Here is a 122,500-nt window from a genome sequence, read left to right on the forward strand (position 1 = left end):
ACATATGAGGACATATGAGGACATATGAAGACATATGAGGACATATGAAGACATATGAAGACATATGAGGACATATGAAGACATATGAGAACATATGAGGACATATGAAGACATATGAAGACATATGAGGACATATGAGGACATATGAGGACATATGAGGACAGGTTAGAAGATACATCATAACCCTCATTAACCCTGCTGATTAGATTTAATCCACAGGATTTTGTCTCTTCCTCTGTCTTGATTTTAACTACAGCTTTTGTTGATTCGGTTTGTGTTGTATTTTCCTGTGATGCATTGTGTTGTATTTTCCTGTGATGCATTGTGTTGTATTTTCCTGTGATGCATTGTGTTGTATTTTCCTGTCACGTGTTTTCCTGTGGTGTGATGTGGTGTGTTGTGTTTTCCTGTGTTGTATTGTGCGGCGTTGTATTGTGCTGTGTTGTGTTCTATTGTGATGTATTGTGTTGTGTTGTGTTGTCCTGTATTGTATTGTGTTGTGTTGTATTGTGCTGTGTTGTGTTGTATTGTGCTGTGTTGTGTTGTCCTGTATTGTGTTGTGTTGTATTTTGCCATGTTGTGTTGCATTGTATTGTGCTGTGTTGTCCTGTATTCTATTGTGTTGTGTTGTATTGCATTGTGTTGTGTTGTCCTGTATTGTGTTGTGTTGTGTTGTGCTGTGTTGTCCTGTATTGTGTTGTCCTGTGTTGTGTTGTGCTCTGTTGTATTGTGCTGTGTTGTATTGTGTTGTGCTGTTGTATTGTGCTGTGTTGTCTTGTACTGCATTGTGTTGTGTTGTGTTGTCCTGTGTTGTGTTGTATTGTGCTGTGTTGTCTTGTACTGCATTGTGTTGTGTTGTATTGGTTGTGCTGTGTTGTATTGTGTTGTGTTGTATTGCGTTGCCCTGTATTGTATTGTGTTGTCCTGTGTTGGGTTGTATTATATTATATTGTGTTGTGTTGTGCCGTGTTGTGGTATATTGTATTGTGTTGTGCTGTGTTGTATTGTGTTGTGTTGTTTTGTGTTGCCCTGTATTGTATTGTGTTGTCCTGTGTTGTGTTGTAATGTATTGTATTGTGTTGTTTTGTAGTGTTGTGATGTGTTGTATTGTGTTGTGTTGTCCTGTATTGTGTTGTTGTGTTGTTCTGTATTGTGTTGTGTTGTTCTGTATTGTGTTGTGTTGTGTTGTTATTGTGTGTCGTGTTGTTCTGTGTTGTATTGTGTTCTGCTGTCCTGTGTTGTGTTTTATTGTATTGTACTGTATTGTATTGTGCTGGGCTGTGCTGTGTTGTGTTGTGTTGTGTTGTGTTGTGTTGTGTTGTGTTGTGTTGTGTTGTGTTGTGTTGTGTTGTGTTGTGTCTCTAACCTCTGGCCGGGTCACAGTTCGTACAGAGTTGCTGGATATCAACGTGTGTTTGGACCTCGGCAGTAAACCGCGGTGTGGATGAAGGAACGTCCTGTCTGTTCAACACAAACTCCCCGAAAAGACGGTTGGTGTGTGTCGTTTTCTGCCCGGCTGGCGACGTGCCAGGTGTGAGTCCAGACTCCAGTGTACCACAGCAGAAGGTGTGTGGCCTTTACAGCCAGCGTGAAGTCCTCATGGTGGATGGGGGGAGCTGAGTCCGGGCATGAAAATAGCCGCTTACATTGGTGGCAGCGGCGGGATCCGGAAGTGTGCGGATCCTCAGGAGTCTCTTCGGAGCGCGGGAAGAACAAACGCGAGGGCGCGCTTCCGGGAGAGGGTGACGACTGTAAACTACTAATAAGACACGTTAGCCCCTAGTTAAAGGGTCAGACCCGTTAGCCGAGCGGTCAGTGACGTCGCCTTATGGTGCAGTACACCCCGTATCGAATCCCGCACCGGGTAAGAAAATAAAATTATGTAATAATTATGTAACCAGTTATTTTCTTAGCTAGGGGCTAACGTGTCTCATTAGTAGTTTTACATAACCAACCTGTTAAGAGCCTGTTAACAGAGCTCTGGATTCGTGTGTTTGTTGTTTTACAACCTGCTACACAACAGCTTCTCGCCATTTTCCTGTTTCTCCCCTTATGCGAAAGCGCGACGCTTTCTCCCGGAACAAGGATCGCGGCCTTGGCGCCTGATGACGTGGCGCCGGTCTGGTCTATGTGAAATGAAGCGGTTCTTCTACGAAACACTACCGCGTTCGTCCGCAGGGGGGCGCAAAGTCGACAAAAACGTCATAGGCCTCAGGTTTATTCTGAAGGGTTTTTTTCTTTCTGTGTCCGTTTTTACTCTCATGCACTTTTTTCTAAATGTCACCAAACTGCCAGCAGCTGCATGGCAGGTGGCTTATGATACGTTATAAACCAGAGAACCAACTTGCTGTAACATCCGAAATTATAATATTGTTTAATGAGACTCACAAAAAAAAAAACCCAAACAGCCTAATTGATGTGAATTGGGTTGTTATACCAACCGAATCCATGTGTTGGATGTTTTGCTGTTTAACCACCAGAGTGATCGATGTCTTGTGATGTCTTGTGACGTCATTACGCCCGTCAGTGTCATGTGCTTGAAAATCGGTCAGTCTGGTCTCCAACTGCCTGCGCCATTGCTTTTGTTTCGTGCCCTTTATCTGAATATTCATCAGAGAAACGTGAGTGAGGGTAGATGTCGAGGCATGTGTTGAAGTGTCATCCTCATCGGCGGTCACTCGGGGTCGAGTCCTCCTTCTAGGTCCTTGTGGGTCTTCAGGTGGGCACAGAGGCCGATCTTGGAGCCGCATATTTTTGGACAATGTGGGCAAGGGTATGGAGAAGTGGTACCGCAGGGTGGTGACCCCTCTGGATGCGGTGGTCCAGAAAGGAGGTATGAGACAGACTATGTTTACGGCACCTTTTCTAGCCCCCTCCCCAACTGGGGTGAGCAGAGCGGATCCTAAATAGGGCTGCTTAGTCGCGGGTGTAGCAGCCAAGAAGCCCCTATGCCTCAACCCCAGGGCTCAGCGACTGATCATACACCCCCCGCCTGTGTGCCAGGTTGTGGCTAAGGGCTGCCAGACTTCACTGTCCTCTGACCTTTACGGACCTCTTCCTGATTGCCACAGGGCTTTGACTCAAGATGTTTATGGGTTGATCCTTGTGGGAGGAGGCCTGTACATGACAGCTTTTTATGTGGAGAGGCTGATGCACCTGCAGCCGCCGCACGGTCCTTGGCAGGGGGTGGCCAGAGTCCAACGGCGTGGAGAACCAAGACCACCCTCTGTTGCAGCCTTCATCCACCTTCACTGCCACTGTGACCTGGAGACATCTTCCTCCAGTTCCGCCGTCGAGGTCTTTGTTGGATCACGCTTCGTCTGGGAACCTCCCCCTTGACCTACCCGCCTTGGGCGACCCTACCAGGAGCCAAGCTCCGGACGGCATAGCTCTTGGGATCATTGGTACATGCAAGCCTCTCCACCATGACAAGGTGGCGATCCAGAAGAAGGCATTGAACTGTACGGCCCAATAGATGTGAGGATGGCGAACAAGGCCGTGACCCATCACACTGTGACATCTACCGACTCCAACCGATCAACTTCTGTACAAGCGTGTGTGAGAAGAGAGAAAGGCCGATCAGAATAGAGATCGAGTCGGATATTCTCGGAATCTTACGGAGGAAGTTCACCAGATTTCAGCGGTTGATTTCTCGTGATTCTTAAGAATACGAGTCTGTTATCTTCACCAGCAGAAGATACGAGGTAGTCACAGAGGGGATACCTGTTTTGGTTGTTGTTGTAGGGTTTTTAAAGGTCTATAAAACGAGACATGTAAAAAAAAAGAACTGATGGTAACCATTGAAACAGCCCCCAAACAACGACCGGAACTGAAAAACTACTAGAACGACCATGGGCGGTCAAAATGACGGCCAGTTTTTAAACTCTATATTCTGTCAAGATAAATACCCAACTGAGATATTAATGCATTACAGGTGAATTGGATGTACTAAATTGCCACAAGGTGTGTGTGTGTGTGTGTGGGGGGGGGCTGTGATGTCCTGGCAGCCTGTCCAGGGTGTCCCCCGCCTGCCAGCCAATGACTGCTGGACTAGGCTCCAACATCCCCGCGACCCTGAGAGCAGGATAAGCGCTTTGGATGATGGATGGATTTTGGGGGGGGGGGTGTCTCTGAGGGCAACAATCCGTCTATCTGTAATGGCTGTAGACCTCTCTGCCAATCCACAAATCTCACTGTGACTGTGACGCAGTAAATTACGCTGAGTAATAGACTCGCGAAATCCCAGCCAGTAAAGTTGTATTGCTGTCCGCAGTAATTCTTTTAGAAGGGCACCAACAGTCAGATTCAGACGGAAATGGGAGTCAAACATAGCGGACTGCGAGTCAGAACGGGACCGAAGTCAAACACAACTCTTGTCAACCGGGGGTCCGCGGACCCCTAGTGGTCCGTGGTGTAATTGCAAGGGGTCCGTGAAAATAAAATATCTTTAAAAAAAAAGATCCTATGACATTTATAGAAATAGGATTATTTTACTCAAATGTGACTGAGACCTTTATCTGCCTAAACTATAAAGGGTAACAGGACTTTTTTCTCTAATTACATCTGTTTCACAAGTGTGATTTGTTGTATTTTAATGAGAGATCTCGCTCCCGTTTGCATTGTTAAAAGTTACTGAATACATATTCTGTTTTGTTACATATATCTGAAAGTTACTGAATACATATTCTGTTTTGTTACATATATCTGAAAGTTACTGAATACATATTCTGTTTTGTTACATATATCTGAAAGTTACTGAATACATGTTCTGTTTTGTTACATATATATCTGAAAGTTACTGCATAAGAATTCTGTTTTGTTAACTATATCTACACTCACCGGCCACTTTATTAGGCACACCTGTCCAACTGCTCGTTAACGCAAATTTCTAATCAGCCAATCACATGGCAGCAACTCAATGCATTTAGGCATGTAGACATGGTCAAGACGATCTGCTGCAGTTCAAACCGAGCATCAGAATGGGGAAGAAAGGTGATTTAAGTGACTTTGAACGTGGCATGGTTGTTGGTGCCAGACGGGCTGGTCTGAGTATTTCAGAAACTGCTGATCTACTGGGATTTTCACGCACAACCATCTCTAGGGTTTACAGAGAATGGTCCGAAAAAGAGAAAATATCCAGTGAGCGGCAGTTCTGTGGGCGAAAATGCCTTGTTGATGCCAGAGGTCAGAGGAGAATGGCCAGACTGGTTCGAGCTGATAGAAAGGCAACAGTAACTCAAATAACCACTCATTACAACCGAGGTATGCAGAAGAGCATCTCTGAACGCACAACACGTCGAACCTTGAGGCAGATGGGCTACAGCAGCAGAAGACCACACCAGGTGCCACTCCTGTCAGCTAAGAACAGGAAACTGAGGCTACAATTCGCACAGGCTCACCAAAATTGGACAATAGAAGATTGGAAAAACGTTGCCTGGTCTGATGAGTCTCGATTTCTGCTGCGACATTCGGATGGTAGGGTCAGAATTTGGCGTCAACAAAATGAAAGCATGGATCCATCCTGCCTTGTATCAACGGTTCAGGCTGGTGGTGGTGGTGTAATGGTGTGGGGGATATTTTCTTGGCACACTTTGGGCCCCTTAGTACCAATTGAGCATCATGTCAACGCCACAGCCTACCTGAGTATTGTTGCTGACCATGTCCATCCCTTTATGACCACAGTGTTCCCATCTTCTGATGGCTACTTCCAGCAGGATAACGCGCCATGTCATAAAGCTCGAATGATCTCAGACTGGTTTCTTGAACATGACAATGAGTTCACTGTACTCAAATGGCCTCCACAGTCACCAGATCTCAATCCAATAGAGCACCTTTGGGATGTGGTGGACCGGGAGATTCGCATCATGGATGTGCAGCCGACAAATCTGCAGCAACTGCGTGATGCTGTCATGTCAATATGGACCAAACTCTCTGAGGAATGTTTCCAGTACCTTGTTGAATCTATGCTACGAAGGATTAAGGCAGTTCTGAAGGCAAAAGGGGGTCCAACCCGGTACTAGCAAGGTGTACCTAATAAAGTTGCCAGTGAGTGTAAGCTACAACTGAAAGCTCTTATTTTTGCCCCAAAGAGTGAATAAATGCTATAATGCAATTTAAAATGCAGTTTCTACTGTTTCTATCAAATTGCAACCCCCCCCTCCCCCAAGATCAGGTGGAGGGGTCCTCAGGGTAGATCAAAAATACGCAGGGGGTCCAGGACCCCAAAAAGGTTGAGAACCACTCTATTAGAGGATATCTGGCGCCATCTAGTGGACATCAACGTTAAACACACCGCCGCGCTGCAGCAGCAACACGGGGATCTACAACAGCACATTCCAGTCTAAAAAAAAAAAGGCACATTATTATTTAATTCAAACTGGTCAGAACAGGTTGTGAAATAGCCGCGTGCGTGTATATGTGCGTGTTAACTATAAGGGTGCTCGACAAGCTTATTATTGTTTTTGCCTTTGGGATAATTAACATGTCCAGGTTAAGGTTTCACACAGATCACCTTTATAGTGTCTGTGCACATTTACAGGTGAATTGTGCAGAGGTTATAACGGTTTACAGGCGAACGTGGCCCGTCTTGATACTTGGTTCTGCTGGCATGTCCGAAACAAAAGCTCGTGGACGCTTTTGTGGTGAATCATTTTCATGATGGTTGCTGGAATGGACTTTGTCAGGACTGATGTGAGTCACGACAGTTTCACCACGAGTCAAATACAGAAGTTCGAGGGGGGAGGGGTGAAGAGTTGTAACATCAACAGCCAAAACTAACGAGACTGTGTTGGGGGTAACTACAGACCAAACTGAATGAATCTCTGTGACTGGTCAGACATGAAAAGCAATGCTCATTCTCCCCATATGTGTCAAGAGGGCTCATCCAAAAACGCCAATCTTCAGGATTGTGGCTTTAAGTCCTTATATAAAGTATGACAATGTGTGTATACCGACTTCCCCTCCATAACAGTGGTGTGGTTGTGTGTCTTCAAAATAAAAGTTAAGAAAGGGGAAACACTGATATAATGTGGGTTGCTTTTTTTTATTATTGACTTTTATACAAAAAAATAGGAGCTGGTAGAAACCAGGCAGCCCCCTTTTCGCTTGAGGTCAAGCATTTACAATGAAATATATTAAATGGCATAACGACATTGACAGAGGAGAACTAAAAACAAAAAAACAAAAATAAAAATAAAACACATTCAAACTCAGAATATTTCGCTGTTTGCATTCCAGAGTCCAGTTTTCTATGTTTGCCACATGGTTACTTGACCTGAACCGTTGTTGTACTGGAGCCAGAGGTCATGAATCCCATTAGTGTTTACTGGAATACTGCTACAGAAATGAGACGAACCCCGACCCGCTCTTGCCAACGTCTTTACGTGTCTATGGACACGCTTCTGCAAGTCACTTATACGTGTTCGCTGACACGTATCTCACAGATGCCGCTAGGGGGCGCCCTGTCGCCTACTAGGTCCGTCATGACCGTGGTCATGACGCAATAGAATGTCAAAAATACTGAACAAATTAGTCCCCACAATTTTGCATGCGATTTACCGAGAAACAATCGGGAGTCTGGTAATGATGAGTTTGTAATCCGGTAAAACGGTGCGCAAACCTCGCTACGGGGCAACAGCCAATTCCATACAAAGGATTGTAGAACCTGATAATGTAATAAATCCCCGATAATGTAATAACCCCGATAATGTAATAACCCCCCCGATAATGTAATACAAATCTGCACTTTAGTCCATTGAAAATGCAATAAAACCTGATAATGTAATAACTTCCTGATAATGTAATAAAGTGCATTTGCATGTCCAACTTTGACCTGTCGGTGGCGCTAGAGCTCTGCAGCTAGAGTTGCCAACACAATATCGCCACTTGAACCCATTAATAGGTGGTCTGCTGTTAAATTATTACAATATTGGGGAATTATTACATTATCGGGACCTGCAAAATGAAGGCTGACCTGATCATGTAATAACCTCCTGTTGATGCAATACTTTTATTACATTATCTGTAAAAAGTTTATTATCGGGAAATGCACTTTATTACATTATCAGGAAGTTATTACATTATCGGGTTTTATTGCATTTTCAATGCCCCCAAGTGCAATTTTTTATTACATTATCAGTGTTATTACATTATCAGGACCCGCAAAATGAAGGCTAACCTGATCATGTAATAACCCCCTGTTAATGCAATACTTTATTACATTATCGCTAAAAAGTTTACTACATTATCGGGAAACGCAATTTATTACATTATCGGGAAGTTATTACATTATCGGGGTTTATTGCATTTTCAATGGCCTCAAGTGCGCCCCCCAGTGGCCAATACGTACGTGTTCGTAGCATCAACAACCATGCGTCACAATCCAGCCCTTCCCTTCACTTCCCAGACACCGGAGCAAAGCGCTGGGCAACCGCCCGACATGACCACGTACCGTCTCCCAGCGGTCTTGTACAGGGACAACGTTTGGATATCGGTATATCACGCGACACGATTTTGGGTGTCTAAATGAATGATAAGGAGAATCTATGACCTCGAGTTTCTCACAAGTTGCGGTGTGAAATATCCGAGGGCGTCATTTATATCTGAAAACTGGTTCCGGTTTACTACTGTAAACTACCAATAACACACGTTAGCCCCTAGCTAACAGGTCTGACCCTTTAGCCGAGCGGTTAGTGACGTCGCCTTGTGGTGCAATACATCCCGTATCGAATCCCGCACCGGGCAAGAAAACAACCGGTTACATTATTGATACATGTCGACATTGTTTAACGTCCCCAGCAGCCATTATCGGGATAATCTTGTTCACGTGGCCCAAAAAAAAGACCAAAACTGAGGAACACGTGAAGACTTTTGAAATCCCCGTTAAATTAAACAAAATGGCGGCTGATCCGAGTTCCGACATGGAGTCTTCTTCGCCGGATCGAATCCCGCGTTACCTTCGGCTTGGTCGGGCGTCCTGGTTGCCGCACTAGCGCCTCCTCTGGTCGGTCGGGGCCGCTCCCCGGATTGGCAGAGAGAGAGAGGAGGGGGGTGGAGCAGCGACCGGGCCGGCTCGGGGTAATTGGCCTGGGGAAGGGGGATAAAAAAACAAAAAACAAAAAACAAAAAAAACATGGAGTCTTCTTCTTCTTCTCTCGCACATGGAGAGTCGGAGCGAGAGCAGAGGCACGGACGTATTTCCCCCTGCCGGGGAAAACGGTGAACTACAGCAGCGTCTGAGGTCTTTCCAAACGTTAGCAGCTGTGCTAACGACATCACTGCCGCTCTGTGCGTCAATTTCAGGAGACCGACGACGAGGCGGAAGAAGAACTCGCCGCCTTTGTGTGAATACTGAGCTTTCCAGAGAACATGTTGAAGCCAAACACACCCAGTTCAGCCCACAAACAAACGCTTGTGTGTACGACGTGGGCCTTCCGAACTGCCGGGGCACGTGTGTCGGTAGCTGCTAAACAGCGCCGCTGAACAACCGGAACATCGGTTTAGCAACTTCCGGTTTAACATGGCCTCGGCTAGTAGTGAAAGTCCACGTGATGACAGATGGGTCACACAGGGGGGTTTAGCATCGTTGCCATCCCAGTTTGACAGCTCCAACCATGACATAAGATAGGCAGTGGATTAAAACAAAAAAAAAAAAAGATCAACACCGATGAAAATGTTCAACTTCTGCAAAATCAAAACAGAACACCACTTCTTTATGAATGTATGGAAATAAGCAACCAGTCCTCCGGCGTCAATGGTCGCCAACCGATGAAACAAAAACACAGAAAAGGGTGAAAAAAAAAACATCTGTCAACAAACTTGCGACAAACTTAAATTTCACACAAATGCAAACAAGATTGCAATTGCAAACTGCAGCGTCACAACATAATCTTACATAAGCCTTAGCAAAAACAAAAACAGATGATATATACCTGTATTATATACACACATATGAATATCCTTCACAAGTACTGAGCCAACTCTAAAAATGTACAATATATCTGCTATCCGAGCTGTTGAGCAAAATACTTTGTTGTTATACAGTAATGCAAACTTTTTAATTTTTTTTAATGTTTTTTTTTTTTACAATATACAATATTCAACGTCCACGCAATAAAATGCTAAGCACAAGCCCGAGAAGGCCACAAAAGTGCATGTTACTACACCAGCTGTAAGAAACTGGCTGTAAGGACAATGGACCAAGAGGTGGGATGAAAACTTCTGCTATCGTAGGTCTGCTCCCCCCCCCCCCAACCCTCAGGACAGGACTAGTAGTCAATGGAGGGTATACCGGAGTAGATATTTAGGATAAACAGGCCCGCGTGAGCGCAAACACTCTGACACACGCACACACACACACACACACACACACACACACACACACACACACACACACACACACACACACACACTCTGGTCCAGGGAATTGTTATGTGACCTGCTCACTGACCAATGTACTGAGAAAGTGAGACCTGCCACGTGCCTGAATGTGAACTGACCATTTCTATTTTTAAATGTACAACACCTGTTATATCTATTTATTTGTTTATCAACTTACTTGTCCCATTTAATTTGCATGTTGTTTGTGCGTATGCTGCAACTCGGCAATTGCTGCCACGGTATACTGAAATGTAATGAACCCCAAACCCCTTCTTGGAAGAAACAGAAAATGGTAGGGGCATAAAATTACTCCATCACAGGCAGCCAGCAAAATACGACACGCACAGACACAGACACAGACACACAGACACACACACACATACATACATACAGAGGTCGTGGGGAGAAACAGATCCGATTAAACTGACCATCTCTCACTCGAGCGCTTAACATCATTTTCAAGTAATGGCACTGCACCAAGTAAATTATGGTTGGTACCTTTCAATACAGTCACACGCCGACGTCTCAGCTGAGAACCAGCGGTCTCATGAACTCGCACAACACAAGATGCCAACATGGTGAGCGGCAACTGTTTCGTCATACGCAGGCTGAAGCGTCTTCAACCTGCTGCTCTTGGCTCAGTTTCGGGTGGTGATAAAGTCAGGGTGGGGTGGCGCAGCAGGCTAATACTCCAGCGTCCCGACACTGAGGTTCATGGTTTGAATGCCAGCTTTGCCTCAGGCTGGCGTCATTTGTCAGGAACTCCTACAGGTGATGAGGAGAAACCTGCAGCCGCCTGAGGAAATCTATACACTATACAACTGCCCTGGGAGTCGTACCGTAGCAGGACCTCAGAAGTGCAGGAAAGTGGATGTGTCAAATTGGATTTTCCCTCCTCTGCACCACAATGTTTAACGAAAACAGAAAAGAGATAAGAGATGACCAAACTGCTCTCTAATCAGGACTCAAGGCCAGAGCCGCCCACATGGCGTATTACTGCTTGGCCTTGTATCAGGAAAGCGATGACGGGGAGCTAAAACACAAAATGACCCAGGTGGTTTTAACACCCGCTGATGTCTGAAGTGTGTCGAGTTGACTTTGTTCGGTTAGTTATGCATTAACTTCCGAAGGCGGGAGAGACAGCAGCAGCCATCTTTGTCCTAGCAAGTACTTGGGGACAACCTTTTTTGGTGCTCAGATGGGCGGATTGCTCACTATTGAGAGCCTAGCAAAAAAAAGAAGAAGCAACCTTTGCAAGTTAAAAACAGACTACAGCCCTGTTCCTCTCAGGTGACTTGGTTCAGTACTTCGTCGAGCCGGTTTGGGTCGACTCACCACGTCAGACCAGCATGGCTGGGATTTGCATTTCCATTGCAACAGGGCTACTCGCGTGAAGTCGTGTCTTTAACTGATGACGCGCTTGTCTCGGGACCGCAGACCAAGCGCTTGCCATTCTCCTCTGACTTTGCTGTGTTTTTGCGAAGCCTTTGAAACAGGCCAACACCTGAAGTAGTCGCCATGTCCGGCGGCGGAGGCTTTTTAAACATGTCGCCGAATCGTCACTGAATGATGATGACACCCATCTCACAACCCGCTTGGAGGCGGGTCCGGCGCGCTTTGGCCCAACTCGGGTGCGACTTGGCACAAGTCGGCGCCTTTAAACTGGCGATGGAAACTCAAATCAACGCGGCACGGTTTGACTTGGTGCGCCCAAAGTGCCAATGGTCAAACCCCATAAACTGGTTCACGGGACTGAGGGCGGACCGAAGCGACGAGAGGTCGAGCTCCTCTGACCCTCCGCCCAGGCTGGGCAGATTGTGTTTATACTTCCGAATGAGATTATTACAATTTCGACGGCCTTTGTGTAACCACATGCCTCTTTGTCACGGTCATCTTGATAAGCAAGGGGGGGCTGATTATTTTCTGCTCTTTCCTCAGAAAGAGAACGAGCCAATACAAGAACATGTTGTTTGGTCGTTTTTAAGGCTGTTGTTTGTTTGTTTGTTTGTTTGTTTAAATCCGTTCTTTCAGAGGTACTTCCTGTTCAAACGGTTCAGTTAAACACCAACCTCCTCTCATGTACCGTCTCCTGGCCAAATTACCCAGTTTTCCTCTCTTCGGTGCCCTCCATCAGCAGTCTCTGATAACGGACTTTGAGGTGGTGTTGTTGATTTGGTACTGATGGACCGCATCGCCTTTTCTCGTTGGCTTTTTGTTCTGCCAGTCCACTAGAGTTCTGTTTTTCTTTTTTTGTTGTTGGTTTCATTTGGTCGTCATTGTGCGATTTTCCTCTGGCTTTTTTGTTTTCGTCTTTTTTGTTTTTTTGTTTGTTTTTCTGTCTAGAAATCAGTCAGTCAGTTTAGCTCCTTCCAGCCTCCTCTCCTGGGTGGAAAGGAGGTGCGGCGGGCGGTTAGCTAGCGGTGGAGCAGGTAGACCACCAGTTCGTACGTTGACATCATGATGGCCGTATTGGGGATCTGTCGGACGAGGTGGGTGGTCAGGCCGCGGTACAGCGCCCGGTAGCCCTCCTCTCTGGGCACCGTCAGCAGGGTGTGGAAGAAGGAGCGGTACTTGCTGCCCTCCTCTCGTAGCCGCGTGCGGATCACCTCTGGAATCAAAACAGAATTCGATTTGTTGATCATCACTAATCATGTTTCCGTTGGGATTAAAAGCATAACCCAAGCCTCCCTAGTAAACTGTAAAAGTATATTTCAAGTTCTGAGACTCTCTCTTCAGTCTGATTAAAAAAATAGAAAAGAAACAAGAATAACATTGAGGGCTTAAAGAGTAACTAAACCCCAACTGAGGCCCTGACTCACTGGCCATTAAAGAGCCCATGGCACTTATCGCAAAGAGGAGTAGGGGGTCCCCCGGTGTCCTGGCAAATATCCCAACCTGGCTGTCTCCATCTGGCCACCTAATCACCCCCCCCCCATGTAATTGGCTCAATGATTCCTCCCTCTCCATCTCAAGCTGATGTGTGGCGAGCGTTCTGGTGCAAAATGGCTGCCACGCATCACCCAGGTGGTGCTACACAATGGTGGTGGTTGAAGTGAATTACCCCCCTCAATGTGAAGCGCTTTGGGAGCCTAGATAAAGCGCTATATAAATGTAATGGTTATTATTAACCCCAACTCTGTGCAAAGCCTGGCATCTAGCGGTAAAAAGCAGGATAATGAACTGGTGCCAGGTGACTTTCTAAAGTATACAGAAGACCAGCACCAGATTTCTAGACCAGTACCCTGCTTTTCACCAATAGATGTCAGGTGTCATATATTTAGAGTTTAGCTACTTTTTTCTTTTATTTGGACTTTTCCCCCATTGTATCCGGTCAATAACCCCACTCTTCTGAGCCGTCCTGGTTGCTGCTCCACCCCCTCTGCTGATCCGGGGAGGGCTGCAGACTACCACATGCCTCTTTCGATACATGTGGAGTTGCCAGCCGCTTCTTTTCACTTGATAGAGAGGAGTTTCACCAGGGGGACGTAGCGCGTGGGAGGATCACGCTATCCCCCTCCCCAAACAGGCACCCCGACAGACTAGAGGAGGCGCTAGTGCAGCTACCAGGACACATACCCACATCCGGCTTCCCATCCGCAGACACGGCCAATTGTCTGTAGGAACTCCCGACCAAGCCGGAGGTAACATGGGGATTCGAACCAACGATCCCCGTGTTGGTAGGCAACGGAATAGACCGCTACGCTACCTGGACGCCCTTAGTTACTGACTCACTTCAGCATCGCAATACGATCGTTCACAATATTGTTTGGATTTTCTAACATCCTGCGTTGATTTGTAGAGGCAAAATTCACTGATTTTCAACAAGCTCTGTATCTGCAACAGGGACACACGCCTTCACCCCGAAACGAGTAAAAACACAAGTTAATACAAAGATAGTATAATCTCTATACTCAAATGTGAGGCTGCATCCTAGATGACGACACTACTTGGTGCTCTACAGCGTCCCTTGGCAAGATGTTCGGTTGTTCGGTGGCACAGCGTAGCCGAGACGGCCGCAGAAGAATCCTGTTGCTTTTTGCCAGAACTGCTGTCGAGTTGACTGAGTGCAGTCACCATGGTTTACCCTTTCCGGGTACTGACAGCTGGGTAGACTGTGCCCGGGGATTTGAATTCGGTTACCTCCTCCTAGCCTTTGCCTACAGAGGCATCAACCCACAAGGCAGCAGGTGGATTTGAAATCAGAGTTCCCTTCTCCTACCCCAATGTGCTGGCTGGACTGGGCACCATGGGAAGTACCATGCAGGAGGACCAGATCTATCAGCAGGGACGTCGCCCTTAGCCAAAGGGTCCTTGCTGTGGTAAGATGCTACCCCTCTACAGCCTGAGGTTGCAGTTTAGCGTCTTACCCAGGACAGAGGTTTTCATATGCTGTCCCTGCAAACCTCCTGCAGCTGTTCCTGATCGTTGATGCATCTCTTGGCCAGCAGCGACGTACTGTGACGTCACATGGCAGATGGAAGACAACCGCAGCCTAGTTTATCTCGGGTTTCTTATCTCCACTCTAATCTACTTTAAAGATGACACACACACACAATGACACAAGGGAGCATCTCTACTTCGTTGTGTTGTTTCTATCTCTGACACAATCTTACCGTGTGGGTAGGCAATGGAGGTGGCACATGTCTTGGAGGTGGCAGCCGCCAACATCATGCCAACAAAGTCTGAAGCGTCCTTCACGGACTCCTCCTCCTCGTCCATGGCGGTTTGGGCCTTGGCCTCCAGCAGTTTGCGCTTGATGCTCTCGTAGATGACAAAGTGGATGACGGTCTCGGAGATGCCGGCGTAGGAGGCCGACATGCCCCTGTAGAAACCCCGAAGGCCTTCCTTCTGGTACACGCGCCTCACGCACTCAAAGGCGTTCAACTGCTGCTCACCCCGGTTTCTGTGGCGGTTTCAGGGGATACACAAGGTTTAAGTAAGAAACATGAAAAGGAAGAACACTTGACAAACAACGAGATGGGACGACAGGTAGTTCTAACTGAATAACCTTAAAGATCATTTGTAAGGGGATTAAGATCCTGAACTTTGCAAAGTTCTTCTTTTTTTTGCGGCTTTTTAACCCCCTTTTTCTCCCCAGTTGTGCTTGGCCAATTACCCTAATTTCTAAGCCTTCCCGGTCGCTGCTCCACCCCCTCTGCTGATCCGGGGAGGGCTGCAGACTACCACATGCCTCCTCCGATAAACGTGGAGTCGCCAGCCGCTTCTTTTCACCTGACAGTGAGGAGTTTCGCCAGGGGGACATAGCGCATGGGAGGATCACGCCATTCCTCCCAGTTCCCCCTCCCCCTGAACAGGCGCCCCCGGCTGACCAGAGGGGGCGCTAGTGCAGCGACCAGGACACATACCCACATCCGGCTTCCCACCCGCAGATACGGCCAATTGTGTCTGTAGGGACGCCCGACCAAGCCGGAGGTAACACGGGGATTAAAACCGCCAATCCCTCTGTTGGTAGGCAACGGAATAGACCGCTACGCTACCCGGACACCCCAGCTTTGCACATTCCTAACTTAAGACTTCATACACTTTTTTTCACCAATGGTTTTCAATGACTTTTCCATGATTTCTCCACAGCATTTAGCTTAATTTACATGACCCAAAGAAACTACTATTTAGAGTTGCCACTGAAAAGATATGTTTAAACACTTTATATATACAAGTCAGACTGTATTTCAAATACTTGATATGATTCACTATACACTACTTTGTATTTGTTCGTTTGAAGCAATTGAATGTTGAAACTACGTCTTCCCGGTATAGTGTCGACAAGATAACTAGCTAGCTGACAGGGAAGCTAGCCTGCGGAGGCACATGTTAGCACACTAACACAACCTGCTGCGTGCACACACACCTACACACAAACACAGGACAGGGATGTTTAAGCCCCGTCACAACTGTTCCACCACCTATGACTTTTTTTTTAATTGGTCAGTCAAGCTTTAACTGATGTAATACTGCTTTGATCAGATTTCTGTGACTTTTCCAAAACTTGTACAAAAACCATTATTTTCTATACCTTTTTGAGGTCTAGGATTTGTAATTTCAAAGTTACTGTCTTAAACAGGTTCTCCATGACTGTATGAACACTGTAACCTGCTCTAAAGCCAATCGACATCTTAAAATATAAAAATGTAAACTGTAACCAGATGCTGAGCCGCTCAGTTACCTCCCTATTAAATGTCATTGTGGTTCTGGGTCTATAGGGCCCACACACATTATGTATGAGCTATGTTCTGTGAGTAATAAGAAAAAACAAGCCGTCTGTGATTCCAGTGTTCCTTTGTGAGCATCTCATCTCATCATCAGCCGCTTCTCCGGGTGGGGTCGCGGTGGCAGCAAGCTAAGTAGGGCACTTCAGACGTCCCTCTCCCCAGCAACGCCCTCCAGCTCCTCCTGCGGGATCCCAAGGCGTTCCCAGGCCAGATTGGACATGTAGTCCCTCCAGTGAGTTCTGGGTCTACCCCGGGGTCTCCCCCCCAGTTGGACCTGCCTGGAAAACCCCCAAAGGAAGGCGCCCAGGAGGCATTCTAATCAGATGCCCGAACCACCTCAACTGGCTCCTTTCAACGCAAAGGAGCAGCGGCTCTACTCCGAGCTCCCTCCGGATGTCCGAGCTCCTCACCCTGTCTCTAAGGCTGAGCCCAGACTCCCTACGGAGGAAACTCATTTCAGCTGCTTGTATCCGCAATCTCACCCTTTTGGTCACTACCCAAAGCTCATGACCATAGGTGAGTGTTGGAATGAAGACTGACTGGTAAATTGAGAGCTTTGCCTTCCGGCTCAGCTCCCTCTTCACCACAACGGTCCAGTACAACGTCCACATTACTACTGATGCTGCACCAATCCGCCTGTCAGTCTCCTGCTCCATCCTACCCTCACTCGTGAACAAGACCCCGAGATACTTGAACTCCTTCACTTGAGGCAACAACTCATCCCCAACACGGAGGGAGCAATCCACCATTTTCCAGTAGAGAACCATGGCCTCAGACTTGGAGGCGCTGATTCTCATCCCAGCCATTTCACACTCAGCTGCAAACCGCCCCAGTGCGCGCTGGAGGTCGTGTTCTGACGAAGCCAACAAAACCACATCAGAAGAGCAGAGATGCAATTCTGAGGTTCCCAACATGGACACTCATCACCTCGGCTGCGCCTTGAGAGCCTGTCCATGAATATCACAATGTCCCAAGGTCTCAACCCCGTGGACCCTACCCCAATGAACATTGGGGTAGGGTGCAATGCAGGCCTTCGTGAGCGGTTCGAATCAAATTAAATATTTTACATTCAAATGAAATAGCATATGTGCTGCTTTGCAGAGGCACTTGGGCACTTTCAGTGATGTGTGCACTTTTGATAAGGACAAAAATATACGTCACAAAATATAAAAACATCCAAACTCTTTTCTCCCCTACTGAATAAAAACAGCTCATATGGGGGGGGGGCAGCATTATAAATGTCACACACCTCTTCCTCTTCACCACCGGGGCTGAGCGACAGGGTTGTTGGGGTTTCTTACCTGGCGTCCAGCTGCAGGCGGGTCTTGATAAGCCAGATGGGATTGGTAGCAGTGATGGCAGTAAAGCCTGAGAAATAAAAGGGAAGAGGATCAGACAGAGGCAGGACATGATCTAAAACAACATTTAATGATCTCAACTAAACTAAGAGAGCAGAGGCACTTCACCAAAGAGGATCAACTGCCCGGCTCATTGCAGTATTTGGCATAAGGACGTTGATTTCATGACTGTTATACACTGGATATGTTATAAATGTATGTTTTGTCGATGAGTAAGACAAATAAACATGATTATCAACAAGTGTCTTGCAAATGAATACTTTTTCAATTCAGATACTAGCAACTTGATCCTCTTTTGTGTAAAATGCAAACTTGGTGTACTCTAAACCAAACAATTCCCTTCCTACAGTTAGCCACTCTAACTTTGAAAATTGCACGACAACGCTGTTGGCTTAGTTAAGATGTGCTTATGACTTGTTTTAATTGCTATAATCATTATGTTAATATAAAAATAAACGTTTCCAAATACACAGAGAAAGAGGTGAAATTAAACCTTTTTTGTTTTGTAGGCCTATGATGAAGACAGACATATGAGAAATGTCGCTGTTAGGTGATGTGAAGATCTTTGCTAACACTAGCCAATGCAAGGGTCTAAGGACAGGATGTTGCATTACTGTAAAGCCCCTTGAGGCACATTTATGATATTGGGCTATACAAATAAAATTTACTTGACCTGACTTTAAAGATAGACACATTGTGGTTTAACAATGTGGTGCCACATGTAGGATGTTAGATCATCTGACGGATGCGTTCTGTTAATTTTGTCAATCGTCCTTGAAATAAAGTAGTTTTTGAATGTAAAAAAAGTTCCTCGGTTTCAAATTTTATCACACTGAGCGTGAATGTCAATTTCAACCTCTCGAAGTTATATCTAAGAACTAGCTTAAAGCACAATGAATTCACTTTATCGTAGCGCACAAATGCATGCCCTAATAAGCAATTTTACAACTTAATAATACTTCAACTGTGGCCTGCACCTGATGAGACGAGCTACATTTAAGCTAGGTGGGGTGACCTGTGTAATAACATTACATTACATGGTATCAGGAGTGGGGTTCGAACCCCACTCCTGCTACCATGTAGCTTAAATGTAGCATGTTACATTACATGGTGCCAGGAGTGGGGTTCGAACCCACTCCTGGTACCCACTCCTGACTTGGCAGACTAGAACCACCACCATGGCAGCCAAGAAGCAGAATGATGTCTGGACGAGATGCTTTGATTACTCAGAAGCATTAAAGTGAAATGTTACTGCGGTGAAATTTAGCATCTATGCTTGGCGGTAATGCTTCGTAACCTCGGTCTAGTTCTCGTGTTCAGTCCAGCAGCTCTAGCGGGAAAAGCTTGAAGTCTTAGACGGACTCATTGACGTGAATTTACAATGATAATTTGTATGTGCTGTGATTTCATTTACTGTTGACATTCTATCGTACCGACACGCTGATAAATTAAATATCAAGTAGGGGAAAGCTGCACAGCACATTCTGTAAATCGGTTTGTAGTCGGTGTGCAAAGCAAAGTTCGATAAAGTGGGCTTCGTATCAAGATGAATGACGTGAGAGCTTGCATAAAAAAAAATGTCTGTGATTCAAATGATACAGCACTAAAATTTGGCCGTTTGGACAAAATACAGCTAAGACCAAGTACAGTGGAGACAGAGAGCGAGCGAGAGACCTAAAGCACATCTAGTGCAACGAGAGACACAAGCCCTACATTAAGGCAACTGCGTGAGGAAGAGAGGATGGCACAAATCTGTTGGCGAGAGAAGAAAGAGGACAAAGAAGAAGAGGAGGTGACGGCAAGAGGAGAAGTATAAGAAGAAGAAAAAGAAGAAGAAAAGAAGGAAGTAGCATGTCTATGGCAGGTACTCACGAGGGAGGGGCAAAGCTCCTCCAGCTCCTCCCCGCTGCAGCTAGTAGCCTGCAGAGGGGCTCAGATGGCGGGGGTGTCCCACCCAATCACGCAGGGGTGAAAGCTTTACAGTAAAGCCCTAAAATAGACACAGGCTTTTCTGTACCACAGTCACACACAAGCAGCAGTCACATCCACCCCCCACCCCCCATTAAATCCCCCCACCAACCCTCATTTAAGAATAACTATAAGGACAGGAGATGGGAGGTGAAGAAAAATCTCCACTTTTAACCAACCCCAACCGCCTGCCCACCCCGCCAGCCATGACCCAAATGCCCCCACCTCCTTACATTCATATCTGGTGTATTCATTTGCTTTGGTAAGATGATAATAAAATGTTCTAATTCAAACTGACTCCCCATTAAAATGCACCCCTCCCTTTTTTACCTGTGCTCAAACTGGAAAAAGAGAAAATGTTAAATGAGTAGGAGTCAAATGGAGGAAAAAACACTGATAGTCCCGTCTCGTTTTAGCGTTTTTCTTTTACCTTTAAAAAAAAACCCAAAGGGGGCATTGCCAAGCCGGCTTTATCCAAAGAATTAAAATACATGAGTAAATTTTTTTTAAAAAGAGAGAAAAATCAAAAGTGCTCCTTGAACAAGGTGTGTTCCTCATAATAAAGTACATCATTCATATTATTACTATTACATCTAGACAATTGCAAAGAAGAGACGGTGAAATTAACATGGATGCTGTCAGGAGAGGGTGGAAACAACACAGACGGGGCGGGTGGAAATGCTAACCTTGTCGTTGTATATTACAAAATCTTTCAGGTGATGGATGACGGTGATGAAATATTGAAGAAGGCTTCTGCAGAGCGCACGATGGCAGGAAGGTGAAGTCAACAAACACAAGACTATGCAAAGAGAGAAATCTCAAAAATAAACTGAAAGCAAAGAAGTCGAGTCTGCGACTGCGAGTCAGCTAGCCGCAAAACGCTTTTCTGGGCTGAGCTGGGGCACAAATAACTCTAAACACAAAGATTTCTTGCAAGACGAGAATGAAATGTGTTATGACTTGACCCACATACGAGACCCATACCGACTTCAGCAGCAGCCAGGACAGCCGTCCTCCCCAAAAATGGCAGGCTGCTGTTTACCGCCTGGTGATATAAAAATAATACGGTAAGGTGCTAAAATTATCACAGGCGTAGACTGCATCCTTCGTCGTCGCTTTAAGTACCCTGACGGAGCGAGGTAAGACGGGGACAGAGAAAATATGTGCACAGATCTTTGACCTTCTGGTTTTCAGCCCGAACAGCTGAGGGGAACCGCAGTTGTGTGTTGCTTCTTCATGAAAGCAGGGCTTTGTTCACAGGATTCACCTCTTTGTTCGACGAGTAAATATAATTCCGGTGTGGGGGGGAATTTCTTCCATGACAGGTTGACCTACTTTCAGAGAGATAAAACACACTGTACATTTGAGACGGGAAAACCAGAGCAGCCCAAGGGAGCTGGTGGGACTACATACTCAAACCTCCCATAAACCGCAGCAGGACGGCTCTGGGAAACGCTGACACTGCAAAGTGACTTTGCAAAAATGGAATATAGCACCTACACACTATTAAGCTTTCATAACTTGGGTTGCCCAGTCTACGATTTAAGAAATATTTCTTAACTTAATAGTGTGTCTGGCTGGAATTAGATAAGAAGCCTGCTCATTCAATATCACTGTTGTAAATGGTGCTGAGGCTACAATGACCACCTCTGCTGTATAAATGTCAGATATCTGTGTGTGTTGCCAGTGATAGTGACTGAGGCTTGTCTGTTGAAGGTCAGCTAGTCTAGCTATGCCTTGTCTATTTCCCCACGTATACGGTGGGGCAGACATCTAGTATATATAGTCACAGCAACAGGCAAATCTGTGTAAAGTGAGGAGAGACTGCCATGTTGAGACCCCATTGTGTAAAGTCTAGCAAATCCCTGAACTTTCTTTTTCCATAGGGTCGTCCAGAAACTTCACATTACACTTTGTCTGTGTTATACCGGGAAAAAATGGAGTATAGGTGTTGGCGATTTTACCCAAGACTAAAACACGTCATGCATTATAGTAACATGACTCGATTTACTGCATTTTAAGCAAATGGGAGCCTGTATTTTTTTAATGGTGGGGGGGAAAAAAACGGATCCTACCTCAATTATTTTGCTCATTGACCCCAAAATAATGGGATTGATCTGCACTGTTCATTAAAAGCAATGGATCGGCTCGGCACTCAGTATTAGAAAATACTTGGGAGTGTATCAGCAGTGAAAAAGTGACATAGCATCCCTTATTCATATTTAATCAGACCCGTAGCTAACGGCTGCTCTACATCTGCAGTTCCTCCTGTCCCAGTTGCAGAAATGGTGCAGAGAAGTCTTTTGAGATAGAGTTAACTTAAAAAGCAAATTCATGGGGTGTCCAGGTAGCGTAGCGGTCTATTCCGTTGCCTACTAACACAGGGTTCGAATCCCCCGCGATACCTCTGGTTTGGTTGGGCGTCCCTACAGATACAACTGGCTGTGTGTGCGGGTGGGAAGCTGGATGTGGGTATGTGTCCTGGTCGCTGCACTAGCGCTTCCTCTGGTCGGTCGGGGTGCCTGTTCGGGGGGGGGGGGGGGAATAGCATGATCCTCCCACGCGCTACATCCCCCTGGTGAAACTCCTCATTGTCAGGTGGAAAAGAAGTGGCTGGCGACTCCACATGTATCGGAGGAGATGTAGTAGTCTGCAGCCCTCCCCGGATCGGTAGAGGGGGATGAAGCAGCGACCGGGACAGCTCAGAAGAGTGGGGTAATTGGCCGGATGCCATTGGGGAGAAAAAAAGAGCCAAAAAAAAGTAAATTTACGCACACCAAGAACATTCAACAGAAGTACACAGAAGTGTGAAGAGGCCGAGGAAAAATGGTGGACGATGGACCGACACAAGCGCTCCTTGAAAACAACACATCAGCAAGCAATAACAGCGGTGGAGTTGGCGAGAGGAAGAGTGGAAAAAAGATGATAACGGAGGACACGAATCGATGACATGAGATGGAGTCTTTCGAGTGGTGACAAGGTTAGCATTTCTTGCGTGCTGACAAAGTAAAATGCTAAAAGCTATCTGTCAATCATGTAGCTTCTTACCGTGTTGACAGTAAAGGGAGCGACACGCTAAGGGAAGGGGGTAGGGTGTGTAAAGATTGAGCGATGATAGTACCTTCTCATAAGACCCCAACGCTACAGACCAGCAACACAACTGCTGTAAGCAATGGCATCATCGTTATTTAAGAAATGACCATCATGAACATACTGATATTCAATCATTACATCACTGAGGTAATCGTCATACCAGTGGAAGGAAATGGGGTGCTACCTGACGCATCCGCCCGAGTGCCGGGGGCCCCGGTTGACCTTTGGGGGCTGTGCTCTCTCCTCTATACACACACAGAGCACAGGAGGGAGGGGGAGGGGGGGGCGAGGCCACACTGTTTAAGTAACAACTCGGATGTTAAACCATTGACAGGCTCCTCTAAGGAAGCCTCAAAAAGAGAGGATGAAATGAGGGGGGAGGGGGGGGGTGACAAAGAAACAAAAACAAAGAAACAAAATGGAGGACAATGGGGCGAGTTGGAGAGGAAAGCACAACCCAAACTTTGAGGACCTTGTCGTGTTCTTTCTGCAAAATGGCCAGTCGTATTCACAACCCACTGTCAGTTACGGGAGGGATAATCCACAACAAGGTGCGCTTTACAGGATTTCCAGAGGCCGAGAGCCACCCAACGTGAGGCGGAGGTGGACTGTGTCAAAATCCTTTAAGACACTCCATGGACTGGATTATCCCGCTTATACCATGGTCACTGCCCAAAGTGGTGAAATAAAGACATTTACTTATTGTGAACACTGAACGTTTTGGACTGAGAATTAAAGGGTTGTGAATCAGAAATTAGCCGCTAAGCTAACTTTGAATGTTTACTTGGCTTGCCACTGGTTCAGGGTGTTGCTATGGTTACAGCGTATGGATTTAGAACAGTGATTATACCCAAGCCGAACTACGTGTGTATTATAGGGTTTTAAGACACACCCTCCAGCCAATCAGAGACCAGTATTCTCTGTTACCATGGCATAATTATTGTTATAATGAAATTAAATGTAGACTCTCTCTCAGTTTGGGCATTGATTTTAGGCTGCTGGTGTTATTTGTAACTGCGGAAAAACAAAATGTGTGAATGTGGGCGAATTAAGCAGGGTCACGAGCTTTTTGTTACAGTGCAGGTCCAGATACGGTAAGTTAAAGGAGCATCAGGAAACTTTTTGGATTTTGGCAGCATCTTTTACGTCAACTGTTGCAAAGAAAACTGAGCCACTTTTTTTTGTTTTCTTAATCGAATCGCGGCAAGACACGTGCATTTATTTACAAGTCATCGCTCCAGAGATAAGTTGAAGAAGAGGAGCTACTATATGTGGACGGATGAGAAAAAGGAAAATTGCTATACTTTGATATTTATTACTTGATGAACTCGGAAACGAGGAATAGCTGCCGTAAAGTAATCTCTATATACTTCCGTGAGGTTTGGCGTTCCCCGGCAGAGAAAACAAGACTTCGAGGGAAGCGATATGAACGGCAGTTGTGTCGTTCTCCCATAGCCATCACACGACGCCAACTAATTGAATTTAACGATGACACGTTAAAGCAAAAATGTTACCTGATGCCGCTTTAAGAGCCAGCGGTTATTTGGGTGTAGTCACTGAGCGAAGCACAAAAGCTCCGGAGAAAGCAGAGCAGGAAACAAAGACCGGATACAGACTATGTTTTTTTGTGGCTTTTCTAAAATCCACGGATGGTTTGAATATTTTTTTAACCCCCCCCCCCTTTTTTTCCTCCCCGATTGGATCCGACCAATTACCCCACTCTTCCGAGCCGCCCCGGTCGCTGCTCCACCCCCTCTGCCGATCTGGGGAGGGCTGCAGACTACCACATGCCTCCTCCCATACATGTGGAGTCGCCAGCCGCTTCTTTTCACCTGACACTGAGGCGTTTCACCAGGGGGACGTAGTGCATGGGAGGATCACACTATTCCCCCCCAGTTCCCCCTCCACCCAAACAGGCGCCCTGACCAACCAGAGACGGCACTAGTGCAGCGACCAGGACACACACCCACATCCGGCTTCCCACCTGCAGACATGGTCAATTGTGTCTGTAGGGACGCCCGACCACGCCGGAGGTAACACGGGGATTCGAACCGGCGAGCCACGTGTTGGTAGGCAACGGAATAGACCGCCACGCCATCTGGGTTTGAGTATTATTTTTGTGCGATGACAAAGAGAAAGCAGAAAAAGCTGGATCTCGGCACTGACCGGTTTAAACTACGGACTCAAAGGATCTTTGGTGGTTTTGTTTTACAGCGGTTTATATTTTCGGTCGAGACAAGTTTGATCCCGAGAGTCTTAAATTGTGCTTTCGTGACCCCCCCCCCCCCAAAAAAAGACAGTCTGCTGTTGATACTTAAACACCCACGTGAGGGTCGGCTAAATAACCAACACACAAGAAAACTCCAAAAAAACTAGTGTTTAGCTTGAGCATGCCTTAACCAATCAAGAGATGCTTGCTTTGAAAGGGAACAAATAATGACTTGAAATGAGAAGACGTCCCCCCTCCCACAACACCAAGATGGAGAAGGAGATGGGGGGGGGGGATGAAGAGAGTAACACCCGGAAAAACTTCAAATAAAACCAAAGCAATTCAACAAAAGATGAAATAAATCCATAATCCGTATATAGACTCTAGCTAGGTGAAAAACAAAAACTGAATAATTCTCTAACAAACGTTTACTGGGCAGCTACATCCCAGCAGTGAGATACACTGCCCTGCAGACTTCACACAGACAGACAGACAGACAGGAATAGACAGACAGGAACAGACAGACAGACAGACAGCAGGGACGGGGTTGAGGGAAGCGTCTCTACCTGCCATGCCAGCGGACACCATGTGGACTTGGGTCGAATCCGGCTCGAACACTCCGTTCAGCTTCTCCTTGGCCGTCGAGTACGCCGCAAAGTAGATCGCCCTGCAACAAACAGCCACGGTGAGAAAAGTCCATCGTGATCGGGATTCAACAGTGGTTAAAGGCAGATGTGGCGCCCACCGCTACATCAGCTACAGCCTGATTGTGATGCTTTTTACCCCCCCCCCGACATCCCCCTCACTGCTGTGGGACAAATCAGTCGCTGTTCATAATGTCAAATATACAGAATTAGCTATGATGATTAAACCATAAAAGAATAACCAAAGAAGGCAGTAACGTGGGTGTCCGGGTGGCATGGCGGTCTATTCCGTTGCCTACCAACACAGGGATCGCCGGTTCAAATCCCTGTGTTACCTCAGTCGGGTGTCCCTACAGACACAATTAGCTGTGTCTGCAGGTGGGAAGTCGGATGTGGGTATGTGTCATGGTCGCTGCACTAGCGCCTCCTCTGGTCGGTTGGGGCACCTGTTCGGGGGGGGGGGGGGACTGATCCTCCCATGCACTACTTACCCCCTGGTGAAACTCCTCACTGTCAGGTGAAAAGAAGTGGCTGGCGACGCCACATGTATCGGAGGAGGCATGTGGTGGCCTGCAGCCCTCCCCGGATCGGAGCAGTGACTGGGACGGCTCGGAAGAGTGGGGTAATTGGCCGGATACAATTGGGAAGAAAATCAAAAAGAAGGAAAAAAAAAAAAGGCAGGAAGGCACATAACTGTGCATATATGATGGATGTAAAAACTACTCGGCGAATGAGCGACTTGTATGAAAAAGAAATGGTTTCAATTGCCTAAATCCAGCTAGTATGTCAGGCGAGAGCAGGCCACGGACGACAGCAGTCTGTCTGTACTTCATATTTTCTGTGTGTGTTTGAGTGCAAGCCTTTGTGTCTGTGTGTGTGTGTGTGCGTGCGCACGAATGCACAAAGCACACTCACATGCCGTGCTTTAGCAGCAGATTTATCTCGCATGATTTCTCACTAAACTCAAATCACAGGATTTAGTTGAGTCAAAATTTCCGATCCTGCGGAATTAAACCCACAGATCTGAGTGAACCGTCCACAAATGACTCGTGCCTCATCCCAGATTGTGCTTGTTCTGCTTAATGCCTGGGAACATGCATGCATGCATGCAAGGCAATACCATGAAGAGTGCACTGATGAGACTGGTTGAATTGTGTGTGTGTGTGTGTGTATACGTACTTGTTTATGTGTATGTATGTAACCGTGTTAAGTCTCAGTTATATAACGACTAAGACTATCATTTCCGGCCCTGTGTGTGTGTGTGTGTGTGTGTGTGTGTGTGTGTGTGTGTGTGTGTGTGTGTGTGTTTAATTTTTTTGAAATGGAGAGTATCTATAGCCTGGCAAACTAGGTGTCCTTTATGAGATCCGTCAACACACGTCATTCTAACTCTATCTTGAATACAGTTATTCAACTGTAGGAATACACTCATACAGTTGAATAACCTTAATTATAATGTAAATATTCTATCCATCCATCCACCCATTATCCAAACCGCTTATCCTGCTCTCAGGGATGCTGGAGCCTATCCCAGCAGTCATTGGGCAGCAGGTGGGGAGACACCCTGCCAGGCCATCACAGGGCCCAAACACACACACACACACACACACACACACATTCACACCTAGGGACAATTTAGTATGGCCGAGTCACCTGACCTACATGTCTTTGGACTGTGGGGGGAAACTGGAGCCTCCGGAGGAAACCCACGCAGACACGGGGAGAACATGCAAACGCCACACAGAGGACGACCCCCAAGGTTGGACAACCCCGGGGCTCGAACCCAGGACCTTATTGCCGTGAGGCGACTGCGCTAACCACTACACCACCGATGTATATTGTCTCACAGTAAATGTGTTGCTACACATCCTCTTGAAACGAGGACCGACGGAACTAAAACCTTTTTCTGTGGCGCTCAGTATCTATAATAAAGTTTAATCTTCACATTACTCTTCATTGTGAGGATGTTCTAGATGACTGTGATGAGACACTAGGGAGGATGGAGTGTGCGCTGGAACAAGCCCATCATCATCCCTGAACAAACCCGACCTCGCTGCGTGCCGACACAGTCCCACATCTGCTGTACGCAACTGTTTCGTCCCTGTTCTCAGGAAGCAGCGAGAGATGGGAGGAAACAGACACTCCCCGAGGTGACTACTGTTTCATTTTCATATGACTGCATTTTCACTGCATTTGTGCTGACCTCAGGCCTCTCCCACACACACAGCTCAGTGCAGTGTGTGCACACGGTTGGATGTGTGCAGACGCCTGCAGGGATGTGACATGTCAAGGTTCACGTCTACCTTCGTCTGCGAGCTCCGCCTCCTCTTTTCCTGCAGCACTTAGTGTAAAACAAGAAATCTTTGTTGTTGTTGTTGTTTTGCTGGAAATGTATATTTCAGTGCAGGACGCGGGCTGTACTACACAGAGGCGGGGCTGTTTAATGAGCAGACGTGCAAGCAGACAGCCTGTGTGTTCATTAGGTTTGCTGCTTATGTAACAATATCCTCCTATAACTAAGCTTGTTACGACTGCCTTCACTGTACAGCATGCTACTTCCTCCTCACGCACACACACACACACACACACACACACACACACACACACACACACACACACACACACACACACACAGCTGCACAAATAATCCCTAAAGGGCTTAAGTATTACCACACATACATGCACATATTCATCCACATACATTCATTCACGCACACGCACACACACACACAAACACACACGCACACATATGCAGACAAACACACACACACACACATGCAGACAAACACACACAAACAAGCAGACAAACACACACGCATATGCAGACAAACAAACACACACACATATGCAGACAAACACGCAGACACATACACACATGTAAACACACACACACACACATATGCAGATGTTAATACTAATAACAAGACAGACCAAGACAAAGACCTGACACAGATGTTAATACTAATAACAAGATGGACCAAGACAAAGACCTGACATAGATGTTAATACTAATAACAAGACAGACCAAGACAAAGACCTGACACAGATGTTAATACTAATAACAAGATGGACCAAGACAAAGACCAGACACAGATGTTAATACTAATAACAAGACAGACCAAGACAAAGACCTGACACAGATGTTAATACTAATAACAAGATGGACCAAGACAGAAAGACCTGACATAGATGTTAATACTAATAACAAGATGGACCAAGACAAAGACCTGACACAGATGTTAATACTAATAACAAGACAGACCAAGACAGAAAGACCTGACATAGATGTTAATACTAATAACAAGATGGACCAAGACAAAGACCTGACACAGATGTTAATACTAATAACAAGATGGACCAAGACAAAGACCTGACACAGATGTTAATACTAATAACAAGATGGACCAAGACAAAGACCTGACATAGATGTTAATACTAATAACAAGATGGACCAAGACAAAGACCTGACACAGATGTTAATACTAATAACAAGATGGACCAAGACAAAGACCTGACACAGATGTTAATACTAATAACAAGACAGACCAAGACAGAAAGACCTGACATAGATGTTAATACTAATAACAAGATGGACCAAGACAGAAAGACCTGACACAGATGTTAAACTAATAACAAGACGGACCAAGACAGAAAGACCTGACACAGATGTTAATACTAATAACAAGACAGACCAAGACAGAAAGACCTGACACAGATGTTAATACTAATAACAAGATGGACCAAGACAGAAAGACCTGACACAGATGTTAATACTAATAACAAGATGGACCAAGACAAAGACCTGACATAGATGTTAATACTAATAACAAGATGGACCAAGACAAAGACCTGACACAGATGTTAATACCAATAACAAGATGGACCAAGACAAAGACCTGACATAGATGTTAATACTAATAACAAGACAGACCAAGACAAAGACCTGACACAGATGTTAATACTAATAACAAGACAGACCAAGACAAAGACCTGACATAGATGTTAATACTAATAACAAGACAGACCAAGACAAAGACCTGACACAGATGTTAATACTAATAACAAGATGGACCAAGACAGAAAGACCTGACACAGATGTTAATACTAATAACAAGACAGACCAAGACAAAGACCTGACATAGATGTTAATACTAATAACAAGACAGACCAAGACAAAGACCTGACACAGATGTTAATACTAATAACAAGATGGACCAAGACAAAGACCTGACATAGATGTTAATACTAATAACAAGACAGACCAAGACAAAGACCTGACACAGATGTTAATACTAATAACAAGATGGACCAAGACAAAGACCTGACATAGATGTTAATACTAATAACAAGACAGACCAAGACAAAGACCTGACACAGATGTTAATACTAATAACAAGACAGACCAAGACAAAGACCTGACATAGATGTTAATACTAATAACAAGACAGACCAAGACAAAGACCTGACACAGATGTTAATACTAATAACAAGATGGACCAAGACAAAGACCTGACACAGATGTTAATACTAATAACAAGACAGACCAAGACAGAAAGACCTGACACAGATGTTAATACTAATAACAAGATGGACCAAGACAAAGACCTGACATAGATGTTAATACTAATAACAAGACAGACCAAGACAAAGACCTGACACAGATGTTAATACTAATAACAAGACAGACCAAGACAGAAAGACCTGACACAGATGTTAATACTAATAACAAGATGGACCAAGACAAAGACCTGACATAGATGTTAATACTAATAACAAGACAGACCAAGACAAAGACCTGACACAGATGTTAATACTAATAACAAGACAGACCAAGACAAAGACCTGACACAGATGTTAATACTAATAACAAGATGGACCAAGACAAAGACCTGACACAGATGTTAATACTAATAACAAGACAGACCAAGACAGAAAGACCTGACATAGATGTTAATACTAATAACAAGATGGACCAAGACAAAGACCTGACACAGATGTTAATACTAATAACAAGACAGACCAAGACAGAAAGACCTGACATAGATGTTAATACTAATAACAAGATGGACCAAGACAAAGACCTGACACAGATGTTAATACTAATAACAAGATGGACCAAGACAAAGACCTGACACAGATGTTAATACTAATAACAAGATGGACCAAGACAAAGACCTGACATAGATGTTAATACTAATAACAAGATGGACCAAGACAAAGACCTGACACAGATGTTAATACTAATAACAAGACAGACCAAGACAAAGACCTGACACAGATGTTAATACTAATAACAAGACAGACCAAGACAGAAAGACCTGACATAGATGTTAATACTAATAACAAGATGGACCAAGACAAAGACCTGACACAGATGTTAATACTAATAACAAGATGGACCAGGACAAAGACCTGACACAGATGTTAATACTAATAACAAGATGGACCAAGACAAAGACCTGACACAGATGTTAATACTAATAACAAGATGGACCAAGACAAAGACTTGACACAGATGTTAATACTAATAACAAGATGGACCAAGACAAAGACCTGACACAGATGTTAATACTAATAACAAGATGGACCAAGACAAAGACTTGACACAGATGTTAATACTAATAACAAGATGGACCAAGACAAAGACCTGACACAGATGTTAATACTAATAACAAGATGGACCAAGACAAAGACCTGACACAGATGTTAATACTAATAACAAGACAGACCAAGACAAAGACCTGACACAGATGTTAATACTAATAACAAGATGGACCAAGACAAAGACCTGACATAGATGTTAATACTAATAACAAGATGGACCAAGACAAAGACCTGACACAGATGTTAATACTAATAACAAGATGGACCAAGACAAAGACCTGACACAGATGTTAATACTAATAACAAGATGGACCAAGACAAAGACCTGACACAGATGTTAAACTAATAACAAGACGGACCAAGACAGAAAGACCTGACACAGATGTTAATACTAATAACAAGACAGACCAAGACAGAAAGACCTGACACAGATGTTAATACTAATAACAAGATGGACCAAGACAGAAAGACCTGACACAGATGTTAATACTAATAACAAGATGGACCAAGACAAAGACCTGACACAGATGTTAATACTAATAACAAGATGGACCAAGACAAAGACCTGACATAGATGTTAATACTAATAACAAGATGGACCAAGACAAAGACCTGACACAGATGTTAATACTAATAACAAGACGGACCAAGACAAAGACCTGACACAGATGTTAATACTAATAACAAGATGGACCAAGACAAAGACCTGACATAGATGTTAATACTAATAACAAGATGGACCAAGACAAAGACCTGACACAGATGTTAATACTAATAACAAGACGGACCAAGACAAAGACCTGACACAGATGTTAATACGACTAACAAGACAGACCAAGACAGAAAGACCTGACATAGATGTTAATACTAATAACAAGACAGACCAAGACAAAGACCTGACACAGATGTTAATACTAATAACAAGATGGACCAAGACAAAGACCTGACACAGATGTTAATACTAATAACAAGATGGACCAAGACAAAGACCTGACACAGATGTTAATACTAATAACAAGATGGACCAAGACAAAGACCTGACACAGATGTTAATACTAATAACAAGATGGACCAAGACAGAAAGGAAGGATCGATGAAGCAGAAATAATGGTGATGGATGACACAGCTGAGGTGGCCTGAATAACTCAGCAGGAAGATGAGGATGCAGCAGTATCTAGGCAGAATAAGACATGTCAGTGAGGGGTTTTACTTACACACACACACACACACACACACACACACACACAACTGTGCCCAATGTCAGTGCTCCACCATGGTGACACAGCGCAGCACCATCAGTCATGTGACCCACGTATCACAGCTGGCCTGCTGTGTTGCAGCCATTTGAGTCAGATGCTGATTGACCAAGACCGGGCTGTTATATAATAAACAGCCCGGCGAGCAAATGAGCTGGTGAACAGTGAATCTTGTTATTCCCGCTGGCATGTGAAGCACGGCTCATATATTCCAACTCGGCGTTGCTGCCGGGTTAGGAAACAAGGAATCGACAAACCCGCTGTGGCGAAAAGATGCTGTGTACCCGTATGTATGGTGTGAAGTTTTGCCGACGTAGAGAGGGCTGTGTTTGCTGATAAGGCCTCATTGTGACACACTCGTGTTGATAACAGCGGGTTAGCCCTCTCGAGCGCCCACAAAATTGAGATTTTGCTGGCTATCTTTGTCGGTTATCAGAAATGTGGGGTTTTTTTCTTCCATTTTGTCTCGTTTTCATTTTATTTCTTTTCTTAAGCTTTATGTTGTACAACTCTGTGGTTTGAATGAAATCAGCCAAGGACACAAGTTGGCCTTGGAGAGGCAAGAAGAACGCCCCAAACAGGAAGTACGTCGATACATACCTGGAAGGAGCCACGCCCACAAGGTTGGGACCCAGGCCTCTGAAGAGTGAACGGGGTCCCTCTCTCTCGAGTATTAACCTACAAAGAAAAGAAAGAGGGGGGAAAAAGAAAGAGAGTCACTCTAAGGTTGTTAATGGTTACTCATTAAGTGGTACCAGCCAATAAGTGACATATGGAAGGTTTCCCATACAAGTGTAACGAACCGCTGCACCCAAACAAACTGTGCAATAAACATTTACAATTCACTTTTATTACCCCACCCTTCCGAGCTATCACGGTCGCTGCTCCAGCCCCTCTGCCCAGCCAAGGAGGGCTGCAGACTATGTCTCCTCCAATACACGTGGAGTTGCCAGCCGCTTCTTCTCACCTGACAGTGAGGAGTTTCACCAGGGGGGTGTAGTGTTGTGTTGGTAGGCAACGGAATAGACCGCTACACTACCCCCAATTCAAAGCAAATTGGGGGTTGTATCATGTGATAACGATTAAATTTAAAGCCATACAACATAGGTTCATATGGACCCATCATACATGCTGCACCATGCAGATACAGAGGAAATGCAATCTGCAGGAATGCATGCATGGATCTACGACTTTGGCATGTCAAAATAAAAAAAATAAAAAAGGTTTTGCACACGGAAATGAGTGCACGTTTGCCCTTGGCCAGTCTGCAATGGGGGTTAGGCTCGCACTGCAGTGTCCTGAGACTCAAAATAGCCTGGCATTAGAAACAGGGTATATCTTTACAGATTGAGGGGACCCCCCCCCACATAAAAAATAATGACAGAGGAGCTGCTATGATTTCAGCAGTGTTTTAGTGGTGTGATTATGTTGGTTCACTGGCATTGAAAATATATATGTACTAGTGTTGTAGTACTCGAGATCGGTCTTGGTCTCGAGATCGGTCTCGAGACCACTTGTTAAGGGTCTCGGTCTCGTCTCGGAATCGAAGGCATTTTTACTCGGTCTTGTCTTGGTCTCGATACTCTCTAGTCTCGATAATGTCTTGGTCTCGGTTAGTGCGGTCTTGACTACAACACTAATATGTACTATATATTCCTTGTTTCAACCCAGGGCAGTACAGTGGCGCAGTGGTTAGCGTGGTTGCCTCACAGCAAGAAGGTGCTGGGTTTGAGCCCTGGGGTAGTCCAACCTTGGGGTCGTCCCGGGTTGTCCTCCGTGTAGAGTTTGCATGTTCTCCCCGTGTCTGCGTGGGTTTCCTCCGGGGGCTCCGGTTTCCTCCCACAGTCCAAAGACATGTAGGTCAGGTGAATCGGCCGTACTAAATTGTCCCTAGGTGTGAATGTGTGTGTGTGTGTGTCGGCCTTGTGATGGCCTGCCGGCCTGTCCAGGGTGTCTCCCCACCTTCCACCCAATGACTGCTGGGATAGGCTCCAGCATCCCCGTGACCCTGAGAGCAGGATAAGCGGTTTGGATAATGGATGGATGGATGGGTGTTTCAACCCAGTAATAACCTTCAGAATCAGTATTTGTGGGGAGGTATTCATCAAGAAATTAATATCACTGAAAAACCATCCAGTCACTGAGGCAATCTGTTCTCTCCTCCAGTCTCTCTTTATCAATGACTGCTCCTCCAAAGACCCTGCAGAGAAACGCCTCAAGTTTGCGAACAATATACAATATATTCTGCATCGTTTTACTATAATTTATGTAATCATTATGCTTTGCTTACTTCCCTAGACCCTATGTAATCGATTAATATATTCTGCATCCAAAGAAAGGTGAATCAGTTCATCTGGACACAACGTTTATTGAGAGAAACGTTTCATTACTCATCTAAGTGACCTCTTCAGTCTAAACTGACTGCAGGTATCCCCACCCTTATAAACAGCACAGTGGCATAACGACTGAAACCAACGATCAAATTATCGTGACCATTAACTAGAGTTACAATGGCCATGTGTACTATTCACATTGGGGAATAGTTGAAATCACAGCGTTGTAAGATGGTGACAGATGTACTCTTCCCCCCCTCCCCCCCTCGGTTCAGGGATGGACAACAGCTGCAGGTCAATAGAGAAGGACAACAGTTGCCCAAGTGTAAACCAGCGGTGATTCCGTATGTGGTGGGAATGTCGGAACAATTGAGACGTGTAGTTTCCAAACACCGGGTCTCAGTTGCTTTCATACCCCAAAACACGCTGCGCCAGAAGTTGGTCCACAGACAGAGCAATATAGTGTATGCTGTTAAGTGTCAGGAGGATTGCCGTGACTTATACATCGGGGAAACCAAACAGACGCTGGCCAAGAGGATGGCACAACACAGAAGAGCTGACATGTCAGGCCAGGACTCCACAGTCCACTACATCCATCTACAGGTCAGTGGTCACTTTTTCAAGGATGAGGATGTGCACATCCTTGATAGGGAGGAACGCTGGTTTGAATGGGGAGTCAAAGAGGCCATCTATGTGAAGAGGGAACGACCATCACTGAATCCGGGGGGGGCCTAAGAGTACATCTGTCACCATCTTACAATGCTGTGATTGCAACTATTCCCAATCCTCTGTGAATAGCCCCCTTTTCTGTTAGTAAACATAGTGAGTTTTTGTGGGCGGAGCTTAGCTGGAGGCAAATATCCATACCTACAACAGACAAAAGTATAGTTTAACATTACCTTACTTACCTGATATGAAGTATGCGCTACAAAAATGAGAATTTTTGCTGATCTCCTCAGTCCAAACCTTTCGTCTTATCGCGTTTAACCACGGTTGTCTCCGATCTTTTTGACTAGGAGTGGCAGCTGGTATGCGATAAAATTTCAAGTTTAGTTTATTACTTCTTTGATTCTGGCACCCAAAAACACAGCATGAAGACACGTTGGCTAACGTTAGCTAGATGATGTACGCTTGCCCGAGGACGTGACTCATATTTAGCGTTACCGCTTCTGGCTTTGTTTTGCCTCCAGCTGACGCCCTGACGTAGTCATTACGTAGGTTCTAAAAGGGTCTCTAGTACACATGACCATCGGGGCTCTAGTTAATGGTTACACGAGTGCTTGATCATGAGACTGGTCGTTGGTTTCGGTCATTCTATATCTGTCGCCATCTTAGACTGCTGTGATTGCAACAATCCCCGATCCTCTGTGAATAGTACACATGATCAAAGATCACACCCATATTTGCATATGAAACTGGTCGTTGGTTTCGGTCCTTAGGCACTGTACCGTTTATAAGGGTGGTGATACCTGCAGCCAGTTTAGATTGACGAGGTCACTTAGATGAGTGATGAAACGTTTCTCTCTCAATAAACGTTGTGTCCAGATAAACTGATTGACCTTCTTTGCGTTTCTCACCTGGATTATTTAGCCTGCATCGAGACGAATACATTCTGCATGGTTTCACTTTATGTATTTATCACGTTTTGCTTAATTTGTTCTAACTCAAGCAGTCATTATATACATATGTATATATTCTGCATTGTTTTGCAATAGATTTGAGTAATACTTTAGTGTCTCACTGAGCGGTTCTGGTCGATCACAGTTCGTCTACTCTATTGTAATTCTATTCGTCCTGGAACAGGAATCCCTCATGTGACACTCTTCCTGAGGTTTCTCCAGTTTACCGTGAAACCCTCTGGGGCAGAATTGTGATTTAGAGCGATACAAATGAAATGTGACTTGGTATCAAAACCCGACAGGATTCCCATAAAAACATGCATGAGTCCTTATCAGACGTGAAGTATTGTGGTTCCTGTGCTGATGGTGAAGATGACAACCTTATTCCATGATGAGAATTAGCTGACGTCTAGTAAAATGCACACTTGTTTCTGATCTGGATTCATCAGGTAGGTATGACCGAACTGGTTTTGATCAATTCGTCCAGGACTTTTCTCCCATGACGAAAATGAGATGATCTCTAAATAAAACCTTGACAAAAATTTTTCGGCATAACTTTTGTCAAAGAAATTAAAACAACCTTTACCTCTTTCCTGCCTTAACATATCCTTTATATGCTATTCTCATCTTTTTTTTTTTATTGTGTTTCATTTACTGTAATCTGCGCAAGAGAATCACCAAATCAAATTTCTACTATGCAAAAAACCTCATGGGCCAACAGAAAATCTTATTCTCCATTTCTAATCTAGTGCAAAAGTCTCTCATATTTCTACTGTCTCAAATATAAATTCACAGGATGGATATCAGCAAACGATCTCCGCTTTAAAATGGAATTTCATAACCTGACCCATTTTCTCCTTCTTTTTTTTTTCTCGAGTTCTGCTCCTCTCTGTGGTGGTCAGTCTCTGCAGCCTCCCGACAAGAGGAGAACATGAAGGGAGGGCGTACGATCCAAAGCGCTAAACTCAGACCGACTACAACTACCGGAGGTGAGACACAAGTCCAACGTGTAAATCAGACCAAGGCCTCGAATCATAACGTATTGAGAGCGGAAAGAAGAAAGAAAGACGAGCAAGTTAAATAAGAACACATCCTAACTTCTGGCATTCTGGCAACAGCTAACAAGTCTCCATCAGTTTTAGTCTCATCTCATCTCATCTCATCATCAGCCGCTTCTCCTGGGTTGGGTCGTGGTGGGCAGCAAGCTAAGTAGGGCACTCCAGACGTCCCTCTCCCCAGCAACACCCCCAGGCCAGATTGGACATGTAGTCCCTCCAGCAAGTTCTGGGTCTACCCCGGAGTCTCCTCCCAGTTGGTCCTCCCGGACCAGTCTGCAATGCCAGAAGTCAGCATGCCACAGTCCCTGCATTTGCCTGCCGCCCGACCTGCATTGCACCCTACCCCAATGCTCATCCCCACAGGTGGTGGTTCCACAGGGTGGTGGCACCATTTATTTTTTTTTGGACTATGCCCGACCGGGCCCCATGGGCCAAGGCCCGGCCACCAGATGCTCGCCGGCAAGCTCCCTTCCCAGGTCTGGCTCCAGGAGGGGGAGTTTTAGTCTAACCAGCGTAAATGATGAATACTGAGACAAGACACCATGAAAACAGAATGACCCCAATGATCTTTTTATATGCGAAAGTACAACATTGGCATTTTCTGTTAATTACTGCTTGCTGGTGTCAATTTCACAAGATCACTGGGAAGAAAAACCCAATTAAGTTGGATAAAATGACCATTTGTTTGCAAGATAAGAAAAATCAAAGTAAGACTTGCCAACGATTCTGTAATGCCAAACTTGGCAATACACACATAGGTGATAGGAAAACATTACAGTGCCATGTTTCCGTCACACCAGCTACTCCGTTATGTTCAGTGTTCAACTTTGCCCTACCAAAGAGAAGAAAAAATAGTGGCACTGAGCTGCAAGTCACCAACACAGAAATCTAGAAGCTCGGCTCTATTCCAATTCTGCTGGCTTCCCTCACTATTTTTAAAGAGTTGGGTCAGAAGGGGAAGTTGCATACTTTTAGGAACAAATTGTCCATGATAACAAGCGATAAAACTGACCTGTTTGCCCATATGATCCCTCACCATGCCCCCCCCTTCTTGGATCATGACTATCCCTAACATGAGGGTCTTTGTCTGGGCTAAGACTCCCTGTCACAGTCTCATGAGCTTATCTCTGTGCCACGGCATGTGGCACGTGACTCCAAATATTACTCAAGTGCCTTGATAGCGAAACTTCTCCAGATAATTTCAGGGTTAATCAATATCGGAGCACCATTTGATGGAACCTGCAATGATTATATCAACTCTGTTCTGTAACCAACAACAACAGTCATTGGATGACCTTTGTCCCTCATTGGTGACACTACACAGCCCCTCCATACTGAGGTGGAGTTGGAGCTGCTCCCAACAGGGTGGCACTGCAGAGCACTCCTGGCAAACGAAAAGATCTTTAAGGGATCTTTTGTTCCTAGTGCAATAAATTTCATGAACAAACGGCATTAATCTGCACTCTCCTGCATTGAATGTGTGCTGTACACTGTGTGCATGTTGTATTAATTGTTGTACTATTGCATGTTATGTGATTTGCTGTATTGATGTAATGTAATGTTTTTATTGTATCTGGTGAAACCAAAGGGGATTTTCTGGCCTGAGCAGGACAATAAAGTTCTAGTCTATCAGTAACCACACGACAATGTAAAACTGCTACAATCACTTTTTCGCAATGTTACAATTACAGGTGGACCAAAAATTGAAGTACTAATATCGTCTGACAACACTTATTACTTTAATCAACATGTATGTATTTACCATCCTGGAAAAAAAAACATGTATTTACCATCCTGGAAAAAAAAAATAGGGATGAAAGGCAGATTTCAGTTTTTCAATTTTTCTCTTTTTAAAAGAACTAAATGTGGTTCGTCAGAGCCAGAATGATATTACCAACCAACTGTGCCTCCTATTCTCCATTTAGATTTTGGACATATTCTAAAATTATTCTTTGCCCAGTAAGATGGCTGCTCTCCAAACCAAAACTGTTGATAAAGACATTCTGAAGCGGCACATGGGTCCTGACCGAGGGGAAGCGGCATGCTATGACTGCTTTTACCACACATGTTGACACCCATTTAACCCTGCCCTGTTCTCCAAAATTACGTAAAATAGAAATTTCACTTAATGTTTGATGTTTAACAAACTTGGAAAAACCAACTGATCAATATCGGTTCAATTGCTAGAAACACAAACTCAGCGTTCTTTTTTGTGTCAACAAAACACCTTGTAGGTTCAAGATATTCAACACAGTTCAGCACCACAATTATAACAATGACCAGAATCCACTGGGCGTTGCTGCAGAAGGTAACAGACATGTTGTGACAGGGGCCAAAGAGAATGATCTGAAAATTTGGTTTGCATTCATAATGGTTGCACGTTTGCGCTAAAACTGACGGGATTGTGATGATATGTGGAATTTCAAATGTCATTTTAAGCTGATTGGTGGATCATTTTCTTGAAAGCAGTTTAACTGGTCAAAGTTTAAACTTAGAAAGATTGAAATCTTAATCAACATTTATTTCCAAAACCGAATCAAAATTGAACCAAACTCAAAAAAACAGGAAAAAAAAATTACTGGTCACTCAGAACGAACAAATATTTATGTTAGAATTACATATTCTGCTTCATACTCACTTGAGACAGTGCAGGGGCCCTGGGGGGGCCATGCGGGCCACACTGGCTCCATTGACGGTGCTCAGCTGCACCTCAGAGATGTACAGAGTGACGGAGGAAGACTGAAGCCTCGTCTTCACCACCTCCAAAGGACAGGTCAGAATAGCACCCACTGTACCCCCACATCTGCAGGAGGGGGGGGGCAGAGAGAGAGAGAGAGAGGGCACAACTTGTTCAACACACAGGGGATCATGAGGAACAAAACACACCCTGTCAAATATATGCTCTGTAACTGAAACTAAAAGCAAGATCAGAATCTCCAAAAGAATGAACAAATATGGACCGACTCATGCCTGTGTTTTGTCACAGTACGTCCTGTTCCACACAAAGACTGACCTCTAGGAGCTGAAATTGTGCAGAACACCCAGATACCCAAACATCATGTTTTAGGGCTGGTGATGGGCATTATTATACTGTAATATCAACGCCGGTGGCCACTCTATTTGACCTGGCTTCATGGTCATGTTTCCTAAAGGCTAACTAATGCAAATACTAACGCTAACACTGAAACCTGCTCTCATTTCTGTTTTCTCAACAGCTGTTGAGAAATCCCAAAATAAAACAACCCTTAGACCATTACACCCTTCGTCCTTTCACTGAGAACCAGCGGAGGTGTTGAGAAATCATGTTAGCCTCTAGAGGCTATCAGCTTCCATCAACGCAGAATAACTGGGTCACGTTTAGCAGGCAGGCTCACATGCAAGGTAAACACACACACACAAACTATCTCACACACATACGGCAAATAACCGAGTGACCACTCCCCGATGAACCCGCAGAACCGGTGATCACTTTGCGAAGACTTTGATCTCGACAGTGGCGGTCGGTGTACAAACAGGTGACCAAGCGGGTAAACAGCCGAGAGGCCTCGCACTCGACCGGCCAGAGGACCAAGGGTGCAGAAGACACGAAGGAACATACCATCGGCATTTCATCGGTTGTTTTATTGTGCCGCTAACAAAGTTTTCTCAAAATCGATACTCTGTCGACACCAACCGCATCAATTAATCAGGACTCCCTCAGAAATGCCCTCTGGTGGGACGAGAAACCCACATGAGGAGAGCGGGCACACAAAGCTGCAGAGTCATGTCACCACGGGGGTGTTGTTGAGGTGGCCAGCCACTCACATGACCCATGTAGGCCGTGTTTACTGGATGCTAGCTGCTGTGTACACGTAATAAAATGTTGGAAATGATTATTAGTATTGTCGATATGATGACCAAGCCAATAGAATCAGGAATCAGGGACACTGTCACTTCTATCATTTCCCCCAGCCCACAGCAGTGCGACACAAAGACAAAAAAAATATCTAAAAAACTACAAGAACACATATATCAAACTACAAAAAAATAAAAAATCTCTGTCTGAGAGAAGGAGCGCCAGCAGGGGTGCCGCCAGGGATTTTGCGCCCCTATAAAGAATATGACTGAGCGCCCTTTATTTTCCTGACTTCTCTAAACATTATACCCTTTCCTCTACCTTCATCCCATGCTACCAGCTAGCCCAACAATCCCCTCATCAACAGCTTCTCCAATAAGGGACCCATCTTCTTAGTTTGACAAATATACATATAAAATGCTCTTCACAAAAAGGAATGTGATACCACCATAGCCCAGACTGAACCTGTGGGCTCTTTCCTGTGGATCGCAAATCAGAGCGGTCTCTGACAAGATCTGGCCATATGCCCTTGGGTAATTGGGTGGGATAAGGGGAAAAACTAGAAATAAATGTATTAAAAGAAAGTTCAGTACCGTTGTGGCGCCCTTAGAATCTTCATAACATTATACCCACTTACGGCGCCACTGAATGCCAGGATGACTGTCAGAACTGCCGGTCTGCATGGGCTAGCAGTTAGCTTAGCCTGCCCCGCTTCCGCATCCTTCCCGGGCAGAGACGTTCATTGTTCATTTCACTCGGCTAAAACAGTCAAATCAAAACCCATTACAGCGTTTCCTGACGGATTAAATGGTTCTGTTTGGAAGTGTAATGGTTTTTAACGGTATGTAATGGTCTACGTTGGTATGTCCAAATCAGGGCATGTGTTAGAAACCATCAGGATCAGGTTGATCGTTTCTGATGGAACCATTGAGACGATTAGATCAGTGTCCAAAAACACACTAAACCTGATGGTTTCGGTGGCTTCCCCTATTGAAAACTACAGGTGTCACAATTTCAATTCTAAATCGACAACCGAGATCAAAATGAGGATCGGCGATTTTCCCGGTATGTTTTTTTTCACTCTGACCCCGCCAACTTGCGTGTGTCCGAAGAAAAACAAGACGACACAGCGTAGTTTGCCGGTAGCCTGCAGCTGCATTTTTCCATACAGCATGACCACTTCCGGGGTCAGAGATGACGGGAAAACAACAGAACTGGAAAATCCTCCTGCATCCTTGAAGTCACCAGTGTGGCGACATTTTATCTTCCCCGTGAGTTATGTCAAAAATGTACATGTTGTTGAAAGAAAAACTGGTTTGTACTTTGATGAAATAAGTTACTGTTATTAGATTTTATTAAACTATTTAAATTGGACCATATGGCCCTAATGTGGTACAGTCCAAAAAAAATTATAAAAATTGTATCGATTGTACTGATTATATATCACCATGTAGCTTCTTTTTAAAGAAGAATCTGGAAATGTGAATGACAGCTGTCAGGGCATAAAACCAATGATATGTTGATCTTTAAAAACCACAACTAGATAGTAACGATGCCATAGCTGTCAGTGCTGGGAAAAAAAATAGAGTTTAAATCGAATCAAGACCTTAAAATCAAAACACATGGAATCGTGACACCCCTACTGGAAACCACAGGATCAACAGTTCCTGACTGAAACCATAAAAACCATTTGATCAGCATCCGAAAACACACTGAAACCTGACTGTTCCGACGGGTTCCTCTACTGGAAACCATCAGGATTCTTCTAATGGTTTCTGATGGGGCTTTTTTTCCTGCAGGGATATCACAAACATAACCTAAATCCCACACGATATCTAGTCTCCGATCCACATATTGATATGGTAACCACATATTGTCAAGCTCTAGTGCTGCAGGTTTGCCGCCTGGTTGCTCCAGCCCCCTCTTTAGCATAGCACCGGCTATATTTACTGTTGCCTTTCAAAGGCCGACCCACTTCCACGCTGAGGCCCAGTGACCTTTACCCTACTTACTGTGAGCCGCTGCTGCATGTGTGTGTGGAGGCCGAGCGGCTCCGACGGGAAGTGGCACACTGGAGTCCAGCGGGTCTGGTTTGAACAAAAAGATACAAGATTCTGGTTGCTCACTATAAGCGGGATCTACTTGTCCGGACTTGTTCCCACTTTCTAAATTTCTTAAAGCGAGAGACAAAGGACTAGAACCGGTCTCGTGTGATGACCTTATTTGAATGTCAAAGGTTTGTGGTGTAGATGAGACAGAGAAACAGCAGACAAAGGCCTCAGAAAGCGACGCACGGCCATGAGGAAAACCCACTGCCGCTGAAACCGAATGAAATAATCGTTACTTACTTCACCATAAGTAGGAGATTACAGGTTAACAGAGGGGGTTTTAATGGTTGTTTAATCAGATTTTGCCCCAGACAAAAAGCTCAGATCAACGAACCACAGTGAAACGGCTCGCCCGTCAGCAACAATGATATTCCATCAAGCTGGCTTAAAGTCTGCATTTGCATATGGACTGACTGTCATTGCAGCTTTCTGTAAGAGGTATTGATCTGATGGATGAGTTGTAACTTGAGATCATTTTTACAATTGTATTCAAGCATAAACGCAGCAAAGAATAATAATCTGAGGTCGTTGTGACCATAGCAATCTAAATCACAAGCAGTTTTACAAAGAGATAAATACACTGCATTGTTGACACCAATGCTGATAGGTGATACGATGCACAACAAAATGGCTCATGCATCACTATCGTTCATTCACTAAAATGATTCCACTGGTATCAAATGGAGCACGAAGCCACAGAACACAATGACCAGTAAGGCCTCTACATAACCTACCAGAGACACATATCAGGCTCACCCCCAGCCAAATAATCACATAACGTCATCACAGGCTTGCAAGCAAAACAGGGAAAAGTGATCCACCCACATCAAGATCTCCCAGTCTTCCAAAATGTTTGAGTTCTGATGAGGCTGATGTTGAGTTAGGCAAAGAAGTAAAAAGGAGGAATATCTGATCTGCACATTTGCATGGTGTAATAAATATCATTACTCGAGCTTTTTTTGTTTTGCTTAGCCATGGCTAGCTCCCATTCAATGGTATATAGGCTCACGTGCTATCACGCATAAACCAAAAAGAGCGAAACAAACTTCTTGGGAGTTATCTTATCTTGTTATTGACCGTAAGATTACAGACCCAGAGCCCACCGATAGAGACACTGGCCAACAGAATGCCCCTCGCGTATGCAAAGAGCAAATCCATGTGTCTCCTGGGCTCCCATAGCTGCTGCGTAGTCCTACGCACCGTGCCATGAACTGGGCCTCACCTCACAGTTACAAATACGAAGAAATGAGTTGTAAATATTGTGAGAGCAAAAGGTATTCAAACAAACATTTGGTTTTTCTGTATCTAATCACAAATGCTCGTTATTACTCCCAATGTTGTGATGTCACGCCACACAAAATAATGAATGAATCTACATTATACTATACATGTACAATACACATATTCTTCCTATTTGTGTGATCATACCACCATGCGCTGACGTGCAGATTGACCTGATCACCGTTGTTTGGAATGTGAGTTTTTAATGGACTATTTTAGGATTTTTCTCATTACTCCTAGAAGGGTAAATCACAAGTTATAACAAGATACGATAGCATATTGATTCTTTGGATGACGATACGATATTGGCTGATATCACAGTCTGCCACGATACGATTTAGATTCGATTCAAGTCGGGGGGGGGGGGCCTGCGAGCCATATGAGACTATATCACATGCCCATTTAACATAATCAGTTACACTTGTATCAACTCACACAAAGCAACTAAAATATGATTTGACAATTTTCTTCCACACATTTGATGTTTTATCAGTTAGGTAACTTAAAGAGCCCTTGATGACCTTTCAACCATGAACCCTTTACCCTTTATAGTTTAGGTAGATAAAGGTCTCAGTCACATTTGAGTAAAATAATCCTATTTCTATAAATGTCATAGGATCTTTTTTTTTAAAGATATTTTATTTTCACGGACCCCTTGCAATTACACCACGGACCACTAGGGGTCCGCGGACCCCCGGTTGAGAAACACTGACATGCACGTCTACTTTCATCACCTTGGATTCACACGGTTCTGTGTGCTCAGTGGGCCAGAGATATGTACCGAGCCTTCCAATGTCCACGTCCCGGGTGTCTCTTAAAGATGATTATATGGGTCAGCTTTGCATGGATATTAATGGATCGTTGATCATTGAATCGATCCATCGACATGGGTGTGTAATGTTCCTCGTGCCATTTGTTACTACATCGTTATGCTCTCCAGAGTCCTAACCATCTATCTATCCATCTATCAATCAATCAATCAATCAATCAACACTAAGTCACATTCATAAATCTGAATACACACTCGCAGCTTGTCCTGTACGTGTCTCCCACGATTTGATCCCCATAAAAAAGGGGGGTGCACTACTCACCCTCCAGCAAACAAATGGACCAAGGTGTCCCTCTGGCTCATTCTTCAGCTCCGCGGGGAAGCGCACCTCAGGGGGCCGCGGCGGGGCGTCTTTCGGGCGACTCCGTTAAGGACGCGCGTCCGCAGGGACAAACGAAGAAGTCCGGGACAGGCGACGTCGACGCTTTACGATTCGGCCAAGCGAGGCGGCGACCGTCGATTCTGAGCGCGGCGGCAAACGTCGAAGACTCTCGGCCGGCCGACGAACCCTCCTCCCGCCGCGTCGTGCAAACGGGGCCCCCCCGGTCTCTTGTTGATCCGTCAGTGCGACGTCTCGTCCATTAAAACCCGCCCTCTCTCCCTCCCGCACGGAGCAGACTTGCGGGCGAAGCGCCGAGGCGAATAAATCCGGGTTAAGATTCTAACGGCCGTCTTTATATTTTCATCGCAGCCTCCGCGTCTCCTGCGTTTCCTCCTCTCCTGTCATCGCTGCTCGGAGGGGCGGGGAGGAGTCACAGCGCAGGCCGGGCGGGCTGGAGGGAGAAGGACCGCGGCTGTAAGCCCCTCCCCCCTTCCTCGAAAACACGTCGCTTCGCCCCCGGCCCGGATCACGTACACGCTACTTGACTGTTGATTAAGTCGAACCGGATCGATTCGTTCGGTCTTTCCGGGGCTCCCGGTCTACTTCCGGGTCAATCTATATTTCGCCTGTGGTGAGAATGAGCGAATGTAAATCCTTTTTCTCCCCCCCCCCCACGACCATTCCGCTTTTATAGAGGTAGAATTTACATACGACAAGGTTATTGTACATTTTAACATTTTCGTGATTTTTTTAACTGTAAACTACTAATAAAACAAGTTAGCCGCTAGCTAACGGGTCTGACCCTTCAGCCGAGTGGTTAGTGATGTCGCCTTGTGGTGCAATACACCCAGTATCGAATCCCGCATCGGGCAAGAAAATAACCGGTTACACAACTGTTTTGCCCAACAAATGCGTACAGGTGGCATGCACGCCCCCCCCCCCGCTAGACGTCAGGAGCGTAATTAGTTTGATGCTAAGCTCGCGATCGCTACCGATTTCTTAACGCGGCTTAAAAATCCACCTGAACCAGTTTGAGATGCATAATGGAGCAACGCGCAGTCCTCAAAGCGGAAAGAGTCCTGTTGGTAAATAAGGGTGTACCGCTTTAAGAGCAAGATCTGGGGTCGGACTCTGATTGGTTGGTAGGGAGGGGGGAATGAGGAAGTTGTTGTTGTTGTTGTGTGGCGCGAACGGTAGTGGGAGCTCCGCGCAAGTGAAAGGAAATATTACTACTAAGAACTGTGATATATTGGACCTATGTCAACGTTTTGTGTGTGAAGAAGGATTAAATGTGTTTCCGAAGAGAGAAGACGGTGTCCTCGCCATTTTCAGACGAAGTGAACTATTGAACTGTGTTGGGTTGTACTCCGGAGCTTAGCTAGCTAGCTAGCACCAGGCAGTGGCGGACAGCGCCAGCGAACTTCGGCCCTGGATCCGAAATAAATTCGGTTCCCCTGTAGCTTCCGGCGAAGGTAGTCAGAAGACGGAGACAGGAAAAGTAACAGTCCATAATTGCGATAGACATATGACGGCAATTTTGACTCCCCAACTGCACTTAGCCAATTACCCCATTCTTTCGAGCCGCCCCGGTCGCTGCTCCACCCCCACTGCCTATCCGGGGAGGGCTGCAGACTACCGCATGCCTCCTCCGATACATGTGGAGTCACCAGCCGCTTCTTTTCACCTGACAGTGAGCAGTGGCGATGCTAGGGTCTGTTGGGGCCCTAGGGCAAAAATTCTCAGGAGGGGCCCCCAACCAGCTAGCTAGGTTAACTAACAAAAAAACGTGACACCGTTGCTAGCTAGCTGAAGAGTTATTAAAGTATCTCACCCATTATGGCTAAACAGCACTGTTATCTGCTTAACAGCATGCTAAACAGCATACTAAACAGCATTGTTATCTGCTTAATCAGTAGCTTTTCTGCTCACTTACCACTGCCTTTCTTTCTTTTTCCTCCTCTTCTTTTCTGCTCCTGAAGGATAACTCCTCTTCATTTTTCTTCGCTGACATATCTTGGTGTGGACACTGGGAGTAACTTTCACTTTCGAAGCCTGCAGGCAGTGCACCTGCAACGCGAATAACATGGGGCCCCTACAAGGGAGGTTTCCTACCGGGATTTCGTGTCATTGAAAATCGTACATTGGTTGTTTAAGGGGTTGCGGTCACCGCTTTTGAGTACATTCTGTCAGCCCTCTGGGGGGGCCCTACTGCCTGGGGCTCCAAGCAGCTGCCTGGCTTGTCTGTTCAGAAGCTTCGCCTCTGACAAGGGGACGTAGCGCGTGGGAGGATCACGCTATTCCCCTCAGTTACCCCTCCCCCCTGAACAGGCGCCCCGACCGACCTGAGGAGGCGCTAGTGCAGCGACCAGGACAAATACCCACGTCCACCTTCCCACCCGCAGACACAGCCAATTGTGTCTGTAGCGACGCTCGGCCAAGCCAGAGGTAACACGGGGATTCGAACCGAGATCCCCGTGTTGGTAGGCAACGGAATAGACCGCCACGCTACCCAGACGCTACGTCTCAAATGCACTTTTACATTGGACTGGAACAGGGTTGGAGTCGGACTCCCTTATTTGGGGATTGACGTATCACGAATTAAAATTCTATAGTGCCACTCTGCACAAGAGTAAAAATAAAAAGGCAGTTAAGAGCTCTAATTTATTTGAAGATTATAGGGTGAGGAGCTCGGACATCCGGAGGGAGCTCGGAATAGAGCCGCTGCTCCTTCACATCGAAAGGAGCCAGTTGAGGTGGTTCGGGCATCTGATTAGGATGCCTCCTGGGCGCCTTCCTTTGGTGGGTTTACCGGGCACGGCCAACTGGGAGGAGACCCCAGAGTAGGCCTAGAACTCGCTGGAGGGACTACATGTCCAATCTGGCCTCGGAACGCCTTGGGATCCCCCAGGAGGCGCTGGAGGGCGTTGCTGGGGAGAGGGACGTCCGGAGTGCTCTACTTCCTAGGATGAATGCGGAAAGTTCCCGCCCTCAGGCCCTAGGATTGGCCAGATCTGCCTGTCAGTCAAGGCCGATGCAAACGCGCAACAACCCTAACCCTAGCCACGTTTGCTAGCTAACTGTTAGCCATTAGCCACGTTTGCAACCAAGCTAATTGTGCCAACTTAACTGTGTGTGTACGGTAACAACGTTATGTTCCGGAACAGCCACGTCAGCATTGACTGACAGTCAGATCTAGCCAATCCTAGCGCATGAGGGCGGGAACTTTCCGGATTCATCCTAGGGAAAAAAAATATTAGCACCCCGGAGAAGCGGCTGGTGATGAGATGAGATGAGATGAGATGAGGAATAAGTCATCTGATGGTATATATAGACATTTGTTCTTCCTCTTTTTTTTTTTAGATATGTATGGATTCTGTTTCCAACCTGGATATATGTTTACTGGTTTTTGGTAAAAGTGATAGTACTTTTTGTGATTGTTTCATAAAAATCATCCACACACTCGGCCTCATAGTCAAAGCAGTGTTTTGGAATCATAAACACTGACATTGAGAAAAAGTCTCTGTTCCTTTCCCAGTTGATATAAAAAATGTTTTATTTGTATCAGATATATTTGACAAGCTAGGGGAATATATTATCATATGAGCAATTCACAATAACTCATCATGTGCTTTCTGTTCAATACAAGCAATTTCAGTTCTTTGGTCAAAGCAGTACCAAGTGGTCTTATTAATTTAATGAAGAGTCACCTCAGCAGTACAAGGGGAGCAAAAAGGGAAATCCGGGAACGCCATCCCTTACGTCCTCTTTTTGGTTGCTAAGGTGGAATTGTGAATGCTCCAACCAGAAAAGATAGCATCTGTATCTGACCTCACATCATAAACTACTGTCAGTGGCTTTCCAGAGTCCATCTGTTTAGTTTAAAAGAAATGGCTTGGGCAAGGCAGTTGGAAACAATCTAAACCCTACTCCGAATATGTGGGCTTCATTCTCTACCAATGCCATTTATTTAAAGAGAGGTCAGGGTTGGATGTAGACAGAGTAGGGCAGCCAGGCAATCCAATACATAATGTATCAGAAACACTGACCAAGAAAACTCTCTTATTCAACAGTTGCCGGGTGTGGTTACACACATCAATACAGTCACATCTATCTGGCCAGTTCAGTCATTGTTATCTGCAGTTTGCCATTCTGTACCTTCTTCAGGGCAAGATGGGGGAGAAGGCCTCCCACTGATTTTCCACAATGGGATAGTTGGAATCATTCCATGTATCTGAAACGTGAACATTCCAGTTACATGCCATTTTCATCTATAACAATTGAACTTTTTCCACACCTGGTTGACGTGTTCATGAGAGAGCTGCGCCACCTACGATCCGCTGACTGGGTTTAAAATAGACAATTATGAGGATAGATCTGGTTTGCTAATTAAATCAGTGCTGAGTGAAGGCTGATAGTTTTGTAATTGAGAGCACAGTTTGACAAGTTGAAGTCATGTGCATGGTCTCTTGGGTTGCTTATATAAATGTCCCCCTTTAATCAAAGGCAGAGAAGGATGGATATCAACTGGTAAAGACACTGTGTGTCCCATGATGAAAAAAAGATTTTGATTGTTTTGCTTGGGGAAAAAACGGAAATTGTCACTACTGATATATAATTTTTATATAGAGAATGAAATTAAACTAGAATCCTCACTATAAAATGTGAAATTTGTAATGAATGTTGTTTTGCTTACTCTATCAATTATCGAACAAAAATTCTTTCTAGAATCCAAAATGTTGCGCTTTCATTTTGGGAAAATGTACGGTATTCTTTAATATTTATTGTTTAGTATTATGAAAACAAATCTATCAAAGAAAGTTGAATCAGTTCATCTGGATACGTTTATTGACAGATACACTATAGGGACGAAAGTATTGGGACACCTGGCCATCACACCTACAGGAGCTTTTATGACATCCCATTCGAATCCATAGGCATTAATATGGAGTTGGTCCCCCCTTTTGCAGCTATAACAGCTTTTGGAGTGTGTCTGTGGGAATTTTTGCCCATTCATTCATCCAGAAGAGCATTTGTGAGGCCAGGCACTGATGTTGGACGAGAAGACTTGGCTTGTAATCTTTGCTTTACTTCATCCTAAAGCTGTTCGATGGGGTTGAGGTCAGGGCTCTGTGCAGGCCAGTCCAGTCCTTCCACACCAAACTCACCCAACCATGTCTTAATGGACCTTGCTTTGTGCTCTGGGGCAGTCATGCTGCAACAGAAAAGGGCCCTCCCCAAACTGTTCCCACAAAGTTGGAAGCATAGAATTGTCCAAAATGTCTTGGTATGCTGAAGCATTAAGATTTCCATTCACTGGAACTAAGGGGCCTAGCCCAAGCCCTGAAAAACAACCCCATACCATTTCCCCTCCTCCACCAAACTTTACAGTTGGCACAATGCAGTCAGGCAGGTAAAGTTCTCCTGTCATCCACCAAACCCAAACTCGTCCATGTCTGCCAGACAGAGAAGCATGATTCCTCACTTCACAGAACATGTTTCCACTGCTCCAGAGTCCAGAGGCAGCGTGCTTTACAACACTCCATCCAACGCTTGGCATTGTACTTGGTGATGTAAGGCTTGCATGCAGCTGTTCGGCCATGGAAACCCATTCCATGAAGCTCCCGCCACACAGTTTTTGTGCTGATGTTAATGCCAGAGGAAGTTTGGAACTCTGCCATTATTGAATCAACAGAGCGTTGGCGACTTTTACGCACTATGCACCTCAGCGCTCGTTGACCCCGCTGTGCGACTTTATGTGGTCTGCCACTTCGTGGCTGAGTTGCTGTTGTTCCTAAACACTTCCACTTTTCAATAATACCACGTACAGTTGATCGTGGAATATCTAGCAGGGAAGAAGTTTCACGAGCTCACTTATTGCAAAGGTGGCATCCTATGACAGCACCATGCTTGAATTCACTGAGCTCTTCAGAACGACCCACTCTTGCAGACTGCTAGCCGCTTGATTTTATACACCAGTGGCAATGTGTCTGAATTGAAACACCTGAATTCATTGATTAAGAGGTGTGTCCCAATACTTTTGTCCATATAGTGTACACGTCATCACTCATCTAAGTGATCTACCTCTTCAGTCTCAACTGACTGCAGATGTCCCCACCCTTATAAACAATGCAGTTGCATGACGACCGAAATCAACGATCTGTTTCATATGCAAATATGAGCGTGACCTTTAACTAGAGTTTCAATGGCCATGTGTACTATTCACAGAGGATTTGGGAATGTTCGCAATCACAGCATTGTAAGATGGTGACAGATGTAAACTTGCAGCCTCCCCACCCGGTTCAGGGGTGGTCCTTCCCTCTTCACATAGAGGGCCTCTTTGACTCCTCGTTCAAACCAGTGCTCCTCCCTAAGAACGCTGGTTTGAACGCCTCTTTGACTCCCCTAAGAGTGCACAAGGGTATATTGCATAAGTTCCCTTTCGAGTACATTGGAAAGAGCCCATCACATAATAAGCCAAATAGAATTACTCACCACTGCTTCCTTCCACAGGATCTTACGAGGACGCTTGCTTAATAGCTTAAATTTAAGAGTCACAAGATGGAAACCCTGCAACAGAATTAAAGTGTTATTGAAAGCCAAACGTAGATAATATATTACATAATCCGTCTGACTATATCTTTCTATTTCTTAGGTTCAGACTACACATTTTTCTCTCCTCCGTCCCTGACCATGTACAAGCATACTGTACAAACTGTTGACAGATAGTGTGTATGTGTGTGTGTGCGCGCGCGTGCGCGCACGCACATCACACCATTAATTTGCTCAAGACCAAGGTCACAAGTTCTTAGTTTGATCAGACTGTATTTACTGAACAAAAGCATAGTTTTATCAACCTGGGCAGGCTATTCAATGTCTACACTCCTTCATCCAGTGTTACTGAGATTATATTACATGGTGAAAAAGTAATTGATCAAGTGGAATGTGACTATCTATATTACACAATTGCAAAATCAGTTTTAGGCCAGAAATGTATATCATGGTTTCAACTACTGTATGCCTCCTCAGTTGTCTAATAACAAATTAACAATACCCATATTGACACCAAATGGAGTAGCCCACTAGCTCTGCTCATCGTTGCTGTTGCCATTGAGGCCCTTGCAAATAAACCAGATAGTGTTCCGGTTAAAGGAGTGCTGAAAGCTGACTTTAAACACAAAGTGCCATTATATGCTGACGACCTCCTGCTGTATATCTCAGATCCCACTGACAAACTTTCACATGCTCTTAAAATAATGATAAACTCTGCTGTTACAAGTTAAATCTATGTAGGAAAAAGCTCATTTTTATTAGGTCCTTAGTTTCCTCTAAATGTTCGAATTTTGGTAAGTGACTGAAATTATTACTCAAACTCCATATGCATTTCAAAAGATCAGATATTTTTGGCACCTTCTGAAAAGGTTTTTCAGTCAGGCAATTTGTTCTATGCCTGGGCCGATCGTTCCTTAGTTGGAATCAAATCTATATTGGATCTGTAAAAGAGGTCCCATTACTAATGTTTGTGATTGGACATTGAAAAAAAGAAAAAAAAGTAAATTGTGTTAATACACAGCGCTGCTGCTGTTGGATGATGTGAGTGTGTTGTTACACTACATGTATAATTGTCACGCCGGGAGCAGGAACGGAGGACCCAAATGCAGACAGCAGAGACAGGCTGTGCTAGAGCAATGCTTTAATGAAAGAAAGAAATTTGCAAAACTGGAGATAGATAACTGCTGGGGAGCCAGTCGGGGAAATGGGGAACAGGTGAGCAAGGCAGGGCAGGAACAGAAATGGCCCCGCAGTCAGGGAGTGGGGAACAGGTGAGCAAAGCAGGGCCAGGGCAGGAACAGAAATGGCAAGGCAATCGGGATGGGGAACAGATGAACCTTGGAAACCCAGACCACACAACCATGATGGACCCCCCACCCCCTCCCTCAAGGGACGGATTTCCAGACATCCCAAATGAACGGACCAGGAGCACCAAGTATGGTGGGTGGAGGGGGTCTGGGGGAGGGCCTCAGGACTAAGTTGTCTGGGAGCAGACGAACGGGGCCAGGGATCTCAGGCGGATGGCCTGAGGGCTGGACTAATGGATGCAACCAATCTGGAGGGCGACCAGGATGCGAGACCAAAGAGCGGAGCAGCTCCGGTGGACGGGCAGGCAGATGACCTGGAGGCCAGCGGCGTAGACAGGACAGCCGCTTGGGACCACTCGGGGTGCTGACGTCAGAAGCGGGACGGGTCGGGGTGCTGGCATCAGCAGCGGGGCCACCGGAGACAGGCAATCTCGAGAGCCACAGGTAACAGCCAACCAGGAACCTAAAGACCCCACTACTTCGGGTAGCTGGAGGTCAGTCTGGTCGTTGGCAAAGACGACCAGTGGCTGGGGTTTAGGCTGCGTATTGGCAAGGGCAACTGACAGCTCAAAAACCGTCTCAGTTGTCGTCTGGGTAGTGTGGTGGTCTATTCCATTGCCTACCAACACGGGATCACCAGTTCGAATCCCCGTGTTACCTCCGGCTTGGTCGGGCGTCTCTACAGACACAATTTGCTGTGTCTGTGGGTGGGAAGCCGGATGTGGGCATGTGTCCCGATCGCTGCACTAGCGCCTCCTCTGGTCTAGTGACTCCACATGTATCAGAGGAGACATTTGGTAGTCTGCAGCCCTCCCTGGAAGGGGTGGAGCAGTGACCGGGACAGCTCGGAAGAGTGGGGTAATTGGCCGGATACAATTGGGGAAGAAAAAGGGAGGAACCCCCCACCAAAAAAAAACAAACGGCTGGGTGTCGGCAATGGTGGGTGGTGGATCGAGATCAAACCAAGCGTCGGCTAAGGCGGGTGGCGGATCGAGATCAGGCCAGGCGTCAGCAAGGTCGGCTGGAGGCTCGGGAACAGGACCAGCCTGGATGTCAGCAGAGACAGCTAACGGCTCAGGAGCAGGAACTGGCTGAGTGTCAGCAGAGAGACAAGCCGACCACTCTGGAACAGGAAGGATCTCCGTAGTGTGGTGCTGGGCAGCAGAGACGCTGACAGGCTTGGGAGGAACAGGATTAACGTGGACTTTCCACCTGAAAAAAAGCCATTTCTTGGGCAAACTCAGGGTCCCTCTTCCAGATGGCAGTGAGGGGCTTAAAGAAGCCTGGCTCTTCGGAAAGTTTCCCTCAACAGTCGACACACCAAAATCCTCCCAAGTATATGGCAGGCTGAGCAGATCTGCTCGGTCCATATTTTTGGTCAGATTGTACTGTCACACCGGGAGCAGGAATGGAGGACCCAAATGTAGACAGTGGAGACAAGCTGGACTAAAGCAATGTTTTAATGAAATAAGTAAATTTAAACTGCAGCGGCAGGTACAAACAGCAAGGGAGTCTTGTGGACAAGGCATGAAACACCCAGCCAACAAAAGCTAGCGTACATTAACATTTACAATCCGACAATAAGCCAGGGCAACCAGGGGGAATATATAACTGCTGGGGAGCCAATCAGGGAAATGGGGCACGGGTGAGCAGAGCAGAGGCAGGAACAGAACTAGCAAGCCAATCGGGGAATGGGGAACAGGTGAGCCTTGGAAAACCAGACCACACAATCATGACAATAATGGCTTTGTACTGCATGACCATTTCTGTGATGCTTTCTAAATACAAACATGACATTGTTTTCCCCAAAGGGGAATTCTTGTGGCTCCACTCCTCTTTACTGACGGTCAGAAACAACACATGTGACACAGCCAGATATACTCATCATAATAGAAGTCACTTTTCAATCTTATCTATGCTTACTCTTTTAAGATACACTGTTTTAAGATACAGTGTTACACTGATTTCTGGATCTCAGTAGAAGCTAACCAGGGGCAGGTTTACTCAAATTAATTATTTTTAAACTATCTGCTGATTTTACAGGGAACCAACGTGGCACCAATTCTGAATTTCCTCCTGCTACCAAACAATGAAAAAGCACAGATTTCATGCATTTACAGTACATAAATATATTGCATGCACCTCAATCAATTCCACTGATAGGCAAACCCTGTTTGCTGTAAAACTTCACATTCATTTATACATTTGCCAGAAACCTGGTGTGACTCACATTTCAAGATGGGTAAAGCAGTCCTTGAGCGTCAAAATCAGGAAAAAAATGCTCTCTTTAGTATTTCAAGAATCAGGGGCTGGCTATTGGCAAAGAAGCTAAGTGTAACCGAGCTACTTTTCTCCCCCGCTGCGGGATTCGATCCGGGGTGTACTGCACCACAAGGCGGCATCGCTAGTCGTTCGACTAAAGGGGTCCAACTCCCTGGCGATCGACCAGCGAGTCTTTTTGTAGGTTACAGTAGTCACCGTCTGCGCTTCGTTAGCGCCACACCTGGAAATCTGAGGATCTGCACGCTTCCGGTCACAACCGCTGCCCCCAATGTAACCAGCATGTTTTCCGCCCGCTGCGGGATTCGATACGGCGTTGTGCCGGATCGAATCCCGCAGCGGGCGAGAAAGTAGCTCGGTTTCATTGGCGGCAGCGCTAACTGGCTAAGTAGCTTCAGCGAACTCCTCTCGTCTCCGGTTTCCCTGCACAAACTACGGCCGGTGTTTATAGATGACTGTCCCCGCGACAGTTCTGGCAAAAAAAAAGGTCCACGCTTGATAGTTAGACTATACACTTTCACAAAGCTGGCTAAGTAAGAAAAATAACAAAACGATGAGCAAAGTAGCTAACGTTAAGCTAACTGGCTTTAGCCTAGCCAGCTTCCGCGGCAAACCGGGGAAGAATGTGAGTCGCGAAGCGTCGAGATCGATGCGCAAGCTGTTACGATACAAAACAAATCCTCAGAAGTATTTCAGTCCACAAAATATTGCTAGTGTAAACTACTAATAAGACACGTTAGCCCCTAGCTAACGGGTCTGACCCTTTAGCCGAGCGGTTAGCGGTGTCGCCTTGTGGTGCAGTACACCCCGTACCGAATCCCGCACCGGGCAGGAAAATAACCGGTTACATTGGTGGCAGCGGTGGGATCCGGAAGTGTGCAGATCCTCAGAAGTCTCTTCGGAGCGCGGGAAGAACAAAACGCGAGGGCGCGGCTTCCGGGAGAGGGTGACGACTGTAAACTACTAATAAGACCCGTTAGCCCCTAGCTAATGGGTCTGACCCTTTAGCCGAGCGGTTAGTGATGTCGCCTTGTGGTGCTGTACACACTGTATCGAATCCCGCACCGCGCAAAAAAATAACCGGTTACACCAGCTTCGACAGTAAACTCAATTTCTACCGACAATACGATGATTCAGCAAACTCCTACGCATTGTTCTAGAACAGTGTTTCTCAACTGGGGGTCCGCGGACCCCTAGTGGTCCGTGGTGTAATTGCAAGGGGTCCGTGAAAATAAAATATCTTTAAAAAAAAGATCCTATGACATTTATAGAAATAGGATTATTTTACTCAAATGTGACTGAGACCTTTATCTACCTAAACTATAAAGGGTAACAGGACTTTTTTCTCTAATCACATCTGTTTCACAAGTGTAATTTATTGTATTTTAATAAGAGATCTTGCTCCCGTTTGCATTGTTAAAAGTTACTGCATAAAAATTCTGTTGTTACATATATCTGACAGTTACTGCATAAGAATTCTGTTTTGTTACATATATCTGAAAGTTACTGAATACATATTCTGTTTTGTTCCATATATCTGAAAGTTACTGCATAAGAATTCTGTTTTGTTAACTATATCTAAGTTACAACTGAAAGCTCTTATTTTTGCCCCAAAGAGTGAATAAATGCTATAATGCAATTTAAAATGCAGTTTCTACTGTTTCTATCAAATTGCAACCCCCCTCCCCCAAGATCAGGTGGAGGGGTCCTCAGGGTAGATCAAAAATACGCAGGGGGTCCAGGACCCCAAAAAGGTTGAGAACCACTGTTCTAGAACACTCCCCCCATCGCTCGCTCTCGCTCTCTCTCTTTTTATTCTTCTTTTTTAACGCGCCCAAATTGGTCTCTGATTGGTTTAGAGTACATGACGCTATTAACGGGTTTGGCTAAGCAGGATACCGAAGCTCGCAAAAGAATCAAAGAATTGTGGCAAATGCACGACTCCACTTGCTTAACCCATACTGAAACATGCATAATCGTACAGACTAGAAAATATATTTCACATCTACTCCTGTGTTTTCACAATGTGTGTCTGGTGTGTGCTGTGTGTGTGTGTGAGAGTCTATAAACGGCCAAACTAAAGCACTTGGGGCCTTGATTCTTTTTGGAGATGATCAGGGGCACCTATAAAAAATAGCAGAAAATTAATTAAAAGTATGCATAATTATGCATAAATATGCAAAATATGCATTTTCTAAAAAAAAATGGCTAATAACCACTTTCCTCGGTATTTCAGGTGATTCTGAGCATCTTTGATTTTTTCACCTATATAAAAAAAAAATTTGGGACTTAGAAATGTTTTGCCATTATGCAAAATAATATGCATTTTTGCAAAAATGCACTTGTGATCCTCATTTTTTTTGGAGGTGCTAGGTATTATTCCAGAGAGGACCGGAAAAATAGCAGAAAATTAAAATAATTATAATAATTATGCATAATTATGCAAAATATGCATTTTCTAAAAATGGCTAAAACCCACTTTTCTCGGCATTTCAGATGATTCTGAGCATTTGGGGGGAGGGAGTTGGAGTGGGGGGGGGGTTTAGGGGCAGGGGGAAGGCGGTTAGCTGGCAGGATGAAGAGGAGGGAGATTGAGACGGGTGGATAACCAAACCGCTACATTGTAGCAGGGTTCTTCTAGTATATATATATATATATATATTCTCGTACTTAGCAGGCCTCTACATAACCAAAGTTGATCAATGATAAAGAGACAAAATTATTGTCCCAGCTGTTGCACTTACCAAAGTTCTTCACATGTTAAATACAGAGTGCAAAGTAAATATATATATAACCTTGGTTAAAAGAAACACTCAGTGGTAGGGAAAGTGCTCAACAAATAAGGAGCAAAATAATCCAGTGAGTCAAGTAAATTCTTTAAGAGACAGTACAAGCCTGATTCAGGCCATAAGCAACCATCAGCTGTCATCATCCTCATCATCCGTTCAGCAGGTTTGTTAATTTAGATGTCGAGCTGCATGTTGGTGTGATGTTGAGAAGCGGGCGCTTGTGATTTCTGTGTGAATGCTGGCCCTAATGTTTGCTAGCTTGCAGTGTGCCAGTGTAGCGGGCCGCTCGGTGGAAATGGTGCACAATGAAGAGTTAGCCTTCCAGTTGTGTTATCTATCTTATGTCATTTAATCTATTTTCACACTAGATCACGCGTTATGCGTGTCTTATTTAATCTAAACATGCAGTAATGTGTTATTTCCAGCGTTGGGTTATTGTTTTGCACCATATACATTTCTTTGCAAAAGAACACGTTTTCTAAACTTACTTTGTTTGACTGCCTCTTAAGGTTGTGGACCAGCAGCTGCTGTGAGCAAGTCAAATGCCGCCCGGTCTCAACCACAGTTCAGAACCCCCACGTCCGGTGCTTTCTTCTCTCCGCACACAACACTCCGCTGCACACAGCGCAGAGTCCCAGGGTGTGTAGAGGCTCCAGCACCAGTGGGTTACACCTTTGGACAGCTGATGATTGCTTATGGCATGAAACAGGCTTGTACTGTCTCATAAAGAATTTACTTGACTCACTGGATTACTGGATTATATATATATATATATATATATATATATATATATATATATATATATATATATATATATATTACTCTGAATATATTTCCAAGCAACAAAGAAACAGTCATACAGTTGCTAACACCTTATCCATCCATCCATTATCTAAACCGCTTATCCTGCTCTCAGGGTCGCTGGAGCCTATCCCAACAATCATCGAGTGGCAGGCAGGGAGACACCCTGGACAGGCTGCCAGACCATCACAGGGCCCACACACACACACACACACACACACATACACACACACATACACACACACATACACACCTAGTGACAATGTAGTACGGACCAATTCACCTGACCTACATGTCTTTGGACTGTGGGAGGAGACCGGAGCCCCCGGAGGAAACCCACGCAGACACGGGGAGAACATGCAAACTCCACACAGAGGACGACCCGGGACGATCCCCAAGGCTGGAGTACCCCAGGGTTCAAACCTAGGACCTTCTTGCTGTGAGGCGACCGTGCTAACCACTGCGCCACCGTGCCGCGCTTGTCATTAATTTCAAACAAGCTAACACCTTAACCATAAGCTAACACCTTATGAAGACGATACAACAAAAATGAAGCTTCATTGTTATTTTCCCACCAGCCAGTGAGAATTCTAATTCAGTTTGGGTTTTTTTTTTAAAATCTCTTTTTTGAAGGAAGCCTGTATGCATAAACTTATAAACTTGAGTTTGGGTTTTTTTTTTAAAATCTCTTTTTTGAAGGAAGCCTGTATGCATAAACTTATAAACTTGAGTATTTAACACAGTGTGTGTGTGTGTGTGTGTGTTCAGTTTTTCTATCCCTGTCTGTCTGTATTAAAGTCTACTAACACATGAGACATGTGTCCACTAACACATCTCTCATGATTCCCTCGCACACGCAGAAAGGTTGTGCCCAAATGTCTCATGACTTGCGTTGGAATTTGACCTAAGGGACGGGTGGGCAACTAATGGGAAACACGTTCTAGTTTGTGTGTGTGTGTGTCTGTGTGTGTGTGTGTGGGGGGGGGGGGAGTCATGCATGAAATCGGTTAAATTAGTATTTGACAATTTGACAATACACTCAAAATACTAGACTCCATTTTATTTCACCTATCTATTTGACCCACTGAGGTAAATTTGTAATTTGTGATATTGGGCTATACAAATAAAACTGACTCGACTCGACTCTTTCTCTCTATGACAAAAAGCGGCATCCAGTCGACTCGTGAAAAGGTTGCTTCAAACAACGTCCACCAACACACCCTGTGAGCATATATAAACAGCACACGTGGCGTCTATTTTGTTTTTCTTTCTCCTTCAAATATTTGGGCCCAAAGTGTAGAGAGAGACTGAAATAGAAACCGCCGGGGCCACAGTAAACAATTCTACTGTACCGCTGAAGGGGATCAATGGGATCAAACGGAAAGCCGGGGGAGGACTTTGAGCTTCGGCGCAGGGTTTATTGCCTACTTTGGCCCTGCTGCAGAAAACCTGCGTATTCTGTTGAACGCATTTCAGCACAGAATTGGTCCCCGAACACACAAGTGGGCCTGACGAGACACACGAGTGTCTTGCACAGGGCCGAAGGGCAAAGGCTCCCTCTGAAAGTTCACCCTCTGAAATGTCGACTGTTACCGATTCCTTTGTATATAAGTCCAACTAGTCACGCTGTGCCATGGTTTATGGTCAAACGTCTGCTAATGTACCACTCGTGTGCGTGGCCTGGAACGCGGCTTTGCATTTACAAAACCAAGTCATATAAGAACAGCAAGAGAAATTAGGAAGCGGGGAGTCGGAAAATGAACAATGGGACAAAATTAAGCACAACACCTCTTGGTTGATCTCCGATTTTGCTGCGTCCTCTGTCATTTTGTTCTGTGTTTTGGCACAGACGGTGCAACACAGGTTGTCGTTTTTGGCGTGACTTGAATTGTGACCTCGGTGAAAACCTCAAACCCAAGCCGAAACGTCTCAGGTGACTTGCCATCCGCTCACTTTTGTGCATACTAAGCGATGGTCTGGTCACTTATGGTGAGAGCTAGTGTTTAAAATGGTGACCTGTATAGTAAGGCCCATTCGCCAAGCCCAGACTTTTACCCATCAGTCTGCACAAAGCTGTGGACGCCCCGTAATCTAATCCACGTCAAGTCAAGTCAATTTTATTTGTATAGCTCAATATCATGCATTCACAGTTATAGGACACCATGTGATTTGAATAATGTCTGCCAGAGAGCATTAACAAAATGTGATATGGGCTTTCCACCACAGCTGCCACGCTGACGACAGATTTAGATTTAGATTTACGATAGTTAATTGTAATTAAAAAGGTTACGTAGGCTAACCGCAGGTTCTGTCTTCAGTGGGAAATTGGGCATCTCTCTAGCCTGGTTCTGCCAGCCACGAGGCTGCTGAGTTTTGGATCCTCGGTGAGGGTGAAAGGTATGCAAAAGGGATATAAGTACATTTTACTGTACTGTCATGGCACATCTTTTTGGTAGGAACAGGTCTAATTGAAAGGATCTGCCTTTCTGCTGAACCAGAGTCCAATCCGGTGAACAGCGGCAACGCACGTGTAAAGTTTTATACCAATATTAATAATAAACGACAGTGACGAGGAGCATGAAGGGGGGAAAAATGAAAATGCCAGAAGTATGTCTCACAGAGAGGCGCTTTAAAGATTGCACTAAGAGAGATTGGAGAGGAAAATATCAGTAATATTCTGGGGGGGGGGGTGATCTGAAGGTGATAAGTGTTAAAAATGGTGACTAGACTGCATTTATATAGTGCTTTTCGAGTCTACCGACCACTTAAAGCGCTTTTCAATAGATGCCTCACATTCACGGTGGAGGCTGCCATGCAAGGTGCCATGCAAGGTGCCATGCAAGGTGCCATGCAAGGTGCCATGCAAGGTGCCATGCAAGGTGCCATGCAAGGTGCCATGCAAGGTGCCATGCAAGGTGCCATGCAAGGTGCCATGCAAGGTGCCAACCTGCTCATCAGGAGCAGTCAGGGCGTTCAGTGTCTTGCTCAACGACACTTCAACACGCTCTCTGAAGGAGTCGGGGATCGAACCAGCGACCTTCCGATTACTAGACGACCCGCCCTACCTCCTGAGCCATGCTGCCCCGTGTGGACGTGTTGGAATCTCCTCCTAATCTAGAGTATTTAGGATCGTCAAGACTAATGAATAGAATATGAGGAATATTCGTATCATCTACTTATTTTTGTTTTCAAGTACTTCCTTTTATTTATTTAATCGTCTATTGTAGTGGTTCTCAACCTTTTTGGGGTCCTGGACCCCCTGCGTATTTTTGATCTACCCTGAGGACCCCTCCACCTGATCTTGGGGGAGGGGGGGTTGCAATTTGATAGAAACAGTAGAAACTGCATTTTAAATGGCATTATAGCATTTATTCACTCTTTGGGGCAAAAATAAGAGCTTTCAGTTGTAACTTAGATATAGTTAACAAAACAGAATTCTTATGCAGTAACTTTCAGATATATGTAACGAAACAGAATATGTATTCAGTAACTTTCAGATATATGTAACAAAACAGAATATGTATTCAGTAACTTTCAGATATATGTAACAAAACAGAATTCTTATGCAGTAACTTTCAGATATATGTAACAACACAGAATATGTATTCAGTAACTTTCAGATATATGTAACAAAACAGAATATGTATTCAGTAACTTTCAGATATATGTAACAACAGAATTTTTATGCAGTAACTTTTAACAATGCAAACGGGAGCGAGATCTCTTATTAAAATACAATAAATTACACTTGTGAAACAGATGTAATTAGAGAAAAAGTCCTGTTACCCTCTATAGTTTAGGTAGGTAAAGGTCTCAGTCACATTTGAGTAAAACAATCCTATTTCTATAAATGTCATAGGATCTTTTTCTTAAAGATCTTTTATTTTCACGGACCCCTTGCAATTACACCACGGACCACTAGGGGTCCGCGGACCCCCGGTTGAGAAACACTGCGCTTACTGGTTTGACTGTATTTCTTTGGCAAGAAGACGGTAGCTATTTAGTGCCCACTCCAGATCGGTAGGTGGCGGTAATGCTTCCTAAAGCCGCTTACCAACCGCCGATAAAAATGGAGAGAAGCAGAAGAACGAAAGAGGAAGAAGAAGAAGAAAAAAAGAGGCGAATTGGGTCACGTGAGCACAGCCCAGCTGAGCGACAGAGGAGGGCTAGCGAGTTAGCCGCGCTAGCTAACGGTTAGCTGTCGAAACCGTAACGGGAAGAAAGAAGTCGCCGTTTTCCCCCCCTAATTATAAAATCGCGGGACGACAACCGCGTTGGCCGCTCGGCGAGTCATGGAGTGTACACGACGGGTGTCGTGGTTTATTGGATCTCAGCGCAGATGTCAAGTCAGTGGTGGGATGTCGCCGTCATAGCTTGTAGCTAGGCTGGGCGAAGCCGAGGGCCGGGCAGGGGAGGCCGCCGGGGTGAGTAGCTACATCTGCGGTAACGCTGCGTGGTCAGCTGTCCACGACCCGGTGGACATCTCGGTCTTTATCTGGGCCCCCTGTAATTATACAGACACATCAGGTGGTCGTGCTTGCTGATGCACAGCAACCATAAAACTGCCGAAATCCCTTCTCAGAGAGATGGGCGATGTTGATGTGCTCTGCAACTTATCAATCAATCAGTCAGCCAGCCCAACTTTATCGATACAGCACATTTCGTACAATGCAGTCGGCTCTACGTTTAATAAGAATACACAGGAAATCTTTATAAAGGAGGAGAAGAGACAAAATGAAAATGTCTGCCAAAGCAGATGTTCTCAGCAGGCAGATGTCTCTCTCTCCCATCTGGGGTCAGTGATCCTGACACCTCTGGGAACCAACCTCCTGATTCTGGGACCCTTCTAGTTCTGTTAAAGGGTCTTGTTTTTTACAGCCTGGGGCTCGTTTGCCATCGTGCACATCTTACTCATCAGCTTTGTTGTACAGATATTGGATACGAGACCGTTGCTCAAACTCACTCAATCACTCCTTACACTGACGATATATCTTGCTTTGTCAAGGACTCAAACCCTTGATTTACACTGAAATGTTTTTTAGTGAGTCAGTGGTTATGAATGCTGCTTTAGTGCACTCCGAGGTTACATTTTTAAATCTCATCATGCAAATGCAGATCAACAGGGGCTTTGAAATACACTATTATGTTGTCATAAGACACCCCCTCAGCCCTTTGAGGGGGTATAATCCTTGTCAGGCAAGGTGACAGTACATTCACACCCACAGTAACAGTGACGGTGAAGTCACAGGACTAGCAGGGTAAGAGGTGGAGGGGGGTCTTTGCAAGAGGGGTCAAAGATAATGTTTGCCACTAAAGCAGCTTAACAGTGCTTTGATCCTTGGAACTTTGAGGGTTTCTACCTTTTCTGGGGATATGAGCAGTACCCTCTACCCTTGTCCTCATTGTTGCCATGCAATTACTTTAAACAACAACACATCACAGTGGAACATACTGACTGTCCTGGGATTATAGTCTTATGCTATATTAATTGCCCCTGTAAACGGTTTCCTTTTTAATCCACCAGGCATCTGCCCCTCAGGTGGATCAAGGAACAGAGAGAATCGGTGCGACTGGTTTGAGACGGTGAACCCTCTTTTATCCCTGGTCTTGGGTGTTTTACATCCACATATCTGTTACCACCTTCATCACCCCGAGTAGAACCATGTCTACACCAGGATGCTGCCACCTACCCGGCTCCCTTTGTGATTACTCTGGGAACACCGACTCTGACGCCACAAAGGACTCAGAGGAGTCCGATTCTACCATGCAAGCTCAGTACATTGCCAAGGTTACAGCTAAAGATGGCCGCCCACTCTCCACCATCGTCAAAGCTGTGAGCTTGCAAAGGTAAAAGAGGGAGAAACTTGCTGAGTAAGGATGTTGGTTGGTTAAGAACAGTGTGCATGTTTACGCTGCAGGAATCAGAAATCCCGTATCAAATGTTCAACGTATTAGCGATGGCAAAATTATTAGTCATCCTTAATGGTTAATTCTCCACAGTCAGTTGCAGACTAGTTGACACAAACATGTTCAGTATTGTGCTGCGTTTCTCCACAGTGATGTAGGAATGTGTCGTATCTGCCATGAGGGGGTCGGTGGTGAGACGCTCCTCTCGCCGTGCGACTGCACGGGCACGCTCGGCAAGGTGCACAAGAGCTGCTTGGAGAAGTGGCTGTCCTCCTCCAACACCAGCTACTGTGAACTCTGTCACACCGAGTTCACCATCGAACGGCGGCCACAACCTCTCACACAGGTTAGAGGGCCTTGACTGTGGGAATTATTCAAACAGGGCAGTGGAGGGACGGGATGCCTGTGTGTATGGATTTTATATTTGTTTGAAACAGCAAGAGTTGGGGGGGGGGGTGCATGAAACAATTATAAAGAAAACAATTTGTAAAGAAAAAAGTGAGGTTGCAGGGGAACGGGCTGTTTTTCTTTGCCATTGCACTGATCTTTATGGTGTTTTCTAAAGGCCTTTGAGAACAGTTACAGATTTATACTGGTTATGCCGAACTTTGCCAGCCAGACCAATCTCAGGAGGCAATCATATTGATCTTTCACACGGAGATCTTTGTTAATGAATGAGATGTCATAAAGGCAGGCCAGTTCAAAAAGTGGATAGTCCATTCAGCTAAACCGCAGCTTTGGAGACTGATGCAAGGGACCTGACATACTTGAGATGTAAAACAGCAGAAGTGGGGACAACCATGGCAGCAGTTGGAAATGTTCGGGTTAGTGGTGTAAAGGAACCCATATTATAAAAAAAGTGGGTCACATGACACAGGCGCAGTACTCACCACGAAGGCCTGTGTCGGCTGTTGTCATGGGAATCACTTTGTATTGTATGATTTCTGACTTCCGTCTCTGCAGCCATTGCTGTTAACAATCCCACCTGTTGTTTTAAATGAGGAGTAGTCCAGGCCAAATTTCTGAGACTGATGGCCAGGCTAGGCCATCTGATGACCGTTAACCAGCTGTGAAGGGATTCTCCATCGCTTCATGGTGGATATATTCATCGCCAACTGTTGCATCAAGAACTGTGTTGATAGTCCAGATGTTCAGCAGTGTACTATATTCTACTGTGTAACATGTAATATAGGAAAATGCTTTAACTAGACAGAATTGTGTGCTAATCCCAAATCTCAGCAAAGGATATTAATCAGTTGTCTAGTTAATTCCACTGCATGTTGTCCGTCTTAGGAGAGAGATCCCTCCTCTGTTGCTGTCCTTGAGGTTTCTTCCTATTTTTTCTCCCCGTTAAAAAGTTGTTTTTTTTCAACAGGTCCTTATCCGATGTGAGGGTCTAAGGACAGGATGTTGTGTTGCTGTAAAGCCCACTGAGGCAAATTTGTAATTTGTGATATTGGGCAATACAAATAAAATTGACTTGACTTCATTCCAGCTAAACTGAAAGAAGAAATATTTTATGTATTTGCTGTCCTCTGTAAACCACAAAGGAGCGCTGACAAGCATGTGATTGGTTGTTTCGGTGTTGTTGAAGATGACCATGTTTGAAGCTGATGTCCAACAGTCTCAATAACCTCATTTAAATCTCCGTCACCCCTCAGTGGCTGAAGGACCCAGGTCCCCGCAGTGAGAAGCGGACTCTGCTGTGCGACATGGCCTGTTTCCTGCTCATCACGCCCCTGGCAGCCATCTCTGGGTGGCTTTGTCTGCGTGGAGCCCAGGATCACCTGCAACTGAAGAGTAGACTGGAGGCCGTGGGACTCATTGCACTCACCATTGCGCTTTTCACCATCTACATCCTCTGGACATTGGTAAATACCCAATTTCTCAACTTAGTTATTGTTCTATACAGCTAAAAGGAGCTCTCTTGACCATTGCTGGGTGATATGACCCAGTTATCAGGATGAAAACTTCATTTAATCAGACGGTAGACATTTTTATCATGATATTTACATAAGAACTATCGATGTCAAGTTTAATGGGTTAATTTAGCTCCTGGATGAAAGATGAATGGTCGAAATGATTACCTGCCCTTGAAACACTCTTTCCTAAATGCCAGATTATGCTTTTTATGATAATTTTTATTGTAATTCATTGCATGATTGCTGTTGTTAAAGTATATTAATACTCAATGTTAAAATGCAACCTGAAAGGAATTAGATTCTTTTCGGGGGTTTTTCTTTCTTTTCTTTTTTTTTCTTTTAACTCAACAGCCATCCTTAAACAAGAGTGATTAAAGGCAAACAAAATTTTGTTTAAACACAAATTTAGCACCACCCACTTTCAGTAAAAACACCGCCTCTAACCAAAGCAATAGTGGAAATAGTGTGGAAATAGTGTGGCAATAGCAACAGTGGAAATAATATCAGCAGGTGTTGAATCCTTTTTCCAATTCTTTTTACAAAAAAAATCAAATATAAAAGGGTGGATGGACAAAGTACTGTTGTGCTTTTTGAAAATAAACATGGCCAAATAGTGTGGACTGTAAAGACAATTGGTTTTATATTAAGAACCTTAGCTTCTTTTCTGAAACCTATTTTTGATGAGCTTTATATTTAGAGCAGTCACAGGTTTTTGTTTTGTTGTTTTTGTTTTTTGCATACACAAAATTTACATTTCCTCTGAGTAGTTTACAGCCTGTGAGGGCTCATCTTTCCAAAGCTGCCTTGTAAGCCACTGACCTGCAGATGTAATTTTCCTTTTCCCCTTCTTCTTCCTCTCTTGGCTGCTCCCGTTAGGGGTCGCCACAGACATGATACACCGTCTTAAATGTCTCGATGCTAGGTTTAACAGTGGCGTAATGATTTTTGTTGTTGTTGAGGATGTTGTTGTTTTTTTTCTTTCCTCCTACCTTGTCTCTCCCATCCCCATCTCAGGTATCGTTTCGCTATCACTGTCAGCTGTACTCGGAATGGAGGAGGACCAATCAGAAGGTGCGCTTGCTCATGCCCGACTTAAAAGGGGCTCACGCTACCCAACATTCTGTGCCGACCAAGTCGACCAAGAAAATGACTGATGAGACCATCGTATGAGTGCCGAACGCAGGCTGTGGACTAAAAAAAAAAACAAAAAAAAAACAAAAAAACAACAAACCACACCTCTCCGCCAAAGCGCTCTTAAAACGAAAACGCATTACACAAGTATAACTTTTGCACTTCCTACGGACCATTCTGAGCGGAGGAGGGGGGCGGGTGGTGTGGTCGTTTCCTCCTCCTGTTTACATGTATATGAAGCACTTGATGCGAACTGCTATGGTGTTAGCCGACAACGAGACCCGACACGGCGGGTTTGGACGGGAGTCATTCTGTAGTCTTAGCTGAAGCTGACGTGCGGAATCGTCACCTGGCAGCCCCTGCTGGGATGTCGACACTTGGGACTTCGGGGACACTGGAGGAAACCTGCCCCGGCTGTCTGACAGTGACGCTGTCTGAAGACACGAGCTAATGTGGCGGGATGTAACAGATTTAGCATGCTACTACAGTATATCTAAACTCTAATCATTACCTACCTGTCATTCCCCCATGTCCCTTCACCATCTATCTATCCACGGCTGAAACACAGGCGGTTGACAGCCCGGCAGAGAATAATGGTCTTCTACAAAAAATGTGCGATTGACCGAGTCAGATCACATCACTGGGGAGTATTTTTTTTTCCAGATAAGTAGAGGACGGTCATTTCATATATCAAAATTGTGGTCTTATTTGAAATCGATAGGGTAAAGCTTTTCCATTGCTGTCTAAATGGGGGGAAAACAGTGAAATCAGCAGTCAAAACGTCAGACATTTCTAACATTTGATAAAAAAAACCCTCCAAAAAAAACCAAATCGGTCGGCATAGCACTGAAACCATAGGATATTCCTGTTAAACGTGTAATGACACTAACAGTAAAGCGGCATTATGGTCGTGTATACGGACGTAGCGTTGAGGTTCTGGGAGAGCGTTTACTTTGTAAATCGGGGCGGAGCTTCCACCGATGTCATGAAGGGGCATTACGAACATCTCCGCTCCGCTTGTATATGCACCATTCAAGTATTAATGGAACTAATGGCTACAGTTATAGCGGGGAAAACTAGAAGAACATCAAAAGAGACATGCTGAAATGACAATGACGGAAACGAAAGCATTCTAAACGTAGAGATTAGAGAAAAGTACCAGTGCAGCCTGGGGGACTGTCGGCTCGATGGCTAATTTAGGGAGGGAGGGGAAACGAACAAACATGCAAAATGTTTGAAGTGTCTAATGTATGCTGCATATCCTAAACAAAGTATTCTGTGTCATTTTAGTCTTCCTGCTGGCCTCCCTGGAGAGTTGGGTCACTGTGCAATAAAACATAAGGGACTCCTGCTATATGGATCAATATAGAATGTCTTGTTTGAGTGTTGACCAAGGGTTGTTTTTCTTTTTTAAGTTAAACTCTTCAATCTGAACTGTAACGGTCCGTGTTACCTGTATCATCACAGCATTTACATCACCAAGGTAGTGTTTAGACAGAGAAGCGCTTAAGTGTAATATGACAGTAGTAGCTAAGTGGTCTTCCGAATCTCCTTTTTAAGGATTGTAGTTCACCACGAACGTCTCTTCACTGTCTGTCGCTCATCATGAGAAGCTGAGAGAGGCTCTTCAAGTATTTTATCTTTCATTCATTTCCAGCCCGACGTTTTCATGGCCTATAGCTCATTTTATTTTACTTTGCCTGACAAGTTCATATTCACTCATTCTACTTGATGGCCCCACTGGTTACTGCTGGCAATGACAGCAGTAAGTCAGAGCTGTTGCCCTCTAGTGGTCAATGCCTGTAACTACAGCTAAATAGGGGAAGATGCATCTAGATAAACATTCCCTTGCTAGTTTATAAATGTTGAGTATATTTTATATCATCCAAGATACGATTCCCACTTTTTTAAGGAAAACGTTTTTTTTACTTGGATACACATGATAGGTGTTGCTGACAGAAGGTCATATTCAGTGTTAACCCTCAGTGGAAGTCTCTAAATGGTCTGTGGAACTTTTAGCTGCTCGCTGAACACACCGTCCAAAGTCCACACACTGATGTCACATCTCAGCGGCTAAAAATATGTATTCTCAGTGGGTAAAAAAAAAAAGCAATTTTATAATCTCAAGTTGTAATTTTCCATGACCTCAATATTTCTGGGCCATCCAATCCATTTCATAATTTTTCAGGTGAGTTCCATGACCGGAAAACTAATATATTAATATCCAGGTTTTCCGGGGACATGTGAGAACTCTGCATGAGGACCAAAAATGATTCCATTTTGTAGGATGCTGAGGGGGGAAAAAACTGCTATTTAGTCACCACACAGTCAATATATCACAAAAAACATGAGCTGACACCGCAACGCCATAATATTGTAAAATTTAATTTCATGGCATTAATATAATGTATGTGAGCAGACAAGCTATCAAAAAAAAAAACGAAAAAATATATATTACACAAAATGAAGAAAGCATCAGCAGTGCCACAACCACTTTTTGAAGATGATGACTGAAACATGGAGGAGGGAAGCCCAAAAAACAGGACTGCTGGTACCACCGAAACAAGGCAGGAATGAACCCCCCCCCCCCCACCCGGGGCTCTCAACCAAACAGTAAGCCCCGGCATCATGCACCAGGGCCGCGGGAGATGGTGTGCCAGTAGCCGGTCTAAGGTAGCACCACCGGTCCTGTTTCTGCGCTAGATTGCAACAGACCTGGATCGGATTACTACTCAAAATCTATTCATACGCTTCTGAAATAGGCTGATCCTTCGTGGCACAATGGAACCAAACCCCCCCCCCCCCTTTGCTCTGGAAAATGCACACCCTGACAACATGTTGTCGCACTTCCCGGCAGAGGGAAGCCAACGCTGGAAAATAACCGAAAGGATCCCGATGAGTGATTGACCCAGGTGAGGCGGGGCGGCGGGTCACAGGTTCTGGCAGCACTGCAGTCTGCTCCCCCGCTGGCCGTCGGTGGTGGGCGGAACGCTGATGTCCACCACGTTGTTTCCCGGGGACTCGTCGTGAGCGGACCGCTCGGCGATCTGCTTCTGCGATACGATGCGGTAGATCTCTGTTCGATTCGAAACGGGGGGGGGAAAAAGGACAAAAAGGTTTTGCGGTTTGATAAATAAGGGTAAAATAAATAAACGAAGGGGGGCGTGTCCCGTCACCTGATTGACGGGTGAGACCCAGCGGGCTTAACCGCTACCTAACCCCTAACCAATCAGGAGACGAGCACCGCCCCCACTCTGCCGCCCTCGTAGCGCACCTAGCGACAACCTTTTCCGGAGGGGGCGGGGTTTTGATAAGGGGCGGGGCGATGGGGGCTTGTTGGGTTCCCGGAAGACAAACAGCCCCATTCATTTACACATAGACAATGTCAGCTGTTGTCGTGAATCAACAGGGTATACAGTGTGGGGGGGGGCACCCCAACTGTCTTGGAACAAAGTCAAAGGGTACATTAAAGATAAAGTCTAACAGGACTCAAACGAAGCGCGTTGATGCGTCTTCTACCGCGAAGCAGCGGCGGATTCGCCAAAGCAGCAGGCGCTGAGGCTTATGGGTAATGTAGTTTCTGACGTTACAAACAGTAAAAAAACCAAACAAACCGTGATTTCTCCAAACCGACATCGAAACCCTTACAACGGATGCCTATGAAATAGCCCCATAGTACCGCTTAATCACCCAGGAGACTCTTATTGCCATGATAATCGTTAGAAATAAAATGTCCAACAGGTGGATTGAACGGGGGAAAACTTGCGGAAAGCAAGGCGGACGAGGACAACCTTGTCGTTGGTGGCAAATACTCGTCCAGCCAGACTGTAAAGTACTAAAGAAGAAGCATCCCACATAATCTGGCAGTTATGCATCTCAGCCAACCGCTTGGCAAACCAGCAGAGCTTCAATTGAGGAGATACACCCATTATGGGAACCAAGGCATGTCATTTAAAAGCAGAGTCGGGGGCCATCGCTGAAATTGCTTAAGAAAAGAAATACTAATTAAGCATCACTTCAGTTCAACTGACAGAAGTAGAAGTGATAGAGTTTTACAGAGACTATACAATTAAGGTGAAAATTATGAAACAATTGACTGTTTGCTACCCAAGTCCCAAGTCAAGTCCCCAAGTACTAAACTTTGAGTTTCAAGTCCTGAATAAGTAATGTTCTGCTGTTCTTCGAAGTTAATGCCCTTTCAACATTTCACAAAGAGCAAATCCACCCAACAACAGAGGCAATTTACGGAAATCACGGACGCCTTTTCAAATGTGTATTTATTAAGGATTGGCTCAAAGTGAATCCGTAATAACGGAAATGAAGAGCTGATTGAGTGGACAGTTTTAAAACACGTTTTATCTCTGGACTTGGAGAAGGTGTCGAGTCTTTCAAGTCAAAAGGCTCAAGTCGTGAGTCGTGAGTGTCAAAGTCAAGTTGCAAGTCTTTTTCAGTTTTCCAAAGTCGTCAGATTTGTGACTCGAGTCTGGCTTGAGTCCAAGTCGTGTGACTCGGGTCCGCGTCTCTGACTTCTAAAGTGGCTGCTAGTCTTATTTTCCACTTGTGTCTACAGTCTTACCTGTGAGGATGTTCTTGAAGGCTTCCTCAACATTAGTTGAGTCCAAGGCTGACGTTTCTATGAACGACAGATTGTTTTTCTCTGCGGGGTAATAAAAGACAAACGGTCAGTAAGGCGATCGAAACGAGAGCTGATACGCCGCAAAACTGAAACATGATTTATTTTACAAAAGCTCAGCTAAACAGGCCAATAACAGGGCCCCTCTCCAATCAGGCCCTCTACAATTAGGTCTGTATTACCTGCGAAGGCGCGGGCCTCGTCCGTGGGCACGGCCCTGAGGTGGCGCAGGTCGCTCTTGTTCCCCACCAGCATGATGACGATGTTGTTGTCGGCGTGGTCCCTCAGCTCCTTCAGCCAGCGCTCCACGTTCTCGTAGGTCAGATGCTTGGCTATGTCATACACCAGGAGGGCCCCCACCGCCCCTCTGTAGTATCTGCAGACACAGCAAAGGAGTCGGACGTCGTATAAAACGGTTTGACGGCGTCGAATGCCACACTGCTGCATCACACGGTAGTCACTTTTTTGGGGACAGCTTAAAATATCCTGCCTGAGAAAGCAATCAAACTGAAACACCGAGTCGGGCCGGACTGCCCACCGGGCGGAGTGATGCTGTATGCTTTACGCAGCCTCTGACGTGACAGTGTCTGCAGAATTTGGGGGTTTTCGGTCGGGTTTTGTTTGGTAAACTCGCAGACGTGCAGTGTTGTTTTGACCGAATGGAGCCCGAGCTAGGTCATCCAAAGGAAAATACAGTGCCTGTGCTCGCCAGTGGGGCAATTATTCTTGCACAGTTCCACAGATACCTTCCTTTTTTTTTGACAAATACACCAGTTCCAGTTTCAAGGTGACAACTGAGTTTCGGACAAGCCTCCCGAGTGAGACTCTAGATCGCCGCCGACAAAACGTGAAGGTAAATGCAAAGAAAACATGACCATAATGTAGCAGAGGATGAACGCTGGTGAGGAGAATTCACCTGGTTGAATGCAGGTCATTGAATTTACCCAGCTAACAGCTCAACATCCGACGGCGTAACGAGGGGTCAAATCTCATTAAAGTCCTGTGGTATTTCCCCCCGAACTGAAGCGTCCACTAAACTACAGACCGATACTATCTGTGCCTTCACAGCCTCCACCCCAAAGGAAAACGAAGCGCTCTAAAGGCGGTATCGAACTCACGCAGAGGTGATGGCTCTGTAGCGTTCCTGCCCCGCCGTGTCCCAGATCTGAGCCTTTATCGTCTTCCCGTCCACCTGGATGCTGCGTGTGGCGAATTCCACCCCGATGGTGCTCTTGCTCTCCAGGTTGAACTCGTTCCGTGTGAATCGAGACAGCAGGTTGCTCTTCCCGACACCCGAGTCTCCAATTAACACAACTGTGGAGTAAAAGATGGGATGGGATGGGGGGGGGCAATAGGGACACAAAAGAGGGATGAGATGGAGGGCGTTTAGAGTTTGTCTGGTCAAGGGGGTAGATACTAACAGAAACGTTGCATAGGTTAACCCACATAACCACGAGAGAGGTTATCCGGCATGACCTTTGGTGGCCGTGACACTGAACTAGCAAAGCAGGTGGCACTTCTACCTCTTTCTTTGCGTCACTAACAGCCGGAGACAAATGGGACTCTCAACGAGCCAATGGGGTTAAACTGGCAAAAAAACCAGTCCTGAGAGCCTCTCTACTCCCTGCGGACACCTGCACCACAGCAGTTAACATCACACGACAGTTGTGTGTGTTGACATCCTTTCAGCAGTCATACGTAGACACACGGAGCCTACTTGGCTTCGTCACAAGGTGCACAAATCAGCACACGTGAGGGATTACGAAAACGCCTTGCTGTCAACTTGGTGCTTGCATCGGCGGAGGCTGCGTGAGTCATAGAGAAAGTTACTCATTTCACGTGAACACTGACGTGGTAACAAAGCAGAGGTTGAGCCCTGTTTTGTTTTTCTTTCCCCTCGCCACAAAGGAAATCCAGCCGAACTCTGTCCCGGGCGACGTCAGGCCGGTTCGGCTGCAGGAAGCTGATAAGGCGCTCCATCCAAACCTGAATCGACAGTTTTTAGGCCACTTTGCCCTTCCTGTTTCAGCCGGCTTACAAGAAGGCGAGGGAGCCCCGGCCTCCGGCAGATGCCCCATTCATTCGCCCCCACAGAGGGGACTTTGTTACGCCTGAAGCCCTTTGGGTTTGCAGGCCCGGGATGGTAATGCAACAACGGGATCAGAGGAGGCCATTCTGCATCCCCTGCATCCAAACGATGCACGAAAGACCAACACTGACCCCCGGTCTGTTCTCTAGAAGTAAATGTCCTATTTCTCTGCACCACTGTACGCGGCGTGCCAAACGTGTCCCATCCTAAAGGACATTTTCCGGACAAGCTGTAGGATTCAGGAGCTGAAGCGTGTTGGGCAACATGACCACGGAGGTAGATGGAGGCTAATAGGCCCGCGATCAACCAAATAAGGCGCAGCGCAAGGTGGCCGCACGCCGAGCACCGTTTCATAAATGAAGAGACCGCATTCCGGTCTTCCAAGAAAGCGGAAAGCCACCCCTTTCCAACTTGGCTAGAGTCTAAACGGCCGAGCGGGCAGGCTGCTGCGTCCCGCGCCCACCTATAACGTAGCCGCGGGCGTCGTTAACGTTACAATGTAACACTGAAGGGTTGTCATCGGGAGGGATACATTGTTGCTCCCCCTTCACCCCGCCGCCCCTTAAGATCTCATGAAACAGTTAAGTCCGATTCATTGAAAACACAGACAGAACACCCCCCCCCCCATATCTTGTTCTCATCACAGGTCAGGGAAATGAAACAGTCCGAACAGAGAAGAAGGCAGCGTTGTCGGTGCCAGCCTGTGTAAACGGGGGAATGCAGTCATCTTGTTTTTTTTTTCTTTACCTTTGAACAAGAAATCGTATTCATCGTCTCGGTTCCCCATTCTAGACGAGGCCGTTTCCAACGCTTGTTTCCGGTGGAGGATGTGTGGAGGCTGTGTTTGTGAATTGTCGCTGTATGAAATTAAAAAATAAAAATAAAAATAACAACAACAATAATAGGTGGTAGATTTGAAACGAGACTCTGCGCCGGTGTTGTTGGCTGTCAAAGCAGACTGGCCGCAGGAAGGGAGAGCTCCCAACTCCGCAGAAGGGGAGGAGCCCCTGTAGTTCCCATACCTGCCGCGGGGCGCCGCTGTTTACTCGCAGGCCGGGAGACACCATTCGGTTGTACGGTACCGGTCGGTTCAACGGCCGGGGGAATTTCTCATTCAGAGTGGACGATGAATAAAACAGATGACAGAGGACGCATCCTGTATTTATTCCTGTGGAGCGGGACGAATAGACTACATCCCCGCCCCCCCCTCTCTGTCTCTGAGGGGGGCTCTCCGAGGAGGGAGCAGGACAAAGCTCTCCGGAAGTACCGAGGCTTTCTGTGGAAACAAGAACAGCTGCTTCGAGGTGGGATGAGATATCAGAATGACGGTTTTCATCCGGACTGAATAACCAGAGACATGTCGCTTTACTGCTAATGCGTCAAGGCTGATACACACTAGATGGTATTACCCTAAAGTTATTGCAGCCCCTCTCTCACTCTCTCTCTCTCTCCCCTCTCTTTCTCTCCCCTCTCTCTCACTCTCTCTCTCCCCCCCTCTCTCCCCTCTCTCTCTCACTCACTCTCTCCCCCCCCTCTCTCACTCTCTCCCCTCTCTCTCTCTCCCCTCTCTCCTCTCTCTCTCTCTCTCTCTCTCTCTCTCTCTCTCTCTCTCTCTCTCTCTCTCTCTCTCTCTCTCTCTCTCTCTCTCTCTCACTCTCTCTCTCTCCGAGCCATAACCGCAGTAGATGCTGCTAGGTCTTGGTTCCTGACTTTTTGTGCAGTATGTTGGTGTCCAGTAGAATGTAGAAATGACTGTGTGTGTGTTTTATGTTTTTAATTCTTTTTATACTGATCCTTGCACTGATAAGAACTGCACTTTCAAATTTCGTTGTGCTTGTACAATGACAAATAAAGTTCTATGCTATTCTATTCTCGCTCTCACTCTCTCTCCCTCAATTCAATCCAGTGATGCTTTATTGGCATGACTGCATTAATTACAATGTTGCCAAAGCAGGTAACAGTGAAACAGGTCAGCAGAGTACCAAAATAAATTAAAAGGAAGAAGGAATAGGTAGAACTGGCAAAAACATAGAACAGCACCCGAACAGCAACTGACAGTAGTTGGAACAGCAATTGACAGTAGTGGGAACAGTAATTGACAGTAGTTGGAACAGTAATTGACAGTAGTGGGAACAGTAACTGACAGTAGTGGGAACAGTAACTGACAGTAGTAGGAACAGTAACTGACATTAGTTGGAACAGTAATTGACAGTAGTGGGAACAGAAATTGACAGTAGTGGGAACAGTAACTGACAGTAGTGGGGACAGTAATTGACAGTAGTGGGAACAGAAATTGACAGTAGTGGGAACAGTAATTGACAGTAGTGGGAACAGTAACTGACAGTAGTGGGAAAAGTAATTGACAGTAGTGGGAACAGTAATTGACAGTAGTGGGAACAGTAACTGACAGTAGTGGGAACAGTAATTGACAGTAGTGGGAACAGTAACTGACAGTAGTGGGAACAGTAACTGACATTAGTTATAACAGTAATTGACAGTAGTGGGAACAGTAACTGACAGTAGTGGGAACAGTAACTGACAGTAGTGGGAACAGTAATTGACAGTAGTGGGAACAGTAACTGACAGTAGTGGGAACAGTAATTGACAGTAGTGGGAACAGTAATTGAACGTAGTGGGAACAGTAACTGACAGTAGTGGGAAAAGTAACTGACAGTAGTGGGAACAGTAACTGACAGTAGTGGGAACAGTAACTGACAGTAGTTGGAACAGTAATTGACAGTAGTGGGAACAGTAATTGACAGTAGTGGGAACAGTAACTGACAGTAGTGGGAACAGTAATTGACAGTAGTGGGAACAGTAACTGACAGTAGTGGGAACAGTAATTGACAGTAGTGGGAACAGTAACTGACAGTAGTGGGAACAGTAATTGACAGTAGTGGGAACAGTAACTGACAGTAGTGGGAACAGTAATTGACAGTAGTGGGAACAGCAACGGACAGTAGTGGGAACAGTAATTGACAGTAGTTGGAACAGCAACTGACAGTAGTTGGAACAGTAACTGACAGTAGTGGGAACAGCAACTGACAGTAGTGGGAACAGTAATTGACAGTAGTGGGAACAGTAATTGACAGTAGTGGGAACAGTAATTGACAGTAGTGGGAACAGCAACTGACAGTAGTTGGAACAGCAACTGACAGTAGTTGGAACAGCAACTGACAGTAGTTGGAACAGTAATTGACAGTAGTGGGAACAGTAACTGACAGTAGTGGGAACAGTAATTGACAGTAGTGGGAACAGTAACTGACAGTAGTGGGAACAGTAATTGACAGTAGTGGGAACAGTAACTGACAGTAGTGGGAACAGTAATTGACAGTAGTGGGAACAGCAACGGACAGTAGTGGGAACAGTAATTGACAGTAGTTGGAACAGCAACTGACAGTAGTTGGAACAGTAACTGACAGTAGTGGGAACAGCAACTGACAGTAGTGGGAACAGTAATTGACAGTAGTGGGAACAGTAATTGACAGTAGTGGGAACAGTAATTGACAGTAGTGGGAACAGCAACTGACAGTAGTTGGAACAGCAACTGACAGTAGTTGGAACAGCAACTGACAGTAGTTGGAACAGTAACTGACAGTAGAGGGAACAGCAACGGACAGTAGTGGGAACAGTAATTGACAGTAGTTGGAACAGCAACTGACAGTAGTTGGAACAGCAACTGACAGTAGTGGGAACAGCAACTGACAGTAGTTGGAACAGTAACTGACAGTGTTGTGGTCACTCACTGACCCTCAGGCTGTGGCATTCTGACACATATTGTGCTGCAAGGTGTGACCTCTGGCCCTCACCTAAAATAAGTGGCCATTGTTCCTTCTCATCCAGGAGTAGAACATTTGGACTCTGGTTTTCAAATGTCTCCCGGTATTTTTCTCTTATGCTCTGGAATTTCTCACAATTTAGCAGGAAGTGCATCTCTGTCTCCACCTGAATAAATAAAAACCGACTCTATCGTTTCATGTTCGCGCAGCACCTTCTGCGCCAACTCCCCCCCTTCCCCCCCCCGCGGCTCACCCGGAGGGACACGCCCACCACGTCTCCTCCTATTGGCCGAGGGCGGGGTCAAGTGACAGGCGACGGCGCACGTGTCTCCCAGCACGGCTCCAGATCAAGATGGCGGCCTCCGTGTGTCGGTGCTACGAGGTTAGACCGCATGAGTGTGCCCTTTACAGCAGCCCTGGGAGCTTTGGGCCGGCGATGGCGACGGACACAAGCGGCTCCGTCGGCTAGCTTGGCAGTGTCCGAGTCGTTGGTCGTCATTTGGAAGTTTGATTTGTTCGATACGAGAATCAACTTGTCAATCACCGAAAGGCCCTTTTTGCAAATGATAGCTGTCATTCATATATGATCAAGTCCTCGATTAGATAACTACGCCGTCGCCGGTTAGACGAGCGGAAGAGTCGTGGGGGGGGGGGGCAGGAAGATTGTGTTTTAGTGGCCACTTTTACATTTTGCTGCCCTGTTCTAGACCGTCGTTGTCGGTGCTTCTAGACCGTCGTCGTCGGCGCTTCTAGACCGTCGTCGTCGGCGCTTCTAGACCGCCGTCGTCGGCGCTTCTAGACCGTCGTTGTCGGTGGTGACCGGTTGTGTTTTTGTCTGTCTTGCAGCTCATCGGCAGACGTGTTGTGGTCCTTTCCTCCCGGCCCCTCGTCTCGTCCAGGAGAGGAAACGTCTGTAGGACACCGGGGACCCAGGCTGCACCTGTCCAGGTACGGGATCCCACTGCTCATCCTCCATGTACATGCAGATGGTGAGCCGTTGTGTGTGTGTGTGTGTGTGTTAATAGGGTTTGTGGAGTTGATGGGAGCTTATCTGTATGTACCAGGGGTTTTCAGCCACATACCACCAGCACTGCCGGGTTTCTGTTCTGTTAAGTGGGCGATTACATTCACCTTCTGGTCCAGTTATTCAAGCCCCCAGTAAGGTAGGGTTCAGACAAGGCAAGGTTTAGTATTGGGGGTACCAGACTGAGGACCACTTGTCTATAGGCGCCAATAAAGAATCTGCTCAGTATCAGTCAGCCACAATATGAGTCTTATTTGACTGATATTGTTGGCAGGTTATATGCCATACCATGCAGAGACTGTTAGTTGTTACCCAGCTTGCAAATAATGATTCACTGATTCCTCTTTTTATGCATTTGATGTGGTGTAACGCCTTTTTTCTGTCATGTGTCATGAGATGGAGGTATGCCAAACATGTCTGTGAATGTTCTCATTCATCCAGGTCATGGTTATCCAGAGGAATTGAATCGAGTGCAACTGGACTCGGTATACCGAGTCCAGTTGCACTCGATTCAATTCCTTTGGAGAAGAGCTATGCCAAAGGTTCAAAGTACGGGCGTTCCTTCAAGCCCCCTTGATGAAGCAGTTTATCATGCAGGGTGGCTCTGAAATTGAATTGAGACATATTTTAACGTTCGAGTTTTTGCTTATTGTGTTGGAAACCATTTCTCATGGTAACGAGAGCTCCCACCCGCCCCGCCCCCCCAAATGACCCGGTGTCATTCGCAGACTGGCTGTGCCCAACAAAATCCTCCACTCACAGTTTTTGTTCTCTTCCTATTGTCCTGCAGATAGTGCTGGGTGATTAAAAGATATTACGGTAATCATAGGGAATGTAACAATATCAATATATAATATGTGTCACGATATCTGCTTGCATTTGCATATTGCATGCATTGATTGCTCATGCTGGACTGTAAATACTGTAATTTTATAAATTTTTTTTGGTAATGTAAAGTATACTATCAAATCAAAAATAGTTTTCAAATAAAACTTCCTGAAATATTTCATGATTTTGTGAGAAAATGTAGGTGATTCTCACTAGCGTTCATTTAGATTACAAATTTCTGTATCACGATAATGACGATATCTAAATTTTACTCTGATACAATACCAGTGAAAAACTATAAGTGACAGTGTTGAATTATGGCCCAGCCCTACCTGCAGACACTACCATTTGTCAGTCAAGCGGTTGATGGCATCCTTACTGAATGAGGAGGCCCTCCAAAGAGGAGCTCTCACGAGGGCTTCTGCTGGGAGTTTGTGGGTGAGCATGCTCTGTGTTATTTTGTCCTTCTTTAGGTACGATATGCATCCGGTCGTAAGGGTTTCCTGGGGGAGTTTGTCGAGAACCTGCGGCAGGAGTTCAGTAAGAACCAGGAGATGAAGGAGAACATTAAGAAGTTCCGGGAGGAAGCAAAGAGGCTGGAGGAGTCTGATGCCCTCCAACAGGCCCGCAGGAAATATGTAAGAAACCTGTTGGTGATGCTGTTCGACGCATGTTTGAATTTTCAGACGAGACAGAAATTATGCTGCATATATTTCATGTAGAAACGCAATAAACATTTTCCCCCTCTTTATTATCCAAACAGAAATCCATTGAGTCAGAGACGGCGAAGACCTCTGAAATTCTGAAGAAGACTTTAGGTTCTCTATCTGAGACGGTGAAGGAGGTAAGCAATGAGCACCTCCTCATTTATTAACCTACATCACAGTAAAGTAATAGCAGAGCAATTACTCAATGTCAGGAAATGTCTGTGTTGGTCAGGACAGCACAAATTGAAAAAGTACTTCCCTGTCATTTGAAACCATTAGCTTTGTCTCTAAACATCCACTCATATTACTACAATATGTCGGCTTCATTAGTTATCAGTTTAGTGGGGTTGTCTTAATGTGGACGCCTCATAGCTCCAAATACAGCTGCTAGATGCCCACAGTGACTTCATCACTACTAGATAGACCAACATCGTGATTATATGATGATACCTGATGATGGTTTATTGGTCATCCCTAGTGCAGTATTGCATTTTTTCTATTTTGCTGTTGGTTTTATTGCTACTAGCTTTTTTTCTATGATGATTTTTGTGATGCTTGCATCGTCAGATTTTTAATAATAATTCTTAAAATGTTAAAACATCTGATGGGCAGTGGGGAAAATAAAGTGAGGTCTCTCAGTGTTCTTAAAAAAGTGGTTTCTTCTCTCTTTTAAAAACACTCACACAGATTTATTTATCCAACGCCGATTTTAAAATTGTATGTGTGTGTATTTTCAGGGTCTAGAGGAGGTGAGCCGCTCTGACCTTGGTAAAAAAATCAAAGAGGGAGTGGAGGAAGCCACTAGGACCGCCAAGAGCTCGGCCGAGTCCGTTTCCAAAGAAGGAGAGAAGCTGGGCAAAACTGGAGCCTTCAAGGTCATCTCACAGGTGAGAGGTAAAAGGTCACGGTTCAACTCCGTTCTACCACTCTTCTCTAAGGCAGATGTGTCGGGAAAGAGACGCACAGTAGTCAACGATGCTTCGATGCTGTAATTCCACTTGGGAAATGAAAGCTTCTCCGAGGCTTCCTGTTCCTGAGAGATCTGGCGCTTTGGCTTTGAGATTTAAAAAAAATGAAATAACTTATGAGTAAAAACTTCTTTTCCCATCTTCTCACTCACACACTCTTCTCTCTGTTGTCGCTATAGAGTATGGAAACCATGAAGAAGGAGATTGACACTGGAGACGCTGGACCTTACCGGGCGCCGTCTCACCTGAGGAAGAGAAGCGAATTCTCCTCCAAAGGGGCCGAGAATGACTCGCGGGTGTTTGAGGCGAACGAGTGAGTAGCCGTTAGCCTTCAGATTTATACCTAATATTCCTCCTGCTACTGTAAAGTCAGCATTGTGTGTGCTACCAAAATAACATCCTAATGCCGGTCATTTCACCTCAAAAAGGTTTTTTATGATCTCAGCTGCTACACGCCTATCTTGATGGTGTAAATGACTTGCCTTTATTTGCGTGATGCAGAGAGGCAATGGGCGTCGTGCTCCATAAGGATTCCAAGTGGTACCAGCAATGGAAGGACTTCAAAGACAACAACATGGTTTTTAACAGTAAGGGAATCTTCCTGATTCTGCAGGGTTGATGTTGTTCAATGGATTACCCAGGGTTGTGTGTAGGTCATTTTTAAGGCAGCAGGTGGCACTAGACACGCAGGAATAGATGCGGAGAAGAGTTTTTAAGGCTTCATGTTTTTTTTTTTATTGTTTTGAGTCGAGTCCCTCTAACCCTCTTTATTCCTAGTTTAAGGCCTCAAAAAAGTTTGTTTAAGAACTTGGATGTTATTGACCACCCGGCTCTCTTGTATGTGTGATGCATAATCGACTCCCGCCTCAATTCGTTCCATTTTATATTTTTCCCAGGGTTCTTTGAGATGAAGATGAAGTACGATGAAAGTGACAACGCCCTCATCAGAGCATCCAGAGCCGTGACTGACAAGGTCACTGACCTCATAGGTAACTTTCTGGCTTTCATAGCTTGTGCCTTCGGGGACTGGTTTGTGCTCCTCGGGGGAGTGCGGGGCTGTTGCTCTGCAGGCCCCCCTGTGGGCTCGGTGTTCCTCTGGGGTTGCATTGCATTGGGCTCCGCGGATGTCCGACACCAGAATTTCTCGGGATTAATCCTGTGCACTCACAGGTGGACACTTCACATACACATAGGTGGACACATCATATGCATATGCACACTGCTAGCGTCTGCCTCACACGCTCCCTGGAACACTCTCCGGATTACATCCTTCTTCATAGTCCTTTCTCCCCCAAGTGTTATCCTAAACTGATAGCATAGATAACACATGTCAGCGTCTGTTTCTGTGTCCATGTCTTATCAGATACACGTTGTCATTTTTTGTTTCAAAGTTTCCTTGTTCCGCTTGTGGTGATTGTCCCGCTCTTAGAGAAGCGATGCCGATTGGTTGCATAGCTGCTCAAACATGCTGAAGAGGGGGGTCCGGTGAAGGCCATAAATATATAACTAAAACCCGGTGCTCGTGTCATCCTATACATCATCCAAAGGACAGAGATATTATAAGCAGTTCTTGATGATTAATTAGCATTGCCTTTGCAGGTGGAGAACCTGAACTCCACTTGCAGATTAACTCTGTCTAGGACACACTGGCATGCAAATTCCCCGTGTTGTATGCCAAGCCTGCCGACAGCACAGCTTTCCAAAAAAAAAAGAAAAGTTAACTTTCTGTCCTGTTAGCAGAGACTGTTGTTCGCTCGTCCTCTTCTCTCGTGCAACATCACATAATAGTCGACTTAAAAAACACAAAAGAAGAAGTCTGATGTGTCAGTTTAGGCTGAAGCCGTTTAAAATTATGACAGTAGTGACTCTGACTCCACCGATTTTTTAAATCTTACTTGCTGGCTTTGTGTTTTGCAGGCGGTCTTTTCTCCAAGACGGAGATGTCGGAAGTGCTGACTGAGATCCTGAAGGCAGACCCCACCTTCGACAAAGACTCTTTTCTCAAACAGTGTGAGAAAGACATCATCCCCAACATCCTGGAGGTAAATACTTTTGGTTTTCGCTCTTGGCCTTTCTCTTCTTCACTGTACATTCATGTACATTTTATACACACACACAGCTCTCCGTATAAGAGTTTATTTGAACTGAGCCATCATCACCAACCACTTGATTTACTCTCTCGTCTGTAGGCCATGATCCGCGGAGAGCTGGATGTATTAAAAGACTGGTGCTATGAAGCCGTAAGTTCAAGACCACTGCCTCCATGAGTTTCGCATTTTGTTCATACAACATGACTAGGCTGTAGACTAGTTAATATTTACTTTCTAACCCTCCATCCTGGCTATATCTTTCACCACCGCTTACATCCTTGATCTCGGAGCAGTTTGGTATTTGTAGTGTGTGTATTTGTCTAACCGCAGTGGTGTTAAAAGTTGTTTGTCACGGGTAATTTTGCCGCAAGCATGCTATAAACTGTAGCTCTGTTCTGGTACAGTGTGTTAGCAAGGTCGTGTCACCTGAGCGTAGCATACCACAATGCCTCATGTGACTCGGTCAGCAGCCGGTTTCAGGCATCACCTACAGTGCGTTCACCTCCTGCCTCGTCGTACTTTGCATTTCTCTTTATCGGCAACGGCAGACAAGCAAATAACTTCATGGAGCTTTTACAACCCCTCAAAACACAGACAGAAATTATCTCATCGCCGCTCTGGTGGCCGAGCGGAATAAACCGCCGTCCTTGCAGTCCGCTCGTCACGTGGCTGGGAGGTTCGTATCCCAGACTCGCCGTAACCGGTCACGGCCAGAGCGTCCACGGGGTAAGGCCTTCATTAGGCCACCCTTACCCGAGGGATAGTGGGTGTAGATCGGTGTAGTGTTCGGGGACTCGTCGTTCTCCAGCGACCCCTCTGGCCCACCCGGGCGCCTGCAGCCAAGCAACCGAAAGCGTTCCCCCTACGGCTCCTTCGCGGCCTGAGGGTAATGCAGTCCATGTGAGGCTTCAGCTCGGGAAATAGCGAGAGCAGCCGACACGAGTTTGAAGGAAGCTGGTGTTACGACTATCTCCTTCCTGTGGAAACGTGATTATTCGACAAGAGTTCCGGCCATATGCGGTTGGGTTAATCGGGTAGGATAAGGGGAAAAACTAGAAATAAATTTAGAAAAAGAAAAAAGAAATTATCTCATTGCGGGGGTGTACGGGTAGCGTAGCGGTCTATTCCGTTGCCTACCAACACGGGGATCGCCGGATCGAATCCCCATGTTACCTCCGGCTTGGTCGGGCGTCCCTACAGGCACAATTGGCCTTGTCTGCAGGTAGGGAGCTGGATGAGGGTATGGGTCCTGGTCGCTGCACTAGCGCCTCCTCTGGTCGGTCAGGGCGCCTGTTCAGGGGGGAGGGGGAACTGGGGAGAATAGCGTGATCCTTCCACAAGCTACGTCCCCCTGGCGAAACCCCTCGCCGCCAGGTGAAAAGAAGCGGCTGGCGACTCCACATGTATCGGAGGAGGCACGTGGTAGTCTGCAGCCCTCCCCGGACTGGTAGAGGGGGTGGAGCAGAGACCGGGACGGCTCGGAAGAGTGGAGTAATTGGCCGGATACAATGGTGGAGAAAAGGGGGGGGGGTAAAAAGAAGAAAATAAATGATCTCATCGCATCCACTTTGGTCGATGTGTCGGAAGGCAGCATCACTAACCACATTTCAGGAGAGGGGGAGTTTGTGGCTGATAGCACTCATACGCTTGCTAAAATCCATAAATGGCACACTGTAATGAAGGATTTTTTTTTTTTATTGTTATTGTTTTAATGTTATTGTTCATGTCATCTCCCTGTCTTCAGACCTACAGTCAGCTGGCCCACCCCATCCAGCAGGCCAGAGCACTGGGCCTTCTGTTCCAGTCTAAAATCCTCGACATCGACAACATAGACGTAAGTGCTGTCGTGTTCACACACCTCTCCATCTGTCTCCCCTTCTCCTGCCTCCTTTTTAATCTCCAGAAACCTCTGGTTCTAAATCCGGTCCTCAGGAACCCCCCCACCCCCCCCCCCCCTGAGTCCTCCTGGTTTTCTGTTTTGCAAGGTAGCAGCCTCGGAACCCAGGTTAGTTCTGGGGACAGCGGCCAATATTTCGGAGCTTCTGGTGTAGCTGCTGGCTTCCGTTTCCTAAGCAGGTCCCGTAGAAATCACCGCCTACTCAAACGTGATTGGTCAGTACTACCCGGACCAAAACAAGCGGAAACCAGAACGCTTCCGATAACCAAAATCTTGTCTCATGCCTACAGATTATATGTACGTGTGTGTGTGTATATTATATATATTTATATGCACGCATAAATATATAAATAAAATACAGAATCTGTTAATAGAGATCAGCCAGGTTGTTAATTACATGCACCTGTTGTGTCAGGTATTCCCGATCTCACACAACAGATGAATGAAATTAACGAGTTGGTAGAACAGAAAACCATTACTGGGATCCTAGGGGATCTCGTAGAGGACCCGATTGAGAACCGCACCTTAAAGTTGGACCGAATTCGGTAATCAGAATGAGCATTTCATGTGTGAAATCCTTGAACACTGCATAATAAAAACAAAACATTACGAAACACTTTTTATCTGTAAATAACTGACGTTGTGGGGGCTTTTTAGTCATAACTATTCGCTACCATCTGAAGCACTGTGAGGGAGTGGTCTAGTCCTCATTAATATTCATGAGCTGACCTTTGAGTGACAAATAAAAGCAAAGGCCGGTGGTAAGGGTGGGCGGGGTTTCATGTTTCGATGATCTGATCTGATTGGTTGTATGTAAATGAGTGTCTGACCTCATGAACGTCAGAAAAAAGATCGGCTGAGAGGAGTCGAACTCAATCCAGTATCAGGTGCCGATACTGGATCGAACCCAAAAATACATGATCGTTAATATATTAATGTTTCACATTATTTACCGGGGCGGAGGTAGAGCGGGTTGTCTAGTAATCGTAAGGTTGCTGGTTCCATCCCCGGCTCCTGCAGAGGCTGCCTTGCACGGCAGCCTCCACCTTCGGTGGATGAAAGTGTGTGTGAATGGGTGAATGTGAGACATACACTGTAAAGCACTTTGAGTGGTCGGTAGACTAGAAAATCGCTGTATATAAAAATACATCCATCCATCCATCCACCCAACCGCTTTCACTCCGACTTAAACCTGCTCCATTTGCTCTTTCCCTATTGACTTCCACTGTGGCCATCTATTTTCATCTACTGTATTCATCCCCTCATTCATTCTCTCTCTCTCTCTCTCTCTCTCTCTCTCTCTCTCTCTCTCTCTCTCTCTCTCTCTCTCTCTCAGCTGGCGATGGGTAAGATCATGGAACAAGGCCCGGTTCTGATCATCACCTTCCAGGCTCAGGTCGTCATGGTGATCCGCAGCCCCAAAGGAGAGCTGGTGGAGGGAGATCCGGTCAGTTGCGTCATAATGACTGTTATTCCTAATGTGATTCAGTTGTCTGCAGGGTCGAGTCGGGGTCACAGACGTTAAATGACTTGTGTGGCTGAGGCTTGACCGGCACTCGGAGAACATTAAACCCCGTCCATGTGTTGCCGCTTTCCATTTCTGTTCTTGCAGAATGAATGTTGGAATAAGAGCTGACCCGAGTATCCATTACTGAGACTTTATAAAGTATGAACTTCTATCCTATCTCAGTCTAGGAGGCCGTGACGTAATATTTCCTAACTGCGTGCAGGACGAAGTCGTACTTCTTCAGCAGATAGGAACTGATCCATGTTTCTAGTTCAGGAATATTCGAAGAATCCCAATTTACCATAGCACAGAATTTAAAACATGTTTCTATTAGGGACGGCATGGCTCAGGCGGCAGAGCGGGTCGTCTAGTGCTCAGAAGTTTCCTGTTCTGATGCCCGGCTCCTCCAGACAGCGTGTTTACGTGTCCTTGAGCAAGACACTGAGGCGCTGTATAAATGCTACACATGCTTCCTCCCATACATGTGGAGTCTCCAGCTGCTTCTTTTCACCTGACAGTGAGGAGTTTCGCCAGGGGGATGTAGCGCGTGGGAGGATCACGCTACCCCCCCCCCGAACAGGTGCCCCGACCAACCAGAGGAGGCGCTAGTGCAGACACATACCCACATCCGGCTTCCCACCCGCAGACACGGCCAACTGTGTCTGTAGGGACGCCCGACCAAGCCGGAGGTAACGCGGGGATTCAAACCGCTGATCCCCGTGTTGGTAGGCAACGGAATAGACCGCCACGCCGCCCGGACGCCTCAATTTAGGATTTGTTTAAGGTCCGATAAGATTGGCGGTCTGAGATAAGATGGGACACAGACGTGGTTTATGATTCGCCTCTCTTCATAGCAAAATAAGATTTTTCCTACCGGACACGTAGGATGAAGAGAGGAAACGAAGACGGGAGGAACGCTCAGGGTTTGTTTCTGAATTGAGACCGCTGGCGACCACCTCCGTGTATTCGCTCCACCCGTGCTGATTGTAATCGCCATGACTCTGGTGTCAGGGGAGACTAGTTGGTGAAATCGGCTGGTTTACTACATGGATGGATCAAACACACAAGACTTTTACGTTCTGGATTAGTAATTTTGCACCCCTCGCTGATGTCGACTCTTCGTATCGTGCAGCGGGGGCGTTCTACAGGGACGATCGGGGGTCGGCCGTTTCTCCAGGGCGTGAAGGGAACCGGGTACAGTGCAGACACGTGCTCCAGCGAACTGAAGTCTTAACAGTCCTTACAGTGATACATCAAATCCATCACACCAGCTCACGGGGCACGAACCACACAACGACTGTGTAGTCGGGGGCAACAAACAAAGTATTCTAGATCAAAACTGAATAAATCCCTGGTATGATGGTATGATGGCGTACATTTTAAAGTGCAGTCTCCTTTGTAGCTCACCTCTTTGCTACCAGGTCCTGCCTGCTCACTTTGCTCCTGACCTCCTCCTGCCTGCTCCCTCCTGACCTCCTCCTACCTGCTCACTGTCTTCCTGACCTCTTCCTGCCTGCTCACTTTCCTCCTGACCTCCTCCCGCCTGACCTCCTCCTACATGCTCACTGTCCTCCTGACCTCCTGCCTGCTCACTGTCAGCCTGACCTCCTCCTGCCTGCTCCCTCCTGACCTCCTCGTACCTGCTCACTGTCCTCCTGACCTCTTCCTGCCTGCTCACTTTCCTCCTGACCTCCTCCTGCCTGACCTCCTCCTACCTGCTCACTGTCCTCCTGACCTCCTGCCTGCTCACTGTCAGCCTGACCTCCTCCTGCCTGCTCCCTCCTGACCTCCTCGTACCTGCTCACTGTCTTCCTGCCCTCTTCCTGCCTGCTCACTTTCCTCCTGACCTCCTCCTACCTGCTCACTGTCCTCCTGACCTCCTGCCTGCTCAGTCAGCCTGACCTCCTCCTGCTTCCTTAATACAACAGCACATAAATGTAAAGCTCACCATCACCCATACTATCCTGCTCAGTATTAAGCCTGCATGACAACCACAGGCTGCTTTATCATCTCTTAAGTCCTGATTCTTACAAGTTTCAATTTACTTCTTTTTTTTAGCACCATAAAAGTGCTGGATATCTCCGATCTTCTTACTCAAGTTGACTCTGAATGAAATCTAATCGGGGTTCAATAAAGTAGTCCTACATTAGAACTATTTCATTGTTGCCCGGCACGGTGGCGCAGTGGTCAGCGCGGTCACCTCACGGCAAGAAGGCCCTGGGTTCGAGCCCCGGGGTCATGCAACCTTGGGGGTGGTCCTCTGTGTGGAGTTTGCATGTTCTCCCCGTGTCTGCGTGGGTTTCCTCCGGGGGCTCCGGTTTCCTCCCACAGTCCAAAGACATGTAGGTCAGGTGGATCAGCCGTACTACATTGTCCCTAGGTGTGAATGTGTGGGTGTGGGCCCTGTGATGACCTGGCAGCCTGTCCAGGGTGTTTCCCCGCCTGCTGCCCAGTGACTGCTGGGATATCCTGCTCTCAGGGTCACAGGGATGCTGGAGCCTAAGTGGTTTGGGTAATGGACGGATGGATGGATGGACAGTTGTTACCCTCAGCACACAACAGATTTCAATTTTGTTTAATTACCCAGCCAGGTAAGACTCCTGCATTCCTGAGTGAAAGCAATGGGGGGGGGGGCTTTTATTAAAGTTCAAAAGGGCAAAAGACTAACTAACCCACCACAGCCGCACAAAAGACTATTAAAATAAAATAATAAACTATACTGGTGTCAAAGCGTATCAACAGCTCATCCTCCACGGTCTCACTGCTCACGACTGAGCACCAGTGTTAGCTACCATTACATAACCTCACATTACGGGTGTTGGAAATCGTATCGCAAGATTCTTCCGGGCATGAATATGGGAAATATATTTTAATATTCACGATTACAGGTGAGAAGGATGTGTAATGTTTCCCCCCGGCCTGTTGTATTGAACTCTTTTTGGGGTGATCCAAGTCTTGATTAGGAGGTCATAGACCCCCCCCCCCTGTAATTTGAACCATGATATCATGTTATTCCACATAGAATCGCTGATTCTGACCCTCTGCCTCCTCCTCCCCCCCCCCCCCCCCGCCCTCACCGCCCTGCAGGAGAAGGTGATGAGGATGATGTACGTGTGGGCGTTGTGTCGTGACCAAGAGGAGCTGAACCCAAACGCAGCCTGGAGACTCCTGGACATCTCCGCCTCCAGCACTGAGCAAGTCCTCTAGGAGGAAGAGGAGGGAGGAAGGACACGAGAAGCTGGATCTGGACTATAAACACACACACACACACACACACACACACATACATACACAGCTGAGACACTACTGCACACATACAGACACACCAAGAAGATGAGGCATTTTGGGAGAGTATGTGTGAAATGCACACACACACACACTTACACCAACATGTTTGTGTCAGACCCGGGACTCGCGGTGTGATGTACACACTCCCATCACACACAAAAACAACAACTACACAGCTAAACCACACGCCGTTGTGTGTGTGTGTGTGTGTGTGTGGGGGGGGGGGGTTCTGTCCGGGTTCTGTCCGGGGTTGGAGCTGATCCAAGCATGGTTCCTTTTCCGAACTCTACATTTCCCACAACCTGACAACAAAAGAAGTGCATGGATGACCCCCCACCCCGAGTCTCTCATTCATCCGCTGGTCCCACCCACCCAGTACTCTTGACCACCCGGTGGCGTAGGTAGTCGATTTATTTAAACTCGTAGGACGTAGGATGTAATAACCCTCCCGAGTGTTTCAGACCCCTCGGGTCACGTTCCTTCCACAGGAAGTGACCCGTTGTTGCTGAATCCTAACGTAAGACTCTGTATCTGTACGTAAATATGCTTTCCGTGGAGCGCTGCTTCAAGAGACAAGAGCTGGATCTCGATCTGATGTCGTCACGGCGATTTTATCACACACACACGTCGCCCCTTATTTATGTCCCGAGCTGTGTCGGCGTCCCCACTCGGTGGTTCGGTTTACAGGAGCGGTGCGCAGGCGCGAGCCGAGGTGGTTCGGTTTACAGGAGCGGTGCGCAGGCGCGAGCCGAAGAGCAGCGCTGGCCGGCTCCATCCTTGCGTTGTTGGTAGTATGTGGAGTCGTCGGCGTTGTGCGGTCTGACCCCGTGGGTCTCCGCTCGCGTCGGTGGACGCTGAGCCACGTGTTCGAATCGCACCTCGTTTTGCTCAGCGATTTTTTTTTAGAAAGTTACGGAACAGGAAGTCGGCGCTGTCGGATTGAAGCTGGTCTTTCGGCGGGAGCGTCTTGAACTGCGAACGTCTCCGCGTGACCCAAACCCCGAAACGCCCAGGATTTGAGCGTTTACTTAAGATGCCCGGTCCGTGACGGGTTGACGTGGACTACTCGCACCTGAAAACGGGCAAATCAGGGGGCTCCTTGGTTCAGCTAGGAGGGGTTTAAGGGGCTGATTTCAAAAAGAGGGGCGACGCACTGGTTAGCACGGTCGCCTCACAGCACGAAGGTCCTGGGTTCGAGCCCCGGGGTCGTCCCGGGTCGTCCTCTGTGTGGAGTTTGCATGTTCTCCCGGTGTCTCCCGGCTTCGGTTTCCTCCCACAGTCCAAAGACGTGGGTCAGGTGACTCGGCCGTACTAAATTGTCCGTAGGTGTGAATGTGTGGGCCCTGTGATGGCCTGGCGGCCTGTCCGGGGCGTCTCCCCGCCTGCCGCCCAATGACTGCTGGGATAGGCTCCAGCATCCCCGCGACCCTCTCTAGGATGGGCGGTTTGGATAATGGATGGATTTCAAAAGAGGAGGCCTAATGAAATCCACCACCTGGAAGCTTGTCTCTTGCCATTCATGTTAAACGCGAGGTGGTGGACCACCAGTATTTGCTGATGGGCATGCTCGCGATGTCTCGGTTGTGGTCCTCGGTTTAAAGACCTTGTCTGACATTCCAGTATCGTCTTTACGGGCGGGATGCAGCAACCGGCGAAGGCCCCATTCTGCAGAGGACCGTCATGGTGTCGGAAGATCGGCGCCGTTATCACAATATCCCTGAAGGTGGCCCTAGAAACCATGTGTGACTTGCAAAACACTAAGCCGGTGGTGGGCTTATTTGTAACGGGGCGTATGAAGCAGAACACGCGGGTCTTCTTTTGAGACTCCCGTCAGGAACCGGCACAGACTCAAGAAAATCCACCAAGTCCGGCGCTGTCGGGAGCGTGCTGGATGTTTCTAACTGGAAACGGAGCCGTCGGTGGTTTTGGTCCACTGACTCTGAAACTGATGAAAATGATCCTCCGAGAGGCTTTTTGGGGAACCCAGGCGGTAAAAGACCAGCTTCAAGAGGACCTGACGTCGCCATACTTTAGCAGAACGCGACCACGGCGTGTCGGTGTTCCGTTTGTCCGCACTTAAGAGGGTTGGACTAAAAACGTCTTTCCGACCCTATGTCCATCCTTTGTCAGTCGACCAAAGACGGATGTCTAATAGTAGGATTTTTTTTTAAATTATTTCTGGCAAATTAATGTCCATTTGTGGAGAATAAAGCCTGCGGTGTCATGATGTGCTGCGTGTGCCGTTTTCTTCCTGTCAGCGGCCGGTGTGACTAACAGCAAATCAGAGCCGTCGTGGCAAACACGCATGTAAAGCTCTGCATGCACCGCATGTGAGCCGAGTCGGTTCTGCAGGGTGTGAGCCGAGTCAGTTCTGCAGTGTGTGAGCCGAGTCAGTTCTGCAGTGTGTGAGCCGAGTCAGTTCTGCAGTGTGTGAGCCGAGTCAGTTCTGCAGTGTGTGAGCCGAGTCAGTTCTGCAGTGTGTGAGCCGAGTCGGTTCTGCAGGGTGTGAGCCGAGTCGGTTCTGCAGGGTGTGAGCCGAGTCGGTTCTGCAGGGTGTGAGCCGAGTCAGTTCTGCAGGGTGTGAGCCGAGTCAGTTCTGCAGGGTGTGAGCCGAGTCGGTTCTGCAGGGTGTGAGCCGAGTCGGTTCTGCAGTGTGTGAGCCGAGTCGGTTCTGCAGTGTGAGCCGAGTCAGTTCTGCAGTGTGTGTGAGCCGAGTCAGTTCTGCAGGGTGTGAGCCGAGTCAGTTCTGCAGTGTGAGCCGAGTCAGTTCTGCAGTGTGAGCCGAGTCAGTTCTGCAGGGTGTGAGCCGAGTCAGTTCTGCAGTGTGAGCCGAGTCGGTTCTGCAGTGTGAGCCGAGTCGGTTCTGCAGTGTGAGCCGAGTCAGTTCTGCAGTGTGAGCCGAGTCGGTTCTGCAGTGTGTGAGCCGAGTCAGTTCTGCAGGGTGTGAGCCGAGTCAGTTCTGCAGTGTGAGCCGAGTCGGTTCTGCAGTGTGTGAGCCGAGTCGGTTCTGCAGGGTGTGAGCCGAGTCGGTTCTGCAGGGTGTGAGCCGAGTCGGTTCTGCAGTGTGTGAGCCGAGTCGGTTCTGCAGGGTGTGAGCCGAGTCGGTTCTGCAGTGTGAGCCGAGTCGGTTCTGCAGTGTGTGAGCCGAGTCAGTTCTGCAGGGTGTGATCGGTTCTGCAGTGTGTGAGCCGAGTCGGTTCTGCAGGGTGTGAGCCGAGTCGGTTCTGCAGTGTGTGAGCCGAGTCGGTTCTGCAGTGTGTGAGCCGAGTCGGTTCTGCAGGGTGTGAGCCGAGTCGGTTCTGCATTGTGTGAGCCGAGTCAGTTCTGCAGTGTGAGCCGAGTCAGTTCTGCAGTGTGAGCCGAGTCGGTTCTGCAGGGTGTGAGCCGAGTCGGTTCTGCAGTGTGTGAGCCGAGTCAGTTCTGCAGGGTGTGAGCCGAGTCGGTTCTGCAGGGTGTGAGCCGAGTCAGTTCTGCAGTGTGAGCCGAGTCGGTTCTGCGGTGTGTGAGCCGAGTCAGTTCTGCAGGGTGTGAGCCGAGTCAGTTCTGCAGTGTGTGAGCCGAGTCAGTTCTGCAGTGTGTGAGCCGAGTCAGTTCTGCAGAGCCGTCATGGCAAACACACATGTAAAGCTCTGCATGCACCGCATGTGCACACACACGTATGTGAGCCGAGTCAGTTCTGCAGTGTGTGAGCCGAGTCAGTTCTGCAGTGTGTGAGCCGAGTCAGTTCTGCAGTGTGTGAGCCGAGTCAGTTCTGCAGTGTGAGCCGAGTCAGTTCTGCAGGGTGTGAGCCGAGTCAGTTCTGCAGTGTGTGAGCCGAGTCGGTTCTGCAGGGTGTGAGCCGAGTCGGTTCTGCAGGGTGTGAGCCGAGTCGGTTCTAAAGTGTGTGAGCCGAGTCGGTTCTGCAGTGTGAGCCGAGTCGGTTCTGCAGGGTGTGAGTCGAGTCGGTTCTGCAGGGTGTGAGCCGAGTCGGTTCTGCAGTGTGTGAGCCGAATCAGTTCTGCGGTGTGTGAGCCGAGTCAGTTCTGCAGGGTGTGAGCCGAGTCGGTTCTGCAGTGTGTGAGCCGAGTCAGTTCTGCAGGGTGTGAGCCGAGTCGGTTCTGCAGTGTGTGAGCCGAGTCGGTTCTGCAGTGTGTGAGCCGAGTCGGTTCTGCGGTGTATGAGCCGAGTCGGTTCTGCGGTGTATGAGCCGAGTCGGTTCTGCAGGGTGTGAGCCGAGTCGGTTCTGCAGGGTGTGAGCCGAGTCGGTTCCGCAGTGTGTTAGCCGAGTCGGTTCTGCAGTGTGTGAGCCGAGTCAGTTCTAAAGTGTGTACCGATCCTCGGTTTCTCATCTGAAAGCTGACACGACGGGATCGATGCCCACGGAGCCGGCCGTTGAGGCTGGCTGATAAAGCCGTTCACTCGGCGGTGATGTGGGCTGATGGACCAGACGTCACACAACGTGTGTCTGGAGACGCACACGCGTGAGGCCGACATACAGGCCGTCCCATCCCACGGCTGTCCCTCATGGTGAACGACTTGTTAACTACTGACTCCCGCCGTCCTCCTCACGCCAGTTCTCCTTCTGGCTGAGAGGATCATGTGGCCGAAGCATGGCTACAACCTAACACACATAACACACACTTACACCCAACACACGCATCAGCACACACCGACACACACTCACACACACACTAACACCCAACACACGCATCAACACACACAACACAAACCCATGCTAACACCCAACACACGCATCAGCACACACTAACACACACTAACACACACACACATATCAACACACAATAACACACCAACACACACCAACACATCAACACAAATCAACACACAACACACATCAATACACACCAACACACAGTAACACACATCCATACATAACAACACACATCAATACACACCAACACACAGTAACACACATCCATACATGACACACCAACACACACTAACACACAACACAAATCAACACAATACATACCAACACACACCAATACACACCAACAGACACCAACACACAGTAACACACATCCATACATAACAACACACATCAGTACATACCAGGATGCACACACATAATGCACACATCAACGTATACAACACACATGACTCAACTCGTGTCAGAGGTCTGTATCTGGATGAGGACTCGCCCCCGGCTCCCCAGGGAACAGCTGGTGTATGGTCCTTTACGCCACAACCCTGCCGGTCACGTATGGAAAGAACTGAGCTATTGTGTGCGGATGAAAGGGGGGGCTGTTCGATGCGCCAATACACTGCCGTAATGGGGCAAAAGCCTTTCAAGGTGGTGCAATGTTATATTTCACCTACGGGTAGGACTTCATTCAGCGCCGCGGTTTGATGGCAAACTGGACTGCACATAATGAGCCCTGCTTTTGTCCACACGATAAAAAAGCATCACGGTAAATGTAGGGAATCCGGAGAGGCTAGCTAGTTATATAAAAGGGTATTATTTGCACTGTTAGAATAAAGTGTCCTGCAACCCAAAACGTTGGCAGGTGAAACTCATATTAATTACTCTTATATTTACTGATCTATCTCTTAGGCTGAGCCCAGACACCCTACGGAAGAAGCTCATTTCAGCCACTCGTATATGAGAGCTTTGCCTTCCGGCTCAGCTCCCTGGAAGAGTCTTTGGGCTCAGCCTTGGAGATAGGGTGAGGAGCTCGGACGTCCGGAGGGAGCTCGGAGTAGAGCCGCTGCTCCTTCACGTCGAAAGGAGCCAGTTGAGGTGGTTCGGGCATCTGATTAGGATGCCTCCTGGACACCTTCCTTTGGAGGTTTTCCGGGCACCTCCGACTGGAAGGAGAGCCCAGGGCAGACCCAGAACTCGCTGGGGGGACTACATGTCCAATCTGGCCTGGGAAAACCTTGGGATTCCCCAGGAGGAGCTGGAAGGCGTTGCCGGGGAGAGGGACGTCTGGAGTGGTCTAATTAGCTTGCTGCCACCGCGACCCGACCCCGGAGAGACATCTTGTATGTGATGGATCCAAACATGAAGTGGTCCTTGTTTGCCTTGAAGTCCAGGGAGATGCTCAGCTTTGGCCCTGACAGCCCTTCATATTCCTACATTTACATGTGGAGGTGGTGTCGTGAACACTCCTGTCCATGCTGACTTCCAGCCAGTGCAACAGTACAATAACCTTCAAGTCCTGTGTTGAAGGATTACAGGCAACCAAAATCAGAAGGTCAAAGGTCAGTTTTGGCCTCTACATTCACTGAGAGACCGTAGAGAGGTCATCACGGAGCTGAGCGCTGCAAGAGTGAGATATAAAGAAAGAGGCTGTTCTTTACAGTCGCAATGTTTAATGCGTTCCTGTATTTTATTGTTTATTTTACCTTATTTTGATGTATTTTATTGTTTATTTTATCTTTTGCGTTTCCTTCGTCCTTGTATTTAATGTCTATGTGCAGATGTCATTTCCTCCTTAATTCGATCATTCCATCCTATTTATTGTTGGAGCATTTTGTAACAATGTTACAAATACAAATGGAGTTAAAATTATCATGATCTTTAAGAGTCAAATGCATCCTAGAATGAACACAAATCACACTGTGAATAAATGAACATCTGGCCTTGAAGCCACAATCCTGAAGATTTTCCTTTGTTTAACTTACGGGCATCTGTGGTGATACTGGGGTAACTGGTACCAGACCAGTTCAAATCCCAGGGATCCATTCAAAATGAATCAGAGTCACCTGGTTGAACTGGAGTTTTACTTATTCAGAAGTACTATCGATTGGTAAAGGTCTTAATAAACACAACAACTTCATTTCTTCTTCAGACTCAACACTGCCTGCCTTCCTCTTCCTCATTTGGCTGCTATGACAACGATGGAAAACACTATGCACCCTATCATTTATCCTGGGAAAGTCCTACCTGATAGTAACCATTCAAATGAAGTACTACAAAGATTTACATGTATGTAAATCTCCAGCATTGTGGCTTTAAAGCCAGTCTTTTCCCTCCGTGTCAAGGGAAGTGATCAGGGAGCATTTAAATACGATTACCGTATTAAAGCTTATGGTCTCAATTAGTTCACTGCTGATGTGGGGGCATGAGTTTCCGCTTCCGGTGTGGGAAGATGGAGGCGCGAATTCACGTTTGCGGCGGCCTCACCCAGTACCGTCCATGCAGTGTCTGCGTCTTAAGTTTGTGTCTTCGTTTGATGGCTGGGAGAGCTGGCGCTGGATCGGCTGGGAGAGCCTGGTCTGCTACTTCCTGTGGGCCCAGGGACCACGGCCCTGCCTGGAGCTGTGCCCGAAGAGGAAACACCGAGGGCGGCCTGACAGGACGCGGAAGCGGGGCAGGCCAAGCTAACCGCTAGCCCATGCAGACCGGCAGTTCCGATAACACCGAGGGCGGTCTGACAGGACGCGGAAGCGGGGCAGGCTAAGCTAACCGCTAGCCCATGCAGACCGGCAGTTCCGATAACACCGAGGGCGGCCTGACAGGACGCGGAAGCGGGGCAGGCTAAGCTAACCGCTAGCCCGTGCAGACCGGCGGTTCCGATAACACCGAGAGCGGTCTGACAGGACGCGGAAGCGGGGCAGGCCAAGCTAACCGCTAGCCCGTGCAGACCGGCAGTTCCGATAACACCGAAGGCGGTCTGACAGGACGCGGAAGCGGGGCAGGCTAAGCTAACCGCTAGCCCATGCAGACCGGCAGTTCCGATAATACCTAGCTAGCTAGCTCAGTAGCCATTCCTAAGCTAGCTAGCTAGTTGCAAGTTGGGAATGGCTACTGAGCTAACTTTTAGTTTGGATATTTGTGTTAGTCTGGATATACATTTGTTCTTGTGTTCTTATAGTTTTTGTATATGTGTCGTTGCCTTTGTGTTGCACCACTGTGGGCCGGGGGAGACGACAGTTCATTTCATGTACACGAGTGATCCTGATCCCCTGAGTAGTTCCTACGGCCGTGGCGGTTCTCTGCTCTCTGAGCCACGGTTTAACCTCACCCAAGTGCCGTCCTTATAACAACGACGGCACCCGTGGCGATACGGAATTACCTGGCCTGGTACCGGGGGGGGGGGGGGCTCCAATCAATTATCGGCCCGGCGAGGGCCCTGGTGGAGCGCCGCGCAGGGTGATGTGCTTATGAAACCTCCTGGGCTCCTGCTGCCATCCAACGACTGTTAATTAAGTCTACAGGGAGATCCCAGAGAGGCGCCAGGCGGGGAGTGCGCGCGCGCGCGTGCGTGCAGACCTCCCCTGTTTTGAACTCAGCATCAGTGTTGTTGGTTGTGGTTTTATTTGTGTTAATTAATTACCTCTCCCAGTAGGTAAGTGGGCTTTAGCTACATGGGCAAACAATGGGGGGGGGGGGGCTGTTATTATTTTGCTCCAGATTTCAGTCATGTAATGTGACCTTAATAGATGGGCTCTGCTATACATTAATAGTATAACAGTATAGTAGTATTAGTAAAGTATATTAGTGTTATATTAGTATTAGTATATTAGTCATATACGTAGTACATTAGCCTTTGCAGTATAGGATAAAATATGTATATTTCAGTATGATAGTTTTAGTGTATTCACGTGACTCACTGTCCAATTCTAATCCATGCTGGATAATTCAGTGTAACGAGTATCCTGTTGATCTCCTTCAAACGGGCTAATACACAGTATCAGCTTCCCTTTGGAAAAGCCAAGTGATTCAATTTCCTCTCCATGACTCCCAAAAGCAGTCTCTCTTGTTATGAGCTGTCGTGGGCTTTGACAGAACGGCCTACTTGGCTTCAGAAAACAGATGTCGGCGTGATGGACTCTCCTCTGAGACATAATGTTGTCTGACTTATCGTCCACCCATCCATCCATTATCCAAACCTCTTACCCTGCTCTCGGGGGGATGCTGGAGCCTCTCCCAGCAGGCACTGGGCGGCAGGCGGGGACACACCCTGGACAGGCTGCTAGACCATCACAGGGCCCCCCCCCCCACACACACACACACACACACACATATACCTAGGGACAATTTAGGACAGCTGATTCACCTGACCTGCAGGTCTTTGGACTGTGGGAGGAAACCCACGCAGACACGGGGAGAACATGCAAACTGCACACAGAGGACGACCTGGGGCGACCCCCAAGGTTGGACTACCCCGGGGCTCGAACCCACGACCTTCTTGCTGTGAGGCGCTAACCACTGCGCCAACGTGCCGCCCCTTATCATATATATATAGATATATATATAGATATTGATATATATATATATAGATATATATAGATATATATATATATATAGTATACACACACACACCATATATACCATGGTGTGTGTGTATATATATATAATATATATATGTATATGTGTGTATATATATATATAATAGATTATGAAACCCATAGCTGACAGTGAATTATCAATTAAGATGGTGAATTCACGAAGAGTTGGAATGAACTAATGTCAGCGAGGAACAGATAAGACAGATAGATAGTATCCATCTACCTGACGTCAACAGATAGATGACGTCATTTAGTTGGCAGTATACTCCTAACAACAATAACCAGTAAAAATCTCATGTTTGTGTGCAGAGGGGGGGGGGGATTAATTAGCTCCCAGCCACAGCAGCAGCTTGATGAAGAAGTTCAGTCGGCACCGTCGGCTGTCCGTCGGGGTCCATATGGGACCTTTTAGTGTGTCAGACCTTCATTCAGTCCTCTTACATAATGAAAGAAGCACTCGTGGCCTCCGGCGCCGGTAATACGGAATGTATACAGAGTCCATATGGGGAAGTGGAGGGAGGGAGGGAGGGAGGAAGGCGCTGTCCTTCACACACACATTATTTAAAGCCACTCGGGTTTGGTGATTTACACTCCTGCTCGTCTCTCGGTCAGTCGTCCTGCCCGGCTCTGGGTCAGTCGTCCTGCCCGTCTCTCGGGTCAGTCGTCCTGCTCGGCTCTGGGTCAGTCGTCCTGCTCGGCTCTCGGGTCAGTCGTCCTGCTCGGCTCTCGGGTCAGTCGTCCTGCTCGGCTCTGGGTCAGTCGTCCTGCTCGTCTCTCGGGTCAGTCGTCCTGCTCGGCTCTGGGTCAGTCGTCCTGCTCGTCTCTCGGGTCAGTCGTCCTGCTCGGCTCTGGGTCAGTCGTCCTGCTCGGCTCTGGGTCAGTCGTCCTGCTCGTCTCTCGGGTCAGTCGTCCTGCTCGGCTCTGGGTCAGTCGTCCTGCTCGGCTCTCGGGTCAGTCGTCCTGCTCGGCTCTGGGTCAGTCGTCCTGCTCGGCTCTGGGTCAGTCGTCCTGCTCGGCTCTGGGTCAGTCGTCCTGCCCGTCTCTCGGGTCAGTCATCCTGCTCGGCTCTCGCCTTCGTAGCGGAGCCGCCGCGCGTAATTACGCACAGCTGAGCGGAGGCGCCGCGGGTTTTTACGCGCGGCCGGTGGCCGAAGAGGCGTTTTGCCCGGAGCAGAGGACCACACATTCGACTCTTTCCACACTGGCAGTAAAGTAAGTTTTATTTTTATTTTAATGAGAGAAAAAAAAAATACGATGTCCTGCGTAAATGTCTGTGGAACGTGATGAACTTCGGCGACGAGGTGTCGGTTGGGCAGACGTTGCTAAAGATGGAAGGCGATGCAGCTCAGCTTTATAAATCCATTAACCGATGACTTATTCAGACCAATACTGCTTTTTGACAACTTGTTCCTGTAAATAAAAAAATAAAATAGTGGTTTTTATGTCATGTGACATGTAGGATGGGCGTTCAGAATATTCTAACCACCAGAGTTTGGAAAAGAGGAGAATATCTCGTAGACGCCTTTAGATAAAATGCAAAATGGATAAAAGGAGATTTTTGAAGGCAATTGTCCTTTACATTCCTCCATCGGCCATAATCCACAGGTATCTTTATATGTGGACCGTTTCATCCAGCATAGCTCCAACATAACCCGAACACCTGCCAGCTCTGGTGCGCCACCTCTCCCATGGCAGGAAGAAACCATCCTGGAACATCCTCCGTCTTTACTGCCTATGTAAAGACCACGCCTGGGGTCCATCTGTGTGTGTGTGGGGGGGGGGGGGGGGGAATCCAGTTTGGACTCGTTTTATCTTTTCAAGTCCACGTCAGGTGGAGGACAGACAGAAACACGGCTCGGGAAGCACAGCAGCTCCCTCAGCGAGGATCGATGAGCTGTGAAATTGATGTTTGTTGGTCACTCTTGGACAGCCGGTATCAGGTTATGAGATGTTTGTGTTTCATCATGGCCTCGGATACACTCGTTCAGACTTCACCTCTCCCATCAGCGTGCCATCGGGCCTGTCCCTTTACCTTTCAGTAAGGGCAAACAGACTTTGGCCCGAGTAACAAGCCGCTGATTTAATTCTCTGGACAGGTGGTGAAGTTCAAGGGTGAGATATTGGAGACCACAGCAAGAATTTGGCGATACGATTCCTATGTGTCAATCATTATTCAATATTGCAATATCTTATGATACTACCGACACTGTCATGTACTGCATATTTTGGATCCCCCCCCCCCACTAAGCATCAAATCAGAATAATCAGAGCCATAGATAGGGTGGCACCCTTGTTGTGGTTCTGTGCAGCTGCCACCTAGTGGTCAGCGATGGAAATTACATAATGACGTAATGCCACCGCTACAACTCTGCGTAATCATAAGAATCGATAAAGCCTTTTTGAAAAGCGATACCGCATTGTGAAAGATCGTATCGCGATGCTCAATTGTATCGATATCTTTTTATACTCCTGGTCAGTAACCCTTACCAAAATGCTCTGATGTTCCCTTGAGCAAGTTGTCTGGTTACAGTTGCACAGTAGTTAAAGGTACAATCCGTAATGCCATGCGTCACCACTATGTGGAGTACTGCACAACACGAGTGCTACAATCTGTAATGCCATGCGCCACCACTACGTGGAGTACTGCACAACACGAGTGCTACAATCTGTAATGCCATGCGCCACCACTACGTGGAGTACTGCACAACATGAGTGCTACAATCTGTAATGCCATGCGCCACCACTATGTGGAGTACTGCACAACACGAGTGATACAATCTGTAATGCCATGCGCCACCACTACGTGGAACACTGCACAACACGAGTGCTACAATCTGTAATGCCATGCGCCACCACTACGTGGAATACTGCACAACACGAGTGCTACAATCTGTAATGCCATGCGCCACCACTACGTGGAATACTGCACAACACGAGTGCTACAATCTGTAATGCCATGCGCCACCACTACGTGGAGTACTGCACAACACGAGTGCTACAATCTGTAATGCCATGCGCCACCACTACGTGGAGTACTGCACAACACGAGTGCTACAATCTGTAATGCCATGCGCCACCACTACGTGGAGTACTGCACAACACGAGTGCTACAATCTGTAATGCCATGCGCCACCACTACGTGGAGTACTGCACAACACGAGTGTTACAATCTGTAATGCCATGCGCCACCACTACGTGGAGTGCTGCACAACACGAGTGCTACAATCTGTAATGCCATGCGCCACCACTACGTGGACAACACGAGTGCTACAATCTGTAATGCCATGCGCCACCACTACGTGGAATACTGCACAACACGAGTGCTACAATCTGTAATGCCATGCGCCACCACTACTGGGAATACTGCACAACACGAGCGCTTTACTGACAACAAGAAACAGGACGTATGTCACTATCGGGTCATCATTGTGGATTTGTTTGAGAATTGGGGGCAACAGGAAGACTCGAAAGAAACGGAGGGGTGGTTTTCTGACCAGCTGACAACGTTTATGAAGTCCAGCCAAAACGATGGAAGAAGTGGGGGTGGGCCGCTGCTGTGCGCATCAATTGCGGCTGTTCCCTTTACACAAAGCTGCCTGCAGTGGCACAGTTCCCGGATGTAATGCGTATTTAGTGATGTATTTACTATGTATTTAGCTCTGGACAGGAAAAAGGGCGCCAGTGAAACAAGATCAAGTGTGTTCAGTCAGCCTACTCACTCCGAATCCATAAAGTACGAAGATACTGTACAAAACAAGATAATGTGGTCTGTCACAAAGAGAGCGGCTGGTTGAGAGCGTCGTTATTTCTGCTTTACCTTTATAATCTGTTGGGTCGTTTGTTTTCAAATTCAACTGCACGTCAAGCACTCGGAGACCCCTCGCCTGTCGTAGATAGTTTCTGAGTGACGTCTAATTTCCTCCGTTGCTCTTCAGTTAATAAAGAGGGCTGCTTCCAGAGGTGTGGCTCATAGAACAGCTCTTGAACAGCACCCGAGGAAAACTCCATGTTCACCACAGCGTCTCCCATGCCATAAGCACCATGTCTCAACTAAACGAGGATTTGGCAGCTTTCTTTTGCCAAACTATTGTTAAAAACATATATTAAAGGGGGCGCCCGGGTGGCGTAGCGGTCTATTCCGTGGCCTACCAACACAGGGATCGCTGGTTTGAATCCCAGTGTTACCTCAGGCGTCCCTACAGACACAATTGGCCGTGTTTGCGGGTGGGAAGCCGGATGTGGGTATGTGTCCTGGTCGCTGCACTAGCGCCTCCTCTGGTCGGTCGGGGCGCCTGTTCAGGGGGGGAATAGTGTGATCCTCCCATGCGCTACGCCCCCCTGGTGAAACGCCTCACCGTCAGGTGAAAAGAAGCGGCTGGCGACTCCAGATGTACGGGAGGAGGCATGTGGTAGTCTGCAGCCTTCCCCGGATCAGCAGAGAGGGTGGAGCAGCGACCGGGACGGCTTGGAAGAGCGGGGTAATTGGCCAAGTACAAATGGGAGAAAATAAAGGGAGGAGGGTAAGTCTGTGGTCGTTTGAAGAGGCTGAAGGTCATTCGTCCCCAAGCTTCTGAGGCACCTCTGGGGACTTTCCTCTCAGTCCAAGTCCAGCAGGAACAGACGGCCGCTCACGTCTCTCCTGGTTCATTAGTCTCATGAAGGCCTGTTGTGTCCGTCACAGGCCTGCCTCACGGTCCTGACCTGGATACTGAGTCTGGTTATTTTCATGTAGGTCAAGGCCTCGGTCACCCTAACGGAACCACACCACCCATTTCATAACCCACACTGGGGCTGTCAGTTTTCTCTAAATAATAATAATAATAATAATAATGATAATAAACCTTTTCTCCCTAATTGTGCTTGGCTAATTACCCTATTTTCCGAGCCGCCCTGGTCTGCTGCTCCACCCCCTCTGCCGGACCGGGGAGGGCTGCAGACTACCACATGCCTCCTCCCATACATGTGGAGTCACCAGCTGCTTCTTTTCACCTGACGGTGAGGAGTTTCACCAGGGGGACGTAGCACGTGGGAGGATCACGCCATTCCCCCCAGTTCCCCTTCCCCCCGAACAGGCGCCCCGACCGACCAGAGGAGGCGCTAGTGCGGCGGCCAGGACACACACCCACATCCGGCTTCCCATCCGCAGACACAGCCAGTTGGGTCTATAGGGTCAACCAAGGCGGCGGTAACACAGGGATTCGAACTGGCGATCCAGTGACGATGATAATAAACTTTATTTAGCTACTTTTATGCATGAAATTCAGCTCAAAGTGCTTTCCATCAGAAAGAAACACAAACAAGAAAATAAAGTCAGCAAGTCTCACGAAACGCGATCCACAACCAAGACAGAAGGAAAATGAAGAACAACACAAGAGCACCCAAGAAGACAAAAGCGACACGTCACAACAACAAAAAACCTGAAAAAAATGATAAAAATGTGTAAAGTCACGATCACGTAAAAGGCCCCGACGGTTCTATATTTACATCTTCCAGTGTGTTGTGTTGCGGAGGAGCAGTCAGAGGTGGTGTGTTTGGGGGGGGGGGGACGGGGGGGGAGTCTCCCGGAATAGAACATGCTGATGGAGGTTCCTCGGCCCCATTAAAGAGGCCTCCGAGAGTGCTCCCATCCGCAGGACGGCCCCGGCGGGGTCTCCCAGGAGTTTAGTCGTCCTTCTTCCCGCGTCATCGGGGTCTGATTTATTTATCTCCGTACCTGAGTTCGGGGTGGGGGGGGTGGGGTGGGGGGGACGGTCCTCCCGATGCGCGCCTCGCTTGTTTTTCCAAACGGGGAGTACTCAGAGCAGCGGAGAGGGCGTTTTCCTTTCCTTCTTTACTTGTTCGTTTGCTCGTTCATGAGGGACACGTGCGGGCAACGTTTACTGTTGCACTTACAACGTTCCGGCGTCCACGCGGAAATTAGCCAAAGCTCATTTTCAACCCCTAGTCCCCCGACGGCCATTAAAAGTCATATTATTCTGTTAAATTTACACTGTTCCAGTGTAGAACAAGCCCGCGACATGAAAACGAGCAAGGCACATCATCACATAACAACAGAATGGAACGAAAAGGGTTAATTGGGGGGGGGGTACGAATACATATTTGATAGGCTCCAGCATCCCCGCGACCCTGGGAGCAGGTTAAGCGGTTGGGATAATGGAGGGATGGATGGATGGATGGATGGAATACATATTAGGCTTGTCAACTTGCACGTTTATTAAGTTCACTCCCCTTTTCTTATTACTCTATGTTTGCCTCATATCCAGTGTCGTTTTTGCCTTTTCTCTTAGGTGGTCGGAAGAGCTCCCCCCAACATCAAGAAGCTAGGCCACGGAAGACTCGAGCTGCCGATACGGAGTAACCTGACTACCACGGCCTTTCAACCAGCCAACCGATCAATCAGTCGATCAATCAGTCAGTCAGTCCATCAACCGTTGAACTTGACTGGGACGTGCTCGACAAAGCGTTTGACCCAAGGGATTCTCCGAGCTTCTTTATTTTACACCAGCAAGCGTTTGCAGCCCGCGAGGGCTTCCGTCGGTCCTCGGAGCATCTTTAACAGCCCAGATGAGATTGACTATCCCCTCTTAGCCTCCCCTTTATGAATGCATTAAGGCCCCCCCCCCCGTTGGCCCGCTGCTGGAGGACATTTAAATATTGCTGAGTCAACACCAATCTGCGCTGCCACCACTTAAGCGCGCTGCGGTCTGAAGTTCCAGCGGTGACCTCAGCGTTAGCATTGTCAATTTCTGTTGACGGAGGAAACCCTCCCCAGAGAACAGCGAGGACACCCCAGCGACAGCCGGGTCGGTCCAATTAAGCCTCGCTGAGCAGGTCCCGGCTTGCCGCCTGCTTCACGAGAGAGTCCCCTCTAACGCCGAGCTGGCTGGCATCCCAACCTGAAACCGCTGAAACGTTTGGGGGAGGATTTCCGGATTTCTGCTGACTTTTGTACCACCCCAGTGGACAAAAGCGGCATTGCGTCACGGAAGAGCGACAGACGCGTTGTCGCAAAGCTCTCCGTTCACCGTCTGGCAGCTGGTTGGTTTGTTTTGAGGAGAAGAGCGAGAGATGTAGCGGTGTCTGTAAGACGGTGTGCCGTAAATCGTTTTTGGGGTATCCTGTTAAAATGCTTACCTGCAGTACCACTCCGCGCCACACGAGGAGGTATAACCTGAAGTTATAGGCACTACTTATCTGTTACTCAGTCCGTGCAGAGTTAAAACCTAAAGGAAGAGGCGGTTGTCCTAATAAACTGTTCATACGCATCCCGGACAGCCTCGTCATTAAAGTCGAACTCAAGCGACACCGTCCTTCACCCCTCGAGGCCATGAGAGCGACACCGTTCTGGACGACAAAACGGGCGTTGTAAGTGTTCCTGCGGTTTACCGGTCCCATTTGCACCTCCCTCCTCCTCCTCCTCCGAGATGGGCGACACAAACTACTGGGTTGTGGACTATGAACTCTCCTCCCCTGCGCCGCCGGCCTTCCCCAAGGCCCCGACGGTGCTGCAGCCTGCGGCCGGCCACGCCGAGCAGGGTACGGCGCTCTGCTTTGTGGGCCTCCTGCTGCTCCTGCTGGTCTTCCTGCTGGTCCGCTGCATCCGCATCTTACTGGACCCGTACAGCAGCATGCCCACGTCATCCTGGACCGACCACAAGGAGGGGATCGACAGGGGGCAGTTTGACTACGCGCTGGTGTAGGAGGTGGCGTGGGAGGGTCGAGTGTGGTGTGACTGTTAAAATTATGTAGGTAAAATGTTCAGGGTGGAGGGCATTTGGGGACGTTAAAGGGTCATTTTGTGGGCCGTCCGGGTGGCGTGGCGGTCTATTCCTTTGCCTACCAACACGGGAATCGCCGGTTCGAATCCTCATGTTACCTCCGGCTTGGTCGGACGTCCTTACAGACACAATTGGCCAAGCGTCTGCGGGTGGGAAGCCGGATGTGGGTATGTGTCCTGGTCGCTGCACTAGCGCCTCCCCTGATCGGTCGGGGCGCCTGTTCGGGAGGGGGAACTGGGGGAATAGCGTGATCCTCCCACGCGCTACGTGCCCCTGGTGAAACTCCTCACTGTCAGGTGAAAAGAAGCGGCTGGCGACTCCACATGTATGGGAGGAGGCCTGTGGTAGTCTGCAGCCCTCCCCGGATCGGCAGAGGAGGTGGAGCAGCCACCGGGACGGCTCGGAAGAGTGGGGTAATTGGACGGATAGAATTGGGGAGAAAAAGGGGGGCGGAACCTCCCACCCTAAAAAAAAAAGTTCAGTGTGGAGGGCATTTAGGGAAGTTAAAGGATTTTTTAAAATTAATTTTTTTACAGCCTGGATCTTATTTTCATAGTTTTTGTTGTCGTGCGTAACAGTTACGGATTCATTTTACTGGTTGGCTTCATTGTGTAGATGTTGGACACAGGACCACAACCGCTGGACTTTACAACGGCGTCTTATGGGACAAGTGAACAGCAGCGTTAAACATGTCCTATAAACCCCCCCCCCCCCAGTGTCTCAGTCAGACTGTGTCCATGACTGTCCGTTACTTCTCTATGGTGCTGGCTGGCTAATTTATGGACGATTGCTACTTACGGGAAGTATAGGTGCTACCTCCTGCAGGGTGAACCAGGAAGTAGATCAGCATTGCCATCTACCATTGACGACATTTCACATCATAGCTTTTAATTTTCACTTCCAAATACTTGGGACTTGATGAAACATGCCTGACGCTCCTGTTCACTTGTCCCATAAGACACCGTTGTAAAGCTGAGTCCAGCGGTGGCGCCGTGTCCAACATCTACTAAATGAGACCGGTCAGTAAAATGAGATCACAACCGATATGCAGGATGGCAAAAAACTACCATGCTGTAAAAACAAACACACAAAAAAAACGGAATGACCCTTTAAAGGTGGAGTCAGGAAAACGTGAAAGGTGAAAGAAGAGACGTTTGTCAGGGACCTGCGTAACATAATCTCTCTAAAACCTTTTATTTTCCAAGAACTGGGGAAAAAAACATTGCAGTATAACATCTGTCATGTACATTTACTTATTTCTACATCTCTCTCTCTCTGTCTGTCTCTGTCTCTCTCTCGGTCTCTCTCTCTCTCTGTCTGTCTCTGTCTCTCTCTCTCTGTCTGTCTCTCTCTCTGTCTGTCTCTCTCTCTCTCTCTGTCTCTGTCTCTCTCGTTTGAGTGTTCTGGGCAGTGGGGGCTGATGGGTAAATAATGAAGATGATGGGAAACATCAGATGTAAATCACCGTTAAAACAAAGAGCAGAACTGAAGAAGGCGGGTTCCCTTGACAAACACGATCCAAGTCATCGCTCCAATGGTGACAGCCAGGAGAAGGAAGAGTTGTGTGTGTTTAAGGAAAGCCAGAATCTGAGACACAGAGGTGAAGAAGACTCCACCAGAGGTTCACCCACTAGATATCACCACATTACAGGGTGTTAGAAAAAGCCGATTTATTGTGTCAGTCCGACTAAAACTGGACTTTTATAATACTCGTAAGCGGGTTGGTCCGACTGAAATCTGGAAGCCGGACTAACACACCCAGATGATGTGGCCGGGGGTGGATTTACTCTGGCATGTACACGCTCCAAGCGGCCCCGAGCTGGCCGAGGCGTTCTGCGCGTGATCCAGTTCCCGCGGCGGTCTGTCACCCGGAAGTCGAACAGCGTAGTGCCAACATGGCGAGCGCTGGAGCGAGAACCGTAGCTCGACTTAACTGTGCATGGAAACGCCGTCAGTGTGGAGGCATTCGGTCAGAAATACCGACGTTTGGTTTTTCATTAGATTTCGGTTTTAGTTGACAGTGTCCAGCCCTAATGTGGACGGGTGATCGATGAGCGCGACGCGGAGCGGGTCGGTATCACGGCGTCCGGTTTATGACGTAGGTTTGGAGATCCGTCTTGTTGTGCTGAGTCCAGAAACGGCCTGGTTGAATAAAATGGAGAAGAAATTAGTTTAGGGAGAAGATGGAGCCTACCGTCATAAGGAGGCTCTAACCGCAACTGCAGCCTCCTGTCATAAGGAGGTCCGAGGATGTGACCTGTTACACACAGCTTTATATGTACACAGTTTACTCCCATGACTCAACAACCCCCCCCCCCAAAAAAAAACCCCAAAACGTTTTGCGGGATGTGTCTTCTTCCTCCGGCTTCTTCTTCCGGCTTCTTCTTCCGGCTTCTTCTTCCGGCTTCTTCGTCCGGCTTCTTCCCTGTTGCTCACAGCGGATTTCACAGTGTCCATCCGAAACACTGTAAACTGGAGAAAAGTTCGGCTAACTCAGGAGTTCCGAGGAAACCGTTTACCTCAGAGACTTTAAAGTCGATAAACGTATTTTTAAACCCAATTTGTTATTGACCCGTTAATTCACTATTAATTACGATTAGGATAACTCAGTCGTCTTCAAATGAAACCGTGGAATTCACTGTAAAAGATAACTGCGCTGGATAAAGTCACGTATTAACCCGGGTGGCGTGGCGGTCTATTCCGTTGCCTACCAACACGGGGATCGCCGGTTCGAATCCCCGTGTTGCCTCCGGCTTGGTCGGGCGTCCCTACAGACACAATTGGCCGTGTCTGCGGGTGGGAAGCCGGATGTGGGCATGTGTCCTGGTCACTGCACTAGCGCCTCCTCTGGTCGGTCGGGGAACTGGGGGGAATAGCGTGATCCTCCCACGCGCTACGTCCACCTGGTGAAACTCCTCACTGTCAGGTGAAAAGAAGCGGCTGGCGACTCCACATGTATCGGAGGGGGGGGTGTGGTAGTCTGCAGCCCTCCCCAGATCGGCAGAGGGGGTGGAGCAGCGACCGGGACGACTCGGAAGAGTGGGGTAATTGACAGGGTGCAACTGCGAAGAGAGGGGGGGGGGGTAACAAAACGTCATGTATTGAGATGATTCCACGGGAGTATTACTTGAGTTTTCCATTCCAAGTTGTTCCGGCGTGACAGTCGGGACTGGAGATGCCAAAGGAGAATCGAGCCACAACCTCGGACCGACATGTTTGTGGGTTTCCTGTTAAATGCTGCGTTCCCTTATGTGGTCTGGGGGGGGGTCAGGGAGGGCCCGGGCTTCACATGGTACCGTGTCTTATGAAACGCATGTTCCCTTTCTCCACTTGCTCCCTTTTGCCTCGAGGTCCAGGCTGTAGACCAGCCTACCCTGCTCAGCAGTGCCTTTAGCATGTGTAGTTTTTCTATCAGCCCGCTCCCTCTTCTACTACACTGTTAGATATCTCTAGCCGTATTTTACTGCCGGCCACCGGCGTTTTGGAAAGTGCTCCGGAACCAACGTTTAGTATTTTATTGTTCCCAATTACCACTATACACTATATTGATTACCTGTCACCGTGATTGCGATAAGATTAAATGAGCAACTGGGCCGTCGTACACGGTCCGACCCCCCCCCCCCGGATAACCTTACCTGTGCTGGGATAACTCGCATGTTTGTACATCTGCTCGAAAAGAAGATATTTTCTTAGATTTGTCTTTGCAGGAGCATCCTGTTTTATAATGGAATAAAAGCTTTGGTCTGTCGTTGCTTTTCTTTGATGTTTGATTACTTTGTAGCATGGGTGCTCTGTGAAATAACCACCACTAATTACACACACACACACACAAATTCTTGTACTTCTACCTTTGTGAGGACCTGCATTCATTCCCTCGCCCTTAAGACTAACCTTAACCAAAAGGGCATCTGGGTGGCGTAGCGGTCTATTCCGTTGCATACCAACACGGGGGATCGCCAGTTCGAATCCCCGTGTTACTTCCGGCTTGGTCGGGCGTCCCTACAGACACAATTGGCCGTGTCTGCGGGTGGGAAGCCGGATGTGGGTATGTGTCCTGGTGGCTGCACTAGCGCCTCCTCTGGTCGGTCGAGGCGCCTGTTCAGCGTGATCCTCCCATGCACTGCGCCCCCCTGGTGAAACTCCTCACTGTCAGGTGAAAAGAAGCGGCTGGCGACTCCACATGTATGGGAGGAGGCATGTGGTAGTCTGCAGCCCTCCCCGGATCAGCAGAGGGGGTGGAGCAGTGAAGTGACCGGGACGGCTCGGAAGAGTGGGGTAATTGGCCGGATACAATTGGGGAGAAAAAGGGGGGAGAATTAAAAATTAAAAAGGCTAACCTTAACCATCATAACTACATGCCTAACCTTAACCCTAAACCCAAGACTGAAGTGAAAATGTCCTCACTTTGCAAAAAAGTCCTCACTCTACTACTACTACTACTACCTACTACCTACTACTACCTACTACTACCACTACTACTACCTACTACTACTACCTACTACCACCACTACTACTACCTACTACTACTACCTACTACCACCACTACTACTACTACTACTACTACTACTACTACTACCACTACTACCACCACTACCACTGCTACCACCACTACTACTACTACTACCACTACTACTACTACCACTACTACCACTACTACTACCACCACCACTACTACTACTACTACTACCACCACTACTACCACCACTACTACTACTACCACTACTACTACTACTACTACTACCACTAATACTACTACTACCACCACTAGTACTACTACTACCACTAATACTACTACTTCTTGCGGGTGCTCCCATTAGGGGTCGCCACAGTGGCTCATCCGTTTCCAGTTCTTCCTGTCCAAAAAGTGTCCTGACTCTGATGGTTAAAAACTGAAATTGGTCCCCACAAAGATAGAAATATAAGAACACACACACACACACACACACACACACACACACACACACACACACACAAACTTTTACCCCAGACAAGCTTGTCCTCGCCGTGACACCAAAATCAATATGGGTGAGATTTAGAGCAAATGAAATCAATCTGAATAATCAATAGGGGCCTCGTAAAGAGACACGGCCAGTTAATTCATGAGGATCAGCTGTCAGGGGGGGCGGAGGATTTACCCCCTTTACTTGCAGTGATTTAAGAAACCTCATCAGGACCACCGGGCTGGGTCGAGGGAGGAAAGAAAGCGTGCGACTCCCCTCCGGCGTCCACGGTAGATAAAGCCTCCGCTTGTCCACGCGTCTCGTCACCTGCAGGGCGGCCGGGCGGGCGGCGATATGCGAGGGTGAACACGGCGGAGGAGCCACCCACCTGTCAGACGGGTGTTTATCTCCTGGGCAGATAAAACGAGGGATCGGTTTCACATCACCAGCTCTGAAATGCACATTTATTCTTTTTTACCCCCCCCCCCACCACCTCCACAATTGCACTTGGCCAATTACCCTACTTTCTGAGCCGTGAGCCGTCCCGGTCTCTGCTCCACCCCCTCTGCAGATCCGGGGAGGGCTGCAGACTACCACACGCCTCCTCCCATACATGTGGAGTCGCCAGCCGCTTCTTTTCCCCTGACGGTGAGGAGTTTCGCCAGGGGGACGTAGCGCGTGGGAGGAGCACGCTATTCCCCCCCAGTTCCCCCTCCCCCCTGAACAGGCGCCCCAACCAACCAGAGGGGGCGCTAGTGCAGCGACCGGGGCACATACCCACGTCCAGCTTCCCACCCGCAGACACAATTGGCCATGTCTGCGGGTGGGAAGCCGGATGTGGGTATGTGTTCTGGTCGCTACACTAGCGCCACCTCTGGTCGGTAGGTCGGGACACATGTTCGGGGGGGGGGACTGGGGGGAATAGCGTGATCCTCCCACGTGCTACGTCCCCCTGGTGAAACTCCTCACTGTCAGGTGAAAAGAAGCGGCTGGCGACTCCACATGTATGGGAGGAGGCGTGTGGTAGTCTGCAGCCCTCCCCGGATCGGCAGAGCGGGTGGAGCAGTGACCCGGACGGAGTGGGGTAATTGGCCGAGTAAAAGGGGGGAAAAAATCTGGAAACATTTTTTTTTAAAAAAGAAGAAGAATGACCAGGAAATGACCAGATTTTGCATATGTTGGAGAGACTCCAATGAATAATCGATACCTGACTGGACTGAGTGTGTGAATGTAAAAACACTGTCGACCTTCAGCCTGTCAATCACTGTGAGGGGAGAAGTGGAGCGGTTGGTCCCGCCTACTTCTCAGTGCCCAAACATGTGACAAACAACTGCATGATATGCAAATCATGATTTTGGGTGTTGGGGGGGGTTTAGATTTCTATGCAATACAAGGCAAAAGTACTTGACAATCCTCTGCATTACATTAGGATTCAAACATAAGTGCATTAGAGCGCTCACCCTCAAAGAAAGGGGGGGGGGTCAGAAAATGAACGAGCATTTCTAGCTTACAAACGAAAAGTTTCCTGGCAACAGGGCTGCAGACTACCACGTCTCCTCCGATACGTGTGGAGTCGCCAGCTGCTTCTTTTCACCTGACAGTGAGGAGTTTCACCAGGGGGACGTCGTGCATGGGGGGGATCACGCTATTCCCAGAAAGCCAAAGTGCTGTGGCCCGGACCCGGCCCACACCCGACACTTTCATCCGGCCCACATAACGCGTGGAATGATGGCAGTTGGGCGGTTCGCCAGATCTGGGCCAGAACCAAGCCACAGCAATGCCGTATGTGCCCACATATTTGACAAAGGTGGCCCATATGTGTTTTGTGATATTTGGGCCATATTCACCATTTACCACACGGGGCCGCTTCAGGGTCACATCCAGATCACATGTTGCCCAGAGCACCCTGCATCTTTGCTAAAAAAGGCCCACATGTGATTTGGCATGTTTGGGCCATATTTGATATTATACACGTGGACCACTTCAGGCTCACATCCATTTTGTCAGGGCCAGAAGAAGACCACTAGTGCCGCATCATTGCCTGAAGTGGCCCACATCCGGATGCTGTCTGGGTTCCCTCCAGCCCCCCCCCCCCCCCGAACAGGCGCCCTGACCGACTAGAGGAGGCGCTAGTGCAGTGACCAGGACACATACCCACATCTGGCCTCCCACCCACAGACGCGGCCAATTGTGTCTGTAGGGATGCCCGACTAAGCCGGAGGTAACACGGGGATTCGAACCAGCGTTAACTTGACTACTGTCTGAAGGAGGATGAAAACAGCTGGGGACGGAATACCTTTCTGCTGTTTGCAGTTAACACGATCAGCAGACTGTCAGACTTGTTCTATGATGCCCTTTAAACCACCAGACCCCCCCCAACACACACACACACACACACACCTCCAGCATGCTCATTAGTGAAGCAATTAGCAAACTGATTTGTGCTTCAGTGCTTTCCAGCAATTTAGCTACCAGATAGAAGAACAAAGGTCTTTCAGTTTCCTTCACAAAAACACACATATTGCAGGCATGCGCACGCACACACACACACTTTTATGTTCCCTACTGTGCTCTCTGTTTAAGGACAACTTGCATAAAACCTGCACTACCCTGTAAATAACTCTTATTCTGTAAATAACCCTTATTCTGTAAATAACTCTTATTCTGTAAATAACTTCTTTTTCTGTAAATAACTTCTTATTCTGTAAATAACTCTTATTCTGTAAATAACTTCTTATTCTGTAAATAACTCTTATTCTGTAAATAACTTCTTATTCTGTAAATAACTTCTTATTCTGTAAATAACTCTTATTCTGTAAAGAACTCTTATTCTGTAAATAACTTCTTATTCTGTAAATAACTTCTTATTCTGTAAATAACTCTTATTCTGTAAATAACTTCTTATTCTGTAAATAACTCTTATTCTGTAAATAACTCTTATTCTGTAAATAACTTCTTATTCTGTAAATAACTCGTATTCTGTAAATAACTTCTTATTCTGTAAAAAACTCTTATTCTGTAAATAACTTCTTATTCTGTAAATAACTCTTATTCTGTAAATAACTCTTATTCTGTAAATAACTTCTTATTCTGTAAATAACTCGTATTCTGTAAATAACTTCTTATTCTGTAAAAAACTCTTATTCTGTAAATAACTTCTTATTCTGTAAATAACTCTTATTCTGTAAATAACTCTTATTCTGTAAATAACTTCTTATTCTGTAAATAACGTCTTGAAAATTCTCATTTAACGTATTGTAGATAAAGGTCCTGCCACCCAGTGCCGGGGTCAGGGGCCGCCACAAGGTCTCGTGTTCAACCTGAACCGGTGTTGATTGAACCTTATTGCACCTTACTTTTATTGATATTTTATGCTATCGTGTATATAATATATATTTAATTTATTATTCTTTTTAACTTTTACCTTTACTATTTACTGTTAATTTCTCCCTCTTGCACCAACACACCAAAACAAGTTCCTTGTACGTTCTTGTACTTGGCAATAAATGTGTGATTCAAACTCTCTCTCTCTCACGCACACACACACACACACACACACACCGGCCCACGTGTAGCTAATGCACGGTCACGTGCGCATGGCCACAACTACACAATGAGGAAACCCACACTGGATTTTCTTCACCCTGTGAAGGTGCCAGCTCCTGACACCGGTGTTGTGGAGCAAAGCGAATTTATCAAAAACAAAGTTACACAAGACAACACAACTGTGTTCTCCCTACAGACTCTGTGAGGGTTTAAATACAGGCTTGGCAAATGCTTCTGCTTTCCATGTCCAAATAAAAATCTAATCTCTACCTTACCCATCTCTGGCAGAAATGTTGGCGTCACGGCTGAACTTGTGCCTGGGAACTCATCCACGTTTGAGACCGGAGGCTGTAAAGGAGCTAAAGGTTAGCAAAAGTAAAGTCAGTCATCACATTTACGAGACCTGAAGGCCATAATGTGTCATTACCCCCCCTCCCCCGTCACTCACTCATTCTTTTTTTTGGGGGGGGGGGTTTCTCCCCATTTGTATCTGGCCAACTATCCCACTCTTCCGAGCCGTCCCGGTCGTTGCTCCACCTCCTCTGCCGATCCGGGGGAGGGCTGCAGACTACCACATGCCTCCTCCCGTACATGTGGAGTCACCAGCCGCTTCTTTTCACCTGACAGTGAGGAGTTTCACCGGGGGTACGTAGCGTGGGGGGAGAATCACGCTATTCCCCCCCAAACAGGCGCCTCAAACGACCAGAGGAGGCGCTAGTGCGGCAACCAGGACACATACCTGCATCCGGCTTCCCACCCACAGACACGGCCAACTGTGTGACTCACTCATTCTTATTCTCTCTCTCTCTCTCTATCCAGTGTGACTTACAAAGAGAGTTATATTTGTGATATATTTATATATACCTGTGTGCCAAACTACAGACATCTCACAGCTGTGAATAGCAAAAACATCATGGCCAGGAGCAGGGCCGGCCATAAGAAGGGGAGTAGGGGAAAGCTCTCTGGGCCACAGTCACTAGGGGGGGGGATGATAATGACAAATTGACAATACTTGCCAGATCTTTGTTGACTTGGTGTGTTTAAGTGTGTCAGAGTCCAATTATGGTGTGTGTGTGTGCATCCCCCGTTACTGAGTTAGTCTCAGTTTACATGTATGTGTCTGGTAGGAGAGAGAGGGTATACGCATGCATTGATATGAGTAAAGCAGATTTTTTTGGGGAGGGGGGGCGTACCGGGGGGGGGGGCAATCCCTGGACCTTTTCAGGGTCAGGGGTAATGGCTATCGGACAGTCACGCTTCGCCGGAAGTGATCTCACCGGGCTGGACCTAGCAAACAGTCAGAAATAACGTTAACGTTACTGGTAACACTAACAATGGAGAGCAACGCTGGTTATGGAGATTAACATTGCAAATCATCGCTAGCTAGCATATGCTAACGTTAGGCGAGCGGTCAAATAAAAGTATTGTGTTATGTTTCAGGTACATGCTGGATACTGTAGTGGGTTAAGGCATATGTATTCAGTGGTTATTTCGAGTTGACAACGTTAAATATCTGCTTAAATTTGGGTGGAAAAAGTTCTATTAGCTAGCAGTTCTATTAGCTAGCCAGCCTACGTTAGTGTGTCGTTATCGTTTGCCGCGGATATGGGGCATTGCGTCACTTCCTGCAAAGCGTGACTGTCCGATAGCCATCACCCTTTTTCAGGGGCGCAGCCATTTCTGTGGGCAGGCCAGGCCAAGAGCACGTTTGACGTCAAGAGCAAATACAGCCAACGGCCAACTAGCGTGTACGTTCTGCGCCTGCGTGAGAGGGAAATAGAAGCGTGAAACCGGAAGAGCCAGCACCGCGGATATACAAGCCGTAAACAAAGCGGCGTTTGCTCACCATTTTCCCTCGCTCACTGCGGGCGGTGCCGCCAGGGTTCTGCTCGCACCACTCGGCCGGCAGAAGAGTTCTCCGTAATGTCGAGCAGAGCTGGCCTCTCCGGAACCGCGCCGGCCTTCCTCCCAGATGCGCCGTGCCGGTGTGAAAACGTCATCTCCCGACCTCGGCGTTCGCCCGCTTTCGTAACTTCCGTTTCTGGTCTCGCGCGCTGATTCGCTAAGCTGAACAGCCAATCAGAGTGAGCCCCCCCCCCACCGACGGGTTCCGCCGCCGGGTCAACCGGAAACACACCGGCCTGGTGTGTCCCGGCCTTAAGTGATCAGCGTCGCGGGCAGCAGTCGCGCAGATTAGCCGGACGACGCTACAGAGCAGTGTAACAGTCACGCTAACTGGCCGTCTATGGATTTAGGTGCTGAGAGAAATGAGAGTTTTAAGACGTTTCTTGAATGAAATACGCGAGTCTAGCATATAGTGGACCACAGTCCGCTATTTTGACACCGATGTAGCGCATTCGGAGGGGGGAGGGGGGGGGGTGCAGCTCGGGGGGACGCCGCAGCCGGGACGCGAACCCGGCTCTCCCGCACCACGGGCGGCAACGTTAACCGGTCGACAGAAGGGTCCGACCCGTTAAGCCAAGGGCTACCGAGCCTATAGCCAAGGGCTACCGAGCCTATTCATCCGTGATCGTTACAGTATATATATATATATATATATATATACATTTTTATATATTTTATATATAAATATATATAAAGCCATATATATATTATATATACACATATAAATATTTATATATATATATATATATACACACACCCATACACACTGCAACCACGCGCGCGCGCGCGCACACACACACAGCACACACCCAGGTACATGCAAATTGTATTTGTTTACACCTAATGTACACGCAGGCCACCTCTCCAAACAAAATGTAAATGTATATAGGCTAACGCAGACGCTCCTCACTCGCTGTGCACATCACCGCATAGTAGTTCTGTAACGCGCACACACAAAAGTTGTGTTATCCGCCCACGTGCATGACAAAGCGAGGCATCTGCATAACAGAAGCGATGTTATCAGGAGACTGAGGTCTGACCGCTTATCTCCAACCCATCACAACACACCGCCATCATCCTGCTGGTCCTTTTGTTGGAAGGCGGCTGTGTGTGTCTGTGTGTGTCTGTGTGTGTCTGTGTGTGTGGAGGGGGGGCTGGAGGTGGGGGGGCGTGGCATAAGGGAAGGGGAAGTTGTTTGTGAAGCGGGAGGGAGGCAGTCTCACCGGGGTTGGTGTGGCCTGAAGTGTAACAACCAGGGAACACACACGCACGCACACGCACGCACACGCACACACACAGCGGCTCTCCTTGACACGTGGGTGGTTCCTGCTGAAGTGGGTTGAGTGTGACGGTGTGGCTGTGCGCGCTCAAGTGTTTAATGAGAGACGCTGATGAGCTGTACGTGTCTTGGATTACTGTCACGGGTGTGTGGTCTTCTGCTGCTTCCTGCAGAGGATTTCAGTTACCGGATGGTGATGACAGCTCCGACACACCGCCTGCTCAAAACGACATTAATAGTAATAACGCACGTAATTCATGCAGCACCTTTCATACCTGAGATACTTCACACCAGAGAGAGAGATGAATAAAAGTTATCGTGTTGCTGTCAGTTGATCTGCACCGGGAGATTACATCTGCAGCCGAACCCACTGTCTCACCAGGAGGACATAGCGAAGACATTCCTCTTCTTACTCTTCCTCCTCCTCCTCCTCCTTCTTCTTCTTCTTCTTGTTAGTAGTAGTAGTAGTTGTTGTATTCTAGTAATTAGAGCAGACTTACAGAGCAAGCATGATATATTCATTGGATATTTCCAACCTATTGGATTTTTATGCAATACATTGTACGGTTGGTGGACCCACCCACCATTGACCCTGCTTATTACAAATCTATATTATCGATCCGATGCACAAACCTTATATCTATCATAAGTCCCATAGCCCACGTGTTAGTGACCCACCACCCAGGTTACTTCCTCGGTTGCACCAGAAAGGTTTGGCTCCTGTTGTAGAGAAAGGATGAGTAGTACTAATCATACCAGTTCCTGACCACGTGGGTCTGTTGATATGTGTTGTGGGTCTGTGGTTCTGTGTTGTGGGTCTGTTATTATGTGTGGTGGGTCTGTGTTGTGGGTCTGTTTGTCTGTAGTGTGTGTCAGTTGTTCTGTGTTGTGGGTCTGTTGCTCTGTGTTGTGGGTCTGTTGATCTGTGTTGTGGGTCTGTTGTTCTGTGCTGTGGGTCTGTTGGTCTGTGTGGTGGGGTCTGTGTTGTGGGTCTGTTGCTCTGTGTTGTGGGTCTGTTGTTCTGTGCTGTGGGTCTGTTGGTCTGTGTGGTGGGGTCTGTGTTGTGGGTCTGTTGATCTGTGTTGTGGGTCTGTTGTTCTGTGCTGTGGGTCTGTTGGTCTGTGTGGTGGGGTCTGTGTTGTGGGTCTGTTGCTCTGTGTTGTGGGTCTGTTGATCTGTGTTGTGGGTCTGTTGTTCTGTGCTGTGGGTCTGTTGGTCTGTGTTGTGGGGTCTGTGTTGTGGGTCTGTTGATCTGTGTTGTGGGTCTGTTGTTCTGTGTTGTGGGTCTGTTGGTCTGTGTTGTGGGTCTGTTGTTCTGTGTTGTGGGTCTGTGTTGTGGGTGTGTTGTTCTGTGTTGCGGGTGTGTTGTTCTGTGTTGTTCTGTGTTGTGGGTCTGCAGGTCTGTGTTGTGGGTGTGTTGGTCTGTGTTGTGGGTCTGTTGTTCTGTGTTGTGGGTCTGTTGGTTTGTGTTGTGGGGTCTGTGTTGTGGGTCTGTTGGTCTGTGCTGTGGGTCTGTTGGTTTGTATTGTGGGGTCTGTGTTGTGGGTCTGCGGGTCTGCTGGTCTGTGTGGTGGGGTCTGTGTTGTGTGGTGTGTGTTGTGGGTGTGTTGTTCTGTGTTGTGGGTGTGTGTTGTGGGTCTGTTGTTCTGTGTTGTGGGTCTGTGTTGTGGGTGTGTTGTTCTGTGTTGCGGGTGTGTTGTTCTGTGTTGTTCTGTGTTGTGGGTCTGCAGGTCTGTGTTGTGGGTGTGTTGGTCTGTGTTGTGGGTCTGTTGTTCTGTGTTGTGGGTCTGTTGGTTTGTGTTGTGGGGTCTGTGTTGTGGGTCTGTTGGTCTGTGCTGTGGGTCTGTTGGTTTGTATTGTGGGGTCTGTGTTGTGGGTCTGTTGGTCTGTGTTGTGGGTCTGTTGGTTTGTGTTGTGGGGTCTGTGTTGTGGGTCTGTTGGTCTGTGCTGTGGGTCTGTTGGTTTGTATTGTGGGGTCTGTGTTGTGGGTCTGCGGGTCTGCTGGTCTGTGTGGTGGGGTCTGTGTTGTGTGGTGTGTGTTGTGGGTGTGTTGTTCTGTGTTGTGGGTGTGTTGTTCTGTGTTGTGGGTCTGTGTTGTGGGTGTGTTGTTCTGTGTTGTGGGTGTGTTGTTCTGTGTTGTGGGTCTGTGTTGTGGGTGTGTTGTTCTGTGCTGTGGGTCTGCTGGTCTGTGTGGT

General features: G+C 47.0%; 5 protein-coding genes across 6 annotated transcripts; 3 read left to right on the forward strand and 2 right to left on the reverse strand.

The window, feature by feature from the left end:
• Nucleotides 1-7,023: 7,023 nt before the first annotated feature.
• On the reverse strand, nt 7,024-46,486 carry LOC130123880 (solute carrier family 25 member 36-A-like). Its single transcript, XM_056293204.1, has 7 exons — nt 46,065-46,486; nt 40,388-40,552; nt 33,340-33,417; nt 25,802-25,902; nt 17,909-17,975; nt 14,991-15,280; nt 7,024-12,985 (listed from the first exon to the last, which is right to left on the reverse strand). Exons 1-7 carry the CDS (start codon nt 46,103-46,105, stop codon nt 12,792-12,794), a joined length of 936 nt encoding a protein of 311 aa, XP_056149179.1. The 5' UTR covers nt 46,106-46,486; the 3' UTR covers nt 7,024-12,791.
• A 17,167-nt stretch (nt 46,487-63,653) lies between these two features.
• Nucleotides 63,654-70,193, forward strand: LOC130123823 (E3 ubiquitin-protein ligase MARCHF2-like). Of its 2 annotated transcripts, none has more exons than XM_056293125.1 (5): nt 63,654-64,274; nt 65,375-65,697; nt 65,908-66,103; nt 67,419-67,628; nt 68,694-70,193. In XM_056293125.1, exons 2-5 carry the CDS (start codon nt 65,513-65,515, stop codon nt 68,847-68,849), a joined length of 747 nt encoding a protein of 248 aa, XP_056149100.1. In that variant the 5' UTR covers nt 63,654-64,274; nt 65,375-65,512; the 3' UTR covers nt 68,850-70,193. The 2 variants fall into 2 exon arrangements, with proteins under 2 accessions (XP_056149100.1, XP_056149101.1); XM_056293126.1 differs by having other exon boundaries at nt 65,390-65,697.
• A 999-nt stretch (nt 70,194-71,192) lies between these two features.
• On the reverse strand, nt 71,193-76,505 carry LOC130123393 (ras-related protein Rab-11B-like). Its single transcript, XM_056292541.1, has 5 exons — nt 76,280-76,505; nt 74,562-74,757; nt 73,626-73,819; nt 73,387-73,467; nt 71,193-71,886 (listed from the first exon to the last, which is right to left on the reverse strand). The coding sequence occupies exons 1-5, from the start codon at nt 76,317-76,319 to the stop codon at nt 71,741-71,743; spliced, it is 657 nt and encodes a 218-aa protein (XP_056148516.1). The 5' UTR covers nt 76,320-76,505; the 3' UTR covers nt 71,193-71,740.
• Nucleotides 76,506-79,663: 3,158 nt separating this feature from the next.
• On the forward strand, nt 79,664-92,776 carry LOC130123876 (mitochondrial import inner membrane translocase subunit TIM44-like). Its single transcript, XM_056293199.1, has 13 exons — nt 79,664-79,693; nt 80,158-80,259; nt 81,637-81,801; nt 81,927-82,007; nt 82,608-82,757; nt 83,018-83,151; nt 83,340-83,425; nt 83,735-83,827; nt 84,756-84,880; nt 85,028-85,078; nt 86,673-86,762; nt 88,162-88,272; nt 91,420-92,776. Exons 1-13 carry the CDS (start codon nt 79,664-79,666, stop codon nt 91,537-91,539), a joined length of 1,338 nt encoding a protein of 445 aa, XP_056149174.1. The 3' UTR covers nt 91,540-92,776.
• A 15,505-nt stretch (nt 92,777-108,281) lies between these two features.
• Nucleotides 108,282-108,557, forward strand: LOC130124261 (cortexin-1). The gene has a single exon (XM_056293715.1). The coding sequence runs from the start codon at nt 108,282-108,284 to the stop codon at nt 108,555-108,557; it is 276 nt and encodes a 91-aa protein (XP_056149690.1).
• Nucleotides 108,558-122,500: the final 13,943 nt, after the last annotated feature.

This window comes from Lampris incognitus, chromosome 14 (genome assembly GCF_029633865.1).
Source record: "Lampris incognitus isolate fLamInc1 chromosome 14, fLamInc1.hap2, whole genome shotgun sequence".
Classification (NCBI taxonomy): Eukaryota; Metazoa; Chordata; class Actinopteri; order Lampriformes; family Lampridae; genus Lampris; species Lampris incognitus.

Bases quoted from the DNA above. Each gene is read 5' to 3' on its own strand.
- LOC130123823 (XM_056293125.1), top strand. From the start codon at position 65,513: ATGTCTACACCAGGATGCTGCCACCTACCCGGCTCCCTTTGTGATTAC. The intron at 66,104-67,418 runs GTTAGAGGGCCT...GTCACCCCTCAG, and splicing joins GGCCACAACCTCTCACACAG to TGGCTGAAGGACCCAGGTCC. The intron at 67,629-68,693 runs GTAAATACCCAA...TCCCCATCTCAG, and splicing joins TCTACATCCTCTGGACATTG to GTATCGTTTCGCTATCACTG.
- LOC130123880 (XM_056293204.1), bottom strand. From the start codon at position 46,105: ATGAGCCAGAGGGACACCTTGGTCCATTTGTTTGCTGGAGG. The intron at 40,553-46,064 runs GTGAGTAGTGCA...CCCCTCCTGCAG, and splicing joins GTCCATTTGTTTGCTGGAGG to ATGTGGGGGTACAGTGGGTG. The intron at 15,281-17,908 runs GTAAGAAACCCC...AAACCGCCACAG, and splicing joins CGCCTGCAGCTGGACGCCAG to AAACCGGGGTGAGCAGCAGT.
- LOC130124261 (XM_056293715.1), top strand. From the start codon at position 108,282: ATGGGCGACACAAACTACTGGGTTGTGGACTATGAACTCTCCTCCCCT.
- LOC130123393 (XM_056292541.1), bottom strand. From the start codon at position 76,319: ATGGGGAACCGAGACGATGAATACGATTTCTTGTTCAAAG. The intron at 73,468-73,625 runs GTAATACAGACC...ATTACCCCGCAG, and splicing joins CGAGGCCCGCGCCTTCGCAG to AGAAAAACAATCTGTCGTTC. The intron at 71,887-73,386 runs GTAAGACTGTAG...CGAATCGAACAG, and splicing joins CTTCAAGAACATCCTCACAG to AGATCTACCGCATCGTATCG.
- LOC130123876 (XM_056293199.1), top strand. From the start codon at position 79,664: ATGGCGGCCTCCGTGTGTCGGTGCTACGAG. The intron at 83,426-83,734 runs GTAAGGGAATCT...TATTTTTCCCAG, and splicing joins CAACAACATGGTTTTTAACA to GGTTCTTTGAGATGAAGATG. The intron at 83,828-84,755 runs GTAACTTTCTGG...TGTGTTTTGCAG, and splicing joins CAAGGTCACTGACCTCATAG to GCGGTCTTTTCTCCAAGACG.